This window comes from Diospyros lotus, chromosome 10 (genome assembly GCF_014633365.1).
Source record: "Diospyros lotus cultivar Yz01 chromosome 10, ASM1463336v1, whole genome shotgun sequence".
Taxonomy (NCBI): domain Eukaryota; kingdom Viridiplantae; phylum Streptophyta; class Magnoliopsida; order Ericales; family Ebenaceae; genus Diospyros; species Diospyros lotus.
The window spans coordinates 31,614,981-31,756,888 of NC_068347.1; the positions used below are offsets into that span (position 1 = coordinate 31,614,981).

At 35.0% G+C, this 141,908-nt stretch overlaps 16 protein-coding genes and 2 non-coding genes across 24 annotated transcripts in view; 9 read left to right on the top strand and 9 right to left on the bottom strand.

The window, feature by feature from the left end:
• Positions 1-2,156: 2,156 nt before the first annotated feature.
• LOC127812063 (ethylene receptor 2-like) lies at positions 2,157-7,717 on the top strand. Of its 3 annotated transcripts, none has more exons than XR_008025813.1 (4): positions 2,157-2,749; positions 3,180-5,033; positions 5,576-6,247; positions 7,216-7,717. XR_008025813.1 is itself a non-coding variant. In XM_052352362.1 (4 exons), exons 3-4 carry the CDS (start codon positions 3,303-3,305, stop codon positions 6,116-6,118), a joined length of 2,274 nt encoding a protein of 757 aa, XP_052208322.1. In that variant the 5' UTR covers positions 2,157-2,414; positions 2,521-2,749; positions 3,180-3,302; the 3' UTR covers positions 6,119-6,646. The 3 variants fall into 3 exon arrangements, 2 of the variants coding, with proteins under 2 accessions (XP_052208322.1, XP_052208321.1); XM_052352362.1 differs by lacking the exon at positions 7,216-7,717 and having other exon boundaries at positions 2,157-2,414; positions 2,521-2,749; positions 5,576-6,646; XM_052352361.1 differs by lacking the exon at positions 7,216-7,717 and having other exon boundaries at positions 5,576-6,646.
• A 2,203-nt stretch (positions 7,718-9,920) lies between these two features.
• Positions 9,921-9,991, top strand: TRNAG-GCC (transfer RNA glycine (anticodon GCC)). Its single transcript has one exon. It is a non-coding gene; the product is annotated as a tRNA-Gly (tRNA).
• A 6,753-nt stretch (positions 9,992-16,744) lies between these two features.
• On the bottom strand, positions 16,745-20,366 carry LOC127811241 (AT-hook motif nuclear-localized protein 20-like). The gene is made up of 3 exons (XM_052350950.1): positions 20,091-20,366; positions 17,996-18,135; positions 16,745-17,827 (listed from the first exon to the last, which is right to left on the bottom strand). The coding sequence occupies exons 1-3, from the start codon at positions 20,364-20,366 to the stop codon at positions 16,987-16,989; spliced, it is 1,257 nt and encodes a 418-aa protein (XP_052206910.1). The 3' UTR covers positions 16,745-16,986.
• Positions 20,367-22,566: 2,200 nt separating this feature from the next.
• LOC127811943 (uncharacterized protein At4g14450, chloroplastic-like) lies at positions 22,567-23,104 on the bottom strand. The gene has a single exon (XM_052352154.1). It carries the CDS (start codon positions 23,017-23,019, stop codon positions 22,711-22,713), a length of 309 nt encoding a protein of 102 aa, XP_052208114.1. The 5' UTR covers positions 23,020-23,104; the 3' UTR covers positions 22,567-22,710.
• Positions 23,105-24,433: 1,329 nt separating this feature from the next.
• On the top strand, positions 24,434-31,359 carry LOC127811934 (2-methoxy-6-polyprenyl-1,4-benzoquinol methylase, mitochondrial). Of its 2 annotated transcripts, XM_052352144.1 has the most exons (9): positions 24,434-24,601; positions 25,068-25,169; positions 26,186-26,312; positions 26,415-26,476; positions 27,549-27,695; positions 27,840-27,984; positions 29,045-29,116; positions 29,473-29,581; positions 31,075-31,359. In XM_052352144.1, the coding sequence occupies exons 2-9, from the start codon at positions 25,076-25,078 to the stop codon at positions 31,174-31,176; spliced, it is 858 nt and encodes a 285-aa protein (XP_052208104.1). In that variant the 5' UTR covers positions 24,434-24,601; positions 25,068-25,075; the 3' UTR covers positions 31,177-31,359. The 2 variants fall into 2 exon arrangements, with proteins under 2 accessions (XP_052208104.1, XP_052208105.1); XM_052352145.1 differs by lacking the exon at positions 29,045-29,116.
• Positions 31,360-31,501: 142 nt separating this feature from the next.
• On the bottom strand, positions 31,502-38,876 carry LOC127811933 (DNA repair protein RAD5B). Its single transcript, XM_052352143.1, has 19 exons — positions 38,530-38,876; positions 37,266-38,410; positions 36,926-37,059; positions 36,638-36,773; positions 36,470-36,523; positions 35,964-36,113; positions 35,719-35,870; positions 35,512-35,596; positions 35,133-35,348; positions 34,822-34,965; positions 34,554-34,706; positions 34,198-34,265; positions 33,663-33,785; positions 33,464-33,563; positions 33,182-33,294; positions 32,517-33,090; positions 32,338-32,409; positions 32,138-32,236; positions 31,502-31,833 (listed from the first exon to the last, which is right to left on the bottom strand). Exons 1-19 carry the CDS (start codon positions 38,798-38,800, stop codon positions 31,711-31,713), a joined length of 3,912 nt encoding a protein of 1,303 aa, XP_052208103.1. The 5' UTR covers positions 38,801-38,876; the 3' UTR covers positions 31,502-31,710.
• Positions 38,877-40,188: 1,312 nt separating this feature from the next.
• LOC127812358 (U11 spliceosomal RNA) lies at positions 40,189-40,318 on the bottom strand. Its single transcript, XR_008025864.1, has one exon. It is a non-coding gene; the product is annotated as a U11 spliceosomal RNA (small nuclear RNA).
• Positions 40,319-40,868: 550 nt separating this feature from the next.
• LOC127811914 (uncharacterized) lies at positions 40,869-47,228 on the bottom strand. Its single transcript, XM_052352111.1, has 5 exons — positions 47,052-47,228; positions 41,840-41,954; positions 41,647-41,736; positions 41,392-41,490; positions 40,869-41,313 (listed from the first exon to the last, which is right to left on the bottom strand). Exons 1-5 carry the CDS (start codon positions 47,117-47,119, stop codon positions 41,212-41,214), a joined length of 474 nt encoding a protein of 157 aa, XP_052208071.1. The 5' UTR covers positions 47,120-47,228; the 3' UTR covers positions 40,869-41,211.
• Positions 47,229-54,304: 7,076 nt separating this feature from the next.
• On the top strand, positions 54,305-58,772 carry LOC127812317 (uncharacterized). The gene is made up of 5 exons (XM_052352744.1): positions 54,305-54,495; positions 57,613-57,727; positions 57,837-57,926; positions 58,030-58,128; positions 58,222-58,772. The coding sequence occupies exons 1-5, from the start codon at positions 54,428-54,430 to the stop codon at positions 58,318-58,320; spliced, it is 471 nt and encodes a 156-aa protein (XP_052208704.1). The 5' UTR covers positions 54,305-54,427; the 3' UTR covers positions 58,321-58,772.
• Positions 58,773-60,273: 1,501 nt separating this feature from the next.
• Positions 60,274-62,448, top strand: LOC127811672 (CASP-like protein 5B3). Of its 2 annotated transcripts, XM_052351755.1 has the most exons (4): positions 60,274-60,469; positions 61,050-61,218; positions 61,583-61,715; positions 62,129-62,448. In XM_052351755.1, exons 2-4 carry the CDS (start codon positions 61,088-61,090, stop codon positions 62,321-62,323), a joined length of 459 nt encoding a protein of 152 aa, XP_052207715.1. In that variant the 5' UTR covers positions 60,274-60,469; positions 61,050-61,087; the 3' UTR covers positions 62,324-62,448. The 2 variants fall into 2 exon arrangements, with proteins under 2 accessions (XP_052207715.1, XP_052207714.1); XM_052351754.1 differs by lacking the exon at positions 60,274-60,469 and having other exon boundaries at positions 60,737-61,218.
• Positions 62,449-62,792: 344 nt separating this feature from the next.
• Positions 62,793-78,682, bottom strand: LOC127811671 (transcription factor bHLH104). Its single transcript, XM_052351752.1, has 5 exons — positions 78,466-78,682; positions 77,659-77,742; positions 65,663-65,740; positions 63,683-63,845; positions 62,793-63,277 (listed from the first exon to the last, which is right to left on the bottom strand). The coding sequence occupies exons 1-5, from the start codon at positions 78,558-78,560 to the stop codon at positions 63,029-63,031; spliced, it is 669 nt and encodes a 222-aa protein (XP_052207712.1). The 5' UTR covers positions 78,561-78,682; the 3' UTR covers positions 62,793-63,028.
• Positions 78,683-80,643: 1,961 nt separating this feature from the next.
• Positions 80,644-84,738, bottom strand: LOC127810913 (electron transfer flavoprotein subunit beta, mitochondrial). Its single transcript, XM_052350521.1, has 5 exons — positions 84,545-84,738; positions 84,183-84,467; positions 83,287-83,367; positions 81,961-82,055; positions 80,644-81,069 (listed from the first exon to the last, which is right to left on the bottom strand). The coding sequence occupies exons 1-5, from the start codon at positions 84,611-84,613 to the stop codon at positions 80,844-80,846; spliced, it is 756 nt and encodes a 251-aa protein (XP_052206481.1). The 5' UTR covers positions 84,614-84,738; the 3' UTR covers positions 80,644-80,843.
• Positions 84,739-86,910: 2,172 nt separating this feature from the next.
• Positions 86,911-95,590, top strand: LOC127811295 (ethylene-responsive transcription factor ERF096-like). 2 transcript variants are annotated; one of them, XM_052351029.1, is made up of 2 exons: positions 86,911-87,341; positions 95,097-95,590. In XM_052351029.1, exon 1 carries the CDS (start codon positions 86,929-86,931, stop codon positions 87,337-87,339), a length of 411 nt encoding a protein of 136 aa, XP_052206989.1. In that variant the 5' UTR covers positions 86,911-86,928; the 3' UTR covers positions 87,340-87,341; positions 95,097-95,590. The 2 variants fall into 2 exon arrangements, with proteins under 2 accessions (XP_052206989.1, XP_052206990.1); XM_052351030.1 differs by lacking the exon at positions 95,097-95,590 and adding an exon at positions 88,012-88,678.
• Positions 95,591-96,211: 621 nt separating this feature from the next.
• Positions 96,212-97,851, bottom strand: LOC127811963 (ethylene-responsive transcription factor ERF098-like). The gene has a single exon (XM_052352184.1). The coding sequence runs from the start codon at positions 97,744-97,746 to the stop codon at positions 97,333-97,335; it is 414 nt and encodes a 137-aa protein (XP_052208144.1). The 5' UTR covers positions 97,747-97,851; the 3' UTR covers positions 96,212-97,332.
• A 7,468-nt stretch (positions 97,852-105,319) lies between these two features.
• On the bottom strand, positions 105,320-105,907 carry LOC127811242 (early nodulin-75-like). Its single transcript, XM_052350951.1, has one exon. The coding sequence runs from the start codon at positions 105,905-105,907 to the stop codon at positions 105,320-105,322; it is 588 nt and encodes a 195-aa protein (XP_052206911.1).
• A 6,430-nt stretch (positions 105,908-112,337) lies between these two features.
• Positions 112,338-113,312, top strand: LOC127812319 (uncharacterized). The gene has a single exon (XM_052352746.1). It carries the CDS (start codon positions 112,393-112,395, stop codon positions 113,116-113,118), a length of 726 nt encoding a protein of 241 aa, XP_052208706.1. The 5' UTR covers positions 112,338-112,392; the 3' UTR covers positions 113,119-113,312.
• LOC127812320 (uncharacterized) lies at positions 112,392-118,087 on the top strand. Its single transcript, XM_052352747.1, has 2 exons — positions 112,392-112,418; positions 117,260-118,087. Exons 1-2 carry the CDS (start codon positions 112,393-112,395, stop codon positions 117,909-117,911), a joined length of 678 nt encoding a protein of 225 aa, XP_052208707.1. The 5' UTR covers position 112,392; the 3' UTR covers positions 117,912-118,087.
• Positions 118,088-137,951: 19,864 nt separating this feature from the next.
• LOC127811417 (serine/threonine-protein phosphatase PP1 isozyme 2-like) overlaps positions 137,952-141,908 on the top strand; it is a 10,642-nt gene continuing 6,685 nt past the window's right edge. The window contains exon 1 of one of the 2 annotated variants that reach the window (XM_052351274.1): positions 137,952-138,379. In XM_052351274.1, the coding sequence (XP_052207234.1) occupies positions 138,205-138,379 (175 nt within the window). In that variant the 5' untranslated portion in view covers positions 137,952-138,204. The remainder of the gene's footprint in view (positions 138,380-141,908) is intronic. The other variant, XM_052351275.1, reaches the window with a different exon arrangement.

Consider the following 141,908-nt stretch of genomic DNA (forward strand, 5'->3'; position numbering starts at 1 on the left):
TAATTAACAACCATGGCTTTTAGCTCAAGTGTTAAGTGTTTGGGTCGCTTTTAGCTCGAGTGTTAAGTGTTTGGCTCCTGGGGTTCTGCTAGTATCAGAATAGGTCACAGGGTTTGAGTTGGCAGGGACCCAATTTTTATTTTTTATTTTTTTTTGGGGGGGGGGGGTGGGTGGGGGAGATTTTTGGGTTATAACAGTCCCTAGTTGATCCTGGTCTGCTTTGGCCACTTGAAAATTGACCCAAAATTGGTCCGAAAGACTTGAGCGCTAGTGATGGCGCTACCCGCAACGCTTATAGAAATAAGTGATTACCTTAGCTAATAGCCATGGCTTTTAGCTCAAGTGGTAAGCATTTGGATCCTGGGGTTCTACACTAACATATAAGAAGAGAGTAAGACTACTATTGTGGAAAAACTACAAAACAAGAGGGTTAGTGCAAACCAAAATTGAACCAGATCATTTAACTGAAAATAAAGAATGCAAGAACAGTAAGTAAAAAACTCCTTGTTAAATCGTCCAAGACTTAAATCTGGTTCGTCTGTTCACCACTTTGGTAACGCCAACGAATAGGGACCACAAAGCGACAAAGAAGCCCTTAAATCGAAAGCCCAGAAAACCCCAACACCTCTCAACCGAACTGAAATGAAGCACTCTCTCCCCCAAACAATCAAAGCCACACAAAGTAGTCACTACAAAGGTAGATCAATCCCAAAGACGGAGGGTCAAAAGCACAAAGCCAAGAGAGAAAACTTACAAGTAAATGAGACATAAGTCTCGAATATGTAAAGGTTGAGATCGGCATCGAAGGATCGCCTTTCGCACACAAGAAAAGGCGACCGCAGGAAAGAAATGATAGATCAACCCACAAAAGGCAAGAAGACCCAATCACAATCGGTTGATCATGGAATGAGAGAGGAAGCAATTGGCCATGGAAGGAAACACGAGAGAGAAACTAGGGTTCATCCATGAGAGGGAAACACCAAGAGAGGGTCACACAAAAGGCCTTATATATGAGAATTTTAGGGCTAAGAATAGTGGGCTTCTCCCATTTGAGCAAATGAGTTGAAGCCCATTTCTCCTCTAAAGTGGAATTAGGGTTAGTGGCCCGACTTCTAAAATAGGCTGCTTAAAAGTGGTGACGGATTTGAGTTCTTCAATCCCAACCGAAACCTATAAAAATAAAACTCACTCGAAAAATCGTCATAGCCTTGAACCTTATTAGGAAACAAAAAAACAAACAACTACAAGGAGTAGTGGTGTTAGATCTGTGCGACACATGGGTGGAGATGATAGTGATTGGAAACGTAGGGAGGATTTGAGTGACGAAGAAGAGTAATGATACACAATGGAGATTGAAAGCTTTAAGACTTTAGGGTTTTAAGAACAGTCGCTGATAGTTGAAGCTAAGAGGACCTAGTTATGACGAATAGGTTTGGGCAATCATCTAGATTTGAGTATATGAGTGGGTAAGACAACACAGACCACTGTAAGACGCCACGGGAAAGGAAATAACTACATTTTTAAGTGTAGTAACAAATGAAGACAACTTCGCTTAGTGTTGTACCTAAGAGATTAGGTCGAAGAGCAATAAGCAACGATTACCTAGAGAATGTTTGGTTCAAGTTGGTTGAAGAAGATAATCATGTCATGGTTTAGCGATGAAGGATCTACAAAAACGTGGCAACTATGATGGACTTTAGCACGATCATGAATAATCTCCAATCGTGGCATGCAGGACGATAATAGTAGTAATATGAAGTTTACAAAATTTGTTTAAGGTTCAGGCAGTTTTATTTAATTGAATCTAAGTTGGAAAAGGTAGAATTGGGGGGTCTTGGTAAAATTAAAAAAAAATATTCCAAATTTGTTGCCAGGTGAAAGGTGTGGGTATTTTATCGTGTAGTTAAAATAGAAATAGAAATAGAAATAGAAATAGAGATACAGGGAGAAGCATCCCCCTTTCCTTTGAGATTCTAGGGGCCGTGGAGGAGTGAGTGACGTTTTGAACAAAAATGCGACCAAGTTCTCTTCATGGGATGAATTGTGGGTTCCACTTGTCTCTCTCTCTCTCGTCCTTTGTTTACCTCTTTCATTGCAAACCGCAGCGGAGACAAATCCCTCTCCTCTACCCCCGCCTACCCCCCCCCCCCCCCCCCCCCCCCTCCGCCTCTCTCTCTCTCTCTCTCTCTCTCTCTATATATATGTATATTTATAAGCACCCACTCTGGTCTTTCTGTCTCTCGGACGCGCTCTCTGAAACTCTGAAAACCCAAATAGAAGAGCCAACGAATTTGATCATGAAATAAACAATAATCTAATTTCTTTTCCGACAGAGAGCTGAAGGACTCGCTACTTCTGGCCGGGCCCTCCATCTGCTGCTTCAAGAACAGAATCACCGGTTTACGCGGCGCGAGGTGGCCGGCTCTCTTAAAAAGAAAAACTTTTGGCCATTCTTTTCTGGGATTTGCATTCCGTAAGTCCTTAGGTTTTTGTTGGGATTTGTTGTCTGTTCTTTTTCAGGGTTGGTGCTAGTGGAAGAGGAGTTGGCTCAAGGCTGATTGTTGTAAATGCACACCTAGAGATTTGGTCTTCCGTGTTTTCTTGATTAGATTTGTATAAGAAACTGTTGTTGATGGTGGAATAATTTCAGACATATATATAGATATGTATATGTCGGCTTGTGAACGGAAGATAAGATCTGGAAGATTGTCTGGTTCAAGAATCAAGATCAGGGTCCTTGTTTCTTCAGGTACAATTCCTCCTCAATTTGCTTGCATTTCTGGTTTTTGGCTGGCTTAAAGACGGAAAATTTCTGGGTTTTCAATATTATAAATCCCCTTGCTTTATTGGTTTTATTTATGGAGTTAAAAATATTATATCCGTTTTGGCAGCTTTTCTATTTTGGGATTTCTATACATGCTCATCATCTGTACTGTTTTATTCAATCCAATGAATATATACTCGAAATGGAAGGCTAATACAGTTGTAAAGTGAGTCTTGTAAAATATTTTTTATTTTATTCTATTTTATTGGGGTTGGGGGTGGGTGAGAAATAAATTATCGCAAATGGGCGTTTTGCGAAATGTGTGTGAATTATCTGTGGCAAATTGGTTTACACTACTAACCTCTTCTCTCCTCTCTCAATCTAAGTGGGTTTTTGATTTTTTTGGCTTTTGTAGGGTAAATGAGGAGGATCGGAAGTTTAATTTGGTGCTGAGGTTTTGAGTCAATTTGGGGCTAGCAAAAGACTCACAATTACCCATAGATGGATTGAGGAGTGAAGACTCAAGCCATTGAACGCAATGTTAAAGACTTTAGCATCTGTGATATTAATTTCTTCGTTCCTGTCTTCCGCTTCTTCTGCTGATAATGGGTATCCTCGTTGTGATTGCACCGTGGAGGGGTTTCTGAGTGCTGAAAGCATAATGCAATGCCAGAAAGCTAGTGATCTCTTGATTGCGGTGGCCTATTTCTCCATTCCAATTGAACTCCTTTACTTCGTTAGTTGCTCAAATTTACCATTCAAATGGGTGCTCTTTGAATTCATTGCGTTCATTGTTCTCTGTGGGATGACCCATTTGCTCACTGGCTGGACTTATGGTCCACATTCCTTTCATCTAATGCTAGCCCTCACCGTGTTCAAGTTCCTCACGGCTCTGGTTTCCTTCGCCACCGCCATAACTCTCCTCACTCTTTTCCCTTTGCTTCTCAAAGTGAAGGTTAGAGAGCTTTTGTTGAAGAAGAAAGCTTGGGATCTTGGCCGGGAGGTTGGGATCATAAAGAAACGGAGAGAAGCGGGGTGGTGTGTTCGGATGCTTACCCAAGAGATTCGCAGGTCCCTCAACCGGCATACAATTTTGGACACAACTCTGGTTGAGCTATCTAAGACACTAGATTTGCAGAACTGTGCTGTTTGGATGCCTAATGAGGATAGAACAGAGATGGTCCTGACCCGTGACCTGAAGACGATTGGTTCGTATATGTGTAAAGCCTCTATCCCAATTGGTGATCCGGATGTTAGGGAGATCAAGGGGAGTGAACAAGTGAAGATGCTTGGACCCGGCTCCGCACTTGCTGCTTCTAGTGCTCGGGGGTGCGTGGAGTTTGGACCTGTGGCGGCTATTAGGATGCCAATGCTTACAGTTGCTGACTTCAAAGGTGGGACCCCTCAGATGATTCAAACTTGCTATGCTGTACTGGTTTTGGTTCTTCCTGGTGGGCAAGATAGATGGTGGAGCAATGAGGAACTGGAGATTGTAAAGGTGGTGGCTGCTCAGGTTGCTGTGGCTATCTCCCATGCTGCAGTTTTTGAAGAGTCCCATCGTATGAGAAATCAGCTGGTTGAGCGAAATCGAGTGTTGCAATGGGCAAGGCAGGACGCAATGATGGCAAGCCAGGCGAGGAACTCATTTCAGCAGGTTATGAATGATGGGATGAGGAGACCGATGCACTCTATTTTGGGTTTGCTTTCGTTGATGCAGGACGAGAAACTGAGTAGCGAGCTACAGATTCTTGTCAAGGCAATGGTTAAGACCAGCAGTGTGCTCTCTACCGTGATAGACGATGTAATGGATATCTCAATCAAGAATAATGGGAGGTTCCCATTACAAATGAGGTCTTTCCAGCTGCACTCCATGATAAAAGAAGCTGCTTGCCTTGCAAGGTGCCTGTGTGTTTTTCGGGGATATGAATTTGAAATTGAGGTTGAGAAATCTTTGCCAAATCACGTTATGGGTGATGATAGAAGGGTTTTTCAGGTGATCTTGAATCTGCTTGGGGATCTCTTGAGTGGAAATGGAGGAGGTGGGTGTGTGACATTTCGGGTTTCCTCTGACCGTGGAAGTCGGGATCGGAATGCGGCAAAGTGGGCAACGTGGAGACCAATCTTGTCTGATGGCTATGTTTGTGTAAGGTTTGAAATTGGTATTAGAACTAACGACTCCACATTGGGTGTGCAGTTTGGTGGCCAGAGCTACTGCAGCGATGCAATTGAGGAATGCTTGAGCTTCAACGTGTGCGAAAGGCTTGTACAGGTATTACAATTCTATTCCACTTTTGTTCCCATTCAGTTCAATCTTTCTATTCGACTTTGCTGTTGTTTGCATATGCTTTATGACAATTAGTTGCTGTATAATTTTATCAACCTACGCTTTCTGATCACGATGATCTCAAATGCATTCTTCCACGTAAGTTTCTCCTTTGTGTAGTTGAGTCTCATTATGACCCTAAATTTGAAAGACCTGATTGCATTCCGAAAGACTAAACATGATCGTCAAGTTTGTTAAATCGACAAAATGTTTACTGGAGATATCCTGGCCATTCTGTGTGTCTACAGCTGTTTTAGGGCCTGGCTAATATTTGGAGGGCTTTTATGATCGTATAGATATGAAAGGATGTGATACGACACAAATTAACAGATGGGGAAGGAACTGCCCCTGCACTAGCTGTTTGAGTTGCTTCTGTGGCGGTTAAATTCAGTTCGTTAGGCATTTCTATTGCATGATATATGATGGTTCTGTTTCTTGTTTTACTTTCATTTAAATTTTAACTCTTTTTCATTATTATTAATTGGCAGTTGATGCAAGGCCACATATTCGTAGTCCCAAATTCAGATGGTTTCGGTCAAAGCATCACAGTCACGCTTCATTTTCATCTCTCGCCACCAATTGAAATAGGCCTCTCTGAAACTGGAGATTCTTCCGACCATCCACACTCTAACTCCCTCTTCCGGGGCCTTCAAGTTCTAGTAGTCGATGGTGATGACATGAACAGGGCAGTGACCCGGAAGCTCCTTAAAAGTCTTGGCTGCATGGTCTCTGATGTTGCGTCTGGATATGAATGCCTCAATGCTGTTGGCTCGGGCGTCCCTTCCTTCCAAATTTTACTTTTGGATCTTCACCTGCAAGATTTGGATGCCCTCCAAATTGCCGTTGCAATTCGAAAATTTCGCACCCATAGCTGGCCATTGATCATCGCGTTAACTTCCAGTGCAGTTGAAGACATTTGGGAGAGATGCCTGCAGATTGGGATGAATGGAGTTCTTAGGAAACCAGTTCTTTTGGAGGGAATGGCTGAGGAACTTCGACGAGTGCTAATGCTGCCAAACAGAGATGCGTGATGACATGTGCGAAGCTACTACATCATGTGGCAGGAACTGGAGAAAGAGAATACAGATGCAGCATTGCCATGGTGAACACAGCCTTGCATCACCAAATTCTAGCATAGCGATATTAGACAACAGATATAGGTATATATAAACCGAGCTGCTTTCTATTTTCTAGTTCGTGTTTAAACTTTGGTATAATCATGTAGCTAATCTTGTATTTAGGTACAGATAGTTGATGCTATTTCAATACACCCCCTCCCGTCTGTGACCAGTTGAACTTTAAGAGAACATTTGAGTCGATGCTGATTATGCTAGTGGTGGAGAAACAGGATAGATAGTCTGGACTGGATAGACTTGAAAAAATCGGTTTTGTCAAGGCCCAAATTTCTCATCGACTGTGCTAGCCTCTTAGAACAGCTTTCAAAAAGGATTAGTTTTTGTGATACTGTAAATTACCATCAGAGCATTTTGCAAATACATTAATCATCTTCCATGTGCATATACACATTAAAGAATAACATTTCTGTTTTCTTTCTTTCACTTTCTTGTCTCTAATCTCCATTTATTTTCCTTTTCATGAACTTCCCTATTCTAGTTTCGTTTTTCAATCAAAAGATTTGTGTTGATTTTGATTTCTGGAGGATGTGATTCATATGGGAATTTTAGTTTCTGATATTGCAGAGCATCCTCTGTTTCAAAAGTTTCCAGGGCCTCGACTCTTCTCGCATACAGATTCAACATAAATCTCACATTACCTCAAAATTCTTCCTTGTTTTCTCTCTTGCTCAACTTCAAATTTTCTTGCCAAAACGTACCTACCTCCATAGCCCATAGGATTCATCAAGAACCATCATGTGCACTGCACATGGGAGGGCCTAAGCCTTGGGGGAGGCAATGAATATGGAAGGTTGGAAAAAGAATCGTGGTGGAGTTTTCTTGCTTGTGATAATAACAAATGAGGAACCATCCCTGTCCTTCCCTTGTCGCCTTGGAAAGTTCCCTGGGCATTTTCTCGGCCCCCAAACAAGAGAAAAGGATGATTTGGCATTCCTTGTGATTGGCCAGAGCATCATAATATTCCAAGTTGACATCATTTTAATATTTGGCAGGGCCTTGAGAGAGAGGTTAGAATTGGCCACTTCGGAATATTGGGGACTGGTTGCCTCACTTCTTTTCCAGTCAATTCCACCATGGTTTTTGGTGATGGCTCACCTACTTATTCAATGAATCCCAGCTTCCCACTGCCTTCAACCGCTCTTCAAAGTCCGAACAGTTTCAGCTTTTCCCTTTTATCGTCCATCTTTGTCAATTGTGGTTGCGTAAAGGAAGCTCTCCTGTGCTTGCATATGACAAAGTTGTTATATCTGGATTCCATCATTATCATCACAAGCTTTACTGTGTGTTTCAGAGAGGATGGAATGGAAAAGGATGGAAATATTCTTCTTTATTATGTTAAATCATGCCTTGGTTTCTGGGGAAGACGGATATATAATATGAGAATGGAATACACTTGGATGAAAGTATTTTGGGTAAATTTCACCTGTCATCTTCAAGGTTTGCCTAAATTGCACTAATCACCTTTATATTTTTAGATAATTTTTTGTAGTCAAATAAAAATGTTTAATGCTTTTCCCTCTGTCCACACTCTCTCTCTCTCTCTCTCTCTCTCTCTCTCTCTCTCTCTCTCTCTCTCTCTCTCTCTCTCTCTCTCTCTCACTAAATTAAAAAATATAAAAAAAATAAAAATTACAACCCACACCGAAAGAATTCAAATTGGACTTCATTGATGTAGATTGTAATGATTGAAGAACAAGTGATTGGGGATAGGTTACGAGCAACCATCACCAATCACCTACTCAAGGTTCAATTGAAAGAATCTAGATTTCTAAGTTTTTTTAACCTAGATTTCAATTGGGTTCTTGATTGAGCAAAAATTAAAGTCTTTGTTTGATTTAAGGATCAAAATATTTAAATTTAATCAAAATTTATCTTTGCGAGTTCTTCAATTGAACCAAATAACCTAGAGTTTGATCAGAAAACCCAAACCTAGAAACATGTTTGATAAAAGAACTCAAACATTCGGCTCATTTAGAAAATCCAACACTTTGAAAGTTGAAAATAAGAGAGACTTACCATCGCCGCCTTAGCATCTACCTTTACCGTCCTATCGCCACTGCATAGTTCCCAAACCAATGGTTGAAACCCGAATGTGAAATAGCTGGATATTTAGTGATCAATTCCACAACAATCGAAGTTGTCAAATCTTGGCCCCACTGATTAGAGAAAAAAAGAAATAGTTGTTTTATCGTTCATCTTTTAAATATGAGATGATCGTTCCAAATCTAGAATAATATAAAATGATCCAAATGATTCTAAATCTAGAGTAGCACGAATAAAGCCTTAGAGAGAAAAATGGGAAACAAGGACATCATTGTCAAATGGTGGTCAAACCGACATAATGACTTTTGTTGAACTTTAAAGGTGAGAGATGAAGAAAAAAGAGAGGTGGAGATGAGGGATAATGAAATGTTATATATGCACGAGTGTGCGGCTAAAATGGTCATTTTCAATACTTTATTAACCTCAATACAAATAAATGCTATTTTTTGAAAATACAAAAATAATCGGCACAATTTTAACAAACTATAGAAGTGTTATGTAAAATTTATCCAAATATTTTTCATCTTCCTCCACACTTCACACTTTTTGTCCCTTTTGGTTGTGGTGAATTGATGGAATAAAATTGAATATAAAAATTGATTTGTTTCCATCCATCACCTTTAATAATTTTATAAAGGTTCAAATTTTCCATAACTTAATGAAATTTCATCTTTCTACTATTTTGCCATTCTATCCATTTTTATTTTATACTATTCTAAATAAGGAGAAAACTATTTTATATTCCTTTATATAATATATTACTCTCCCAAATAAGGAAAAGATATTTTAGGTTAAATTTTATTATCATGTCTCTCCCAAAAACAGCTTTAATCGGCTTCATATAGCGATTGGAATCCATATGACTTGTAGCCCATAATCTTGGAGGCCCGATTTGCTATATTGGGCCTGTGCCCCATTTTAACCTTTCTTAATTAACCTTTTTATTATATAATTCCAAATTAATTTTCCCCTTTAAATAAATAAAATGAGAAGCTTAAGAAAATAAATCATACTATTTATACATCAAGAGTTACACATTGAACTAGGCATGCACACAAATGATTAAAATATCACTCATGCTCATTGTCGCCTCACTACCTCGCATTGACTCGTCGCCTTCCGCTATCTTATTATCTTGGGTGATGAATACTTTAATCATGTGTCTTACCATCTCACGTTGCCTCATTATTTTGGGTAAGGGATATTTTTATCATTTTAATTGTGTTGTGTAGTACAAATAGCATTTTTCAAATAAAATATGTCTAAAGGTGTGTGTATAAATATATAAATCATGTTGGCTCTTAATCCATGCAAATACAAACACAAAAGTAAAAGAAGATTCCTTTTCAAACTCTTGAAAGGTGAAGACAATTAAATAATTAATTAAGATGGTTAAATTAATAATATCTATTAGCGTAACACGACAGCTATCTCTACTAATTATTAATAAAACGTATAAAAAAAGGTTATCATTATATGAACGCACACATGATTCACTAAGAAATTATTCAATGAAACCGGTCATTAATCCACTACTTAATGTTCGCACGTGGAAGAAGACATCACTTTGTTTTCTGATTATTATTTAACTATATGATATAATTAGTGTTAAATGTATGCAATAATAAGATAAAATATCTGACATTGAGCACAAGCACCAGTGGTCTAGTGGTAGAATAGTACCCTGCCACGGTACAGACCCGGGTTCGATTCCCGGCTGGTGCATTGTATTTTTTTTTTCTTTTATTAATTTTAAATTTTATATCAAAATTGCGTCCAATATTCAACTATTCTCCACGTAAGGGGAGAATCTGCAACGTGGCGTAAAATTAGTAGCTGATTGCCAAATCAGCTCAGCAATTTGCAAGGTGTCAGTGCTTAAGCATACGTGGGCGTGCAATTTGTAATATATTTGTAGCATTTATTTATTAAAATTAAAATTAAATATATACATATATATATATATAGAGAGAGAGAGAGAGAGAGAGAGAGTCTATTAAAGTCTATTTTCAGACGTTGGGAAGAACGCGGAGGGACGACGAAAGTTCGTCCAGCTTGTCCGCCACATGGCGTCCTTTCATTGGTTGGGTAGTCACTTCATCCAGTTTTTAAGGCAGCACGTGGGACCTTGTGTAACCCACTCGGTTCTTCCGTCTTATCAGATATGACTTGTTTATTAAAATAACTATAATTTTAAATATTATTATTATTATTTTATTTTTTAAAAAATATTATATTATTAAAATCAAATAATATAATAATTATTCGATACGAATAAATACAAGACGGTGGATGTGGGCCCCACCCCTTACCAGCCCTAGTCAAGAACAGATCTCTTTATTTTGATAGATAATCTTTGTTAATTGAACCAGAAAAGGTAAGATTTAAAAAATATTATTTTTATTATATTATTAATTTCATCTTATAATTTATTAAAAATAAGAAGCGTAATTTTTTATTTGAGATCTTACGGATAATAAAAAAATAATTTAGATATCTTATTTTATAAAAATACAATTCTCAATATATTTCAAAATATAAAAAATTATAATATAATTTTATCTTCTTTATTTTAAAGACTCACTTTTAATTATAATTTTAAATTTGGAATCATGAAACATTATTCATATTTGTTTGTAGGGTTTAGAGCTCACTTACTTTTGAGTGGGGCCTTTAAAGAATCGATCAATTTCAAATCATGATGTTTGACAAAAGAAGGCAGCTGTGTTCGTGCCACAGACGGGCGGGGGGTGGGGCTTCTGGAACTTACCATATTAGCATCCACTTAAAACAGGAATTAATTTTGTGCTTTCCATTTTTATACTATTCTTTTGGTTTGGGCATAGAAGATCCTTTTTATAGATGGATGATGAGACACACTAAAGTCATATTATTATTATTATTATTATATATATATCTATCTATCTATCTATGCTGCCACGTTAATTTAACATGGTATATATAACCTCTCTCTCTATGACTTTGGGCGCTTGCTTTGAATAATTATTGCATCCAACTAATTTGCTAACTATTTATTGGTCCAAAAGGTGAAATCGTCCACCCGAGCGAACTAATCCGCTAACTATTTATTGTTGCATAGCCAAAGTTGATGAATGTATATATTCAATAGCAACCCACCCTTGTGTTAGTTACTGTTATTTTTCCAACCTCTTAATTAGAGTCTAGTTAATTAACATTAACTACAACTAATTAATTAAGATTATTATTATTATTATAGAAAGATTTGGCTAAAATTAACATATACACAGCACTATATATGTAGTTTTATGATTATTTACTACCCTAACAAATACATATATTTTAGACTTATAAAATTGGGTTTAAAATTGAACCAATCATTATATAGAATTGACTAAATCTATCCTAATAAAACTTGGGTTAGTTTGATTTGATTCTCAATTCTAACTACTTACGATAATCTATTAATTTAAAAATTTTATTATATAAATTCTAAATAAAAAATAATAATAGTCAACATTCAACAAACAATAAAGCATACATGCATGTTGAAGTCTAAAAATAATAAACATACATATTATATATATTTTTTTATTTATGTATATGAATGATTTGAATTCAAAATAGAACTAATCTCAATCGAATTCGATTTTTAAACGTAATCGATCGATATACTTTCAAAATCAAATAGGATTAAATCAATCATATTAATTTGATTCAACCCACGAAATTACTACGACGGAGAACTAATCAGGAAGACTTTTCGAAATAAATACATTATATTTTGCGGGATCCCTTAGCTCAATGATGATGACTCTTAACTATATGATGAAGTGCATAGTTTAATTTAAAAAAATTAGGTTAAACTTAATTGGTTTAAATAGATGGGGGAAGCCGATGTGTACTCCATGACAAGGGCACGATTCCACGATTGAATTTCAGCATCCATCCATCCATCCATCATGAAATGCAAATTAAATTTGGCTCAAAGTACAATTTGGTCCACATTAATGAGTGGTCTACATTTCATTAAGAGCGAAGGTTAAGTGGGGTTTAAGAGTTAGTTGGCTTCTTTCTTACATGCCAATGAGTAGTGGGGTGCCCTACAACTACAAGGGCCAGCAAAACTGGCCAAAGTAAAAAGCGATCGAGAGAACAATTTAATTAGTTTAATCGGGTCTTTGGTAGAGCTAGCTAGCGAGTAATCATTGAAGCAATTAGGAGGGCCCGTCATAGTGTTAGTGTGTGTGTGTGTGTGTGTGTGACACTTTATTAATTTCCCACTGGAATGTTTTAAACAAGCTGCTAATTGGTAATTATTCTTTAATAAGGTTTTATTATCGTGCGACGCGTGAGTCCATGTGAAGAGGGCCCTTCATGTTTTACCTATACCCCTAGAATGGATCCAAACTATTAAATAATTTCAAGTGTCTCTAGGATACCTTTTTAATTAGTAAACACAATTTTAAATTAATTTAGGTAAGTCCATATAAATATATATATATATATAAGTTTGATCTCGTTACTTAATTTATACTAAATAATATTGATATGATAACTTAAATATAATAATTGAATAAGATAGACCTCACATCATTATATTTAAATTGTCACATCAACGTTACTTAGGATAAATTAAGTAACATTATTTAAGAAATTAAAACTTTTATATATATATAATAAATAATTTTATTATATATATATACCTTCAAGTGCCTCTAGGATACATCTTTTTAATTAGTAAACACAATTTTAAATTAATTTTATGTAGGTCCATATATATATAATATATAGTTTTGATTTTTTAGATAATGTTATTTAGTTTATACTAATCAACACTAATATAATGATTATATGAGAGTCACTCATTTAATTTTTTTAACATAATAATTTTATATTGTAGATCTCATATCATTATATTTGAATTGTTACATCAACACTGTTTAATATAAACTAGGTAACATTCCTTAATTAGAAAATCAAAATTCTCTCTCTATATATATAATAAAATTATTTTTAGTCCAGACTATATTTATTTTTTACAATTTAAGATATAAAATATTTTAAATATTGCTTATGATGGCCAAACTCATATTTTTCCAGTCCACTAAACTTTACACGAAGAGCCTATCACCTCCCTAAATTTTAAATTTGACATATTAAATACTTAATATTTATAATTTATATTTATTAATTACCTAATTATCTAATTAACACTGAGTGTATAATAGATATGCCAATATTGAACACGTGAAAATAAAGTAGAAAAACATAACACTCAATGGTCACCAGATTACAAACTCACCAATAGATAAGTTTTGGGTCGTCGATAGAAGCAAATAGAATGGGGAAGAGTAGGTCAGTCGCGGGTCGTCAATTAAAATAAAGAAAAAGGGGAATGGTAGGTCGATCGCTAGTTGTAGAAGGGGAAGAGTGGGTCGATCGCGACTCACGGGTTCTCGATCAAAGCAAAGAGGAATAGTCAAGATAGATATGGCCGACGAAAAACTCGATTTTTTCGTTCGAGCCAACTAGAGACGAAAACGAAGACGACAGCCAAAAGCGAAAGAGAAGACATATGAAGGAAGGATCAATTCTGTCAGTTTTTTCTTTTATTCTTCATTTCTTCAATTTTTCTTCCTTGTAGCTTAACTTGCTTGTAATTGATGCATATTATTTTAAATCATGTTGGATTGTGGATAAGAATAAATTATAAATGTTAACTATTTAATATGAGTTTAATGAATTAAAAATAGTCAACCTTGTGTATATATGTAGACGAACCTTTTCTTTAACCTTTCTGAAAAGATCACGTGAAGTAGAAACAAATCGTTTTCGGATATGTCATCAGTCATGGAATTTAAGCTCCATTCGCGGAACTATTTGGTTGATTGATTTGAAGCCTGCAATGAATAATTTATGTAAACTCCAATAACATATGGTATACTTTTCCATTTTTCATCTTATATAGAATTGAATTAACCTACCAATGCATGGGTGGGTTTGAATTCTAATTAAACTTCCTTCTTTTCAAATACCATAGAATAGAACGACATATAACTATGTATGTATGCATTTTATCCTCTTTACTGTCGTTAAAATTGATGGTTGGACCTCTACACAACCACATACTTTGTTGGTGCTTTTGATTTTTACATTTTTTTTTCTCTTTGCTAGATTAATTCATTGGTTGGGTGACCCTCAGATTCAAAGTTTTGTAAATGGGTTAGCTAGTTAGGTTGTCCGTTTTAATGTCATTTATCTCAATAAAAAATAAAAAATTAAAATTAAAATTACTGCCGGAACAAGACGAGCATTGAATAAACAACACTTAGACAAGACTTCACAAAAAAGTAAGATAACAAGAGTTAATCCACTAAACTACTGAGCAATGTTACTTGTATATTCAAATTGATGATGTTTATGTCGACACCTCGTTAGTCAATTACCGGTACACCCCTCATTAAATCATTCAAATATCTGCACATGTATTGTTTGAACGAGTTACCAATACACTCTTCATTAAATTATTTAAGTGAAAAGTATATTAATAATTGATTAATGAGATATTAACATGAGTCTCAAACTAGATGTGTACACACCATTACTTTCGTCTAAATAAGCATGCATAAATTTAACAATACGTCTATATATCTAGCAAAATCTAAAAAAATTCAACAAGGGTATAGCACTATGTTTTTAATTTCTTCTGTGTAAATTGTGTAAGAGAACGATTTCAAAATCTCTAAATTAACAATGAAAACTTAGAAACTCGATATTGTCTGAGTTTTCCAAATTCATTTTAACTTTGGAAGTTGTATTTTTCAAATCTCTTATCTTCTATTTGTATATTTTTGTATTTCAACAAGGTTTCTAATCTTTTGTTCTCTATGGTGTCGTAATTTTCTGAAAATTTGATATTATTTTCAACAATGGAACAGTACCCCAGATTTTATATAAAATTAGAGATAGAATTGGAAAACATTTTCCACAGCAAAATAACTCCTAATACATTGTTCTTATGTTGTTTGTTACTTAGCAATTGAGACGATAAATTTTGCTATTTGCAGCCCAAATATCTTTTTTTTTAAAGAAAATCTCTTGTCACCCTACTTTCAAAACGAATAATCACATCAAGGGATCCAGATGAAAAGTACAAAAAAAAAATTATGGTATTTAAGGGTATTGATATTTTGTACAACACATAATATTTTGTAAAACATGAATAGTATATTATATATAGACATTTCCTGCAATGTTACGCAAAATATCATTTATATTATATAGGGATACCGATGTTTTGGGTGCCATAAAAGTTCCCCACTGAAGTAACAAATAAAACATAATTTAGAAACAGCAAATTAACCCACATAATATGAGTGAACTAAGAGTACTAGTTTAGGTCAAAAGTGTAGATAATGAGGAACCAGGACCCCTGCATAAACAGACTGACCAAAACAAGCACAGACCTAAAAAATAAGAGAGACCAAATTAAAATCTCCTGTAAGAACGAACCTAAACAGGGCAACTAACAAAGGTTCATAGGCTTAGTTCTCTTCTAATGTTTGAACTTGGAATTAAACCCACAATTGTACCTGCAGAGACAAATAATTAAAAGGATTAATTAAGAACATTTCGATGCATGAAGGCTACTTTGATCAGTTAGAACAAGCCTGTGATGGATCTTCATTTTTGTTAGAGATCAAAAGGAATTAACCAGCATACTAGCTAATTGTGAAGACTTTTCTAAAACAATTAATGCTATTTATTTGGAGAATTTCCATATATAAATAAGTGATCTACAGAAGATGACAACATCTAGCTTTAGCAAAATTGAAATGATTGATGCAATTGAATCAATAAATCAAAATTAAGGTGTCATTGCCAACAAACGTAAGCAATTGAGGTGGATATATAATTACATGGGTGGTTTTTTCAGTAACTAATTAAGAATATACCACTCAAAACCTAGATAGTGAATTTGAGATCTCAGACTCATTAATATTGTCACCTAAATACCACTGATCTGCACAACTTCAGTAGTATGAATAATTGCGCTGTTAAATTATTAACATCACCCAAAACCTAATGTTTAATTTACATAACTTCAGCAAAAAACATCTTTTTGAGCTGTTCAAAATCAACAAACAGTAAAACACAAAGAGAAACCCAAAATCTCACTGCATCAATTTGGAGGGATATGGGAGCAATGGCCAGGCACCAAGCGAATGAATAAATGAATTAAATTTGAGAACCTGATGGAAGGTAAAGAATAATCCACAGCCAAAAAGAGCACCAAACCTGCCATTCCAAGAACTCTTGAGCCACCTGCGTGAGAGAGAGAGAGAGAGAGAAAGAAAGAGAGTGGGAGAGGAGGGCTAATCTAACAAATAGGGAAATACCATATTAGCAAAATAAAGTAGTATTAAGAATTTGTGGGCTTTAAATGAAAGCACTGACGAAGATTTGAGGGTTAGGAACAAGAAAGAAAGAGAAGAATTAGAAAGAAATAAAACCATCTCTTTATTGCAATTGACACAAAGGAAAGGGCAACCTTCAAGAAGCCTTATATATATTATATACATAGACTACTAGGGATTTTAGCCCCATTGGATCCAAGACTGAAGAAGCTGCTGATCATTCTTTCTACTATTATGAAGATTTATAAGATTAATTCGTAAAATTAAGTAAAAAACAAATACTATTATTCCAGAGTCGTCTTGGTGAGCGGAGCTTGTGCCCTAGAAAGGAGGGCGGGCGCGGTTCCAAGGATAAGCGTGATCATGGCTAAGTTGCCCGCCGTTAGGCATGAAATTAGGTGCCAAATTGTAGATTGACAAAGAGGGTGGATCGGGCAGGCTCTGGTGCTGCTGCCCGCTGCCACTTCCACTACCACTACCTTCCGGTGGCGGAGCCTGGGCCTCGTCTTCCTCCTCCAGCGGCAATCTCTCATAACTAGCACCAGAAAACGTGGCAGCAATCACCATGACCGGGCCGGCAGCTATAAGCGGCCCGACCACGCTCCCGCCGACCACCTGCCCCTGCCCGCCGGACATATACACGGTCAGGCCGGTAGAGCCAGGCGGAGCCGGCCCCGGCAGGAAAGCGCCGGTCAGTGACAGGATTTCGAACCTCCCATGAAGCACCACCACGGCGCTCGCCGCAGCCGGCTGGCGCAGCGTCACGTTGGTGACTGAGCCGCTCCCGCTAAGAACGCAAACCCCTCTCTGCCGCCGACGGGCGAACTGGGCTATGCACTCGGCGACGTCGGTGCCGCCGGCCACCTCCATGACGTGGCTGCGCAGCGCGTTGGGGCTGTCCCGAGTGACGAAGATTGGCGGCTTCGGCTTGTTCCTGGATCCCGGCGGCCTGCCTCTGGGCCGTCGAGTTCCAACTTCCACTGCCCCTTCTCTAGGCTCGTCTGATCCGTTGTCTTTCTCTTCATCGTCGTCCTCCCGGCCTGTACTCCCGTTGCTCCTTGTGTTTATGGAGATCTCCAGATCTTGTTTGCTCAGCAACGGTGAACTACTCGCCGGGGCCGGCTCTATCCCCGCCAAGCCCCCTGGTAGTCCGGTCCACCACCTATTAGCCAGGATTGCAAATTCAGTTCTTTCTCCTTTTCCCTGTTAATTTACTTGGGAAAAAAAAAACCAGTTTTGTGGAATCAAGCACACAGAGAGAGAGAGAGAGAGAAGTGTGTTGGAAGATTATCAACAGGAGAAAATTAAATAGAAAGAACAGAAAACACACCAACAAGAAGAGAAGTGATCAAAGTGGGTGAGATCGAGAACAAAGAACAGATGCAAAAAACGAAAAACCCTTGACAGAATCAAGCACAAGTTATAGGGAAAAGGGGAGAATAAAGCACTGCAGCTCACAGATTGGAAAAACTATTGACTGTGTGAATCAATATTGTATGTGCATGTCCATACATATAATATGTGTGTGTGTGTGGAGTACATTTGTTTATAGTAAAATTAATTAATATATATAAGAGGAACAATACTATTGGCTATATTTTAATATGATTTCTTTTTGTGGTTGGGGTAGAACAGGTAAGCTTAGGTTATTTAATTTCTTAGGTGTAAATTAGTCATTCTTTCTTTTGTTTATTCGTATCATTTGTCTATCATATGCTCCATAAGTTTATTTGACAGCCATTTAAGAGATAATTCTTCTCTTTTCTGCCTTCTCTCCAACCACTTCTGCGATACCCATATCCCATATGGGGTCATCATATAATATATAGGCGCCCAAAATCCCTTTTAGTCTTTGCTAATTAATGACTTTCGACTACTTCAATCGTACGTGAATAAGAGAGAAGGATTGATTGATGGGAAAAGTAAAAAAATAAATAAATTATAATTGTCAAACAATATGTTTTCATTAACACCCAATTGGATAAAAAGATGATTAAACTAAAATGAACATTTTGAAAGCGATTAGTAATGAATAGTAGTTGATTTGTTTGTACAATTTTTTGGGAAGAAAATGAAGCTTAAAAGATATGATAATTAACTACTTCAAAGGTTAGTTGTCTCTTTCAAAGTAATTAATATTGCAAAGATTAATTTTTCTTTTTCTTATAATAAAGTTGGTACTGTATATATATTGTCATCAAATTAAAAGAGGCATTTTTAAATGTTTTCGGAATATTATATATCACTGATTATATATATTTCTTAGTAAGTTATTAAACAGTAATTAACTAAGATTCTATGTTTTATAACATATAATTATAGTCACAATTACGACATATAATTACTTTATAGTTGCAAAATAAAATATGGTATTACGATATAATTATAAAATAGTATAATTAAGATGCCATATCGTGTGTTCTATTTAGAAAAATATTTAATAATACGCATGCATATGTTGTACAAATATTATATGTTTGATGTATCACCTCCCAACTACAATTACATATATAGTATTAGCTGATTGTATGAAGACTTTGATCATTAATTAACTCACAGTATATTAAGATAATTTATAATAAATTTATCCATTTGCAAGATTAAGATCGTATTTATTTTATTGATATTAATATCATATTAGCTAATTGCATATAAAAAATTAAATTGTAGTTGATGCAGAAACGACCCCATTTTACAAATTAATTAAAGAACCCCTTGGAAGAGTTAATTTCATGCATTATTTTATTGGTTTATGGTACTTTTTCCTAGTAAGAGATGCTTTGACTGTGAAAATGGTTGAATAATCATAAATCATAGCATCCTAAGATATGGACCATTGTCTGGACTTGTGGGTTGTGATAAAAGATGTGTTAATAATACATCAAACTAGTTAAAATTTTAATGAGATTTATTTTTTTTAGGGTTTTTACGAATGGTGATGAAAAGAGTAATAACGCATTAAATTAGTTAAAGCTAAAAGGAGAATTTCTTTCTTCAAATTAAGGGGATAATTTTTAAGTTTCATAAGTCTGATTAATATTCAAGAACCAGTCAATTTTTAATAAGAGTTTTGGTCTTCGTCTCTTCTTATCCTTTTCCGCTTTTTTCAACAGTTGCTTTTGGCTCTATTTGTTTAGACTATTGATATTTTTTGAATGAACATCTGTTTGCTTGTCAATCCTTCTCAACCCCTCACTACTTGTCCCTACCTCTTTCCTGTCATTCTTTTGATAACATGTTTTGGTTAAGGTTGCAATCGAAGGTATCCAATCAAATTGAATTTTACTTAGCTCAGACTCAGCTTGGTGAGTTAGTTTTTAGGCTCAAGCTCGGACTCGTCAACAACAACAGATAGAGAGAAACGTGTGCTGCAGCAAGTGGCGACAATAAACAGTGCTTTAGAAAGGCAATGGCGAACTACGTACCGCAGGCGAAAACAGTGAGTGTGCGACGACAAACAACAGCAGTGGTGGGAGGCAGCAACGGGCGATGGCGGCACAATAGGGTGTGTGCAATGGTGGCAAGCAAAGATAGTGCACTGCAGGCGATAGCAGAACAGCGAAAGGCAATGTGCGATGGCGGCAAAAAGCGGCAGCTAGCAGTGGTTCAACCTCAGATAAAGACTTGGAGCGACGATAGGTGCTGGTTGTGGGCAATGTCTCTGCTTGCCTGTTGAGTTTGGCTTCTTCAATCTTCTTCATTTTTTATGATTTTTAATTCAAACAACTATTTATATGATGTTTGACTTAATTTAATTTGTTATTTTTTTATTATTATATATATTATATTATGTTAAATGATTAAATTAATATCTATTAATTTAAACTATTTAATTTAATTATATTATTATAATAATTTAAAATTTAATAACTTTATGTTAAAATTGTAAATAAATATATTAATGTATTAATAAATAACTTTGTTCATAAATTAATTGTGAATTTCTAATTATTCAATATATTTATGAACTTTTAATTGAATTTATTAGAATTCACGAGTTTTTAGTTCACGAGTTTTAACGAGTCAAACTTTACTAAAATCGAACTTGACTCATTTAAAAAAAAAAATTAAGATTCAAAATTAAACTCAATCTCAATCTCGATTCTTTAAACTAAAGGAATAAATTAAAATAATTTTTTATCATGTCAAATATTCAATCCCTCCCAATCGACTCGGCTAATTTTTTTTTTTTTTTAATATATATATATATGTGTGTGTGGAATAAGGGAGAAGACGATGAATTAAGGGTACCCACTGGGCGTACATGCTTGGTTGAGTTGCATTTTGTAGGCCCTTGTTTTTGTTAAGTTTAGCTTTTTTTAATCTTGTGTTTGCTTATTTTGTTCTTTGCGAGTCTTTTGTCTCCGTCCTTGTACTTGGCGCATGTCTTATGTGAGTAATTTTTTTTATATTCATTAGTCGGTTGTTTTAATTAATTTTTTTTTTTTGTTAAGTCAACTATTTTAAATACGATTTTTAATAGAGATAATTAATTAATAACTTTATTAAAATTTTATATTATAGACTTTAACTAAATAAATTAAAATTTAATATATTATTATATTTATTATTACCAACATACAATAATAAACTTATTTAATTGAAAACGTCATTATCATAAACAATAAAGATAATGAAGATACCAGATTGAATCTAGTATCATCGACGTATGTTTTCTGAAATAAAGACCTATTTATTTATAAAAGAATATAGAGTAATTCTAAATTTTTTAGAATTAGAATTCTCACAGATAATATTTATCGTAATATTTTAAAATTTCATTTAGATTAAAAAATTTTATAGATGATATATACCATTTTTGTAAAATTTTTAAAGGAATTTTTGAATATCAAAGTTAGCCAATTTGCCCGTTGTGCTTGACCTTCCTGCAATTAGGAAAAATTACACATTTTTAGTCTAGAAAATTAATTTGGATTTTCAGACATTTGTCTATTGACACAATAATATTGTTATTTCAGAGTTAATTAGAAATGTAATTATTTTTTCTAAATAAAAATAAAAAATTAACTTAAGAGTTCAAACCAATGTCATCTTTAAGACTTCATTATGACATTATTAGTTTTTGTTGTGTTCAAGAAAATAGTTCCAAACGCTAAGAGAAAGACTCAAAAATCTATTGGAAGAAAGAAATTCATGAAAACAAGTTACATTTGTCAAGTCTTGAATGATCAAGAAATCTAAGAAATATTAATTATGACATTATTAGTTTTTGTTGTGTTCAAGAAAATAGTTCCAAACGCTAAGAGAAAGACTCAAAAATCTATTGGAAGAAAGAAATTCATGAAAACAAGTTACATTTGTCTAAAGTCTTGAATGATCAAGAAATCTAAGAAATATTAATCGAATGACCAAGATTAAAAGACAAATCAATTAACCTCACTCAAGAGCCTCTCTTGAGGTCTTCGAGAAACCCTTTTAAGAATTCATTGGTCACTCCATCATTATTATTATTTATGAGACTTTCGTGGATCTCCAATGTACTTGCTTACAAATATGACAAAGAGTCCGAAATGCCCACCAAAAATTGTAACTCTTCCTCTACTCATCAATCTCTTCTCGTCTATAAATGAAACTCTCTTCTTCTAACAAAATTATATTTATAACCCTACTCAAACTATAACTCTACTTACTTTTTACATTCTATACACTTATACAAAGACTAATTTAATTTTTGAATGGCCCACGTAGGAGGTCAATTATGCCCCTAATCAATTTCTTCTTCGCAGATCACCCATTCTTTGTTGGTCGGTCGTAGAATTTGATCAAGACACTCTCATACATAAAAGTATTTATTATTATTTTTAGAGAATAATAATTTCATAACTTAAATTAATAAATTATGTGACGTAATCCCCAAATTCTTACTAGACAAAACAGTCAAACTCACAAAAACTTTAAATTAATATTTCCAGTCTTTCTAATGAAATATTTTAAGGGAAGCAAAATACGAAATACGTTTCCCAAATTAATAAAATAAATAAATAAACAATCATATATGTCTACTTGATATACACTGCATTCAATCTACGGCCGGCTAAGTACAAAGGGCACTGCTGGTGGTGGTGGTGGTGGAGCCGGGTCATAGCCGAACGGAGCCGCCGGGTGTACCCACTTCTTGAACACAATCTCCTCCTTCGTCACCTGATTATTCCGGTATCTGACCTCCTCCTCCGTCAGATGATCCGACGATGGCGACGTCGCCAGGGGTGATAGCAGAGGGATCGCAATCTTCCAATCCGAGACCCGGCTGATCTGCATCGACGGCGGCGATAGGTTTCGCAACCGGCTCGCCTGCCGGCTGTCGCAGGAGCTGCTCCTCTGTGTCTCCGCCATGTCCACTTGCAGAAGGGAAACTTAAGAGAAATTTGTGCGGGTGCGTGTGCGTGTGGAGAGATAGAGATTGAAGTGAGAAGAGAAGCTCATCGTTGTGAGGGTATTTATATGGGCCGTCACGCGGCTTAACGCGCAGAAGCCAGAAAAGAAGCGCGCACGCCGACTGAAAAGCCTTCTCCTTTAGTTAAAATATATATATATATATGTAATTGAATATAAATGTAATTTTATTTTGCTTAATTGATAATAAAATAATGTAAATATTTAAAATTTGTATCTTATCATAAATTAATCACTCTATTTAACTTTTACCATTACAATCACTAAATTTTAGCTTTTGTTTAAATTCAATCCTCCTTTTAATTTCTTTTCAAATTTTGTAGTGTTAAAGTGTTGACAAAATTTGATAAGAATAAAATGGAGAACTATTTTTTAAAAAATTAACAACAATTAAAGTATAATAAGTTAATGATTAATTTATTATAGAATATAAAAATGAAATAGGAAGAACTTGATCAACGGAGAGTAAAAGTTCGGCTTATCTGAACTAATCAAATCGAGCTAATTGAACTTGTCGATTCGATTTGATTTTTTTTTTTGTATCAATTCGATTTAGTTAAAATTTTTTTAGAGTTTGATTTTTAATTTTTAGTTAATTTTTAATTAAAAGAACCGAATTAACTAAACCAATCGAATTTTAAAATGACCAATTACTTCAATTTTCTTGAATTTTTTTTATGTTTCTTTAGTTTAATCAGTTCAATTAAGTTTATACGATTTGAGTTTAGTTTTTTTTTTATTTGTTAGTTTTATTTTTCGAGTTAAAATCGATTGGTCCAGTTTGATTTTGTTCCTTAATTAGTGGATTTTGGTTAGTTTAGTAACCAAAGTGATTTTGTGCATACCCTTAGGTGTGATTTATTTTAGGTTGCATGAAAACAAAAATAGGAAACGAATATGATACGAAACGAAAAAAACGAAAACAGTATATTTCAAAAAAGTAGAAAAATGTGTGAATGCAAAAATATATGAGTATTTTTGTAAATATAATTTTGTTATAAAAAATACTTACTAAATGTAAAAATAAATACAAATTTTGAATTAGAGACCAAAAAAAAAAAATTTCTAACTTAGGTAAAGTTGAAATTTTTTTTGACTCCAACCTTTTCATGGTTGGAAACACGTTTATAATATTTTTATAATATTATAAAATAAATTTAAAATATTTTAAAAATTATAAAAAAATTAAAAAATATTTTTTAATATTTCTTGACATTTTAATATAAAAAATGTTTCAGACTCGCCATGGTGTTTGGGGAATTTATTCTTGTTTCAAATTTTATAAAAATTCATATCTAAATTTATCAAAATTAAATTAAATTTAGATCGTCTTGAAATAGAACCGCCTCAATTATCAGATAGAATTAAATTTGAGCTGAATTGCTTTTTGATTCTTTAAAACTGTTTGGACGCCGTTAGTTTGCATTTACGGATCACTCTGTCTTCTCCTTGTCCACTGACTGAATCATTTTTCAAGTAATTGTTGCCCTTTCTGGATCAATTCTCTGCTTTGTGTTCCCAGGTAAGTTCTCTCTATCTCTCTCGCTTGCTTGGTTTCTCTTTTTTGGGATTCTGTTTAATTTCTACGTTCTTGATGAATTGCTGGTCCATAAATCCGTGTATATGGGTCGCATTGGCGTCGAACCCCTAATTTTGTGCGTTAAGAGACTGATTAGGGTTTTAGCGATCACAAAAACAAGAGGAAGAAGACCGATTAGGGCTTGTCCTGTCCAATTTCTTGTTACCTAGGGACTTGCATCCTGTTTTGTGTTTGGGAGAGGGCGACGCAGCGGCGGCCATTTTTAAGATTAATGTTTTTTTTTTTTTTTTATCCTTGTTGTTTGTTTGGTTCCATCCTCAATTCTTTCTTTCTGTTTATGTTCCGTCGTGCAATGTTACTTCTTCCTAATTCTGTCACCGATTATGTTTTGAATAATTTTTTTTGTATGATTGGTGGTGGTGTTGTGTTCTACTTTCATTGTGCTTAGGAGCAACCATGGCATTAAGAATGCTTACTAGGAGTTTGAGGAGCAAGCCATCGTGTACATATGCTGCTGCTTCTATGCTACATTCTCATGCAACAAGCTTTGGTATCTCCCTTTCTCTAGTTTTTTTTTTCCTCATCATATGCCATATTTGCCTGGATAGACATTTTCTCATTATAATTTGTTTGTGATTATGTTGCTGATACCTAATGCTTCGTGTTTATGTTGTGCTTTTTAAGTTTCTCCTGCTAGTTCTTAGACCAGGTAACCTATCTTTGTTTCTGTCCTTCCTCCACAAAAAAGTCCCAGGCTTTTCCTTGCATATGTATTATTTGTTTGCATAGAAAATCCTTTGCAAAGTAAACAGTTAGAACTCTGAAACAGACAAGATTTCACAAGCTTGGTTTGGCTGATATATATGTGAATGTAAATACGTCAAAAGTAATATGACTAATAAACTGTTATTATTGTAGTAGAAGTAAGAAAATAAATGGAGACCTGTGAATGGACTTAACATGTTGCCAGGAGTTGTGCCTCTTCTATGAGATTGAATGGGTTATAGTTTATTAGTTTCTCAACGTGCATTACAACAAAAAGGACTAGGCAGTTTTTATTCTGTCATATATAGATTAGGGAACAGATCTGAAACATTTAATTGAATGGGTCATAGGCAGTTGTTCTTTTCTTTTTAGCTTGATATGCAAATTTTAATGGAGTGAACATATATATCATGGTCATAGCTATATATCTCCTAAATGTTTTCAGAGTATGTCCAGTTTAAGATACTAAAAAGATAGTAAAATATGTCAGGACATCTGTCCAAGACATATCTTGGCCTGTGTGCTGGTACTTTGTGTATAACATGGTTCCAACACAGAAATGACACCCCAGTTGGTAGGTTTGATGCACATTGATTGCCTATGCACAGAAGTTATCGACTTTTTTTTTTTTAATGTAACTCGTTACAGAACTCCAAATTCTATGGCTTTAGTTCATTATATTTGATTTTTTTTCAGAAAACCTTTAAGAAAGTAATTACAAAAGAAACTAAAGAATGGTTATGTATAATTAAATTCACAGTTGTGGATTGTGTGTCACACTGATCTGAAGTCACATTTCAGGGTTTAAGGAAGTACGGGAAGAAGAAAAAAGCCAAATGGTTGGCAATGTCTTCAATAGCGTTGCTTCAAACTATGACATCATGAATGATTTGATGAGTGCTGGATTACATAGATTATGGAAGGATAGGTCAGAACTTTTGGTGGTGCAAATTAACAATTTTAAATTATTGTAGCATATTTTTTCTGCTTCTCACATTGAATATCTTTTACTCATTTTTTTTTTTTCCAGACTGGTGTCAAAATTGAATCCATTTCCTGGAATGAGGCATCTTGATGTGGCTGGTGGGACAGGTAAATCTATGCAGTTCAGTAATGTCTTTCTATGGTCATTAGGATGAAAAGACCAGAAAAACAGAGGGGCCTTAATGAGATATAGTTGTTTAATTGCATGGAGGATGAAGGAAAAAGTTATATGAATTTCAGCCTTTCATTTTTGAACACCAAAACCCAGGTCAAGTTTGCTTCATACTGCCTTTCTAATAGTCATATGCCTTTGATACTTCAGAAAATAGAAGAATGAATTATACAAGAAGAAGAGGACATGAAATGTCATTTTTTCCCTTTCTCAACTAATAGAGGTAAAGAGGAAAGATGTTTAGCAGGTAACTTTCAGTAATGGAACAAGATACCTTCTATGCTGAGCTGCAGGAAATGAAAAAGCTCACAAGCTACTCTATTTGGAGGCTTGTGGTCTCATTTTGTTTTTATAGATCATAACCAAAAATATTAAGGAGGATTCAACATTTGAGGTTTCTTCTTTTTTGAAGAGAGAGAATGCTCTAGAAAAATGCGGATATATTGACCAGGGACACTCATATAATATGACACTGACACTTTGACACTTTCAGAAAAAGTTAGAATGTATAATTCTATATGTATGCAAGTAATAACTATTATTTTTTTTCTTTTCATTACGAATAATTTTAAAAGACTATCCATAAATTGACATTATTTTATAATTGGTTTTCACTTATTCACTTAAAATGTTATTATGCGCATAGTGTATTGAAATGATGCACACACATCTTATTACTTCCACATGATTCTGCCTGTGTCCAAGTTAGAAAGAAAAAAAAAATGGCACATTTGGACAAATGTTCATCCTAGAAGTGTCCACCACGAAATGTTGCTATCTGACATGGTATTTCACACAATAATAAATACCACATTATAAGAAATGTTGCTGTTTATTGGAAGAATAATTTCCTATTCACAAGGTTTTTACGATTTATAACTAAGCTTATGCAGTGAGCACGTTGTATGTTGTCTCTAGTTAATTTGAACTTAAATTATTTGGTACTTTTTTCTTTAATGATCTATCCATATTTACACCTATTCAGTTAAAAATAATCTAAATTTACAGGGGATGTTGCTTTCAGGATCCTAGAAACTATAAACAGGGTTAATCATACAGCATTGCAAGATGTTCCACAGGAAGAAACTCAAATATATGTCTGTGACATCAACTCAAATATGTTACACGTTGGTAAAAAAAGGGCCCAAGAGAGAGGTAAAGTATGTTATTTAAACCTGAGATAAATGAATTGTGTATTACTATCTAGTGCACAACTGAAATTTTTGGCAGAGAATTTCTCCTGGATTTACATGCCTCGTTTGTCTTCAGGACTGAGATTGTCTTTTTGACATGTTTTAGGTCTTGGAGGTCAACAATCCCTCATATGGGTGGAAGGAGATGCAGAAGCTCTAAGTTTTGAAAATGATTCTATGGATGGTTATACTATCGCCTTCGGGATTAGGAATGTTACACACATAGAAAAAGTTCTTGCTGAAGCTTATAGGTAATAATGACCTGGTTGTTGTATGTAATGGCACCTTATAAATTTTTCTGTTAATATGGAGGTATAAGACAAGACCCCATTGAGATATGTAAATTAGATTACTATAATGGTTTTCTTTAGTCCTGTTACATTGTTCTCTTTTTAATTGCCAAAGTAAGATTTGAAGCATGTTGTCCATTGGGGGTCAGAGCAACATAAGCTGCATTTCTCTGTGAAAAGAGTTGAGTTTGACTTTTGAAATTAGTAATATTTAAATTTGAAAGTTGTCAAATCTTTTGCTTTCTGGCAAAATGATTGAAGCTCTGATTCATAATTATTGATATGTTGCTTTATTAAATTTGAAGGAGTATTTTTAGTCCTGCCACTGAGTAAAAAAGTGGCTGAACAGCAAAAGCAAAAGTTAGATATAATATGTAACAATCTCTTACATTTTGCCTATTTGTGACTGGACCCTTGTGAAAAGTAACTTATTTTGAATCAGTGGAAGAGGCATTTATGTCATTCATTATTCTTCATTTTTACCTGTCTAAACTCCAAATTCAGGAAGTGTTACTTCGTCAACTACATCAACTACCCCTCCCCCTCCAGAAAACAATACATTTGCTGCTCTCTTTCTTTATCTGCAGAAGATGATAAATTTTAAGTAACCTAATAGCTCATAAGGCAATGAATCAATGAACAATCAATGTCTAGACAATTGTTCTTGAATGTCAAAACCGGTACTACTACCAACTATAATGGTCAAATTGGTTCAGCGTCCATATCAACTGTTCTAATTTCTGTAAGGGGGTCCCAAGAGGAGACTTAATTTAGGAACTGATATGAAGACCCACTTGTTTTAGCACCCTTTACTATTTTCTTTGCAAAGCAGTTTGACCGATAACTGAATTTGGGAAAAGGCTAATACATATGCATTACCATGGCATTCTTCTTTATCAAATGTTATGTGCATATGTAAGGTTAATTTTCTTTTTGCATTATTTATTTCCTTTTCTTCTGCAAATTTTTGTTCCAAAATTTACACTAAACTTCTGCATCAACTGCTTTTGACCCATCTTAGGGTACTCAAACATGGAGGAAGATTCCTTTGCCTTGAACTGAGCCATGTAGAAGTTCCAGGTTTCAAGCAGTTGTGAGTATCTTGAGCTTTGAAATCAGGACTGGTAGATGAGAGGTCATATGCTTTGTGAAATTTAGGCAATTGGGCATGTTTTTGACTGGTATCGTTGCTATTCTATGATAAATATACTATTGTTTCCGGGGTATGTTGCAAGATCTTTAGGACATCTATGTACTCAGGACCTGATTACCAGGAATTGATCTGATCAGTTCCACATTTGAGCCTTAGTTTAGTGGTCTGCAAGAAATTTAAGTAAAGGGCTCATGGTTTGTCATTGCGATAGAGCTTTCTGTTCACTTATTTTTGGGTTTATCCAGTTTCTTTGACTTTGTTAGAAGTGATTGTGGGTTGGTATATTATTGCTGCAGGTATGATTACTACTCATTCTCCGTCATTCCAGTACTTGGAGAGCTGGTTGCAGGTGACCGGGATTCTTATCAGTACTTAGTTGAGAGCATTCGTCGCTTTCCTTCTCAGGTCATTGTTCTTGGATTTGCTTACCACTATAGTACTTTTTTTTTTTTGATAAATACCCTTAACAATATTGTTGAGCATTGAGTGGGTTGGGATAAGAATATCTTTAGCATTGGAAATCCTGGGGGCTGTGGATGTCACTTTAGTTTCAAAACTAAGACAGGCCTGACAAAGCTTGTTCTTAATTTGAAGCAATTTAGTTAAAGCAGTGGAAATTTTAATTTTCTGAGAACTTTTTCTTGTCTTTTGGTGTTTTGGGGGGTGGGGTTACTTTCGCAAAATAGTTTCATCCACATATATTTCTCTCATGTATTATCTAGGTCCTAGTCCTTTCTCTTCATGGTGTCAGCTGAGTTTCCTGCCTTGCTTCCGTTTTGGAAATCCCTGGTATAAAATTAGAAGGAACAAAAGGAGAAAATAAGGTTTGTGACTTACAAATGAAATTTTCAGCTTAGTTTTATTAGCAAGTCCAATCCATAAACCCGAACCTGATAATGTGGGCAGGTTATTAGCAACTAGTAAGATATGGAACCTTTCCTGCTGTTGTAGCGAGTGGAAGACTCAAACACAGTAACACAAGTATTCACAGAATCCAATCACTTCGGCAAAAGGTAATCACACAAACACTTATGCAGAAAATAAAAATGCAAGCAAACAAAAGAAAACAAACCGAGAAAGGAGACACAGTAGTTTTTATCGTGGTTCACCCCAGAATAGGGCTACATTCACGTTGAGCTCAAGAAGAAGAGCTCACTGCACTATTTTGAAAAAGGTTACACCCTCAATACATACTGTACCTCAATGGTTCTCTAACAAAATAGCCTCTCAATCATCAAATACAGATTAGAAGCAAACCCTAAGAACCAAAGATTACATGAAAAACAGAAAACAAAGAGAATGAAAACCCTTGCTCACTAAACGAACCTTTCTGCCAATCGCTCTTCCCTCCCTTCTCTTCTTTTTGTGATTTTTCTTCTTCTTCACTAGCCCGAGGTTTTTTATTAGAATTTATATATAATCTGAGTGGCTGAGATTGGATCCAAATAAAGGCAGAATGCAGAATTATAAAAATCTTTAGTACAAAATGGGAAGCAAAAAACAAGAGGAAGGAATAATCGTTGTTGTCAAGTAGGGAGTCTAGCATCCGGTGCCTCCCATATGAATGCATTACATTATGCGAATTCATGTTCCTGAGGACTACTAACTGATATATGCACCTTTATAGATGCACATTAAATTTAGGATGGGATGACGCCTTTACAGGGATTTTCATTTAAGGGTCATAATGAAGTATTGCTTCATTAATCTCTTCGTTTATCATGGGGAAGATGGTGTCACTGCCTGACATAGTAGCCCAACACCCATGGGGTCAGATGTGGATATATGACATCAACTATTGATCATTACAGAAACTGCGGATTGCATCGGCATTTTGAGTTCTAGTTTGCCTTGTTTAAACGTTACCCATTTGTAATATTTGTAGTTGGTGATTGCAGGAGATGTTTGCTTCAATGATTGCTGATGCTGGATTTCAGAATGTTGAATATGAAAATCTTGTTGGGGGAGTGGTGGCCATCCATTCTGGGTTGAAATTTTAGAGAATCTAAAATGCTTTTTAGGTAAGTGGAAAATTTTTCGAGATTATTATTATTTTGTTTCAAAGAAGGAAGAGGTTATTTTGTAGTTTGTAGTAGGATCCGGTTGTTCTTGATTCATTTTCTTTTATTTTTCTTTTCTTGCTCTACATCTATCTTTTAAGAAATAATAGGAAGTTGATATTAGTTGAGCTTGCTTTGTTTATGTTTTGGTTCGGAAGCAAGAAATTGGGTGAATCGGTTTAACTCAAAACGGTATTTCTTATTTTATTTTTAAATTTCTTAACTGTTAAGTCTTTAAATTATTCAAAATTCAAATCTACTTCAATAGAAATAACTTCACAAAATTGGGCAGTTCGAAGACGATTCCCATTTCATGGCTACGAAATTTACAAAATTGGGGCGGGTTGCTGGTGGCGGGTGGTCAGGTCAAACCAAAAAGCCCCCCTTAAGGCACAAATGTGGGTGAATATGCCTAAATTAGTGTCAAGGGTACACTATTTACAGCATCAAAAAGAGAATGGAACAAACAAACAATTATCTAAAAAGCATTTTGAGCTCTTCAATCCTCGCTGACCGGACTTCCTCGTCGGTCAGGGCTCCGGCTATCATCCGCTGCTTCCTTGTTTGAACTTGTTGCATTCTTTCCTCCACCGTGTCCTGGCCGCAAAATTTTGGTGTTAGTTCCATAGGCATTGATTAAAATGCTTCATAAGGATTAAAAAAAAAAAAAGAAAGAGAGAATGAAAGAACGTCCTAGTACTAACAACTTAACAAGTCTGAAGGTTTAAGAAGAGCTCAATCTAATAAGATTGGTGCATATTGGTACGAATGTTGGGCACAATGCAATGCTCAGCCCAAAAAAGGGCCAAGCGTGGTCCAACTTGAGCAAAGCCCAATGACAGAAGCTTGAAGAATCTTCTTTCAGGCAGATCAGATCAGAAGGGAAGGGAAGTTAGCTCACCTTGACAATGAATCTTTTCACACGAACAGTTCGTTTTTGACCTATCCGATGAATTCGCATTATTGCTTGTTCTTCTACCGCTGGATTCCACCAAGGATCCTACATATTTGGGTAGAAGAATTTGAGCATTAACAAGGCCAAAAAAAGAAAAAGAAAAACAGGCGAGGAGAAAGACAGGGAAGTGGTAGACTGGAATATACCATAAGAAACACATTCGAAGCTGCAGTCAGATTTAAGCCCACACCTCCTGCTTTCAGTGACATTAGTAGCACCTGAAATGCGTACGAGTTTGGATCAGAATACTGTTAATTGCGTATCAACTGATAGTGAGAATTGTTGGAATAAACAGAGAAGACTTTGGAGTTTGGAATACTCAAACCATTTTCTCACTGGTCTCATTGAACTCCTTCAGAACCCTCTCCCTATGTTTCTGTACCAATTTTCCATCAAACCTCAAGAACCCAATTCTCCTCCTCCTCAGTGGTATCTCTAGCAAATCCAAGAATGAAGTCCACTGGCTAAAAACGATGCTCTTCTCTCCTGAACCAGACCTACGGATCTTTTCCAGGAACTCTAAGAGCTTGGAGACTTTAGAGGACTCGTTCCAATTCTTCTCAACATCAACACGGAACTTGCTCTCAGACGGGCAGGTAATGAGATCACTATGCTTCAGCAGTTGCCTGCATATTGGGCAGAGCCCTGCTGATGGGGTTCGCCAGCTCGAAAGAAGGCATTCCCTGCACATCCTATGTGCACAAGGGGTGAACACAGGATCATCTGCAGACTCCAGACATATTGGGCATTCTGTGTTGTCACCCTTCCGGATACCCTCCACTACTTCTTCAACGTATGCTCGACTTGGGACTCTATCGTTTAGAGTGGCAGAATCAATATTGGATTCAAGAAACCTTCTTGCAAGCTTGTTCAAGTCTGCATACTCTTGTGTATTTCGGCTGCAGAATTTATAATCCAAACAAATAGAGAAGTCACAGTATAGCAACTCATTATCCTAAGTTCATATAAAATCTGCAACTTTATACTCACCTCATAACAAGAAATGGGTGGTTGCAGCATTGCCTTAGTCTAAGTAGTAACTCAAGAATATTTGCATAGTTATGAAGCACTTTGCCTTGGGCAACGAACTGATCAAACTGGACCTGTTTATATTGCAGAAAAGATTGAAATTTCCATTATTTTACAAATAAGAGCAATAAGACATGAACTACTAGTTCATTTCAACTCAAAATAGTCACAATCGTATACAGAACATTTCTCTGGCATAACCAGAACTTGAATAAACAGAAAGCATGTTAGAATAGAACTTACTTTAGATCTCTTGAAGAGGGCATTATAAAAATCATGTTCAGCTTCTGATTGTTCACATTCAATGACTTGAACGTCGGTTGGTGGAAGAAGCAGTATAGGCCTAATTTCACATGCGTTAACATCAAATTGCCTACTGTGAAGGGATTTTGCTCACAGGAAGGCAGTAGAAAAATATAACATGACGAGGATAATCACTCACCTTCCCTCTTTGTCCTTTGTTTCCTTTGTTCTCCTCAGCATTAATGGCCTCAGAATAGCTTTAATCAATTTTAGCCCTCTCTGATCACCATTCTCATAGGGTCTCTGGATCAACTTTGACCACCTGTACGAGGAAAAAATCATATTCAAGGATAAAATTGGAGTTTTGCTGAGCCAGCTCATCCTTCAACATTAGTATAGTTATCAAGAGATAAAACAATTGCCCAATTATTTTAACTTTTGTCCAAAATGCTGTAGAATCATACACATGGAAATTGATTTGTGATTCAAAATAACATTTGCACATGGGTGTTCATTCAAAATAACTTTTATTCAATTTATTGTGAATCATATACACATGGAAATTTATTTTGCCCAATTTATTCAATTATTTATCAATTTATTTTTTCAAGATTAGTATAGTTCTTTCGATTCCTGTTCTGCCGTGGGTGTGTTTTATTTCACAGATATTAACACATTCTACATGGAAATTGGATGGCAACGTATGTTGTATTTTAAATTTTTAGTGTACATACCATGCCCAGTTGCACCATGGCTCAACATGCAAGAAACATAAGAGGCTGTAAAGGTCTTCCAAGTTATTCTGCAATTCACAGTGGCTTTGGTGAGTAAATAGAAGACGAAATTCCCGTTAAAATCTAGTCTCAAATTTTACAACCACAAAACCAACACTTAAACCACAAAAGAATGGATTTCTTAGTTATTTCAGGACCGCACTTCACAAATAACTTGTATGGATGCATATTAACTGTTCACAAAAACAATATTAATTCAGATAGGCGCGCACACAGAATTTACTAAATGAAACTTGCAACCCCCAAATCTATGATGCAAGAACACACTATACGCATTGAGAAATAAGAAGGCATACCTGAATAGGTGTACCGCTAAGACACCAACGGCAGTGAGAGGACAACGTAAAGGCAGCCTGAGCACCTAGGGTCCTTGAGGATTTGATAATATGCGCTTCGTCTAGAACCACCCTGTACCACTCAACTTTGTGGAAAATGCTATTTTCTCCATCCTGTATCAGAATTCACAAAAGTATTGCAACACCAGCAACAATAATGATAACTATTGTTGAACTAAATAGATTCGATTACAACCTTGCAGGACTATAGGAAATAAGGGCAACTTACAGTCTTATAGGCTGCAGTTAGTACACCATAAGTTGTCAACACGACATCGTGTTGTGCCATCACCTTGGGATCATTGGCTCTGTCCCCACCATAATGAACAAAAATTGAGATAGTTCCTGGCTTTGAATGAGTTTCATGCTCGTCCTGCAGTTCAATTGAATATGATAATGTCTCTACCAAACAGGCAAAATGACAGTAGTGTTTAAAGACTAAAATCTACATCATCAAGCCATCTGCAAGCATCTAGAACGGATTGAATATGTCAAATTAGCAAACGAGAAACACAAGTCTCTGGAATTTAAGATACTCACCCTCCACTGACTTAGCAGGGCCATGGGACAAATAATGAGGGTGTTGCCTTTTACTTTTGGTTGAACGTTATCAGAATCTTCTTTCTCTTTTGATTCCTTATTGTCTGTGGCTCCCAAGACAAGTTTTTGATTATCAAGGCTCCCTCGGCCTGGTCTTGCAAGTATCAACGCAATAGTCATGACAGTTTTCCCAAGCCCCATTGCATCCGCCAAAATCTAGATAAATAACTGTGATGTTAGAGAGAAAAAGAATGCCTTGACACCAGAAAAGGCAAAATACAAGGGTGAAAGCAACAAAATTGCGAAAATTGTAAGCTTGTCCTAATATATTATGAAACAGGAATATGAGAGTAGAAAGGGAAAAAACGAAGAAACTCACCCCTCCTCTTGCCATCATCATTGCAGTCGGAAATTGTGTAGTTGCTTCGCCAGAAAAAATGTTCACATAAATTGCAGAACACCTCCTGTTAACAGGCATGTTCAATCAGCATATTCAAACGCCATGAAATTCTTCCAAAAATAAGCTTAGTGTCTTTCGTCTTTTTTTAGGTTCTTCATAATTTCTATTTATGAGAGAACTGCATACTCATCACATATTCGATATGCTGCCCAGCACGGATGAAGAGTCTTTGCTGCTTCCTCAACATCAACTCCCTTCTCTGATTCTGACATCCAGTAGAGAGCCTGTTTCTGGTACGGCCTTAAGTCACACATGAGTGTCTCTGGGGCCTCTATCTCCTATACAATATAACAAGAAAAAGGCAGTTTACTTGCTAGAGCAAGTTTTACTTTTATATCTGAAACTGTAAGATTAACATTGATGAGACCTACCTGTAAGTTATAAACATCTGCAGCACCAACAATCTTGTTCAAAGATGATTCTGAGATGGCTTGCTCATCTTTGTTCTGTTCCACACACTGCTGGGAGCCCTTTCTTCGTTTCACTATAGGCAACATGGCTTCAGCATCATCTGAGTCAGCCTGTTTCAATCAAACAGATAGAAGGATAATGTAACAATCTTCCTCTCACATATGGGTTTTGCTATAAAAGCCTTCTCTATGACCCATGATATATTAGAATTGGGGCACACAAAATGCCGTGTAAACGAAATCAACTTGGTAGCAAGCAAAAAATAAATAAATAAATATATCAACTTGGCATGAGACCTTTGAAAATCCTCAAAAGCTATCTCAATGAAATGAAAAGTTCTACCAAAACTGATTAAATTAAACAGATTTTGTATCACCGTGAACTTTTAACTATAAAATTGTACAACTTGAACTTTAAATAATAACAACAATGATAAGATGGAATGGTCAAGGAAGTAAAAACATACTTCCAGATTCAATGACCGTTTCCGAGAATCAAGTTCCTCTGGGGTGAACTCAGCCTGGTTGAAGCAGCAATAGAAGCAATATAAATGTTAGAACCAAACATGATCATAGATTTGAATTGCACGTTCAAAATCTATTTTCCAGTGGCGTTGACATGATAGATAAGGCACCTTCTGAAACGGTTTAATTTTTAATAATTTGAACAGAGTAAGGAGAGGATGAATTGTGGAGTCTATGTTTGACGGAGAATCCAGCTTCCACGATGACTTGACACCCTCTGTTAAAACTGAACGATGTATGTAAAAGCTGCAAGTTTGAGAGATAATATCATTTAACAAATGGAGAAATAAATAAAAGCAGACTGACAAATATAATAAGCAAAACAATGATCCAAATGAATCCACCCAACCATCATAAAAAACAACCATATTTAGATCAAAATAATGTTGGCATTTTACCTGACATATAACATTATATCTTGCATCAAATGAAGATTTAATGGTGCAGCAATGCATCGACCAAGAACTTTCACCTTTGAAGAATTCACAAGAGGAATAAGGCATTTTGCCCACTCCATTGGAAGCCGCCCAATCTGAAAATGAGGGGAAAAGCAAGGATTTAAGAAAGAAAATTTTGAACTATAATTAAGACCATTTTTTTAGTAGTTTTTCAGTTTGGCCCAACCAAAAATGTATATCCATATCAAACTATCTAAGAAATGGAGGAAACCACTAAGACATTCTTTAGTATAATTATCAAGAAAATAATAATGCTTATCAGAATAAATTTACAGAATACCTCTCCATATCGTTTGGTAGAAAAGCGAACAATCTCAGCTACTGCTGCGGCTGCCTTTGCACTCATCCAATGTGAACTGCGCCTTCTTGATTCTGCACTAGGAAAAGTGAAATGAACTATCTCATTGTTCTCCAATTTCCTTCCCCTTGTAGTAGAAATCCCAGTAATCACCGTCCTTTCCACCAACAACCAATCCAATTCCTTTGGAAAGTCCCCATCTTCAATCACAAGTGCACTTAGCTCCCTTCCTCCAACTCTTCCTTTCTTCAAATTCAAATATGAGGGTCTCGTCGGACTCTCGTAATTAGCCCCAGTTCCCTCTTCCAGAGAGGGCTCATTCTGAAAAACCACAATAGACTTATCCTCAATTCTGATCTCAGCCTTAGTCCCAGGACTTGATTTTGCTTCTGAGTCATCAGGCTTCCCTGAATCCTCTACTTCCATTTGTAGAGGCAGTTTTTCCTCAATATCCACATCAATTTCCTGCTTCCCCTTCAAATCCCCTTTCAACCCAGAAACTGATATGGTTTCTCCTGATTTTGCTTCTGAGCCATCAGGCTTCCATGTCAAGCGAGGACGGTCATTAAAGGTCATGCTCCGCCTAAACAGAGGTTCAGAGGATTCCAAATCCCCTGATTCCTCGACTCTTTTTACAGACACTGCTTCCTCAATATCCACATCAATTTCCTCCTTCCCCTTCAAATCCCCTTTCAACGCAGAAACTGATATGGTTTCTCCTGATTTTGCTTCTGAGCCATCAGGCTTCCATGTCAAGCGAGGACGGTCATTAAAGGTCATGCCCCGCCTAATCAGAGGTTCAGAGGATTCCAAATCCCCTGAATCCTTGACTCTTTTTACAGACACTGCTTCCTCAATATCCACATCAATTTCTTCCTTCCCCTTCAAATCCCCTTTCAACCCAGAAACTGGCGTAGCTTGTCCTCGTCGGTCTATCATCTGGGCCCTGAGATATTCGCCATCAGCCATGACTACATTATTCGTAGCCCGAAGAAACTCATCATACGACATTCTAACTCGTCCTGGGATAATCGATTTTTGGACACAATCTGAGCCCTTAACCCCCAAATCAGGCTCTTCCTTCACGCTGACGATATTTTTTGGCTTCACCTCATCATCCTTGTCAACTGTTAGGAGAAACACAGGACTCAAGAAAAATAAATATCACATTGCCTTGAATAAATTCTACAGTCATCAAATAGAGCTATTTGTAAAATGACATGCATGTGATAAAAGATAAACCTACCATCTTCCAACCCTCCGTCGTCCTTGTCTTGCTTGATCGGCGCCGAAACCCTAGCTCCGGTGCTGGTAACCGTCCGCTTAACCGTCGCTGGAGGGGAAGAAAGGCCAGGGCTGTCGAGGAGGAACTTGACGGCCGCCAATGCATCGTTGCCGCACCGAGTAAGGGCTCCAAGAACGTCCGATTCCGATAGTTGGGGACCGAGTTGGGCGCCAAGCATTGATCGTATCGTCTTCACGGCTTCATGTTCTCCACCTACAGTGTCGTTTTCCATATCTAATCTGAAGAAGAAGGGATTGAAGAAATGATTTCCAGAGAGAAGAACCAGAAGATGGAAATTTGCAGTGAGTCGGGATTTGGGAGAGATTTTGTAGGGCTTTGGAACTTAATTTGGCGCGAAACAAAGGGTAAAAGCGGTAGGATATGGTTTTTTTCCCTCCAAGTTAAAATTTACAGTGAGTCAGTGACTCGAGACTTGAGAGAGATTTTGTAGGGCTTTGGAACTTAATTTGGCGCGAACAAAGGGTAAGAGCGGTTTTCCCTCCAAGTTAAAATATTTGATTTTTTTCCGCTTTCCTCTTCTTTTTGTTCTTAATTAAATTTCTATTTCCATTTTTCATTATACTCCTAATTAATTCTTGACATACACATACCATTAAGGAAATTGGAAGCAATTCTTTTTGTCATTTGGTCCCTTTGTTTGCTTTATAATATTTTTCATTGAAAACAAATTTTACCCAAAAAATGTATTTTTTATTCTTTTTTTTTTATATTTAACTCTAGGTCATACGAAAATAAAAATAAAAAATAGATATAATATAAAATAGAAAATAATATTTAAAAAAAATAAGAAACGAAAACGTAAAAAACTTGTAAATAAAAAAATAGAGGAGTATTTTTGTAAATATAATTTTTAATATATAAATTATAAAAAAAATAATTATCTAATCTAAAAATAAATATAAATTGTATAATGTATTCAAATAAATATAAATATAAGTTATATCATGATTTATTGATTAAAAATTAAAAAAATCAAATATAATAATATTTATAAAAATTTATCCACTTTATCATTTTCTGTCTTTACAATCTTATTGACATTTCACTAAATAACATTTGTTATAATAATAAAGATAAAATTATATCAAAAATTAGATTAAAATATTTTTTAAACAAAGATATAAAATTATTAAGATAAAATTTAATAACATTTATAGATTTTTAAAATTATTTATTAATTTTTTTATAATGTGTTAAAAAATATGAATTAGTTTATCTCTATAGATGTATTTAAATAAAAAATTACAACTTTACACAACTTATTTTTAAAAAATTATTAAATAAGTTAATTAAATTAAATAAAAAAAATTATTTGAAAGACTTTTTTTATTTCACCTTTTGCACCCTGATTAACGTTTACACTTTCTTAAACCATATAATTTCTAATTAATTTTAATATAAAAAATTTCAACTTAAATTATAAATTACAAAAGAATTTTTCACACATTTTTTATAGTTCTCTATTATAAACAATATAAAATTACTCTTGTATTTGCCAATTTAATTCTATAAAATAAGTCCAGCAATGCTCGAAAATCAGAGGCACTGCTACAATACTTCACAATTTTACGTAGTTCAATTTTAGAATTTTTGATGGAATGGAGGGTCGGCCAAAGCGAGCCAACCCTGTAGAAGTGTCAACAAATTATGTCAGCCATATGTCTTGATAGCCATACAGCACCCGCCTAGCGAGGGCGGACGTGGCATATTTAGCCAACCGACCCTTTTTAATTTCTAAATTTTACGTCTAGGCCTTCTTATTCAATGCTCCACCCTTGTCTTTCGCTTCTGCAGCCGATGTGGGATCCGCAACCTTTCGGTTTCCACTTCATTTGAAAACCACTCTGTAGTGCAAATGCCGCTGCAGCCTCGATTTTTTTAAAAAAAAAAAAAATTTATATGGATGTTTAGGAGAAACATTTAATGTGATATTTCTATATTAATATATTATACGCTTATAATAATTAAATGTCACTTCACTTAGCCAAAAAACTAAGGTAAAATGAACCACAACTGGAATCATATTATCTATATTAGTGTCGTCATTCCTTCCGATCTGCAATTGCCTACTTGCATGATCAGTTTATCTCCATCACAGGTTAAAAAAATACGAAAGAGCTTAGAAGCTGAAGAGATCAGCTTGCTATGGCCAAATCCGTCATGATTTTGGTGTCCACCCAATTAGCTGATAACAATTTTACCTTTACTTCCTCCTTTTCAACCGAGTCATTGGGTTGAAACACAAATTGTTTTGCAACCAAGCAGTAGGCATATATAAGTTCAAGGAAAACCACGCTGAGACTGCTCAGCAGTAGAGCCAATTCATTCACAAGTCATGTTTAGGGGAGCAACAAAAGATAAAACACAAACAATGGCACTCCATGTTCTTCATGTAATTACCTCACCCTGAATAGAGGGCTTTCTAGAATGAGTAGGGAGCACCTTGAGGAGGATTAGATGGGGATCCGCAATGAAAAGATGAGGCGGCACGACAACTACTTCTACTCCGTGGTCTGAAAAGATGAGGCGACAACTACTTCGCAACAAAACGAGGAGGCTGCTACTTTGTGGTCTGAAATTTAAAACTCTTGAGGCTACTAACAATCCACCTTTCAAATGGAACTAACTCGTCTTTGTTTTGGGGGTCTTCTTTCTGAGTTGTCTCCTTATAATTGAGCTTTTCATCCCGAGGAAGAACAGCAATGCACCAAAAAGTGCTACACACTGCCGATAAGACTTGGCTTAAGTTGAATTGCAGAGCAAACATGCAAGTTGAGAAACAAATCGGGTATGAGATCAAACCTGCAAGAACTCCTGCCCGAGCGCAAAAAATTCTGGCTTGCCGTAACTATAGTTATAGAAATCATACAGAAGTGGAGTTGTATACGCCAGGTGGTATAGCTGAATGAAAAAGAAAAACAAAAATCAAATGTAAAATATGCTTAGATACAATAAAATTGGATGGGATTGAAAGATAGTCAAATTACAGAATTATGTACTAAAGCATTGTTGAAAGGCCAAGAATGTTTGGAATTCAGGAAGCCAGATGAAACTAACCAGTAGATAAGCACCGAAGGAACTGCCAAATACAAATAGCAAGCCGCCAAGGCCTTTTAGAACAATGGAGGCTGCTACAAAATGCCTAACCTGAAAAACATAAGTCAAATGTAGAGAACAAATCAAATTTGAAAAAGAGATGAAGATTTACCGAAGAAAATAGATATCTAAGTACACAAAACAAGAGCCTTACATCAATTATTGGTGCCCCTTCCCCAAAATTGGACTTCAAATATTTCTGGAATACAGCTAACTTGGGAGCCAATTCCTTTGCTGCAGGTCCACCATCAGTACCAAATTCATTGTACCTTTGAAGATGCACATGTCAACAGAACAACTAATAACATTACCAAACTAATTGGAGAAAAATTAAAAGCAAAAGAGCCCTTTGGTTGGGGGGGGGGGGGGGGGGGGGGGGGGGGGGGGTGTCATATCCCGTTTCACCAATGGTTATGTACATCACTCAGTGAAAAAGAAAAAGAAAACACCATGCATGGTTCAAGGGTAAACTGACACAAAAAAAAAAAAAGATAAGAAATCCTAGTTACCCTAACAACACAAAAGAATGAGAGATAGAAGTGCACAACAAACATAAACAAGAAGATGAAGAGAGCAGAGAGGCAGATGCATTAAGAAGGGAAAAGAAAATGGACCAAATACCAAACAGGATGAGCGAGTGTTTTTTTTTTTTCTTTTTTTTTTGGGAGGGAGGGGGGGAGGTTAGGGTTTAGGGTTGTTGGGGAGCTTCAAAGAGCTATTTCAGTTCTCTGCTTGTAATATTGTATAGCCATGAAACAATTTAGCAATTAAGAACACAAGTCTTGCTTCCCATGTAATAATACTAAAGATAAAACAAATATATCTGACTGGTTCAGGTGAATTAACCAATCTTCAAACAAATCCAGCTATATCTTATCAATAAATTTCCTGCACTAGAAAGAGTCTTTCAAGAACCCAATCCACGAGCAGTTGGGGGCTGGTTCCTGCAAAACATCTTGGCTTTCTTTTGGCGTCATAAAGGAAAGAATATTTGAACATCACAGCCAAAGATTTTTAATATATCCATATCCATATTTCAACCATCTATGAGAAAAAAGAAGTCCCTTCCATTACCACACAAAACCATCTTGACTGATGCATGAAAGTGGTCGTAAAATGTAGAAACTATCTGAAGCAAAACCTGAGTAAACCCATTCTGGACCAAAAAATAATACTCCCAGTCCTTCTACACAGGCAAAGCCTCAAATGGAGTTTCAACCTCTCCCTTGGCAGAGGAAACCAACCATGATATTATTTATACCCTACAACTTACAGATGAGTTACATAAGTAAGCAACCTGAACTCAACTTCTGGGTGAAAGAAAAAGAAAACCAGAAGTAGCCGACATAGATACCAATTTAGTCCTTTGAAACCATTTTCATCCTCTCTTTTCTTTATAATATTTTGCAACCAATCCAAAAGTAAAACAACTTCAACTAATGAAAACTTACTTTAAATATTAAGAGAATATTTAAAATCAAAAGACTAATACGAGAGATTAGAGTCTTTGCAGTTAATGAATATATGCCATCTAGGCCATTAGGTGGCCAACCTCAAGCAATCCATGAATCCAAGAGATACGACCACTGATGTCTTTCCATGACACCTACCAAAGTAAAAGATTTTAAGCCAGAACTATTTTGACTATGCTGCTCTTGTGCTAATAAAAAATCATCCAAATACTGAACCAAATGTGTATTATCAAGGGTCAAAGGGAGACCCGAAGACTATTGGGTAGAAGTCGGAAGTGACAGATATATGTGGAGAGGCACACTCTCCACAATATCAAGGAATATGTCCTCATCAAAAAACCATGTTGTGCACACAAGATGAAAATTTTGTACAATAAAACTCCAACATGCTTGTGTTCTCAAATTAAAGGTAGATATCTAGACAGTCAATAAAAGTGTCACCATCCTTTAACATTCCAAAGCCTCAAACCCACAATAAGGCCTCATACTCAGTAGTGAGTGATATTTAACAATATCACTTGGACAGAAAGAGCTCATGTTTAATGACAGCGTTTATTTGATATATATGACTAGGTGGGAATTGATATCCTGCAACAATTTTTTTGTGAGAAAACAACCAATAATGGGACTAGTTTATACAATATCCAAGTAATCCATTGTTTGGTCAGGATATGACAAAGCATGGGATAAGGTTGGCCCCATTGTGATTACTGGCATTAAATTTTGGTGCTAGACTTATTTTATCATCCACCTAATCCTGTGATAACAAACCCACTTTACCAATCCCATGCATTGGCTCTTGGCCAGAGACTGTTTTATTCACTCCAACATTTGATAACACATCCAGACCAAAAGAGTTATGAGCTGCCTTAATCAAAACAAAGATGGGGCAGGTGGTCTTGGAGGACTAACAACAAATTCCATCCATACTCACAAGGTCATGATGTCTCCACTATCAATTGCAAAAGGATTCCTTCTCACGTATTTGGGCTTTAATCAGAAGAATAGCATATTATGTAGAGTTATGAACTTATTAGTATGCCCAAAAGTCAGACAGCATCTACTGATTTGGCATCAATACATGCCCAAGTGATAGCTCCCCCACCCAATCCCCGGCACCCTAGTCACCCACATGCAGCATTGCCCAACATAAATTACAGTAACCAAGGTAGGCTCCCATGCCATGTTGCCATGGGCTTCGATTCTATGCCAAAAATATTAATCTATTAGATAGTGGTATCGCTCTATTTATATACCCAGGGATCACCCAGTACACAACTCGTTTTAGATCAACACACAACCTGTGACACTTTCCTTGGGCATGAGGACTAAATAAAATTGCATAACGGATTTATGTTCAAGACGACTTCAAATAATTAATTCCTCGCTAGTGAATTCACTAGTCGACTAGAAGTCCAAAGATAAAATTGCACAATTGAACTATATGTCCTTGAAGACTTTAAATTGTTAACTCCTTCCCAATGAATTTGCTAGTTCCCTTAACATCGTTTCTAAGTGACAAAGTAATACTTACTTTAGCCACTGAGACACTAGTCACCGTAAAAACGAGTGTGTATGTACTTTAGTCAGTGAGACAGATTATTATAAAAGTGAATATAGAAAAACCCATTCAAAGTGGACTTACATCCAAAACTCATGGTATAGAAACTTGAAATAAAAAAAGTCTAGCATTGTTTCAGATCCAAACCTGAACTGGTGGAGGAGGGGAGACCCGGGGGGGGGGGGCGATGTCACGTAAGATAATATTCCACAGGCACACTCACTAAAACCTTTAAATGGGATTAACAGAGGTACCAACTTTAAGCCCCCATTTACAAGGACGTGAAGATTTGTGCACTGATTAATGGATCAAAGATTCCTTAGTCCTGTAGACCAAACAGATCATGACTCCCAACAAATTGATGAATCACTATAACTACAATAACTCTTGCTAAACAACGTGGATTCAGTCCCTTGCCATAAGAAAAAACGTCTCCTTTACTTAATCCTAAAACTGAACAGTCTTCTCTTTAAAAAGGTACAGAGCAGTAGAAACTGATAAGATCACTTTCATTTCTAAATGTTGCCTATCTCTGAGCCAGAAATCTGCATGTAGGCAAGAGTTCACCATCTCTTCCAGTGGGAATAAATAAAGCATTCAAGATCATTTCACTGATCCCACTGTATAATTTTCTCCAGTTCCAACCATTCACAAACATAAAAACAATCTACTTTAATTTGCTCTTCACTATGCACCGATAAATAGTGCATTTCAGATCAATGTGCACAACAGTAAAATACATATACTTGGGAAAGTTTTAAAATGAACTGGATTAGGAAATATCCAAGATAAATATCACGGTCTTCAAAGACAGGTTTTTTTCCCTAATAGAATCAGCTTATTTTTCCCATATAATATACCCTCGTGCCATTTGTTTTCACTCCAGAACATACTTTATAGTGTAATTAATACTTTTAACTTCTAAATATAAAAACCTTGATTCAACTCAATATAAACTTGAAAGGACACCCATAATACCTTGTTACAAAAGTTATTACACAAACTCTCGTATAAAATGATTTACGGAATCTAAATAAATAACTAATTCATGCTGCAAAAGCTCACAAAATGTATTTTTTGAAAAAGGAAAATTTCAAATTGAGTTCCTTGAATTCGAGCCACATAGTTTATTATTAGCAAATTACTAAGGAACGTTGATTTGAGGTTCAGCTTGCCTAAAAATAAGTGAACCCAATCCTAATAATATAATACAGTCATGGTACAACTGGTATAATATGCTCATAGTGATAGTTTCTATAAACAATCCCCAACAGTTATATCAAATTTATCAGTAGGAATATATTCCATGCGATCAAATTTTCACAATTTCCACTTCACAGTGACTGGTCACAGTTTGTTTCAAGCTAAGCATCATTCTCCTTGCACTACTAGAAGTCAGTAAATGACCTATTGGAAGCACTCAGTGGGTTGAGGTCAATAATTGCAAAGTCCCCACGAAAATTAGTAATGCTTGTAGGAGATCTGAACCAGAAAGGGATCAAACATGTGCTAATCACCATTTGACATGTTCAAGAAGCAACTGAACCTATATCCACCCATGCGGCTTACTTTCAAAAAAGAAAAAAGTTTTAAGTGCATTTCTCATGTGTCGTTGGTGGCATCAAATTTGGACAGGCACCCATATCAAAGTTGAGATTCAGCTCACCTGAAAATAAAAGAACCCAACACTATGAAGACGAGAATGGAAGACCGGCAGTCGGATCAGGGTCAGTAAAGTCAACCATTTCGAGAACCTTATAAAATCGTTTTGACACTTCCATCAAACTCAAGTGAGACAGAGAGTTCCAAGCTACTAAATTCGAAAAAATAACACATTAAATTTGACCGTGCGACCACGTTTTCAAATGAAGAAAGGCATATGAGCCAGCACAAGCCATGCTTCCTTCAATATTTCTTCCAAAACACACCCCTTTGCCACATCAAGTCAGATTGTAAATGAGCTAAACAAACAAACTTATCTACATAAAATATTTGTCCCACATAGCAAACTTGTCAAACAATAAAGACACCTGGCTGCGGCGCAAATCTAACAAAACAACACCTCAGCCGCTCAATCCAACCCAAAACAGCCACTTGGCCTCAATTAGGAGAGCCGTTCCACATACCTTAAAACGCAAACAACGCGGATCAACGAAGGATTTTAAAAATCACACTTTATTCACTGTTCCAATGATCAGTGGCGCAAATAAAGCAAAACGAAAAACCCCGGGGCTAGAGAAAGCTAGATCTCACAGCAAATCAACAATATATAACACATCAGATCTGTATATATACATAGATACATACACACAGGTAGGGAAAAACGATCTTACATTTGCCAAGCGGAGAGGATGAATAGAGAAGCGAAGAGGACCCTTCCTAAGAACGAAAAGAATCCCATTATCTTCTTCGTTTAGAGGAGACTTTGGTTTGGGGCCTCTACGCCTTCGAACAGTGGAGCGAAGAATCAAAAATCAAAACGAAAATCAAGAATTAGATTGGAGAGAGGCCGAAGTGGGGAAGGGGAAGAAGCGTTTATTGCAGACAAGGCAATGGATTTCCTACAGAATTGCAATAAGGGCGTCGACTTTGATTTATTCGCCAAAGACCCCACCAACAGATCCTCCGGCAATAATCAGTTGCCTGGCTAGATCAAATAATTACTTGTTTAGTCAACAAAATAGCCATTTGATTGGACGCTCGTATAGTCATACTTCTTGCTAATAAGGAAATAAATAATTACCCAAAAAAGGAAATTAAATATAAAAAGTAAATATATCATCATAAATTTTTCAAAGATTGATCCTTGCGTTAGAGAAATTTTTAATTTTTTTTAAGATAAAGAATGAATAAAAAAATTACGGACATAACATTATATTAAATGTAATATTTTTTATCTTCTTAAGATAAGAATGAATAAAAAAATTAAGGACGCAACATTATATTAAATGTAATGTTAAGAGGTGTAATACAATACTTACCTTACGATTAATTGGGTGGAATTGAGAATAAGAGAATTGAAATAAGAATGAGATTCTCCTAAAAGATTATTTTATTGTTACAAATAATTGACCATTTCTTTAAAATGAGAGGAAGACTTATATCACAAAATAAATGGGAAGTCTTTTTATTCCATGGAATCGGAGAATAATACATTTTATCTTTACATTTTTTATAATTATATAGTATTATATATAACTTTGACGTCATTTATCAATCATCACTATCATTCATGTAATTTATTGAATTTTTAAGGTGATTTAAGAAATCATTAAGCAATATTTCAAATAAGCAATTTGTACGATTTAAGGATATTTTGATAATATTACAAAGGTTGAGACGAGCAGTATTAATAATTTGTCAAAATGTTCCATTTAGTGTAAATTTTCAAAGTATGTGGTTTTTAATGTATTTTTTCAAAGATTGTTGGTGGTTTAGTGTAATTCTCAAAAAATTTAAAGGTTTAAGTGAAAGCTTAAGTTGTAATAGGTCTTGGTATAATTTGTAGAAGTCATAGTGTAATATATCAAAAGTAATGGATTGAAAATAAATGGCTAAATTATAATTAACCAAAATTTGAATGGCGGAGGTGTAATTTCTTGATAACCTACAACTTCCCATGCAACTTGCACTGCGACAACCAGTGGTCGAACCCCGAGGATTTGAGCTAGGGACGAGGAATAAATTGTGAAAAGTTTGGGTTGTCAGTTTCGATTATACAAAGGAGAAGGTTTTGTCCGAAATGTTTGGGACAAAATTAACCATGTTTTATTGGTTTTGAAGATGTTTGCGAAGGGGTTTTGTTTTTGGGTACAAGAATGTTGGATTGGGATAAATAAATGGAAAATAATGCATTTTGAAAGGGTTTGGAGGCTTACCAAAAAATCGGGTCTTTATAGATAAACTAATTTGATAAGGAAAAAAATAACTTATACAGTTGCTTTTTTGCTTAAAAAAAATTAGAAGAATATGAGAGAAAAATAAATAAATAAATGAATAATACAATTATTGCATGTCGTTATGGTGAATGAATTGTTGGAGAAAACAATTGAATGTGTATTGTTTAATATATGCAACACATGAATCTATGCACACAAGTCGTAGGTACGATATGGTGCACATGAAAATAGTCATATTATTTATCTAAATTAAAAATGAATTTTCAGCAATTTAGTTAACATATTTTTATTTAAAACTTGCGTATCTGTACCTTTTTATTTTTCAAAAAAAAATATGTCAACTAGATTACAAATCCATCTTAGCATTACTCATATGAAAAATGGAAAAATTACAAAAAAAATAAAAAAAAAAAACATATTTTGAAATAATATCAAGTGTTTAAAATTCAAATATATATATATATATATATAAATCAAGACCACAAGCAATAAGTTAAAGGCTAACACCATTATAAAGATTTTTCTAATTTTTCTCCAGGCATAATCAAGGTATAAAGTATAATTAACATTAAATACATTATTGTATAGCATTATGTTAAAGTATAATTAACATAAAGACCACAAGCAATAAGTGTTTGTTTTGCATAATTAACATTAAATACGTGATTGTATAGCATTATGTTAAATGTCAAATATAAGAAGTATTTCGAATGTTTGTCATTTTTAACATATTTATTAAATTTATTTGACTTTTCTTATAAAAATTCTCACGTGACTTCTTATCTTACTTTTTATAGATAAATTTATTTATCCCACATCCAGATAAATTTATCTAATATTTTACAAATAAAGCTAAATTACCCAAGTATCCCTTGTAGAATAATTAATGTTATTAATTACATTTTTAAATTTTAAATTTATTAAGTCTTGTTTTTACAATAAAGTTGATTTTAAAATAATTTATTTATTTAAATCTTATAATTAATGTCATTTAATATATTCTTAAATTGCCATATGTTTTGACAATTTTTAAAATTTAAATGAAATTATTTCTTTTACCGATTTTTTAAATTTAAATTTCTCTCTTTATATATTTTATTATCTAATACAAATTATTTTTATCAGTTTTTTAAATTATTTTATTCAATTTTATATTTTGTTATTTATTATGAAAATATGTTTTGGTAATTTTTAATTATCTATGAGGAGAGGAATTATTGTAATTTCACTAATAATTATTTTTATTTGTTGAGTCTTTCTATAATCTATTTTTTAATATGGATTTAGAAGATAAAATATTTTTTTAATTTTATTTTTTTGACAATTCACATTAATTATAAAATACTATTTTAATCATAAATTTGTTATTGATGTTAACATACAATTTTGAATGAATTTGATAATAGGGATATTTTGATAAAAAAATATTATCTTAGTATTTATCTTATACATTTAACAAACATATGAAAAAAAATGTATAATTCTCAAAAAATTCTAAAAAATTTAACAAATGATTTAAATTTTAAAATGTTTCTCAAGTTCATCTTAACTCTTTTATATATTGGTCGAAAAATATTTAAAATTTATCTTAATATTCTCTTATCTTACTTATTTTAACAAACGTTATTTGAATAAATATTTGATAATATATAAAAATATAGTCTTAAATGTATCAGTTATTATTTTTGAAAAATTCTATTGCAAATGTGCTATAGGTGGTCTTTTGATGCCATAAGATTGATGAAACTAGTTATTTGTGTCACGTATTTTATGCAAAAAAAAATGTCATTAAAACAAATAACTTACCATAAATGTATATGTTTTTCTTTAAAATGTATATATATATATATGTTGATGTGACGATACAAAAAATAATATATGGGTTGATAAACAAGACATAAAATAACAAATTTTACTTCTTAGAGTTTCACACTCAATTGCATATTTGTAATCTAACATTTTAAATTTATATTTTTATCTTGTTGTATATGAAAATTCTAGAAAGTCCAATGGTCCTACCGACGGGGTTACTGAAATGAGGTAAAAGACGATTTTGCCCACATACCCTGCTATCTCCATTCTCTTCATATGGATTGCCTTGCTCCTACTTTGTTAATCTCTTTTACCATGGCTGCCGCATCGCCTCGTCTCGCCTCTCTACCATCGTCGCTTAGTCTCGCCTCGTTGACAGTCGCTGCATCAACTGTTGGTAAGGCGAGGCGAGGTAGCAATGGTAGAGATGCGAGTAGAGGTGTCAAAAGGGTCGGGCAGCCCGCGGGCCGCCCGACCCAGCCCGTGACGGGTCGGGCTTTGGCCCAGCCCGTTACTGTTCATACGGGTCGGGCCTGGCCCGGCCCCCATTGGGGGGCCGGGCTGGGCCAAAGAAATTGGGCCCACGGCCCGGCCCGGCCCGGCCCGTGGCCCGTTGGGCCCTTATGGGCCGGGCCCATGAGGCCCTTATGGGCCCGTAAGGCCCTTACTCATTTTTTTTTTAATTTTGTTATTATTTAGTAATTATTGATATTGGATATTAAAAAATTTAATTTCGCAATATATATAAATAATAACCATCAATTAATTTATTTAAAATTTTTAAGTTAAATTTTTTATATATTTAAATTATAAATAAACATTCTCCTTTTTATATGTACATTATTTTTCATATCAATTCACAAAAAAAATTATAAGGAATATAAATTAATGAAATAATATTTAAAACTTAAGAATTAAGATAGAAAATATTTTAAAAAGAAACAAATTAATTTTTATATATGTATATATTATGTGTATTATTTTTAAAAAAATTATTTAAAAAAAAAGAAAAAAAAGGGCCGGGCTCACCGGGCCCGGCCCGTTAGGCCCGTGGGCTAAGGGCCCGGCCCGGCCCTCTAGCCCACGGGCTGGCCCGGCCCGGCCCGGCCCAGCCCCTTTGTAGGGGGGCCGTGGGCCGGGCCGGGCTCTATCAATGATAAAAGGGCTCGGGCCCGGCCCGGCCCTTTTAGTAAAAGGGCCGGCCCGGCCCGTTTAAAAAGCCAGTGGGCCGACTCGGGCCGGACCGGGCCGGGCCGGGCCGGCCCTTTTGACACCTATAGATGCGAGGCGACGGCAGCGAGGTGCGACGACAAGACTAGGCAGCGGCCATGACAGGAAAGACAACAGAGCAAGAACGGAGGTAGTGACCTGTTTTGTAAATTTACAAAGTGAGCGAGGACAAAATCATCTTTTTATCTTTTTTTTGTAGGGGCTCGGTAGACTCGTCAGCCCCTATAAAATGACTCTGTTGTATATTGAACAAAATTATTTTGCTATTTAAAGTCAATTCGAATGTATATACAAATATTATTTATAATTCATTTTAGGTTTGACATAGACTTAAACTTTGATTATCTTCCTTAATTTTGATTTTTTTATGATTACTATGTAAAGGGGTGAAAATAAAATTTTAAAAAATTCAGAGTCAAAGTATAATTATCGAAAAAATTCCAACCATTCCAAAAAAACCCTTTATAACATTTGTTTTGCATGCCGACACAAAAAAGAATTCAACTTTTAATGGAGAAATAGATAATATTATGAAAAATATTATGCCAACAAATAATTTATATTATAAATTTATTAATTATAATCATTATAAATTTATATTATATTAATTTATAAATTTTATTTATTAAATTTAATTGTGAATATAGTATTTTTCATTTATTATCTTACAGAACCGACAAACTCACCCTAAGTTGCTGCCGTGTACGAGCTACCGTATCTGATTGGTTCGGTAGACGTGTAATGAGGAGACGGAGCATTGGCCGTCAACACGTCGTTTTCTGAAAGCGAGTGCACACCTTCCGTGTACTCTCGCAATGACGCATTCTACTACCCAGTTCAAAATTCACAAAATCGTTCTAACGCCACGTCTGGCCGGCAGAGAAAAAGAAATCGGTAAATTACACCAAGCCGCTAGAGTTTGGCCTTTTGATAGGCATACTCAATAAGTTTGGTAAATAACAGGAAGACCCCTGACATAAGTTTCCGTTTTAACTCCCATCTAAATAAATGAGTAATTTAGTCTAAGTAAAGTTAATACCTTATTTGTTTTGTCAATTATATTAAAAAGCAAATAATTCACAAATTTTGTTGCCTAATTCATCTAACCAATAAGCATTACCCAAAAAGTTATTATGTCATTATAATAAATAACAGTATCATTTTTTGATAAGTCAATTTGATTAACCAACAATGTGATTGGATATCTGAAGATAAGTATAAGTCGAGATTTGCAATTGGTTATAATCAAATTGAATTGATCAAAAAATACTAACTGAATCGAATAACATGTAATAATTGAACCGAACCAACCTATTAATTTTAACTAATCGAAATCGAATTAACTAAACCAATAATTGATAACCGATTGTAAAAAAAATCATAAATTAATACAAAAATTGATATAGAAACAAACCGATTTGCAAAAATAAAATAAATGAACAAGATCAATTCATACAGAAAAATGCAAAACCATGTACAATGAGAAATATTCGAATGAAATACATGAGAGAGATTGAGATAAAACAAATCTATTTGTGTAAATGAATGAAATACATCAAAAAATTAACCTTACTGAAAGTAAAAAAAATTGAAAAATCTTACAAAATCTTAACTTAATTGTCGATACTAACATTTGTTGATGGTTGGTCGTTGTTGGTATAGGTTGATCGTCCAACCACAAGGAAATAAAGAAATAAATAGATGAAAAAGATAACAATCGACAAAGAGAAATACGTCGGTTTGGGTATGACAAAAAGAATGATGATCAATGAAAGGAAATATAGGGGTTCACGGGTAATAAAAGATGTACGATTCAGTTCGGTTATTTTGGTATAAATAACTGAATCGAACCAAATAATTAAACTGAACTATTTCTTATGAAAAATCAAACCAAACCGATCGAATTTGTCAGTTTGATTCGGTTAGTTCAGTTCACCAGAACTTTTACTCACCCCTAGGTGTGAGCAAAATTTGATTTAATCAAAATAATCGAACTAAATCAATTGAAATTGCTATTTTAGTTTGATTTCGATTAAAGCTCGGTTTAATTTGATTTTTTTTTTTTGTAAATTTTGATTCAGTTTGGTTTTCGTATTGAAAAAAATTAAAATAATCAAACTTGTTAAAATTGTCAAACGATGTCATTTTTTGACTCAAAACTTTGGCATAATTGAAGAATATTAGAAAAACAGAAGAATCGAAGTAACCGAGACTTCCACCATCAGCCATTTAGACATTTTCATCTATAATTCAATCTGAATCTCTCGTCTCTAACCAACCTTTATAGCCTTCTTCCTTTTTACTCCGATTAGTGATCTATGATTGACCGCCTTTTTCATTATTCTTAGGGGATGTTTTTGTAACTATTCAGAAGATAATAAGTTTAGGTGTGCAAATATCAAAGTGAAGGGGATGAGTGTAATTTATCCAAAACATATATATTAAAGGCTTCCTTCGGGATTCCGGCACGCCTTTATGATTTTCTTTCCTGTTTAGTTATTATTGAAATAAAAGTCAGAACTTAGAATCCCATTATTTAAGATGATTTCCATTTTCACCCCAGAATAACTTTTAAAAAATTAGTTTAAAATCCCACAGCTTCTCGGGACAGAGCCTAAACCGCTTTGCCTTCCCTTGGCCTTTTTATACAGCTTCCCTCGTTTCAATGCGGACATATCTGTGCTGTGTCTGAATTTCTAGAGAGAGAGAGAGAGAGAGGATCGATAGATATAGAGAGAGAAAGAGCCAGACGATCTTGCCGAGCATCAATGGCTTTCGTGTCGTTCCTCGGGCGAGTCCTTTTCGTTTCTGTCTTCATACTCTCCGCTTGGCAAGAGTAAGCTTTTCTTTTCTATTATTTTCCTTTTCGTTTGTTTTTTTCACTCTTCTTCTTGTCCTTCTTCATTCTCTTTATCAGATCTGTTAATTTGTTTGTATGTGTATGCATTTTCAGTTACTTGTCCAATATATTTTAAGAGCACGGCCCTGTTTCTGAGATCTTAGGGCTTTTTTGCTGCTATCAGTAGAATGTTGTCGTCAGTGATTGTGGAGTTGGATCTGACAAGTTTGAGATTTGGCATGATAGGAGGGTGGATTTGAAGAGGATAATCTTTTGCACCTTTGATCCCGTTAATTTTTGTGAAATTTGTTTGCTTTTCGACTTTAGAAGTTATGAGCTTTTTTGGTAGAATTTCTTGTCCAGTTGTTCGTTTATTGGTAGTAGTTAGTTCTGTCGCTCTGCTTTTGTTGTTCAAGATTTTTTTTTTCGCTTTTTCTTTCAAACGGTTATAGTGAACATTCTTAATCTAGATGGTTAACAAGGAGAATGATCTACGGATAAAATTTTATATAGGAACACATCCAAATAACGTGGTGTGGTCTTGCATGAAATTTTAATTTGAAATGGTAGAATTGCAATGAGCGGCTTGATATGAAAATTCTACAAGTAGATTATGTCTGTATCATTATCGTTTAGTAAATTGTGTGCATAAGTGATGTATTCTAGTGCTCAAAGTGGGTGTTTTCTTAGTTAACTTTAAAAAAAAAAAACGTTTGTTGTCTAGTTAATAATTACTATATTATTAGCACCGTTACTTAAATTTAGTTCCTTATTTTTAGATTTGGTGTCTGAGATTTGGGGTGGAGGTGAAAGATTTAAGCAGAAATAGCGATGCAAAATTTTGACAACTGATGTTATTCTCGTTTAGTTACTATGATGTTCAAGGAATAATTAAGTTGGCAGGCGTTATCTTATGAGTGATGTGGTGTATTTGGAGAGAGCATAACTGATTTTTTAAAGTTGAATCCATGGTATTTAGACTGAAAGGCATGGTATTAGTCTTTTCGATTTTTTTGGGGGGCTGAAGATTGCATAAGTAGGGGCTTTTGTGGTGTTTTTTTTCATTTTGCAAGCTTTGAGTCTACAATGATTGCTTAAAAGTGTTAACAATTTGTGTTGAATTATTCTAGTTATTTTTAATAAATTCTGGTTATTTATTTGATTCTTGTGCTAGAGCCAATATAGTAACAATACTAGTGTGAAACCTTCACAATCAACTATGCCTTTGCCAATGCTCACTAAATTACTTTGTATACAATATATTAACTATCTTTTTTTTATTTTACACCCTCCTAATCTTACTTTCTTTTAATCATGCATTGCAGTGGGTGTTGGAAATTAGTTATATTTGCTCTATTTTATGCATTGCAGTAGTTTGCCTATATGCTAGTTTGCAAGAAATTGAAAGCATGGAGGGAGAGAAGGGAGGAAGAATCCATATGAAATTGAGTGTGGTTCCCTCGGATAGTTTGATAAGAGTGTTACATAAATAAGTTTTGTAACACGCACACAAGATCAAATCAGGGAACATAGATTAACAGTGATTTGACAATGCATATGATGTATTCGCAGGTGAATGAGGAACATAATATACTATGTGAATAATGGGATACAAAAGAGATAAACTATCTCGCTCTTCCCAAAAGCCACCAAACACTCGATCTCAACAAGTATTCTAGAATAAGTAACCAGAAGTTGAGGGGTAAAAGGGTAAATTATGTCACCTTTCGTAAGAGAAGGAAATCCTTATTTTTTTTTGGGCCCACACTTGGTGTTTTCTTTTTAAATTTTATTTTTGTGTGACAAACTGGTTTTCCATTTCCCTTTTCCAGTTACTTCCTGGAGATTGCGTGTATACGTAGCATTGCACTTGAAATGGATTATTTTATGGTTTTAAGTAATCCATGTCTGACCTTTTTTGTAGTTTGCTACGTTGCATTATAGCCACTATCCTAGTGCATTTATATTTGGAATGATTGACAACAATGGTCACAAACCTTTATCCCACTAGGTGGGGCTACATGGAGTCTAGATCTCGAACCATTATCTATCCATGGCTATATCTGTTGTATGATCATTATATCATATGCCTATTTAAGAGTTTCCCTCCAAGTTTTCTTTGGTCTTCCTCTCCATCTTTGGCATGAACAATGATCTTAAATTCTGTATTGCTTCTGCATAGTGACAAATCAATTTTGGAGTTGTGTGGTCAGTGGCTTTAGACACAGGTTTATCTTGACAGTTATTTGAACAGACTTAAGAGCTAGAAGAACCCAACATTGACCATGAAATGTGTCTCCTTTGCATGCCATGGGGCCCAAATTATACTTGGGTGGGTTCAAAACTAATCATTTTAATTTAAACTTAAATGGGTTCTGGGGGTGATTGGCAAACTAGAATCTACATAGGCGACCCGCATAGTTGGGTGGTGGTGTTGCCTCTGCAAGGCGTCTCTAAATCATGTGGCTGAGGCAAGGACAAAGGTGTCAATCTCCTATGGACTGTTGGACATTCTTGCTCTTTAACCTTCCAATGTGGGATGGGGATTGTCCAAGGCTTCCTCTCTTACAAGAATAAGAAGCTTCACACCTGCTTACAAATCTGATGAGGATTGGTTTTCTGTAACACTTTTCCAGCCCGTGAGGTAGCTGATGTAGTTTTATATGCAATGCATTTATGTTCCACACATTTTCCTGTAAAAATAAACATGGAAGAGTTTTGATACCAAAGAGAAAAAGCAGGCAGTAGAAACAAAGCAATTGATTGCGCTGTGCTAATATGGGCTTGATATTTTGAATTGTACACATATATGTAGAAGGGTTTTGGGTGGATTGAGGGGATCCTGATCCTGACCCATGCCTGATACTGGTTGCTCTTTGCATTGTGCTCCTATCCAGCCATCCCTGTCTCTCTCCTATTAGGAGGGGGTTGTGGATATTTTGAGGCAAATTGCTGTCTCACATTTTGACGAGAAAGATTTCCTTCATTCCAAAAGAAGTAACATTTAAATGACTTTCCAATTTGCCTGCAAGAAATGATTTTGATTTCAAAATTTTGACAGAAAATGTGGTGTATTTGTCCCATATTTCCCTCCATGACATTCCCTGCTTGCAGGTTTAGTGAGTTCGGAGTCGATGGTGGGCCGGCAGCTAAGTCCCTTAGACCAAAATTTGATGTTTTCTCAAGACACGTGTCTGCTCAGACTGGGCTTCAAGTGCCAGATGTTGAAGTGAGAAATGTTTTTATTTCTCTTTTATCTTCTAGTACTGTTGGAAATGAACTTATCAAATATTTATATGATGCCAACTAACAGCCAAAAGTGTGTATCACATTCACAGATCAAGTACCTAGTTGCTACTGCTGTAGCCATGAAGGGCCTTGGAAGCCTTCTTTTCATCTTTGGGAGCTCTCTTGGGGCATACCTCCTGGTCTGTAGTCTCAACTTATTTCATCCATATCTTCTGGGCCAAACGGATCAATTTTATCTTATCTGTTGAATCTTTTAGTTATTTACCGGGTTTACTCGTGCAGCTCTTACACCAGGCAATCGCTACTCCAATCTTGTACGACTTCTACAACTACGACGTTGACAGGAAAGAATTTGCTCTACTTTTCGTCAAGTTTACACAGGTCAGTCAATAGGACGGTCCTATCTATCAATTTTACCCGCTCATTTTCCGTATTCGCTATCTAACCGCACCATGCTTGTGTTTTCCTTTTCAGAGCTTGGCATTGTTGGGGGCATTGCTCTTCTTCATTGGCATGAAAAATTCGATGCCAAGGAGACTCAGGAAGAAGGCTCCCAAATCTAAAACAGTTTGAGAAAATTAAGTATGTCGTGTATCGGCGTCAGTCAATACAAATGAAAATCGTAGCGCCAACTCCTCAGCTCACAGTTTTCTTCTGTATTCGATTCTGATTTAAGGGTTTGATGTTATTGTTGTTGGGAGTCAATTGAAAATTTTGATTTGGGTTTTAGAGATGTAAAATTTGCGAAGAGAAGAGATGATGGATGTTAGCTTCCAGGTTCAGGTTTTAGTTTTAGTTTTAGTAATAGTTACAGTTGTAGTTTTACATTTGGTTTGGTGCCAGCATCTTTGTAATTCTCTCTGTTAAAACTATATTAAAAATTTTCAGAAACTTCTACAGAATGGCCTGAATGATTAGGTTCAAAAGCCATTTGTCATGTTTGCTCCTGCCGCCTGGCCAAATAGGAGCAATTTGTCATGTTTGTTCCTGCATTATTACACTGTTTGATGTCTTGGTTTGCATAATTTATTTTGAGTATAAACAAATAGGGAACAATTACATTATATATATATTTTTATAAATTTCTGAAAATTTTAGGTATGACATATTAGCATTTCAAGATTATGTTGGGCCCATGTTTAAAAAAAAACTTATTATTTTTGTTTTGGAGTTCTATCCACATTTTGAAAATACAAATATGAAAAGGTCATGGATATTGCTGATAGCTTTTTATTATTAGGGCCGTTTGATTGCATTTAGTTAGATTTTTTTTTTAATTTACATAAAAAATAAAAATTATCTTCCTAAATGATTTTTTTTTCATAAAAAGTAAGTTAACACATGTTTTAATAGTTGTATTGGTATTCAATTTTATGGGAAATATAGTGTGTTAAATAATAAAGATGAAATTTAATTTTTCGGATGTAATATTTTCTATAAAATTTTCATATTATCACACGTTTTTATATAATTTAGAAATAAAATTTTCATGGACGTTTTTATATAATTTAGAAATAAAATTTTCACGGACGAAGAAAGAAAAAAAAGTAAAAAATTATATAGTTAAATCTATCATTTTTGATTGGATAGAGAGATAGAAATATAATATATTAAAAGGTAAATTACACTTTCATTAATTTTTTGGGATAATATAAATAGTCCACTTGATATGTTTGAGACGTTGAATTATCTTAAAATTGTGAATTTGAATTTGTCTCTGTGTGAATGTCAATAATTTGTATCTATTCGAGGGGTTAGATCTTTAATTTTGACTAATAATTCACTTATTCGTTTAGCTCTCGATAAAAAATTATATGTTAATTGAAAATTTTAAGTTTTTCAAGTTAAAAAAAATAATTATCTCAGCTTTACTATACTCTTATGTTATTAATAAATTAAGATGAAATAACTATTTATTTTTTGTTCGTCTCTCTAATTTGTAAAAAAAATAACAAAAAAATAAAGAGAAAAGAAAAAGACACCATTCTTCTTTCTTTTTTTTTTTTAATTTTTGGAGAAAGATAAAGAGAAAAAGGGTAAGAGAGAAAAATAAAAATAAAAAAATTATTGGTGACCAACTGACCATCACCTTAGACGACTCAATGAACCAAATAATAATCACAAATAATAGAGATGTTAAAATCATATAGATAAATTACTTTTATTTTTTTGAAGATAGATTATAGAGATGTTGAAATTTTTAAATGTGTCAAAAAAAATCGGTTAATGCTGAGTAATATTATTATTATTATTTTATGAAAGTTGTAGGGAACCATAATATAAACAGCAAATAAAAACAAGTATTCTTAAATCAATGCTTAAATTTTTATTACTCTTTATATATAATTTTCGTGATACCGACAAAAAAAAAAGAAACCAAACAAATCAGAAAATCTTTGTCAATCATCATCTGTTGTTTTCAGCCAAAACTCTCACTTTCTCATCAGACACTGGAGGAACAATGCTTTATATTTCTAGTCACCTAAACCTTATCATCCCCAACCGACGAATTATCCATTATTTTAATTTCTTCATTCTTCTTCTTTATTTTCTTCTTTCTTTCTTTCTCTTTGGTGGTCCTTTCGTAGACTACTAGGTTCTTGACTGGAATGGAGTGATCGATGTAATTAATTTCTTCTAACTTCATTCGAGCTATGTTAAACTTGAATTTTGCTGGAACCCATTCAAACTTACATATGGAAGAAGCTGAAGAGAAGAAACAGTAAGTCTGTTGGTTTTATAGATTTGTGTTTTAGTAAGCCAATTGGTGGTTATGTTGTTAACACAAACACACAGACACACACATATATATAATTCATGTCGTTTGTTCTAATGACTTTGCTAAGGGATTAATGGATAAAACAACAATTCATATTTATTAGTATTTTTAAACAACGTACAATCTACCTTTCACATATATTTTCTTACACGAGCAGAATATTTTCTCTACGACACCAAGCATATAAAACAAAGGAGAAGAAAACAAGCGATTAAGGTCAGAGAGTCCCTTGAACAATCGCCTTCACTGCGCGTGCCAATGTCCTCTTGAAATTTTTTTGTAATGATTTTGCTTTTGGTTAGTTGATCTCTGAGTCACACAAATTCACTGTTTGTGTTTAGCTAGCTCTTTCTATTATTGCCTCTCTGTCTCTCTCTCCATGAGCTTGTTGCCACCCAGACAAAGATTAGAACAAATCTTGGACACCAGCATCCTGGTCTCAATTTTTGGTGCAATAATGTGCAAGTGGGTTTTTGGATTTTCTTTCTGATGATATCCGTATTTACATCTGTGAAATCCTCAGTTGAAGGGCCATTGTTTTTGGGGTTTTTGGAGGAGAAGATGAAGGATTTTCCTGGGGCTCCTGGAACCTTTACAGGGCTTGTTCTAAGGGTTTCTCAGTGCTTGTTTGCAGCTGCTTCTATTGCTTCCATGGCCACCAGTCACAATTTCTTCAAAATCACTGCCTTCTGGTATTATATATTTGTTTATGTTTTGTCTTAATTCTTCGGTTATTCAAGTTCAATCATGGAAAAACATTTGCTGCTATGTTCAGTTTGATCATTTCATATGTCGAAAAGGATCAGATCATAACAACTGAAGCAAGTTGAGTTGGTCTGGATCATATTTATTCAGATTATCAAAATTTTGAAATTGACAGTGTTCGGCATCCTCAATTCATTTTTATTTTATTGAATCATCAACTATAGAAAAATGGTTTGAATGATATTGTTATCATCAGTGTGCTCTCTTCTTCTTCTTCTCCTTCTTCCAAGTAATTACTACTGATTTCTTGACCAGATTGGATTTGTGCTCTAATCTATATGCTGTGGGCAGTTACTTGATTGCTTCAATGGCTTTGCAAGTCATCTGGAGTTCTGGACTTGCATTCTTGGATGCATATGCATTGGCAAAGAAGAAGGTCCTCCACAGCAATGCCCTGGTCAGCCTCTTCATGGTTGGAGACTGGGTTAGCCCCAACAAACTTTTTTTCTCCTTTTCATTTAGACAGAAAAGTCGGGATTCCAAAGAATATCTGTGTGTTGAAGAGTAGACCCGTTCTCACTCCACCCATGCAGTTAGGTTCGAAAATGTCAATTTAAGCTAATCGTCTCCCGCTGCTGCACTTAGTTTCATCCAAGAGACCCATAATATCCCTTGTAAGGTTTCACCTTTAAACTCCATTAAATTAATGACTGATGACCAGCTAATTAAGCTCCCGAGGGCAATAGTTATAAAAAAATTGCCCATGAGTGGACTCAATTTTGAGACATTTCTCTGTACATTTTGAACTCTCACGCCCCAGTGCTTTTGAGTTTTTCCATTGAATCATAGAAAGGTTTAAAAATTGAATCATAATGTTTTGTTCTTTATTTTTGGCAGGTTACAGCAGCATTATCCCTTGCAGCAGCTTCTGCCTCAGCCGGCATAGCGATGCTGTACTTCAGTGACTATGGGACCTGCAATTTAGGGGAGGAATGCCAGAAGTACCAAATGTCAGTGGTTTTGGCATTTTTTAGCTGGATAACCATTGCAATATCTTCTCTTGTTATGTTTTGGCTTCTGGCTGCTGGATAGAACCTGATTATTTCCGCCATTATTAGCTTCCCTGCCATCCTACTGCCCTAGTTGTGAAATATTTCCGAGCCAATAATCTCTGTATGGTATGCATATGAAAGGAAATTATTCATCGACTTCCTGAAGCTGCAAGTCCCAGCAAATTAGCTGATATTAATTATCTCAGTGCTGAAATGCTTGCGCTCTTCATACTTTTAACACATTTCTCTTGGTTATCTAACGCATGAGGTTTGTGGACTATTGGTCGTGTCTAATTTATTTACTAAAAATGTATTCCCAATGGGTAGTCGGTGTGAATTCTCATCGATGACTCAAGATAACTAAAAAGGGTATCTTTTAATTACTGAATTTTCATAATATGCCAAAAGATATCAAGCTTTTTTTTTTTTTTTTTTAACTCAAGAATCTTGCTTATGTCAAATGCTAAATAATGACTGCCCCACCAATTTGTCCACCAAGACACTGTAACTTCTTCTCAAGATATTCCAAGATCTCATGACGAAGATGGTAATTGTGCATTTACAATAAGGAGATGGTAGATGACTGGAAAAACCACTGGAAAACCATTGTTATACAGCTACATTTCCTACCAATCAGGTAACAGCCAGCCACGGGTTGGTCAACAGAAGAACAGCAGCAGCAGCATTTACAAGTTGGAAATTTGCGAGAAAAGCCAAATAGTTCAAATATTTGCAACTATTATGCCTAAGCAGCGGGAGGCCTGAGCTCTTGATCCTTTGATGTATCCATGGTAGATGGGGGTAGACATTGCCACATTGGGACAAATCCATAGCTTGGAAAAACAGCCATCTTGCTTGCCCCACTATGATATTGTGCTGGATGGGCTGGCAAAAACCCAGGGGGTGAGACGCTCATACCTTTCACTAGCCGCTGCATCCTCTCTTTGTCGGCCTTCAATACCAGTTTCTCTTCGCGAAGTTCATTCTTCTCCGCCTGCATTAAGCAGAGTATTAGAACCACTAGCATTGTACGCGTCTTGAACAATTTGCTGTCATCTACATGACGAGCATTGCCCACACCAAAAAAAAAAAAGAAGAAAGAAAAAGAAAATGTGGACTTAATGGCAATATCATGGCAGCAATCTCCTCATTCTGGTGGAATTTTTTGAGGGTGTTATTTCCCGTTGATATATAGAGGCTGATGCTATCGTCTTTTGGTCTTCGATCTATGTATTTTTTTACACGGGTTGTGGGCCCTCAGGCATTACTTGAGGAAATTTAACTTGAGAAACAAAATAACACAAACAAAAGTCAAAGCATATGATAAGTGGCAAAAAGCACAAATTTAGGATTCATGAATTTCTGTATTAACAAAAATTGCTGCATATATATAACGAACCTTTAAGCTTTTAATCTCTTCTAAGAGCTTCTCATTTGTGTCTTTGAACTCTTGCGATTCAGTTCTGAGTTGTTTCAAAACACGGATGGCATCACTGAGTATGGCAAATTTGTCAGTTTTGGGAGCTCTCCCCGGTTCCAACACTAAGCTCAATTCTAAGAACCTGCAAGATGGATTGAGATGATCTAATACATCCATTAATCATCTTAATATAATACAGATACAGATCAATCCAACAACAGCAACAAGCAGCACAAGCCTTTATCCACTACCATAGATACACACACTATATAAATTTCATCCATGAGAGAGAGCATGGAATCCTTCCATACAAGCACAACTACTAAAAAATCTTAATTGTTGAGGGGAAAAGATGCACATCAATCATATGAACAATTTATTTTGCTAGATAAAATATATGAGCACAATAAGGGCCGGCTCAAGGGTTGGTGGGGCCCTAGGCGATAATTTATCTAATGGTCTTCTAAAAATAATAAAATTTATTAATTTTTTTATTTTTATTTTTTGAGATGTAAAATTACTAATTAAATTTTTGTATTCTTGTTTGGAAAGTGTTAGCCCCGGTTCACTTGACTTATCAAAGAAGGTCCAAGGGGCAGCGATTAGGGGCAGAGGTGTAAATAAGCTGGTCGGCATAACAGCCAGCCATGTGCGTAAGGGGTAGAGTGGGGAATCGCTGGTGTAACAACCCAGCTATTGCATAACAGAATTCGGTTAAGGTGTAGAGTGAGGAATATGTAAGGGGTGGGGGGTAGAGAGGAGGGATATGCTGGTTTCTGTAAGTGAATTTGGGAGAGAGAGGGCCTCTCGAATGCCTTGGGTGTTCTTGTTCTTGGCTGGAAATCCTAATAGCTATTGAAAATTGCTTGCTGTTTGAATTTTCTAAATTGGGAACCTATCAGAAAGTAAGCTTTTTTAATTGATAATATAGTTAAATTACTTAATCTTTCTTGTTGCATAATTGAACATAAATAAAATTTTATTAATTTTAATTTTAATCTTTTATAAATTGTCTATGCAATATGCATTTAGAATTTTTTTTTATTTTATATAATTTAGTCCTAACGAGTGATCAGCGGCCTCTGCAATTTTTACCTCTGAAGCAGTGAAGCTTCTGATTGATATTATTTTGTAAAATTTAAAAAAAAAAAGCCTTTCCTTTGTGGACAGTCTGATTGATAAAGAATCCACCAAGGATACAATTGAGTGTTAGAACTTAGAAAGGAAATAGTGAAGTGTCTGGGAAATTGGGGCCCCCTTCAATTGCATCATGTATATAATTCATTTATAAGATACAATTAAGGGTGCGTTTGATAGAATTGGAAAATGAGGATGGAATTCCAATTCTCACCCCAACTCCTAGCAATTCCAATTCCTTGATTTCAAGGAAAATATTCACTTTTTGAACTAAAATGAAATTCGAATTCCATGGAATTGAAAAGCTGTTTGATAGAATTTCTTGGAATTTAGATGGAAAATGAATTCCATCCTCATTTTCCATGTCTATCAAACGTACCTAAGTGTTAGAACTTAGAAAGGAAATAGTGAAGTTTCTGGAAAATTGGGGCCCCTCAATTGTATCCTATATATAATTCATTTATATACCTCAAGCAGTGAACTTTCTGGAAATTGGAGCCCCCCTTTTTGGGGGCCCTAGGGAAAGGCCTCAGTGGCCTGTGCCTTAAGCCGGGTCACAAGTCAAGCTGTTCAGTACATTGCAATAATCATCATATTGTTTTCTTCTTTCCACATCTGCATCTAAGATTACTCTTTATAACATAAGATTGAATTACGTGCATTTCATTTATTATGCAATAAACTTGTGTGGATAAATAAATAACCAACAAAACAACAGCCACACCACACTAGTCAGAATTACCAGTAGTGTAGGTTCTGTATATTTATTCAGAAAAGAAATCCAAACCAAGACCAACAGATATGATTCAAAAAGATCCTTACCTGTCATTCAATCTCTCTCTCCTTTGTCTCTCACGACAAGCTTTTGTCCCTAGTCTGCTGCACGGATCATTTCGTCCCCTGAAATGTAATCACCATGAAAAACCTATAAGTGCATTATCCAAATAACATACGTATCATATAATACTGCAGAAATGGTGAAAATGAAGAAAATAAACAGGAAACCTGTACCCCAATAATTGAGGTCCGGAAGGGACCCCAGTCCAGAACAAAGTCCAAATATCCAACGAGCAAATTGTCAAAAAAAACAACAAACAGAAACATACAAAGCTTTTATCCCGCTATATGAGGTTGACTACATGAATTCTAGCTTTCCACTCATTTTTATCTATGGCTTTATCTTCTATGAGATCCAGATAATTAAAATATCAAACTTAACTGTCTCCACTAAGTTTTTGGTCTCCTCACCTCTTTTGCTAAGGCAAATTGTCATTAGTGTCATATAAAAAGCAACCAAGATTAGTGTTATTAAAGGCCCAAGGCGCACTAAGGTGCAAAAGGGTGTTGGAACCTAAGGCGCAAGGTGTAAGGCGAGGCATGGGCCTGATGGAACTAGGTTACTAGGCGCATGCTAACTAAAAAAAAAAATAAAAAATATATATCCTAATTGAAGAATAAGGAATAAAATAAATCCTAACTCCTAAAAACACATTCACAAGCATGCTACCAAGAAAATTAAAAAATTCAACATATATTAATGAAAAGAAAAATAAAAAAAACCAAAAGATATAATTTAAAAATCTTTAAATCAACTTAAATTAAATCTTAAACAATTTATAGATCTTAAATCTTAATTAAGATTAACTAATTATACATTTTAAATAATCTAAAAATCATCCTCATCATCAAAATCAAACATTTCCATATTTTCATCATTAGAAGCATCATCTCTAATATCCTCTTCTTCCACATCATCTCCCTCTCCATTTTCATCAAGTTCAAATTCAATTGGAGTATTTGAAGTAGTAGCCTTTTTACTCATTGCTAAATTTATAGTTGAAGCAATAAATATAAACCCTAAATAGTAAAAAATTAAATAAAGTAATAAATAGTAAAATAAAAGGCCTAAAAAGCAGTTAAAAAGGTCCAGATGTGTCTAAGCCCAAGATGCCTTGGGCCAAGCACGCCTTGCTAGTGTGCGCCTGCCTGGAAGCATTCCAGGCGCCCAAGGTGCGCCTTTAATAACACTAACCAAGATATAAATGCACATATATCTTATGAGTGAAAAAATGTAGGATGCTGAGTACAAAATCAAACTACAACTCCCATAGGTATGCTACCATCTAAAATTTAGACCATTAGCACTTCCATAGAGGCATACGCATTATGAGATACAAAGCATGGGGCATAGTCCAAACATGGTGACAGAAAGCTTAGAGGATCAAGAAAGAGGGTATATTGACTGAATACCACATGTAAGGTGAAATTAAGTTTCATAATCATACAAATGGCATTTCACTTCCCAGGAATTTTTTTCCAAAAGTACAAAGACAGATAATGCTCCTTGCTAAAAACCCATTCCAAGAACACCAATTGGCCATACCAAGAAGACACAAAGTGTAATATTGAATCCTTTGCATGAGTCTTGATGATTTTGATGCTTAACAAAACAAATCATGAATATATAGATGATAATCTCTTAGAATTAAATTTACAAAGTGCCATTATGTTTAGAAAAAAAATAATTGAGTATGAAACGAAGAAAACCAAGGATGAGATCTAAAGAAAATGATAGTCGAGTATTTTCTTGAGAAACATTGAGGGTCTGAGTTGACGAGCAAAAATACTCGAGTACTAAATAAAATAATAATTGAGTATCTGAAGATTTCTTCATGAACTAAAACAAATTTATTATGATACTCAAGTAACAAAAATGACATACTCGAGTATCGAAAATCGAATGTCCAAAAATTTGAATTGCTAACCGTCGGAATGGAATCATTTCACTATGATATATTTCCTAATGTGTCATCTTTTGTGAAGATTGCTTTTATTGTGAGTGTACCTCACAAATCTTCTTCCTTAAACTGTAAAAGTGATTTATGAGGAGTTATTGTTTCAACCCTAGAATAGCATCTGTAAGGTTAAGTGCTTGGACTTGTGAAAAAGCACAAGGAAGGTTATTGCTTGAGCCTGTGAAAAAACACAAGGAAGGTTGTTGCTTGAGTTTATGTAAAAAACACAAGATCACTAGGAAAGTGATTGTAGAGAGAATAATACTTGACTTTTCAAAAAGAACTCAGATACTGGATTTGCAAAATCCTTGCCTTGACAAGGAGTTAAGGTAGTGGACGTAGACAAGTTGTCGAATTACTATAAACACTGGTGCCATCGCTATTTTTTTCTATTTATTCTTGTTTTTTTTCTGCTATATTTTGTTAGGATTTGCATTAGTTAGCATTCAAATCATCGGGAGAGGGTTTTTAAATGTAGTTAGAAATAATTGTCTTTTATATTCCATGAGTTTAAAATGTAATGGAACTAACTCTTATAAGTTAGTTTTCGGTAGTCCCATTTATTTCTATATTTGCATTTGAGTCCCTCTTGTAATCGCCTCTATCTCTTATAAATAGAGGTAGATAGGTTCTCTGTTAGGTATTCAACATTCATTTTATTCATCCTGATTAATCTAGCATGGGCTCTAGAGAGAATTGAGAGAGAGCGAAGAGCTCAATCCTTGTATTCTCGAGAGGAAGGCTACGATTGATAGTCAATTGTGTGCGAGAGGGAGTGTTGTAAGTCTTTGCTTTCTAGTGGATTCTGTCAAGGTCATCAACAGTCTAGATGTAGGGCAATTTATGCCTGAACCAGGATAAGTTTCTTTCCTCTTTTTTACTTTCTATTAATGTTTTTATTCACTCTAAATCTCTGTTAGTCTATTTTGGTTTCTAGTGATTGAGAATTGGCTATGAGAAGTGAGGTTTCTTGTGTGATAATCAGTTCTATAGTCAACAATTTGGTATCAGAGCTTAGGATCACACATAATCATTTTCAAGATTCATCCAAGAACCCTTAGAACAGTGTTAGAAACCTAAGGAAATGGCTCTGTTTGAATCCGCATCAAGGTACGATATAGAAAAATTTAATAGTTCAAATGATTTTGCCTTGTGGAAAATAAAAATGAAGGCCCTCCTTGATAATCTTGGGTTAAAAGAGGCACTAAAAGAGGGATCAAAGGATAAAGAAAAAGTAGGGGATGGGGCTAAGTTGCTCCCGGCAGAACAGAGAGCAGATATAGAGGAGAAAGCATTTAATACATAGATAAGGTATTAAGGGAAGTATCTAAGATGACTACAGCCTTAGAAATCTGAAAAAAATTGGATAGTCTCTATCTAACAAAAACTTTGTCAAGTCGGTTATATCTAAAAACAAAATTCTTTACATTTAAGATGAAAGAAAATCAAAAGTTGCAAGATCATATAGATGAGTTCACTAAACTTTGCCTAGACTTATAAAATATCAATGTTTAGTATGATGATGAAAATAGGGCACTAGTTTTATTGTGCTCTTTGCCTCGGTTGTATGAGCACTTTGTTGATATTTTGCAACATGGTACGGATAAATTGTCTTTGGAAGATGTAATCCGAGCTCTAAATTTAAAAGACTTGAGGTATAATCAGGAAGAAAAATCCTCTGGTGGTGATGTATTGACTGCTAGGTCTAGGAGTTCCAAGAAGGATCACAAAGGAAGAAGTAAATCTAGATCTAAGTCAAGAAATAGAAGGAATCCTGTTAAATGTTATTATTGCCAAGAAGAAGGGCATTTTAAGAGAAACTGTCCAAAAAGAAAGAAAGATTTCAAGGAAAAAAATGTCTCGATGGTGGAGTATTAGTTTGTGAGTTTGGGTATGATAGTTCTGATGCACTACCAGTGTGTGATAACTCAGTGAAGGAAATATGGATTATGGATTTTGGTTGTTCTTTCCATATGACACCCAATAGGCATTGGTTTGTGAATTACCAGAATACTGATGGGGGCAAGGTCCTTCTAAGAAATGATTATGAGTATAAAGTCCTAGGAATAGGAGAAGTAAGGCTTAAGATGCATGACAATACCTATAGGACCCTGTCACGGGATCAATATGTAAATAAGGGAAGATTATAGGATATTAGTCTAATAGGGAGTAAGCTGGCCATTACAGCACATGGGCCGATTTCAAATGTAATCAAATAGTGGCGCCAAGGTATGGGTATTATATAACCAGCCTTCACGTCCAAAGAAAGCAACTCGGAGAAGATAATTGACTCAATATTTCCCTCTCAATTCTCTCGCGCTCTCTTTTCTCTCTTTCACTCTCTTCTCTCAGATTCTCTCCCCTTACTATTCTTTCTCTTCCTAATACACGGGTTTCCCACGCAAGCCTTACTGAATTGCGAGGAAACGATCCTTGTTAGATTCATAATCTAACAATTTGGTATCAGAGCATCATCTTGAGTGATCAGTTGGAGTCGGAGATGGCGGACGGTACTCGGATGAAACAGATGGAATCGCAGCTTCATTAGGTGTCAACAACTATGGGAGAGATGCAGAACCGGATGGAGGCACTAGAGAATTCTGTCGATCGACGAATTGACGGAGTGGTGCAAGTTTGGCGGGAGGAAAGCAGGACGCAAGCGGCGAGGTTGGAGGAGCAGATGAGGGAGTAGGGTCAGGCCCTCAGAGATCAGATTCAACAATTTGTTCTGATGCTCCTTGCCAAACTCAGGTACGACTCTCACCTGAGTTTCCTCAAAGGGATAGATCGGAGCCGATTTTGCATGACCACGAGGGAAATTCCCGATCGGAAGGATCGGCGGAATTAGAGATCGAGCCTCCAGGTAGAGAGGAGAATGTGGGAATTAGAAGGCCAGGCTACAGAGTCGGATCACACCAGATCGGTTTTTCTATGCCTAAGATGGAGATACCTCTCTTTGATAGCCAGAACCCACGGTGGTGGGTGAGAAATTGTGGCAGAGTATTTAGCCTGCACAATGTGGCTGATGCTCAGAAGGTGACGCTAGTGGCTGCATATCTCAATGACGAAGGGGATGCATGGTATCAAGGGTGGATAGGGGTGAAGGAAGAGTGCTTGTGGGACGAATTTGTGGCAGGACTTTGTGAGCGATTTGGGGAGAAAGGAATGTTGGATGTGGTAGAAGAGTTTAATAAATTGAAACAGGGAGGTTCGGTACAGGCTTACCAACAGAGGTTTGAGGAGCTGAAGGCTCTCATGTTACTATCAAATCCCACATTGACGGAAGGCTACTTTGTATCAAGCTTCATTAGCGGCTTGAACGAAGAAGTTCGTCCCACAGTTAAGATGTTCCAGCCCAAGACGGTCCAACAAGAAGTTGAATGTGCTAAGTTGCAAGAGTTAACAGTGGAGGCTCTGGTTAAAAAACAGAAGAGTGTGGCTAGAGTATGGCAGTCCACGCCCTTACCATCCAATAACAAGGGATGGGGAAGGAATGGGGGACATGTGGGAACTGGCAACAGAGGATTGGCCGCCCTACCAGCGCCTACCCAGCCGCCTCAAGGACAGTTGATTGAGTAGAGGAGGTTAGCCGGCTTGTGCTTCAGGTGTGGAGACAAGTACACACCTGGTCATCAATGTCGAAGACAATTATTGTTGTTAGAAGGGGAAGAAGATGGAGGAGGATTGGAAGAGGAGGATAGCAACATTGTGGAAGAAGTTGGGGACGAGGAGAAGGTCGAGATCTCCCTACATGCACTAAGGGGAGTTGTGACTAACAAGATTATCAAAGTGGAAGGCAAAGCAAGAGATAGCCGCTAGCCGCCTGATGATCCTAATTGATAGTGGAAGCACACATAGCTTCCTGGATGAGGGGATCACAAGGACACTAAAATGCAGACTTTCAGGAACTCAACCCTTGTCGATGACTGTAGCTAACGGGCAAAAGGTTTTGTGTAAATCAGCTTGTGTAGGGTTTTGTTGGCAGATGCAGGGGGAAGACTTTGAAGCTGACCTCCGATTACTTAAGTTGGGGGGATGTGATATGGTATTAGGTATAGATTGGATGAGAGAAGTGAGCCCCATTTGTTTCGACTTTAACAAGATGGAGGTCACATTTGAGAAAGGGGGAAAGAGAATGACTTTGACTAGCAGCATAGAGACTGGAGCTTGTAAGATGATTTCAGGAAGAAGGTTGCAAAAGTTGTTCAAAAGTAAGTGGACACAGGTAGCTCAGTTATTCTCCGTACAGACTATGGACATGAGGGAAACTATAGATGATGACGAGCACTATAGGCTGAACTTAGTTAAGGCGACACCCACTCCTTGGGAGGTAACTCAATCCGATTTTCTTAATTTACTCTTAGATGAATTTGTGGATTTGTTTGAGGAACCAAAGTCGCTACCACCTCCAAGACCAATAGATCATACCATTAACCTCAAACCCAATACTGAAGCCATCAACATCCGTTCATATAGATACCCCCCCAAAACAGAAGGCAGAAATTGAGCGCATGATCAAAGACATGCTCCACACTTCTGTTATACAACCTAGTATCGGTCCTTATGCCTCACCCTTATTGTTAGTAAAGAAGAAAGATGGGAGTTGGCGATTTTGTATTGATTACCGCCAACTCAATTCCCAAACCATAAAGAACAAATTCCCTATACCCATCATTGAAGACCTTTTAGATGAATTGCAGGGCGCCAACATTTTCTCTAAACTCAACCTTAGGTCGGGTTATCACCAAATCTGAATGCATCCCAAAGATATACACAAAACAGCCTTTCGAACCCATCAAGGCCACTATGAATTCTTGGTTATGCCTTTTGGTTTAACCAATGCCCCAGCCACATTTCAATCCCTTATGAACCAAATATTCGAACCCTACCTCCGCCAATTTATCTTGGTATTTTTTTATGATATTTTGGTTTACAGCCCTTGCCTTTAACAAACACTTGGAGCACTTACGGACTACTCTACAAATCCTCCGATTCAATAAGTTGTATGTTAAGAAATCGAAGTGTGCATTTGTACAGTCCCAAGTGGAGTATCTTGGCCATATTATTTCAGGAGAGGGAGTTAGCATCGACCCACAAAAGGTGGCAGCCATGACAGCTTGGCCCAGACCAATTAACGTGAAAGCCTTACGCGGGTTCTTGGGCCTCACAGGGTACTACCGAAGGTTTGTCAAGGATTATGGTATCATAAGTAAACCGTTGACGGAGCTGCTTAAAAAAGAACGGTTCCACTGGAATGAGAGGGTAGAGAAAGCTTTCAGGAGATTGAAAACTGCTATGAGTACGGTACCCACACTCAATTTGCCCGATTTCAATCAGCCTTTCATATTGGAAACCGATGCTAGTGATGGAGGAGTGGGGGCAGTGTTGGTGCAAGGAGGGAGGCCGTTGGCTTTTATCAGTTAGGCACTAGCGCCTAGACATTTGGGCTTAAGTGTCTATGATAAAGAGCTCCTGGCTGTTCTCATTGCGGTAGAGAAATGGCGACACTACCTTGAAGGAGGCTCGTTTGTTATTAAAACTGACCATGAGAGCTTTAAGTTTCTACTACAGCAAAAATAGCATACACACCTCCAGTGGAAGGGCATGTCAAAGCTAATGGGCCTGGATTATAGCATATAGTATCGGAAGGGCCAGGAGAACAGAGCAGTTGATGCTCTGTCTCGTTGTGTGGAAGAAGGAGCCTTTGCAGCCATCACCGCGATCACCCCGGATTGGCTACGAGAGGTGGCGTCCAGTTACAACAAAGGGGAATGGATCAAAAAGTTGTTGGAACAGCTAATTCTGACACCCGACAGCAAGCCGGGTTATGTGTTGACAAATGGGTTATTACGGTACAAAGATAGAATAATAATTGGGGAGGACCAGGCTCTACGTCACAAGATCCTAGAAACATTGCATGACTCACTTGTGGGGGGTCATTCGGGCATCCAGAACACCTACAGCAAAGTTAAACAGCTCTTCTTCTGGCCAAGATTACGGAAAGATGTGATGAAGTATGTCAAAGGTTGTGACACTTGTAACAGATGCAAGCATGAGACCATACACCCTCCTGGATTGTTGCAGCCACTTCCCATTCCCGCTCAAGCATGGACCCACATCAGCATGGACTTTGTCGAAGGCTTGTCGAAGTCCGAAGGTAAGGACTATGTGTTGGTCGTGGTGGATCGTATGACAAAATATGCCCACTTCTTGGGTTTGGCCCATCCCTTCATCGCCCAAGAGATGGCACGAGTTTTCTTGGATCAGGTCGGTAAATTGCATGGGCTACCTCAAGTAATTGTCTCAGACAGAGACAAAATCTTCACTAGCCTCCTCTGGAAAGAACTGATGAAGTCTCTCGGTATTAAGCTGCACATGTCCTCATCATACCACCCAGAGACGAATGGTCAGACGGAACAGACCAATCAATGTTTGGAGACGTACCCCAGATGCGTCAGTTTAATGCATTCTACAGGGTGGCACAAATGGCTTTCCCTCGCCCAATGGTGGTACAACACCACTTCCCACTCCTTGAAGATAACACCGTTTGAAGCCCTATATGGCTACAAACCTCCTCTCTTACCATTGCGAGGCAGCCACAACCAAGTGGCTACCGTCGACGATTACTTAATTCAGCGGCAACAATTGTTACAGACCTTACGAGAGGAGCTAGCCTCTGCCCAAAATCGAATGAAGCAATATGTAGACCGAAAGCAAAGCGAACGGGAATTGGTTATGGGAGACAAGGTGTATCTCAAGCTACAACATGCCCAGTTGAAGACTCTGGCACCTAAGGCAGTCTCGAAGCTAAGTCCCAAATTTTATGGCCCTTTTGGAAGTGATTGGCAAAATCGGGCAGGTGGCGTACAAATTACAACTACTAGAAGGGTCTCACATACACCCTGTGTTTCATGTGTCACTCCTCAAACCTTCTTCAGGTGGTCATCCTGTCAGTTCTACATTACCTACTGCTATACAACCCGCACACCAGGAAGCGGAACCAATAGCCATCGTCGATAGAAGAATCATCTACTGACACCAAGCCCCTATCATCGAGGTGTTGGTTCATTGGTCCAATTTGCACCCAGAAAACAACACCTGGGAATATCTTCCCAACCTGCTGCAACAGTTTCCCAAGGTCGCTGGTCTCCTATGAATTACTTGAGGACAAGTAATTTTTCTAGCAGGGGGGATTGTCACGGGATCAGTATGTAAATAAGGGAAGATTATAGGATATTAGTGTAATAGGGAGTAAGCTGGCCGTTACAGCACATGGGCCGATTTCAAATGTAATCAAATAGTGGCGCCAAGGTATGGGTATTACATAACCAGCCTTCGCGTCCAGAGAAAGCAACTTGGAGAAGATAATTGACTCAATATTTCCCTCTCAATTCTCTCGTGCTCTCTTTTCTCTCTTTCACTCTCTTCTCTCAAATTCTCTCCCCTTACTATTCTTTCTCTTCCTAATGCACGGGTTTCCCACGCAAGCCTTACTGAATTGCGAGGAAACGACCCTTGTCAGATTATGAATCTGATAGACCCTTCAAGCTGTAAGACACATCCCTGAATTAAAAAAGGAAACATAAGCTCTCTTGGTGAATTAACTAGGCATGGCTATAGTTTTAAGGGAGAAGGAGATACACTTAAGGTATCCAAAGGATTCCTAGAGTGTATGAAGGCCAGCCAGCAGAATGGGATATATGTTTTGCAAGCTATTGCTTTAAATGGGGAGGCAGTAGTGGCAGGAGAAAAGGCAGCCACAGTATCAAGATTGTGGGACCTTAGGATGGCCCATATTAGTGAGCTTGGCCTTAGAGAATTAGCCAAACAAGGGATGTTAAAAGGGGACCAAGTGGCAAGTCTAGATAAGTGTGAATCATGTATATATGGAAAGGCCACTAAGGTAAAATTTAATAAAACAGCTATACACTCATCTAAAGGACCCCTCAACTATATTCATAGTGATTTTTGGGGACCTGCCTAGACTGTTACTTATGGTGGAGCTAAGTATTTTTTGTCCATAATTGATGATTTCTCAAGAATGGTATGGATTTATGTTTTGGAAACAAAAGAACATACTTTTGAGGCATTCAAGACATGGAAAACCATGATAGAGAATCAAAGGGGGAGGAAGATAAGGACCATTAGGACTAAAAATGGCTTTGAATTCTGCAACAGAGAATTCTCAAACCTATGTAAAGAGAGTGGGATAGTTCGACATTTGACTGCCCTAGGAAACCCTAGACAAAATGGCTCTGCCGAGAGGATGAATAGGACACTCCTAGGGAGAGTTAGGTGTATGCTATTTCATGCCAACCTATCAAAGGCATTTTGGGGAAAGGCTGTGAACATTGCAACTTATGTTCTAAATAGGTCTCCATCAGCAGTAATCAACTTTAAGACCCCTTATTGAAAAATGGACAGGACATAAACCCAGCTTAAAACACCTAAGGGTATTCAGGTGTATTGCATATGCCCATGTAAAACAAGGTAAGCTGGAACCTAGGGCACATAAATGCATTTTTATAGGATATCCAGTTGGGGAAAAGGGTATAAGCTATGGAGTCTAGAACCTGAAAACCAAAGGATTATAGTTACAAGGGATGTCATCTTTGATGAGAAATCTGTAGCTAAAGGACTACAGGATAATGGTAGTAAGGAGCCAACATCTACAATAGAAAATGTAGATATAGAATGGCAAGAAAATATACCTAGTGCAGAAGCATCTAGCTCTTAAAGCCAGGATTTGGAACATCAGGTAGATTTAGAGAAGCCCATAGTTGTCCAAGACTTTGACCCTCAAGAAGAGAGAAAGGAAGGATTGGATGCAGAAGATGAACCTGACCAGCATAGGTATAATGTTGACAGGCAGAAAAGGCAATCCAAATCTCCTAAGAGATATGGTTTTTTAGACCTGGTTTCCTATGCATTTACAAGTGCATCGGAGGTAGTAAGGGAGGAACCCCTAACTTATGAGGAAGCTATAGTCTCTAAGGATTCAAGGAAGTGGATTGAGGCTATGAAATCAGAAATTAACTCATTAAGAAAGAATGAGACATGGACCTTAGTTGAAAGGCCTAAAGGACAAAGAGTAGTGGGCTCTAAATGGCTCTATAAGATAAAGGAAGAAGCTGGATATAAAGCTAGGCTGGTTGCAAGAGGATTCACACAGGTTGCATGAATTGATAACAATGAGGTTTTTTCCATGTAGTTAGGCACACCTCAATTAGAATACTCCTAAAAATGACAACCCATTCGGACTTGGTATTGGAACAAATGGATGTCACGACTGCTTTCCTACATGGAGAATTAGATGAAAAGATTCTCATGGAGTAGCCTAAGGGGTTCGAGTCTAAAGGAAAAGTAGAGCATACCTTCTTAGGAAATCCCTATATGGACTAAAACAATCACCACGTCAATGGTATAAAAGATTTGATACTTTTATGATTGAACATGGGTTTGTTGGGAGTTCATGTGATTGTTGTGTATACTTTAAACAAGTATCAAACAACATATCCTTGTACCTCCTATTGTATGTTGACGATATGTTGATTGCAAGTTAATCAAGGGAGGAAATTCAGCAGTTAAAGCTGGACTTAAAGTCAGCATTTGAAATGAAAGACCTAGGAGAAGCAAGGAAGATATTGGGAATTGAAATTAAGAGGGATAAATAGATAAGAACCCTAGGATTGTCACAAGAAAATTATCTAAGGAAATTAATTAAAAGATTTGAGATGATTGAGGCAAAGGCTGTAAGTACTCCGTTTGCTCAGCAGGTCAATCTCCAACAAATGAAGAAGATAGGGCAGAAATGAGTAATGTCCCATATTCAAGTGCTGTAGGAAGCTTGATGTACAACATGGTCTGTACTCGGCTAGACCTTGCACATGCCATGAGCGTGGTGGGCCGGAAAAAAAAAAAAAAATTCACAACTCTCTGGCCTTCTAAAGAAAATGCCAAATGAAGTTGCTAAAGACTAAAACAGAGAGCATAATGCTACACATTAACAAATTAAATGAATACCTCTTCCTTGGGCATTCTTTCTCTGTGCATTCCTCACCTCGCGTTGCAGCCCCAGGGAGTGAAGCATCAACTTGCACATTGTCACTGTTATAAACCAACCAATCACACTGTGACATAAATTGCATTATATTTATACATGAATAAAGCCTAAAGGTGTTTCAAATACTTCATATTAGGGAGAGAGGGTAACAAAGGGGTGAGGAGGTGAAATACTTTAGCCAGAGATTAAATATTGCTTGACCCCAAAGGACCCTGCCGCCGTCAATTGATCTTTTTTGCTATTTCATATACTAGGAAGCATTTGAACTTAAAACACACACACATATTCTAATATGACAATTCTAACATGAAACTCTTCTTAACTTTCTTACAGGAAAAACTCTCTGGAGAAAAGCTTCAATAACTGAAACCTATTCACAAAAAAATCGTAAAAGAAACCCTTGAATATACTCCAAAGCTGACTCCGAGTCTGATCCACTCCATGAAATGTCGTCAGAATTAGCCATGGAAATAGGCATTGCAAAATGATTCTTTTTTTTTTTTTATTCAGTTCCCGGCTAATCCAAAACTTCTAGTAATATACCTAGTTTTACAATCTTTATCAACTCCGTCAACCAGGCTTGATTTGGTGCTAGGGTTTATCGAGGGATATGAAACGAGGTATAAGAAGTAAAAATTAATCAGTATTTCTGAAATATTCTGACTCCCCAATTCCTCAATCATCTATCTAATCAACGGAGAAAACTTCCCTAAATCGAAACCGGAGAAGTCGGAGCCCAATAATCAGAGCACAATCGGCACTCTTACCTTGGGTTGGCCCAATAGAGATCGGTCGATCCGACGCCATCGATGAAGCTGCCGTAATCCAGAAGATCCCAACCGCCGTCATCGAAGGGCTCCATTGTCGGGTTCTCAATTCGGAGTTTCGATCAGCAGACCCTCGGATTCATCGATCGGTAATTCCCGATTTTTGTCCTTTCGGAGACGAAACGGAAGCTTCTCCTGAATGAGAGAACAGGAACGGAGGCGGCGGGCAAGATATCAACTAATCAACCAAGGAGCAGCCAATTAGATTGCGCCACGTGGAAAATGGTCAATTATTAGCAACATAGCATAGATTCAGATATTTGATTGATTCGCCGCGTCCACATTCATTGGTCTTCTGCTTCCCATTTAATGCTGTTTCTTAGATAAATATACTTTTTTTATCTTTTTTTTTTTTTTTTTGGCACCAAAAAGAAATTCATGTTTGATTTAACATAAAAAAATTGATATCATGTCTAAATAATCAGATGAAATGAAAACTGATAATATAATCAAACAAACAGTAAAATGTCGACCAAAATTTATTTATTTATTTATATTTTTAAAATTATTTTTTTATATAATCACTTTAACTTTTCATTATTTCAATTATACATTCGAATCTATATTTTCGATTCAATTTAATATTTATATTTTAACGTGAACAAAATATAATATATATTTTATTATTTTATTTTATTTTATTATACATAAAAATTAAATTAACTTTAAAATACAGAGTCAAGAGTATAACCTGAGTCAGGAGTGTAATCTAACATAATAAAAAATTTGACTTACCACACGAAGAGATGTCAAAATATAAGGATTAAATTGATTCAAAAATCAAGTTTAAGGATGTAATTGAAATAATAAAAAATTTAGATAAATACATAAAAATAGGTAAATTATATGAAATCCCCTACACTTAGGATCATGTGCAACTTACCTCCCGTGCTTTCGATTGCACCAAAAAACCTTCTTACATTTTCAAAATATTGCAATCAACCATAATTTGTTATTATTTTACATAATTTTGTGCAATTTACTGGTTAATTAATGTAAAATTTTGTATTTTTTTGATATATTAAAATTATGTATGTAGAATTATGTATTTTGTTTGTAGATTATTATACAAAATTATGTAAAATAATAATAAATTGTGGTTGATTATAACATTTTAAAAGCGTAAAGAATTTTTTGATACAATCGAAAGTACAGGAGTAAGTAAGTTGCACATAACCCTATAATTTATCTTAAAAAAATGTTAAAGTACAATGGCAAAAATATAAATTTGATCCTAAATAAAAAAATAATATAATAATAATACAAGCAATTTCATAATTTAAATTAAAAAGATAAATGCAATCAAAGTTAAAAGTAATCTTATCCTATAAAAAATATCTATTAATCAAAATACTTATTACCTTGCAGCTCATAAAAAAAGTTGATTGCCCCGTCCTGAATTTAAAGGAGTCTAATTAGACATTCTGCCATAGTGTACAAAATTATTTTCCAATTTCAAAAGCCTAGTGAGAGGCTGCAAGAGACAAAACTGCCTGGTGAAATTTCTTTATTTTTATTTTTTTATGTAATTATTTAAATTTTTTATTATCTTAATTTCAAATTTGTGTTTATATTTTCGAGTTAACTAAATTTTTATATTTTAACATATTTTTCGTGTAATAATTTAAAATTTTTATTATTTCAAATTATATTTCTAAACTTATATTATTAAGTTAATTTAATTCTTATACTTTGATATGGATAAAATGTAATGTATATTTTATTATTTTACTTTTATTTTTTTTTTTACACATGAAAATATAAAGATTAAATTGACTCAAAAATGTAAGTTTAAAAATATAATCAAAATAACGAAAAATTCATATTAATCCACAAAAAATAAGTCATAGTATATGAATTAAATTGATTCAAAAATTAAAAACAAAAGTATAATTAAAATAATAAAAAATTTGAATGATAATATGATAATAAAATGTGAAAGTAATGGAGTAAAAATATGGATTTCACCGAACCCAAAAGGGAAAGGTTATGAGTGGCAGCCGAGCCATCTAACTTTGATATTGACAGTGAAGTTTCCCATAGGCCATAGGCAGGCCAAAACATTCCTTCCCTGTTTCCACGGTTCAAAATGCATTCTAACATCATCACATTGTTAACTTGAGAGAAGCCTAATTCGTATTCACAGTAAAAGAGAACTTGTAGAGAATAGACAAATTGGAGTTCTACAAACAAGGGAATCAGATCAGTCATAAACTTACACTGCAGATATCTCAATTGTACAATAAGCATCTAAGATTTATGCGATTATGCTGATTCGTAAAGAGATTCACTTTCAACCAGAAAGACCCTGAAAGTACTCATAAGACGCGCGCTTCGTTCTTAAGCTTTTCAATCAGCTCGTCCACAGAAGAGACAATAACCCCCGCTTTTCTCTTTGGTGGTTCTGTGACTTGAACGATCTCCAGGTCCGGTTTTATCTGCACATTCAGCTCCTGCGGAGTGTATTTCTTGATGACTTTAGATTTTGCCTTCATTATGTTGGGGAGGGTTGCATACCTTGGCTGGTTTAGTCTCAAATCAGTGCTGCAAGGACGTAGTGGATCAGTAGTCATATCTCATATGGGCCAACTTTTGAAGAACAAATTATTCACATTCTTTAGATAAATTTACAGTAAGAAAGATGTCCTAAGGCCATTTTCTGAAGGTAACCTCTATACATCATCAATTGATTTCCTTCTGTCAACACAGAAGCGTGGCTAACCTCTAAAAGGGCGTTCTCATTGCATTAGGCTCCCCACTTCCCAAGAGTTAGATGAAGGTCATACTCACGCAACCTTCTTTTTTCTCTGTGCTTTTTTTTTTTTTTTTGGGGGGGGGGGGGGGGTGGTGCAAGGAGGTCCTTTTGCTCTAGAACTAAACCCATGAACATCTGGTCAGAAAGAGCAACGTTAGCATTGTTATGCAGGCTCATCCTATAAACATGGCTAAACTCTATTAGTAAAAATTTTAGAACCCTTACAAGGGAAAGTGTTTTGAGTGCTCTAACAGATGTAAACAACAGAGCACAAAGATATCAAGTTGGAACTAAGACATAATATTTTATATTTCTAGTACACTCCCTCACATTCCAGATATAAAGAAAGGTGGACAGAAATCAAACTCGCAACAACTTGCCCATGCAATTTTGCATATAAAAAGTTCCTCACTAAAGTAGATAATCCCTTTCACATGCATGTTCCACAGCTTGTCAGTCAAGATCTATAGCTTCTAATTTTTTTCTGTGCATACTAGGCATTTGAGTTCATATGATTTAAAGGAGAACAAAGAATAGCTTTGATAGATTCAGATGTTTGCTCCAGAAAGGAAAATCATGTGTCTGCTAGCAATTTTTTTTTTTTTTAAATAGAGGAAATTATAAGAGAAGGAAACAAGATCAGGCGGGAGGGAAAAAACTAATTAGGTATTGGATAGTACGTGATTACTGCAGGCAAGTCCAAGCACAACGTCTCCAGGCCACCGTCCACCTCTCTGTCCACTGTCACTGCTTGATTTTGTTTGTCCAGTACAACCTAATACAAGCATCAGATAATGGAGAAAAGATCATTATGTGAAATTTTTTAGAGGAAAATAAAAATATATAGATGTTTAATTGATCAGGGATAACAGAAAAATCTGACATCACCAGCTGCAGTCAATATTGTGAAACATTGTAGATTTTTTTTTTTTTTGGGGTGGGGGGGGTGGGGGGTGGGGAGGGCGGTTATCATTTAGAAGATACTAACAAAGAATTGCACTAATGGAATAATAACTTTTCAGTTGAATCTACTTGCTGGCTTGACATAATAAAGCTGAGAATGAGAAATGAGTGTGCTGATGATGCATTTCTATTTATTATCCCCACCCAAGCTAAAAAGAAACCTAAGTTTTATGTTTATCCTCCAACAAGGAGGGAGTAAAGCCCACAAATACTTACTGCAATTCACAACAACTACAGCAAGCACATTGAGTCTTAACTAAGATGAGCATATTTTTAGAATAGTTACCCACATAATTCCCTAGAAGTTACAAGCACCATCAGATCATGATTGATGAGAGCTGGATAAGAGTCATTGGACAAACTAATATACCTAAAATGCAAAGAAAGTTCAAGATGCTTTACTTAGCACCATAAATTAGCTTAGGTTGGGTGGCTCTTCCATGGCTGCCTACAGGTTCACCGCTTCTCCTTGGTCTTCACGTTCATCTAGAAGACGTGCGTTAGAGTGCCTGGAGATGATTTCATCTGGAGCTAATTATTTCTTTCCATTTTATGTAGCTCCATTGTTGTTTCTGCTATGTTTTTAGATCTAGTTTTGAGTGGATCTTGAGTGTGTGCTTCACTTATGTGTTCTTGAACACTAGGGTATGTCCTGATTTGTGTTCTGTGCAAACGTTTTATTTCTATCTATACATATCTCTTTCACTTAAAAAAAAAAAAAAATTAGCTTAGGTTGTGTAGTAAGGCACAACAGGCTAAATTTAGCTACGTGGGTAACCAAAAGTTTCTGAAATCAGAGAAGGTATGTTAAGCTACATTTCAGAACATTCTTCAAATATGTTTCTGGTGATGAGTAGAGACAAAAGGAAAACAATTAAACTTATTACAGAAGAGAAGCCATATCAATTGTCTTTTTGCGCAATTGATCCAAGATATTTGAATTGATTTTTTTTTTTTCTTTTTATGATTTAATCTTCAAGTCTCACCAACTAGAGGAACAATACGAAAATACAAACAAAAACTTTTTGTATGCTGCAGCTTACTTTGGAAGCAAAGGTTGCTTGGGGCCAATTGAGAAGCCCTGATACCATTTGGCCTGTTTGATTGCAATCATCATCGATCGCCTGCAGGATAACCTCATTGTCATAAGGTAGCGGTTGATTTTCAGTAAGGTAAAAGAAACAAGTCAGTCCAATAAGCAGAAAGAGTGTTGGCTGATTTCCAACCACCCTAGAGAAATAGAGCCTCAGAAAATCAATATTATGCTGCTCGTAGGTAATTCTAACTAAAGGGGAAAAAGGACCTAACTGTTCCATAGTTGAATGAGGAATGTAATTTGTTCTCCAATCATTTTCGTTTCCAGTAACTTGAGTGTAAACCAATGGTAAATAATTGCATATCTCCCAATTAAACAGCTGTCTCAGATCTCATAATGATTACATAGATTACACACAGAAAGGAAGCAAGAGGGAGAAAGTAAACAACAATAACATACCAAGCCTTTATCCCATGAATTCTAGCTCACACAAGTCACTTCTATCTATGATCTTATCTTTTATAAGACCCTTGTACCTAATGTAATACCTTTTTCCGTCTCCATCTACCTCTTTTGCTAGATATTTGTTCATTTCATCCGCTAATGGTTTTCTTCTCACTAACTGAACCATCTTAATTGTATCTTACAAATACTACCTCTAACAAAAGGCATTTCAACCTTGATAAGAAAAACCCCATTTCTATTTCTATCTTTTTCTATAGGCCATTGCGCTTGTATTCTGCACATGTTGCTACTTTACTATCCAGCATTTGCCGCCGTTCAACAAGGCTCATCTTATAGCAGTTGAAATTTTTTGCCCCTTAGCTTTAACAGACGAATCACACTATCACACTGCTACTACATCTATAAACACACTCATTTTGAAGCTCAAATCGAACGAACCTGTTTCCCGAGAATCAGAAGCTGAGGCTTCTCGACATCAACCAGCGCTTTAAGCAGCTTCGCGACGGAAAGCGGGTAAAGGGCATCCGGCGAATCGACGTGAATTCCCCGGTCGGCGCCCATGGCGAGGCCCGTACGGAGGGTGTCAGCGCACTGCCGGGGGCCCATGCTGACGGCGACCACCTCCGACGCTAGACCCGCCTCCCGAATTCGGAGCGCCTCTTCCAGGGCGATTTCGCAGAAGGGGTTCATCGACATCTTCACGTTGGCCGTCTCGACACCGGTCTGGTTGAATCCGGGAGCGGGTTAGTCCTGAAAGTGGGGCAAATCGGAAACTGAAAGTGAGAAAATTTAGGGGATACCTTGTCGGGTTTGACTCTGATCTTGACGGCGTAGTCGACGACTCGCTTTATCGCCACCATAATCTTCATTGTTGTTTGCAGAAGTATTGGATAGTTCAAATCAATGGCTTCTACTTCTTCACAGTTGCAGTTGAGGTGCGAGCGAGGAATTGAACGAGTTTCTCCTGTTCTTCTCGGGTCTCCGCAGCGCTCAATTCGCCCAGTGAAGATGTGAAATGGCAATTGAGTTGGGCTTGGGCCTTTTATGCGGCCCATTTTGTTTTCGACCCAACTTAAAACCGCCCAATCACTCCATAAAGATAAATAAAGGCCCACCGTAGTGTATTATAATCACGTCACAATTAGGTACAAAACAAATGTGTGGCCATTGGTTCCATGCTAAAACATAATTTAGGACAACTTTTTGTTGTTTACGTCTCAAACACCGTCACAAGATTTGTCACTAAAGTCAATACTAAGATTAATCTATTGTTATGTTTTAGTAGAGGTGATCTGTTACTCACGTATTACCCTATACGAGATTGCTAAGGGAGTGGGTGTGGAAGGAGGGGGCGAAGCCTATGCTCTCTAATTTTATCTGCATTGGACAAAATTTATGTTATCCAACGCGAATAACATAATAATTTTTTATATCTTAGAAATGGTAGCAGTAAAAAGTGACACACAATTTGATGGTGTTATTATTTAAATAAATATTAGATATTTTTATGTGTACTTAAAATGTTAAGTCTATAAGTGATTAATTATGTATTGAAGATAATCTATAAGGTGGTGTTATCTTTTTTAATAGGATTTTTCCTCTTTGTCTTAACTATTCCCACGAAACCTTTTTACGTTATTCTAATCATTTGTCGTCTAATCTAAATTTTGTTTTAAGTTGAGAAATGTGCCTTTGTTGTGGTTTTTCTTTTTTTGTTGGGGGGTCTTGTTTTTGTACATTTATTCTTATGTTTTATACAAAACATTAATAATATTCATACATTAATAATAAATGCCTATATAATTAAAGATTCTTACGTCATACTGCCATCGTCACCCTCGTCTCTTTTGACGTCATCCAGGCTTCTTTTGGCTTAAAAAAATTAGCGAATGTCGAGGAAGTTATAATAAGGAAACACTACTGGGTTCGTTCACTCAAAGTGCCACAAAATCCATCAGCCTTGCCATGGTGCTGTTAACAAACGCAATGCATCAAATGGAGGGATTCGTAAATCTAGAAGGGTTCCCCTCTCCATATCCAATCCATCGATTCGGATTGCTTAATTTAATCAGATATACGTTCCCTCCTCCACTAATAAATGTAACCAGATTATTATTATTATACAATTAATTTGGTTACATGCACTTACCCCCAGTTGAGTAAATTAATTTTTCTGCCCATATCTGCGCTTGCGAATCAAATCCCATTAATTAGTTAGATAATTAATTATTAGCCTCCGTTACATTTAGATTTTGGACCACATTAATGCTTTAGCTTCTTAGGTCCTATAATTATCATTAATTAATTAATTAAAACATCAAAGCCGTATGTCACTCTCTCTATATATTTATGCATAAATAAATATACGCTTAAGTAAATTGTTTCAAGATGTGGGCTTAGCTATTAATTAATTAATTAATCGGAAAAAGAAATGCATGGTAGCTTATAAGTTATATGTCAAAAAGTGTGTAGAAATAACAACATATATAATATGTGAAGCTTCTTGACCCAATGCAACTAATTAATAGAAAATCTGAATAGGCACAAGTTAATTATAACCAATCTCTTGCATGTGATCACATCTAAATATCATTTATTATAAGATTGATAATAGCTTAATTTGGTGAGACTTTAATTAGTAAATAAGATCATTATAATGAACCGCTAATTAAACTCCTAATTAAAAACCCAAAAAAAAAAACTCAAAAACTTAAGAAACTTCCGCAAGAACACACCAACACATATAATTACTTGCATGCAAATATTTGACAACATATATAGAAGTTGTCGAAATTGAAAATGTTTGTGTGCATGGGGGATGACGTCAGGAGACGGCGTCCACGTCAATTAAGGATGCTAGAAAGGTGCACGTGTGGGATGGTGAGAAGATTAATGAATGAATGTTGGGAGGTTTTAACGAACTTTTTCCACTTAATTCAATTTTCTCTAGAAACAAATAGCTTCACACGGGCAAACCGAATTCCAAAGCCATCGCGTTGACCATCCAGGTGCACTGGACACAAGCCCTGGTCCCCATCGCAGGTTCTCAAACACGTGGGGTATTTCTCAGCCGAACGATATGCCACGTGAAGGCGTGGGACCCGTTTTCCAACCCGTATTAATATATAGCATTCTTTATTACTCTAACCCGAGACAATTCAAAGGAAACCAGTCATCAATATTCATGGAGGAGGGCGGTAGGGGCAAGATGACGAATGACGAGAAGGAGGGGGCGGAAGTGAAGTACAGAGGCGTCCGGCGGCGGCCATGGGGGAAGTTCGCTGCTGAGATACGGGACTCGGCGAGGCAAGGCGTCAGGGTCTGGCTGGGAACGTTTAACACGGCGGAGGAGGCAGCGAGAGCCTACGACCGCGCCGCCTATATGATGAGGGGTCACTTGGCCGTCCTCAATTTTCCCGAGGAGTACAACATGCCAAGCGGCGGCGGCGGACCCTCCTCTGCCGCCGCGGCTTCGTCTTCGTCTTCGTCTTCTTCAATGCGCCAAGGACAGCAAGTGTTTGAGTTCGAGTGCTTGGATGACAAGTTGTTGGAGGAGCTTCTTGAATGTGAGGAGAAAAAGAAGAAGAAATATTGATGGTGAATTTTCTGATCATCCTTGATCTTGAAGGGCCCGTACCCAAAAATATAAGTTTTATTTTCTTTGCCCCCTATAATCTGCCATAATCAAATGGTTAAAATGACTTGGCAAAAAGTAAAAAAAAAAGGTTTATAACTTCTATCTATCTATCTATCTATCTAAGCTTGATGATGTCCATATGTTACTTGTTTGATCAATCTACAAGTTTTGGCCTTCAACACTGTTGTTCACTGTCTACTATTGCTGTTGACCGACTAGTGAAAATGTAAACATCAAAGAAAGTTCAACATGGAGTTTGATTTGTCAAAGTTCAACACCCAAAATTAAGGTTTGGAAATGAGAGGAAAAGACCGGTCATAGAGAAGTTTATATGAGGCGTGTTGGAGTAAAAAATTAAGGGAAAGGAATTGACGGAAACTCTTAGACGTAATATATTATAGGATATAGGATATAGGATATGACTTCACCGCAGATATATAAATATATATGACCGTGGATAAAAATGTGTAGAGATTAATTTTAGAATTTATGCAATCGGAACTCATTTAATGGGATGAAAGTTTAGGACAGTATTGTTTCTTGTTTTTAGATAAATGGTAGGTTCAATAAGAATTGTGTTGTCGTTGCATGTTTTGATGAAAGGATTGTGTTGTTTTAACATGCACCCAGAACATGACGGGAATCTTGAAGTTTGGGAGACAGTGAAATTTATGTTCATCTCAGGCCTTAAAGTTCAAAACTCATGGAAACCCTTTTCTGTAAACATAAACATGGATAAGGTTGGTGATGCAATTTGATGGCTACTGCTTCGCCAAAATCCAAAAGCTTGTAAACTTGGATACTGTTATTCAGTCTACTAGCTAGTGAGAGTAAGGATCAAATGAAGTGTACACATATATATGATTATGAAAGATATCAACGGGAGAGTTTGATTTGTCAAAAGTTTTCAACAGGACACGCAATTATCTATACACATAGAGAAACAAATTAAAATGCTATTCCAACAGAGAGTTTTGATATTTTGTATGATACTTAATATTTGTAATTACTCATTGATAATCATTTAGTAATTAATAATTACTATTTACCATACAATAAATAATCATCAACAAAAGGCTAACTATTAATGTTTCAAAACTCTATCATCAGTAACATATTTAATGTTAAAAATTCCAAGAGTTTTTGACTCCCTAGAAGACTGTCTGGAGTTTGTTTGGAGTTTTGTCACGTGTGTAAATGGCAACATGACAACGGAGACAGGAATCTTAAACTTTGCCGCATATATATAAATACGATTTTGCAGGAAAGGGGAAGGCTTTATTGCAAGGTTTGTGGATGTCCGCTTTGGAAGATCTATTAGGTGTGCAACAATTGGCTAGAGCAGCTAGCAACATATAGCTATAGGCATTATTTATTTGTAATATTATAAGATTATTTTAATGTTAATTAATAAAATATTTCACAATATAATATATTAATTACCAATTAATAAAAATAACTAATGTTAAAATAAAATGTATTAAAAATATTTTAACGAGTGTTCGAGTCATTGGTCACTAAAGCTCTTGATTAATTAGCATGTATTTTTGTGTGCACATCAAGGGTTAATAGGAAAAAAATATTATATAATTATCATTTCTAAGATATAATTACCCATATAGTAATACTTGAGAATTACTTGATGCTATAAATGAAATTTAATGAAGGGTATAAGTGAAATTTTTGAAAGAACGGGACTATAGGGTACACTATTGCAGTTTTAAGCGACTGAATCGACCGAAGGGAGTATCTCGGACCCTAGATGATTAAGGAAAATATAATGGTATTGACGAATAATACGAGTTATGATTTTAGGTATCAAAAAAAGTGGAATCGAGAATAGTTTTTAGTACAATTGTCGACCGAATTGAGAAAATCGAATCGACGTAAAGAATATCCGAAAAGTCAACGGAGTGTCTTGAGAACTTAGATTTTGTATATGAAACAACCCTTGAGTGATTTCGGGTTGAAACAAATAGATTTAAGGTCAAATCGACTAGTCGGGCCTAAGTGTAATTTTATAAATTTACCAAAGAGAGGTCAAAACGATAGATTTTTGAGAATTTCAAGGATGAAATGAATAGTATTAAACTTGTGGGCCTTAGTGGTATAGTTGGATAGATTAGGGGTATCATGCAAAGGGCAGAAATGATATTGGAAGAATCTAGGGGGTGAAAGTGCAATAAAGCAAAACTTCAAGTGTGAACACAAAGGAAAAATCGGCCGCCGCAAATCCACTGCACGTGGAGGCTATTTCTGGAGATGGGAGGACTAAGAGAGACCTAGGACGTATACGGCGTGGGCTGGCTTGGGGGCCAAGCCTTGGCTGCTGATTGATCGGAATTTGGCCGGAATTGTGCTATAAATAGTTAGGTTTTCGACCGAGAATGAAAACACAAATTGCTCTTGTTTTGATGTGAATCGAAAAGAGTGGATAGAGGGCTTTTGATCCTTACATCAAGGAGAATGTTTCTGGAGCATTTGGGAACGGTTGGAGTGCATTTGGCCGCTATTTGAAGGTCGACTGAAAACTAGAGGCTGACCGCCTAAGGCCGTTTGTAACTCAACTTTTGGGGCACTTTTTGGTGTCCTTTCGGTCGAAAAATGGTGCCATCGTGATCGACTCTTCAAGGGCTTGAAAGGGGTATGATTGGATCTGCCATCGGAGGAGTCGCCGACGGCTGGAAATCAGAGAAGATGGTGGCGCGTGAGCTGCACGCGCCACACTACACGGGCAGCCATGCCTTAAGCGCGTGTGATAGGAGTAAAATCGAAACTTTATTCCAGTATTTTTATTGAATTATTTTATGCTTTATTGTGTGAAAAAATTGAGAAAAATGTTTGAGGAAATAATTATTTTGGAATTATCGAGGTGAAAATTGAGAGAAAAATAGAGAAAATTATAAAAAAATTGAGGAAAATGGATTTTGATAATCTTTAATTAAATATGGTATTTAGGGAGTATCATGGCTCGAGGTTGAGTATAAATACAAGTGTTTGTGATTTGACATGTAAATCGAGGCAGTACACGAGGATCGAAGCGATGCGAATACGTTCGAGGTGAGTTGTTCACTACCAAACTTGACTTGTTCATGCAAATAGTTTTGTTGCATGTAAACGGTAACTAGTGACGGTTGGTTTTATGAGGGAGGCTCGTCCCTAAATGTTTCGAACTTGTGCATTGCATTTTATAAAACTGTTGTTTATATGATGATTTGAATTGTGAAATGTAGTATTGTCTTGTGTTTTATTGTTCATATGGAATGTTAGCCTAGGATATTGTTTGGATAGTGTAGTCATAATTTTCCAAGGGCGTGACGGAATAATAGGGGTATCTTGTGTAACAGCCCGCTCCCATCTATGGGCCCTACTGGTGAATTATCGACAGGATTACTCACACACAACACCAAACTAATGAAGAGATGGATTATGTTTTATCGGGAAACGTCTTAGGTGGGGACTAGGTTTCGTCATTCCCTTCGCTCCACTTGAGGAGTAGGTCCCAAAACATAAAAGGAAGTACAACGGACGAGACCCAAAACCCGAGTGAGCTTTACCTTTCTTCAGCTCGCCTCACAATAAGCCAAAGGTGACCTAGGCACAAAATTAGCACATTAAATATCTACCGAGTAATGGGGATTTATGGGAAGTACCTCTTTGATCCTTACTTGATCTTAAACTTGGCTCCACCAAATAAGCCGCTATCAACCAGAAATCTACACAATCAATACTACATTATACCAATTACAACAAACGGGATACCATCCAATGTCCAACAACATACATATTCACCCACAAGGACATATATATACATACCACCACATGAATACATACAAGAGATAATACAATTTACAATGCAGCAACAATGCTAGTTGCCACTTCAACCTCCCGATATAATCCCTACTTCCATCTAGACTCGCAACATTTACAACATGAGTTAAAACCTCATGAGTCACAATGACTCAGTAAGGGTGCAAATGAATGTAAACAAGATAATATGTGAGATATAATGACAAGTAAGTATGCATGAATGGCGAGATATCATTGCCCTCTGAACCCACTTGTTTAAGGCATTAACCTCCCAAATTACCCATAGCATGCATCTAGTCTCTCCCATGGCCATAGGACTCCACTAGACTACCTATAGAATATGCACAACACAAAAAGTGAACACAACATATATTTAACCATATTACCAAACATTTGCATGACCGCCACCATTGGGGCCGTCCTTTACCTGGTTCGAAGCCTTATTTCTGCCACGGGCGAGAACACTAGCCCGAACTTCGAACTCTTCTAGGATCACTGCCTCCTTAGTCGACCCTAGATGCAATCACATACCCAACAACAAAATTAAACCAAGGTCTATATTTTTACTATTCACCGCAAAGACCTACCAATCAACCACTTCCAGTAACCCCAACCAAGGGTTTAATCCAATCAACAATTCACATTACAACATCTCTCATAATGCAAATAATTAGAAAGAAATAATTATTTTACCTCATTGAATTTGGAGAAGAGAATCGGCCAAATGCTCGCATTGGCGTCGCCTCATGGGACGTCACCTTGTGCTCAAAACCTTATTTTCGAGCTTCTAGCGCGCTCCTTGAGCTTCAAATTAATTTTTAGAATTTTCTCCAATTTTCTGATTATTTTCCCCTATTTTTTCCAATTTCCAAATTTTTCCATTATTTTTCTTTATTTCTTCTTTTTTTTCTTTTATTTTTTTTCTTCCTTCTCCACTTCTTCTCTCCCGAGCGCGCCTGATCTTTTTCTTCCTCTGCGCATTTGGCCCATTTGCAACTGCGCATGGCCGCAGCCGGTCATCGCCATCCAACCCTTCGCCAATCGCCGTGCCTGCCTCCACTGACGGTACGTCGCACGACCACCACCAGCCACCGTTGTCCTTGGCTCACCTCTCCTGCGCTGCAACTGCCGGCTGCCATGGTCGACCCTCGAGCTCCTGGCTGCCACAGCTGTTTCTTCCTCCCGCGACCATTACAGTCCGAGTACACATTTAATCTATATATATATTATAACAAAACAGCCGTCAAAATCTTTTCCCACTCATTTCTAATTTCTATTTTTATATTTTATTTTTTTTTTGTTTACCCGAAATGGAATTAAGCCTAAATTTGTGAAAAATATGTAGTTATTGGAACTTGTTATACTATAAAACATATAATTATTTAATAATTACACATTAACCTCGCTGCCTCTTCATTAATTCCACTTAGAAATTTTTAATAATCACATTTAGACCTTCCAAGGTCTTAATTAATTAAATCAAACTACACAAAATCTTGATTTATTCAAAAATAATAAGCGGCCATTACTCGTTAAGATCGATTCTGTCCCCGTGTCTTCATAGGACCTTCTCTCAACCTAAAAACGACTTAAGGTTGACTCAATCATAAAATCGGGCCACCCCTCGGGCCTCTCTGACTTACCGGTGATTTTTCTGTTGGCCCTCACGAACATTCGGTTCAGCTAATAATTTAAGCTTATAGAGCAGCTGTACCGAAAAATATTCTCGATCTGACTTCTTTCAGCATCAGTAGTCTCATCTCGAAATGCTCGACAATATCTTGCCCCATTTCTTGGACATTCAAGTCTTAGGGCATTTCCTGCCATTGATTTAGCAATTTGTTACTTTACTGCTCGAAACTGACCTTAGAGCCCATCGGATCGCTCACTATCCAAATTACCAGAATGCTCCTCCCCAGGGCCCATCATTTCATTTCCCGCATTTCTCTCAAAGAGCACTCTTGGAATTTTATTTTATTTTTTTTAACATCAGTAACACAAGGTGTTACATCTTTTGTTGTTGTTCATGCTAGGATAGTTACCTTGATTTTTGTGCGGAGCTGTTTGGTTAGGGAAGTTGCACTAGGATGACTAGGTGGTTCATATTGTGTTGTTCATGTGGGATGTCAGCCTAAAATGTTGTCTGGATAGTCTAACCATAATTTTCCAAGGACGTAACGAAATAATAGGGGTATCTTATGCTGGTGTGCATGCCGGGATAGCCGCCTTGGTTTCCGTGCCAGGCCGTTTGGTCAGGGAAGTTGCACTAGGATGACTAGGTGGTCCATGTGAAATTTTGGAGTTGGGATTATGTGGTGATTCCTGGATGCTTAGAGTGGGAATGTAATCGCTAACGTAAATGTGGTAAGCCGGGTTCCTGCATTGATGTGACCCTCTTAGGTCGAGAGTTGGTAATGATTGTTCCCGAGATGTTGGAGAGATTCGTTGAATTGCCCATCTTAAGCTAGAATTGCTCGTGTCGATATGCCGGTATGGTGGTATAGCTTCTAGAGATATTGCTCTTTTTTCGTGGTAGGGTTAAGCGCTTGGGATTCACTTGGGCTAGGGCTTATCGAGTGTATTGGTTTATTTCATGTATTGCATTAATTCATGAAAAATGTATTTCTGAACTCTCACTTAGATTATTCATCATCTAATATGGACTTTGTCCCTGGAATATTCAAATGTTCCAGGTGAAGGCAGTAGTGCGAAAGGAAAGGGAATTGCTGAGGAGTGACGATGATTGGTGGATAGTTTACTTTATGTCATTTTCAATTATGTTATTAATTTTGATAATGTCATGTAAGCGTTGGTTCGACTTTATATTATGAATAAAGTGGGTTCGATTATGATTTATTGAGGTTTCGATCTAACTTCTGCATTTAAGATGATGTACCTGTCTTAGTTTATTGAGGGTTCATAGCTAATATACTGAGAAGGTGTAATAGGATTTTTGTGGAACGATTTTGTATTAAGTTTCCGTTGATTGAAAAAAAAATATCCTTAAAATCTTACGTTACCTAATATTCTGGAGAAGTGGGGTGTTACACAGATTTATTTAGGTTATATACTTCATGAACTAGAATTGAAGGTTTTTTTTTTAGGGTGCCTAAACTAAGGGAAATCCTAGCCAAACGCCTCACTATTAGGAAAAAAAAAAAAAAACACAGAACAAGAGCAACTTAGAACCCATCCACATAAGTCAGACATGAGAGGGGGCCAAACAGACCAAAGAACGAATTATAGGACCTCCCAAGGTCTTCGGCTAACAGAACACTTAAAGAACGAATTATTGTAACTTGGATGGATCAGGGATAAATAGACATGGGATTAGAGCTCCTGCAAAACAAATTAAAAAGACTAACTAAATTAGCTTTAAAGTCATAAGGGGAGAAAGATATCCTAAATATATAGGTCACGGTCAGCAAAAGGGCAAGCACCAAGCTTGCCAAATTTAGACCCTTAAGGGAAAGTGTAAGCGAACATAAACACACCAAAAAGGAAGCTTAATTTCTATCAAAAGAGTACACAAGTTAAATAACAATACACTGTATAATTATAGATCAGCAAAAAATTGAGCACGGCCAAGAAGAAGCAATTAAAACCAAAATACTTTTTGCTAACTTAATGGTTCAAGAAAACCATTTTAGCACTAATTAAGAAAACTATTTGTTTCTTGTTTATTGGCCAAACATTTGTAAGATAGATTTATTTATTTACTTTTTTTGCTAACTTAAAAAAAAGAGGTATTAAGGATTGCTTCTCTGCCCAATTCCTCTTATCAATGTTAGTTGTGGAGTTCTGTTTGGTTCCTAGTTGCAGTTAGCTCATTTATCCGACATCTTACTTCTCTTCTGGGCAATTTTGGCTTTGATGAATTGCCCGACTTTTTTCTCATCTGGTAGCTTGCTTCTCTATCCCCGCTCCGCCCTCTTATCTGCCATCAAAGGCAGGTTCTTGCTGAAAATAAAGACAAATGCGGTGTGGTTTCCAAGATGGTTCGAAGCTTGTAGCGGCGAAGGTTTTTTCTCTGGGATGGTGCCAAGGCCCTGATCTGGTATGGGGCGTTGAGGTTAAGCGATGGCGACGATGTTTCTGGCGTTCCGACGTATCGCTCCGACATGCTTGGTGACAGTGATCTCAGGCAACACTCTCAACAAATGTAGTAGCTTTCAGGGTTTGTGTTTTACCATTGTTATTGGTCTGCTATATGGTCTTTTTGAGCCCTTTTACGTTTACGTTTGTCAGCAAGTTCATGTATTGCAGCCTATTTTTTAAGTGGCCAGAGATTGGATTCTGTGGAATGGCCCAAGGCCTTTGTCTCTTGGTACTTTGACCCCTTTGTAGGCTATTTGTATTGATCTCTCGAAAATAAATAAATAAATAAAAGAAGAAGTACTAACTAAAGCGGCAACCAATGTAACTCCTCCTATGATAGGCTCCTATCCCTACTAATTAAATTTGTGCTTGAAGAGATCTAAGACTTCATATATTTTCTTTCCTTGCATTTGAATATATAGATGATTTCAAATGATATGATTTGGAATTTGGAATTTGTAATTTGAAATGATTGAATTTTAAGTCGTCTGCCATTTGAATGATGATACCTATCTTGTTATCATTTCAAATTCTTCTATATTTTTTTGGTTTAAATCAAAGATAACTTTGTAGCCAACAGTTAAAGGAAAAAAAAAACGTTGCAGCCAAATTGAAATGCTTCTAATAATATAATAATATATATCAAAATAATGAATGACAAATGATGAGGTCAAATGATCCTATGCTTATTCCAAGGAACCCCTAGTTAATTAGCTTGGTGGGGTTTCCGCAAAATAAATATACTAGTGTAGATGCAAGAAACAAATCACATGCATCTACCACTGCATATATGCACCTGCAGGAGGAGAGCCTCTAATTAATTGTGTTGAAATGAATCAAATCATATGATTGATTAATCAATGCTTTGCACTGGTCACTGGAAATTAAGATTGTGGAGCAGCTAGCCCTCGCAAGTTGTTGACGGAATTAAAGATGTAATCAGCGCAAAGACATTGAACGAAAGTAAGATACTAAACAATTATCTGCAGATCAAAATTAGCATCTAATCTTGATCTCATTCCCCATATTGGGGCCATTTGCGGGGACATCAATTTGACAGGACAGAGAGATCGATTCAGAATATCTAAGAAAACCTTACTTTTTGTTGGATTTTGTCTTGATTATATATGTATTATCTTTCCACTGTTACTCCCTCTCTGATGCAATCTTAATTCAAAGTATATTACTGCATATGTCCTAATTAACTAATTACTGTGCTTTAAATGAAGCCTTTTTGCTGTATCTGTTATACATATCCCATCCAAGGAATGATCTTAATTAACCTTTATTCTTGTCTTTGGATTCCTGATTAGCTTTCTACAACACTGATCTTAGCTCCAAAAATAAAGTGAGATGATCAGTCTCTCACTATTACTGTACTGTCATCTAGCGCATGACCGTTGCTATATCATAAGAAAACTGACGCAGTTAATCGAGGGCCAATTGGGTAGTAAACTATCTAATTTGTTCATTGGCCCTAATTTACCTTCCCTTCATCTTCTGTTCATATATTACCGAAATCCAGAGCTAAAGCAATCTAGAATCTTAGTAACCCTCAATTCAGCAGCACTTGATGACCCAAAGCGATTCAATTTATTACACGGATCTGAAAGAAAACATGAGAATTAAAAACGAAAAAACAAAGATTATAAACTACTCAAAGATTGGATTAATCAGCATGTGAACCCCTAGAAACTGCTGGTTTGTTGTTCTCTCTCAGGAAAACTGAAATTGGAAAGCATCGCATCTAGAGAAAGAAAATCACAAGAATTTGAACTACTGACTGCTATATGCTTCTCATAATAATTATGAGCCAAATACAGCTGAACGTTTGCCAATCTTATTGTTTTTTTTGTGGGGGGATAGGGGGAGTGTTGGGTTTCAATCTTATTGTTTTTACTTCTCATTTCCTCATAGAAACGAGAAGTAGCCATAGCTAGCTAGAGAAGAACTCAACAAGCAAAGAAAGAAGATGAAAAGGCACCGGCAAAACCTCAAACAGCATCAATTATTTATATATATATATATATATATATCGATTCACTACTTCCTTTTCTTCTTCTCCTCCTCCGGCTCAAGAAGCTCCTCCAACACCTTGTCATCCAAGCACTCCAACTCAATCACGTGCCCTCTCGACGACGAACTTCCACAGTCCGACTCCTTGCCGCCCGGAAACCCCATTAACGGCGAGTAAGGAGAGTTCTTGAGCCTCGAGTAGTACTCACTGGGGAAGTTCAGGATGGCTAGATGGCCCCTCAGCTTAAATGCGGCTCGATCATAAGCTCTAGCCGCCTCCTCGGCCGTGTCGAAGGTTCCCAGCCACTGCCGAGCTCCCTGCCGGGACGGGTCCCGGATCTCCGCCGCGTACTTCCCCCACGGCCGACGGCGAACGCCCCTGTACCGGACTTCATCCTGGCCTTTTTCTTCCTTCTCCTTCTTCTTGCCGGAACTCTCCATCTTCTTGTTCTGGCTAGCTTGCCACCTTCTTAATGTTTCATGCAAGTTTTTGGAGATCCTATATATATATATATATGTATACAGGCCTTTGCTTTGCTATGAAGATTGAGGTGGCGAATTAATTAAATATTTTCAAAAAGTTGGATCTTTCTTCCAAATTTCTCTTGTGTACTGAGATTCGATCCACCAGTGAATGTATTCAAAGAGATTTTCAAACAAAATATTTCCTTCTCTTTGAAAGAAAGGTTGGATTCTAACTTCTCTTCTACACGGAGAATAAATAGATTTGGTGCATAACAATTTTGGTTCAGTTACATGAATCATTAATTATATATATTATATATATATATATAGGTAACTAAAATTTTAATAAATTATATAGAACAATATAATTTATTTTTTTAAGTTTAATATAATTTAAAGAATTAATATATATAATCTTACTCAATTATTATCACCACCTCTTCAAATTAACTTATATATTGTAAAATACTAATGTTATATTATTTTTCCCACAAAATTCTATGTGAATATTATTTGTTTTAGGCTATGATATTACATGGTGGGAACCACCCCGTTGATACCAATATCTTGTAAATTAGGATGGACCCATCAGCAAGAATTTACCCAGAAGATTACTTGGGCATCTTATCATCAAGAGAAATCAATCTTTTACTTGGTCAAAAAGAAATACCCTGGTCGCAGAAAAAGAAAAGCTTTCTATCATTTGTCACGTCTAATTTATTGGGTATCTTATCATATATAGTTAAAATAAATTAAATAAAAATCACAAATTTCAAGGTAATTTTTGATTACCAGAGATTAATTTTTCTCTTTAATTAAAGTTGATTTTTAAAATTTAAGGAATTTAATAAGTGTAAACTGAACTAATTAAACACAGGCAGCTGATTCAACGTGAAGGGAAGAACTTGGCTGGTTCACTTTCAGGCATATATTTTAATATAATATTTATTTTATAAACGAATATAAAGGTTTTGTATGGATGGGCCCCGGGAGAAAAAGAGTGGGTCCACTTTCCTAAAATGTTTCTTGGGCCATAGGTTACTGGTTTCTGGGCAGCCCCGTGGTGCGGGTGCTGCAAATTTGAACACCGTCATGGGAAAGGTCAACGGGAATGTGCATTGACTAATCAGCATGCACGTGACTTCCGGTTTGACCTTCTCCACCAGATGTTTTTAAATTTTGGGAAAGAGTTCGCACTAGTCAGATAAGTTATTATTAGTCATTATTTCATCTTTGAGGTCTATTTAATTATTCTATTTTAAGATTAATTTAAAAATATTATAATTTGTATTTTTATTAATAATGTCAATTTTATTTTTGATTAAAATAATCTCATATCATCATAAACATAACTTAAACAGTTATGATATATATTTTTTTAAAATATAATAATTAATTTGACTTCAAAATTAAAATTAAATAAAAAGCTTTATTAAAATGAGAATTTTTATCATATACTTTTAAACCATAAAATATGAATAATAATAATAATAATAATTATTATTATTATCTTAACTATTGTTGTTGTTTAAATACAATAGTAAAATTTTAATGTGGGAGAGTGCTTCAATGAGGTCATGAGTGACCCATTTGCGAGTGATCTACGTTCGATTGAATTGTAAGGAAGAAACAAGTTAGGGACGTGAGTCAGTGTCTCGGGCAAATCTTTTGATGTCTAAGTTAGTCCCTGAATAAGTAGATAAAAGATAGAGAGTAAGTAGAATTACAATAATATTAAAATTCTGAGTATGCCTAAATAAGGAGAATGGTTCTCTTATGTATAGAGAAAAGAATAACAAAAATGCTACATTTCTCAACGGGCATCTTTGGACTCTCATCCAGATTTATCTGTGAACATATCGGAGGTGAGTTTGATTGATTCTTTTTGGTCTTGTGTCTAGAGATCACGTCTTTTGGGGTCTACAATCTCTCGAGAGGGTCTCTCGCATGATCTAAAAAGAGGCTTCCTAGTTTGGATAATCGATGAAAGTTTCTCATATACTTTCTTGTGAGCGAATGACTTGTAAGGGTCTATCGATAATGTTTCGAGAGAGGTTTCCAAAGGATTAATTGACCATATATGACATGATTAATCAAGTATTGGTGTTGCTTTTTCAATAGTATAGTCTCATGATCTTTCAACAATCGCCTAACTCAATAATGCATTGTCGCTCGGCTTACTCAAGTGAGCCTTAATCACTCGATTGCATATCGCATAATCTCTTGACTCACTTGGCTGCATATTGCATATGGTTTGTTGGCAATATGGTCTCTCAGCCACTTGACTGTTGAGAAACCCTCACTCGTTCACCTCTTTTAACATGTAATTCGTGAATTTCATGATGGATTTATCTAATGTGTTATGGGTCCATTTTATCATATTATCATACTTGATCTCATTATTGCACATAACAGCTATTTTTTAATTTTTAAAACCATCCAATCATTAACATAACACAAACCAGGGTCACAGTGCATTAAGTCCAGGCTCTTCTCTTCCAGTAAAAGAAATTCAATTTGATTTCTACTTGGGAGGAAAGGAGAATAGACACGTGTGGGGTTGCTATGCTATCCTTTTTCAAAGTTTCTAATCCTTTTCTTCTTGTCCCTGGAAACACTGGAAAATTATAAAATATATATATATATATATATATATAAGTGGACCATGTACAAAAGGAAATTAAGGCCACAAGATGTGCCCTTGGGGAGGTGGAACCTCTAACAAGATTTAAATAATTAAAAATAAAATGGAAACCTTGGAATTGCATTTCACTTTTGACATTTGTCAAATAATAAATTAATTAAAGTACACATGTTAAATGAGTCTTATATATTGGTCTCTGATATAGCCCCAGATGAAGCCCCATTGCACTTGAAGCCATACTTATTAGGAGAAGGGTACTCTTATTTTGTGTTCTTCCTTACAAGGTAAGATTAATTAGTAAATTATGATAGCTTGCAAAAAGATAGGAAAAATTAAAATTCACATCCTTAAGGTTGAAGTAAACTCTATTAAATGACTCACAAGTTTTGAAATTACACTGATATATCTACTCTGTATTAAACATATATTTTTTTATAAATAAAATATATTGATAGAAAAAAATTGTAAAGCGTCTATAGCTTATGCTAAGCCATCCCTCTAGCAACCACAAAGACACAAAAACCAAACACAATGAAAGACACAAAATAGACACAAAGTTAACACAGAACTAACCTTATGATATATGGAAAGAGAAGAAGACTAGAACCATTAAGTTAGATCAGTAATAACTGGACCTGTTGCACTATAGCCCTTTTTTGCTCTTTCAAGAGCGTTCTTTTTCTTCCTCTCATTCTTCAATTGGGACTTAGATTTCACAAGCATATACCCCAAGTTTGAGCTATCTATCTTGTTTGATTTAGAATTCACGTCTTCCATATAATCTCTCTTACCACGATTTTCTATATCCATCTCTGCCCCAGCCATAACTCATTCTTAAATAGGGAGGGTCAATTCCCCAAGTGAAAAAATATCCATGTATTTCTCCATAAGCAAACAAAATATATTCTCCATCAACGACCTCAGCTCAGCTGACTGAATAGGAGTGGTCTTAGATGCGTATCAACAACAATTTCAATTAGGGACACGGGAGAGGGTTCCTTCCTATGAGTAGCAGATTGTGTCGGAACCTCTTTTCTTTGAATAACCTCAGCCCTTTTCCTCTTACTATTTGTAAGAGTAGGCTTATCTCTTTAGACATTGCATGTCTTATATTGGGTTGGACAAGGACTTTTAGGATAATTGGAAAGCCTATGGTCAAACACATGACAATAAGAACACACAAAAGGAACCCATTGATGTTCAATAGGCAAATATGCAACCTTGGGCTCCCTCGTGAACTCATCTAAACCCTGATCCAATGCAATGAACTTGGGAAAAGAAGAAGACGTATGCATCTCTATGCACACCCCAGTAAACCCCAACCTAGATCTATCTTCAATTGTGGGGTCTGCATGAAGTAGTTCCCCCAGCCCAGAAGCGATAACTACAATACCCCTTATGGACAATCCCTCCAAAGGCACGTCATGAATTTGACTCATATAGGAATAGATGAGTGAGATTCCTATAGGAGAATCATCCTAGGTTCCCAACATTTTAAGAATAAAGGCCTACACACAAAGTGCCATGAACCAACATCAAAGGCACCCAACATATGGTCTTGCTTATCAAACGAAATAAATAAAAGCCATTATTGTTAGAAATTATCTCAACGAGTCCATATTGCTTCCACAACTTCATAGCAATTGATTGAACCACTAGAAAGGGTAATCTTTTTTTCAATAAAATATCCTACCAATTGTGTTGCGCTAGAAAGTCGAGTTCTCTCTAAGAATATCCATAAGCAACCTCATTTTTAAAAGACCATTCTCTAAACCTTGGGGGAGGAGTATAATCAAACCACCATCATTACTAATCAAATGAGCCATAAGAGTCCTTGAATTCTTATCATAAGCCTTGGTCTAGGCCTCTCGACCACTACTAGGGAGGACTTGCCCGACCAAGAGCTCGTTGATCTTCTTCCCTCATGTGATTATTCAGTTGCTATGAGCTAAAAGCCTGTGCATAGTACACCATGATCTTACTTCAATCTATAACTTGGTTTACATCTTATTAATTGTTAGGTTGTTGACTTGCTCCTAACAAAATCATCGTCGCTTGCCTAGCTTTGTCGTCCTCTACAACAATGGCCCATCGGGGAGTCGACATCAAAGCCGTTGAATCTACCAGCGGGCGATCAAAGTCTAGCATAAGTTGCATCATATTTTTTGGCAAGATTGCCCCATCCATTGTATCCATCTTCAAATTCTTACCAAATAGCCCTGATGGCCCATCCCCACGACTCGATTTTGAGACTCGAGGTGACTAGGCTTTTGCTCCCAACAAGCTGGGATTTTTGCGACTTATCTTATCATCCTTTATCAAATCTTGGTCGTCGAATATAGGGTTTACAACCTTTGAAATTGACTCCCGAGTGGATGACACATCCCCATCATCTCCATGTGATGAGTCATGATCATCGAAAGCCCTGTCACGATCTACCATCCCTTCTTGAATTTTTGAGTAGTGAGAATCTTCCTGATAGCTTCCCCAACTATCTTATGCTATCACCTCATATCCCTTCTTCATCGAAAGTCCTGCTAGAGGTAGGCAACTAATAACCAATGCGCCTTAAGGAATTTGTTGGCAAGTATTTACATTATTAAAGTTTGGCCCTCTTAATTTGATTGGAGATTTCATTTATTTTTGTATTGACTTTCAACTACTTATATTTAAATACTTCCATAGTTTGACTTGTTGAGAAATGTGCATTTTTCTTAACAAAGTTGAAGGGGGTGTAAGTTATTTAATTTCTCACTCCATTTAGGTGAAGTAATGGGTAAAAATAATCACAATAATAATAAATTTTTAATTTTATTAGATAGAGTCGATTACATAAAATTTAGATCTATAATCAATTCTATCGATGTTGATATACTCAAAATTGAGTATAATTGGATCAATTTGAGGGGATTGGAGGCCCAAGAGAATTCATAAAAAGTTTTAGAAAAATCCCAAAAGTAAATGGAGCAATAAGATATTATGGGAGAATATTAAAAGTTTATTAGTGTTGGTCGACGGTAATGTCCCAAAACAAAGAAAGCCCAAACAGATGGGCTTACATCTCCAATGAGCCTAGAATAGATGCAGTAAGGCCCAAGATAAACTAGCCCAAAATGTTAACAAGCTCATATGCACCAGTGGGTCCAAAAGTGGGTCTAGGATATGTGTACCAGTATGTCCCAAAGTCCAAGACGTTTAAGGGTAGGGGCCTGTTAGCCTTTATCATGTTAGGCTCATTTATCTTGGGCCTTGCTACATCTTTTGGGCTCATTTGAAATGTAAGCCCACTTTTATGTTGGCTTTGTTTCTGTGGTGACTTCATGGACATCACAACGCACTAATATATAAATTAAAGTTTACTCAATTATATTGAAATTGAAGTTTACTCAAATATTATATAATTAATAATTTATAAAAAATTATTAATTATCATGTATTCATGATCTGACTACATAGTAATATATTTGATGATGGCATTTGAGATATCACCACAACTTTCAATAAAGTATTGAACAATAAATGTGTTATGAGCAATACAAGTCTATTGATTTACTTGTGATGGATCTTGACCTTTATATAAGCGAAGTGAGTTAGGATACATGGAATTATTTTTAAGATTCTCAAGCTCAATTATCTTGAGTTGGTAAAGAATATGTTATATTGGATAAACTTAGTTATCTTGAATTGGTAACAAATTCTTTAGACCGGATAAAGATGGCATTGGGCTCGAATTTTCTAGAGATAAAGTGAGATAGGATATTTCGAGTTAAATCTTTTAAGATTCTCAAACTAAAATATGATCTCTTACTAGTGATGTGAATTGAGATTTTCAAATTTTTCAAGTTTGGATATATATATATCTCAGCCCATGCTAATAAGGGTCGATTCTCTTTAATGATGATCTAAGAATTAGATCTTGTGAACTTATCATTTTTAATTTGGATTGAATGATGATATATATAACACGTATCATCTCTTTAGTACTTACCAATAAAAATGAGTGACAATATAAGTTTCATTGTCTTTCAAGAGTAAATAAATAATTTCACCTATTTTGATATCCCTCATTTAAATTATAATACCACCTAATAACACAACATCGCAGTTGTATTAACTATTTTATCACAAAATTAACACACACACGATCTGAGGATCAAGATTAAAGGAAAGCATATTATTGCCATCTTTTGTGAGGCTTGCTACTGTCTCGGTGAAAGGTAATTCAATTTTAGAATCACTAGTACTAGTACTAGTGCATTATGCATTAAACATAGGCGAGTAACTTGGTTAAACGAGGTTTGCTCATGGAATTAGCTACTAATGAAAAATTAATATATGACATATACAAATCTCATAAATATTATTATTATATAACACTATATTTAAATTAATTTTATATATTAGATAAAATTACACTCGATTGAACTAATTGGTATTTAATTAATTGCTAAAATTGAAAAGATTGGATAAAATTACGGATTAGATTAATTTCATGATCATTAACAATTTTAATTATATATATATATAACTTTTTCCATGTTTTCTTTTGTTTTAATATTTTCATTTGTCATGTGGTTCAAGTTCAACACGGTGATGATGCCAAAGATCATAGAGAATTTTAAATAAGAAAGAAGAAAAGAACCAAATTAACTATAGATAACAAGGGTAGGGTACAAGTACTGCTGCATGTCCATCTCTGCCTGCGCTAACAATCAGCAGAGTGAAGGCAGGGAGTATGAACAGCCCACGATATATCGATGGATCACACAGTAGATAAACAGCAAAATATATAGGAGATCGAGGATCATCCACCTAGCTAGCAGTGGCTCTTATTTCTATTTATACCCATAATGGCTAAGTAGATAAGAACAAATTAAGCAGCAGCGAACTGATGCTGAATTATCCTCAGTTGGAATGAGGAGGTGAAAATGGAGGTTTGTGGGGTGGCTTGTGGGGACCAAATGGCTTCTTTCCTGGAGTTTCCGGTGCCACCTTGTGCGGCGGAGGGTGGCCGCCGTGAGTTGGTGGCTTCTCTCCCTTAGGAGGCTTGTGCTCCACAGGCGGTTTCTCACCCTTGCCCTTGGGTGGTTTACCAATGGGCTCAGTTGGTGGCTTCTCAACCTTGCCCTTGGTTGGTCCGTCAATGTGCTCAGAATATTGCAGCTTCATCTCGCCCTTGGGTGGCTTGCCGATGTGCTTTGGCGGTGGCTTCTCGCCCTTGGGTGGTTTGCCAATGGGCTCGGTGGGTGGCTTCTCACCCTTGGGTGGTTTACCGATGGGCTCGGTGGGTGGCTTCTCACCCTTGGGTGGTTTGCCGATGGGCTTAAATGGTGGCTTGTGCTCCGGAGGTGGTTTCTCACCCTTGGGTGGTTTCCCGATTGGTTCAGGGGGTTTCTGGCCATGGGAGGGTGGCTTGGGGAAGTCAGCTAGAGAGGGATTGGTGAAAAGCACCAAAGCAAGTGACAATGCTAGCAAACAAAGGGGAGAAGACATCTTTGAGTTTGAGAATTGAGAGTGGACTCCCTGCCTTATACAAACCCGGTTCTAGTGGCCCTTTTATAATGCTTTTTGGGACCCACTTGGCACATCATCATTTAACTAAAACATTGGACCTTTGTTAAAATAAAACATCTCGTTTGCGCGCGAGGGGACGAGAGTTCAAAGTTTCCTACAAACAGGACACCCACGTTAGACTCACAGTTGAAACATCACTTGTAACCTAATAAATGTTAAACAATTGCTGAATATGCATGAAGATCATTATAGTAAATTTGGTGTTTAGTGTGGCGACAGGATGTTGGGTGTGAAATGAGTGTAACTTGTTGAAAAGCCAAGGCCGCGTTTGGCTGAGAAGTTTGACAATTGATCGCCTCGATCTCAGAGCCACAGGGATACTTGCCCTCCATTTAAAGAAACAAACAAATTAAAGGCTGAGATGGACGTACGTCCCCAGTGAAGCAGACCCATTGATTGTGAAGTGGAGATCCCTTTGCTTTTGGCCGCTTGTATTTATTCTATCTCTGCAACACATTAGAGTCACTCACAGGCTACATATAACAGTTCTGTGGGAGATGTTTCTTTGGGTTCAATCAAAGCAATGGATAAGCGTGGTCGATTAGTATTTTCCGTAAGCCATTGGCCTTCTATTTTGAATTGGTGTGGAACTAGCACCTAGCTAGGGATACAAATGGGCTCCTATTAATCTTATTTAAAGTGAAATTAAATGGGTAAAAAATAAAGTATAAGTACAAGGCTAATTTGAAAAGTTATAAAAACAAGCACGTAAATGGGGTTAATTGAGTCTCATTTACTTTTCTATGTAGAATGTTATATATTATTTAAACTAACTATTTGATGTGTTGGAAGTCACGAACAATAATATATATTTAATGACACTCGATCTCTTGTTTTGATATATGTGAAAGACGAGTTTTTAAGTTTGAATATACTAAGGGGATAGAAAATTAATTATACAACGAACGAACGAATGAATATGAATATAAAAAAAAAAAAGTTGAAGAAACATTGAAATTTTGTAATGTAATTGACTTTAAAACATTTAATCATGAATTTGTATAAGATGTGACACCGCGCTGTGTGTAAATGTAGCCATGCACAAAGACTTTAAAGGTGGCGCTTTGACGAACGTTGCAAATGGAAGGTCTTTGGTCGGCTTTGGCCAACGGTCCCAAATGTTTCTGATCATAGCACAAGAGACAAGTCTACATTAATAAATTGGCTTAATACATAGATATATGCTCAGTAATTAAATATGGCATCTAGTTCTTGGGTAAAATATCAAAATTTGATATATTAATTATTAAAAATTATTGATTTAATTTCTTGTCGTGATAGCACGTTAATGTGTGTATAAACACGTTTGTTTTCGTAAGTGACACATGTCAATTGGATAACTAATTGATAGTATTTGAATAGATTAACTAGTTTATCATGCTCTTTCAATAATTATAAAATATGACGTTTGATCTTTAATGTGTAAAATGTCAAAATTCTGTATTTCACCTATTAAGAATTGTTGTTTTACAACCTTATCCTAAGACACAAATGAGAATATAAATAAGAGAGTGAGAGAGCGATGGAAGATGGAACTAAGTTCAATAAAGAGAAATGATGATTTTAATTGTATTATATTTTGTGATTGATAATAAAAGAAGGTAGTTTTTTTTGGGTTAGTGATTCAAGTATTTATATGTTTGAAATTTAGAGGTTTTTTTTTAAATTATAGATAATTTAGTTTTATCATGATGATATGTCCCATTAACATGACTTTTTATCATATAATATTTTTTCTTTTTTACGTGTATGTTTTTCGCGACGTAAATAATAATTTTATTTACTTTCAATTAGAGTAAAAACTTAAAGCAACAAATTTTTATAATTGAGATATAAAATTTTGACATTTTTATATATTATGAGCCAAATATCATATTTTTTAATTATTAAGAAAGCACAACAAATTAACCAATTTATTCAAACACTATCATTGGTCATCTATGTAGTGTGTCACTCATAAAAATAGACATATTTATACACGCGTTTATATTTTATCATGATAAAAATTTAAAATAATTATTTTTAATAATTATAAATACTAAATCTTAATATTTTTCATATTATTATAAATTAAACATTCAAGAAGTGTCGTATGTATTAAATGTTAAGAAAATCTGGAAGAGATCTCTGTCTCTCCCTTAATTTCCGACGCCGTCAAAAGTTTCACACGGAAGACGCGTGATTGAGCTTCCCAAAGTCTGCTTTTCCCATTCGACATATCGCAGGTTTTAAGGAACACGTCGGGTGGTGGAACGTTAGTTATTCTTCCACTCGGTGTCTACTATGTTGCACACGTGACTCGACAAATGTCATGACCGTTAGCCCAGCCGCGTTGGAGAGCGCTGAGGTCAACGTTACTTTTCAACGTTTACTTTCGCTCTCTCTGTCTCAATCTTTTTCAAAGCTAATTGGATCTATAAATTATATAATTTTTTTATACATTTATAATAAATAATAAATCTATAAATAAGTATATAATATTTTTTATATTTATTTATATATTTGATAGTTTAATTATGATTTATTTTTAATCTTAAATGCGTTTAATAACAATAATAATAATAAAAAATCTTAATCCAATGAAGCGGCGTAAATTAAATAAATTTTAAACTTCAATTATCCTTATTAAACGGTGAAGGTACGTATTTGTTGACGTGTTCATATGTTCCATTTCCATTTCCAAACTTTGGAAACAGAGAGAATTTTTTAAATATTATTATGTCAGGTGGAACTTTTATTTATAGAATCTAGTTTCCTTTCCTTCCAGGAGTGGAGTAGGCGCCCACCAATTCCATTCCACAGCATTGACTTTTTCCGATTTGAAGTGACAGTGAAAAGGACTCATCGTTTGTATTCTTGCATTGTGTAGCTGAGACTCCCGTTTTGGGCCTATTTTCTGGCGTTCAGACTTGGCAAAATACAAAAGTTCATCGGAAATTAAACCAAAATATTTAATTTAAAATAACACACAAGTTTAGAAAAATAATTTCTCATTTGTTAGAAGGGAAATTGTTTTTTCTTGTCCTAAAACACCTTAATGAATCCACTTTTGTATTCGCCATCCCTATTTATTTGTATAACAATCTGCCTTGCTATCGTTGCTTTGGTTCTCCATTGTTGTTTTTGTTTTTGTTCACCATTTGCGTCGTCGTGGTCCCGCTCGATTGTTGGCTTTCTTTCCATTACTCTTTTTGTTCTCTCTCTATTTGGCTCCATCTCTTTGGCACTATGTCTTCTCTCTCTTTCTTCTTGTTTAGTCATGGTAAGCGTTGAAATTTTCAAGTTACAATCGAAAAATAGAAAACACATTTTAGAAAAATTATTAAAAAAATATTTTATTTAAAAATTATTTTTTCTCAAGAAAACATTTTATTCTAAATAAACAATTCAATTGTCATTGAAATACAATAATTAAAATTTATAATACGAGAATGATCAAACTAAGGTAGAGTGTGGCACAGAATAAGCAAGTGACCACTAGCACAAGAAAAGAGGATGTTATTGTTCAAGAAAGAGCTCTGTGAGTTGATATGCTTTGAAGAAAGAGTTGTAAGCTCAAACAAATAGCAGGTTGTCCACAAAAGAGAAACAAGAAGTTGTCCGGGAGACATATTTGTTGTCTAGGAAAGAATAGTTATAATGCAAAGCACAATTAAAAGGCACATTGAGACTTCTCTCGTGTGGGTTCTCTAATACTTAAATTAGTAAAGGTCATGACGGTGATGAAAAAACAAGTTAAAGTTAGTCCAAGAGAAAAGATAGATACTCCTCTAGATAAACAAGTAGGTTAATGATGATTTTAGGCTTTAAGTGAGAGATTTTAGATTTTAGATCTAAGTTATTATGTTCTCTCCTTAAAAAAAAAAAAAGGGGTAAGCGGTATTTATAATCATAGGATATCGGTGGTGGGACGCGTGGCACACATGTACAAAGTGTGGACAAAGTTGTCTTGGAATAAGCATGGATTAAGCCTAGAAGAGTATAACCCTAGTGAGTCCTTCGAGATAAGGAGTGCTTTAAGACAAGCTACTATTGCCCGAGGCAATAGTAGGTCATTTATTGTATGTGATTTGTCCAAGAGAATATCTCCTTTAGAGTCTTTTGGAAGAATTACTTAACTGGGAAAATGTACCATTCAATCCAATTAAACAGATTTATGTGAAAACATTGCCCTTTTTCAAGAGGATGATGCTATTTTTCAAGGAGAAAGCCTTTTTCGAGGAACGATATTTTCTCTCGAAGATTACACTACAACAAAGCCTAAGTTTTCATCAAACATTTTTGAGCTTAATTAGTATTATTCGATATTTTATGATCATATTTTGCTTGATCAAATCTACCAAATTCGAGTAATTAGATATTTACTTTGGATGATTGTCCTTGTGCGATTTGCATCGCTCGTGTCCTCAATTTTAGTATAAGAGATAAATCACAGGTGCGAGACTTTATTTTATTGTGTAAAGCGATGATCAAATTCGCGATCTACTGATACGAACTCGGCATATCATTTACTTGACCGTTCGACTTATGCCTTTGGGCAATTGGGTATTTACTTTATTTAGGTGTATATTAGGTTCATTGAGCGTGTGTGGCAAAATATTTATTTTATTTTATTGGATTACCAAGGAAGAGAAAGTATTTCTAGAACATGAAATTGACTATTAATTGGCAGACTTTGGAAACAAGGGGAAGGAAGAGGCAGAATCACTACATCCCTTCACATTTGGACCTTCGGTAGAATTCAGTTCTCACAAGTAATAGACTAACACGGCATTGAAGTACAAATGAAATAACACATTTATATATACATATTCCAGGCTTTATAACCATGGACTTGTGTTTGGATCGATGGGTGAATTCATCTCATTATTTTGGATTTGGGATGTTAAATTTTAAATTTCATACTCTGATACTAAATTTTAGAAGTGAAAATGTTATTTAAACACTTAAATTTGATATTTTGACTAACATTTTATGTTAATGTCTTATTCATTTGTATTGATATGATACAAAATATAAAATATTATATAAAGTATCATTATAAATGTCAAATTTGAAAATTCAAATAACATTTCAATTTTAGAGTACTTGTGGATAGATTAATGTGTGTGGATTAAGAATTAGATAGCACAGAAACGAGAACGAGAAATAGATATGATAAGAAATAGAAAAAAAAATGACATTTAAAAAAAAATAAGAAATAGAAATGGTTGAAAATATATACATAAAAAAATATAGAGGCTTTTTTGGAAATATAATTTTTAATATAGAAAATTATAAAAAAAATAATTATTCAATCAAACATAAACAAAAATTTCATCATCCATTTAAGGTAGTGTTTGTTAATTAAGATATAAATAAAAAAAGGTAAAATATAAAAAGCATTCCAAATTTTTGTACATTCTAATATATTTATTAAATTTATCTGGTAACACTTAAAAAAGAAGTCACATGACTTCTTATTTAATTTTTTTCACATATACTTATCTCTCATCTCCTTAAAATAAGTATATCTTGATCCTTACAGATAAGAAAAAAATGACTTTTGTGTCTTCTAGTGCATTATAAAAAATTTAACAAATAGTTTTATAAAAATCTTGAAATACTTCTCGGCCTTATCTTAACCATTATATATCTTGATCCGGAATATCTTACTTATTGTAACAAAGTAAACTCATAAATACAAGTTATTTTTATATCTAATGTTGTTATTGGGAAAGCAAAGATGAAATTACTTTTTCCTTTTAACGTGGTTGTGTGGAACAAAAATGAGTTACCAAATCGAAATAAATTTATAATATGTTTTAATATTATGAATCAATCCTAAAATATTTTTTAGTATTTCTTAATATTTTGGGATAAGAACACTAAAAAAGCGTTTTAGTGTTTATGTGCGTTATAGATTAACAATGCCATTTTAAACATTGATGACTAATTGTGGAGATTCCAGAGAATACGAGTGCAAACTAAGGGTCTTTATTTTACTTAGAAAGAAAAATTAAAAATGTTCTTTGTTTGCTTTAACTTTAATATTTAAAGTGATCCTCGGCTTTGAGAAGGGGATTAATTGTCAAACTTTTCAACTAAAGCGGGCCTTTACTTTTCAACAAGTTACCCTCTTTTCACACCCAGGAATATAAAATATGTTGGTAATGGGACGTGACAGTTCCATTGTTTATTTGGAACAATTTACCATTGATGGACAACCGATTAGGCAGCGAAAATAAAGAGAGATTGAATCTTTTATTTAAACAATCTCACACTTGTGTCACTGTGACACAGAATTTTGTGAATAAATTATGATATGCCAAGTGGGTCCGGAAAACCACTATAAATAGGCCACTAGAGGTGGCATTGCATGGCAGGGAATTAAACCTGGTACAACTCCGCTAGCTATCTCAAAGATGTCTTCTCCCCTTTGTTTGCTAGCCTTCTCACTTGCTTTGGTGCTTCTCACCATTCCCTCTCTAGCTGATTTCCCCAAGCCACCCTCTCATGGCCAGAAACCCCCTGAACCAATCGGAAAACCACCCAAGGGTGAGAAACCATCTCCGGAGCACATGCCACCATTTAAGCCCATCGGCAAGCCACCCAAGGGCGAGATGAAGCTACAATATTCTGAGCCCATTGGTAAACCACACAAGGGCGAGAAGCCACCAACCGAGCCCATTGGCAAACCACCCAAGGGTGAGAAGCCACCGCCGAAGCACATCGGCAAGCCACCCAAGGGCGAGATGAAGTTACAATATTCTGAGCCCATTGGTAAACCACACAAGGGCGAGAAGCCACCAACCGAGCCCATTGGCAAACCACCCAAGGGCGAGAAGCCACCGCCAAAGCACATCGGCAAGCCACCCAAGGGCGAGATGAAGCTGCAATATTCTGAGCACGTTGACGGACCAACCAAGGGCAAGGTTGAGAAGCCACCAACCGAGCCCATTGGCAAACCACCCAAGGGCAAGGGTGAGAAACCGCCGGTAGAGCACAAGCCTCCCAAGGGAGAGAAGCCGCCAACTCACGGCGGCCACCCTCCGCCGCGCAAGATGGCCCTCGAAACTCCAGGAAAGAAGCCATTTGGGCCCCACAAGCCACCCCACAAACCTCCATTTTCACCTCCGCATTCCAACTGATGATCAGGATCATTCATCATCAGTTTGCTGCTTCTTAGTTAACCACCTAGCCTTTATGGGTATGGATAGAAATAAGACCCATTGCTAGCTAGATGATCCTTCATCCTTCCATATCTCCTATTTTGTTGGTTATCTACTGTATGATCCATCGCTATATATATATATATATATATCTATAGTCTCCATTGTTGTTATATTCTGTGCCTTTAGTTAGTATTTTTGTTGGCTCCTCTTTTAATTTAAATTTCCGATCAGACAAAGTGGTAACTTCATTAATACCATGAATAAAATATTAAAATAATTTATAATCATAAAAATATTATTATTTATATATACTGTCAAGTATTCATAATATATATATATATAATTTATAAATATATAGAATAGAAGATTTACTCGGACAAGCAGATAAGACTGAACCATCCTTGCAGGGGACTGACCTAATTCCTTTCTGGTGAGGTAAGGGCTAAACCAGCCTTAATCTTGTTTAAGCCTAAACCAACCTTAAACCTCCATTTTAGCATCATCGTTATTAATCTCATTTAACCATGATACTAATAATCACTCGTATGTTACATAGAACACGACACCCAAATTCAAAAGTCTTTTGACCCTTTTTAATAGAAATACCAATGCCATAATTAAAGAGAAGGGCACAATATATATATATATATATCTATACACATAATTTGAATGATAAGGTACACATAATACGATCCCGTACGTGTACTTATATTTGGTAGTCAATTGGAAGAAAGCAAAAATCAATTAATAAGGTGGACCGATTTCATTATATATGTGACATTGACAGATTTGAGAATTAATTTTCGCGCTTGATTATAATAATATAATTATTTAAGATAAAAAATACCACTAAACAATTAATAATAATATATAACGTGGTGAACCCATTACCTGTAGATTGGAGATTTTGTAGTTGGTGAGCGAGGACCCAATTAAGTTGAATAAAAAACATAATATTTTAAATTCAAAGAACTTTAGTCTTTGTTTAAGACTTATTTTTGTTGAACTGCGAGCTTAAGGGTTTATAGATTATTCATTTTAATTTAAAGTCGGTAAAATCTATGTTACCTATTGCAACATCATTTTGGTATAAAGTTTTAACCTTTTTCCTTTTTTTTAGTGTGCGTATTGAATTGCTAGTTATATATACAAAATTATGTCATTGTCACATTTTTCAATATAAAGACCATATCAACTCAGAACGAGAAGAAACGTTACTAGCAGATTATTATTCTTATTATTTTGTTGGGAACATATTTAAGATTATTGGTAATGTATAAAATTGATCATTAATGTATTGATAAAAAAAACATATCAAATGATGGAATATAATCCTTCACTTGTGCCCTTCAAATAATAAGCCTGAGACTCTACAAAAGAGAAAGTGGGACTGGCTAGAAAGACCACTCTAATGTTTAAATTAGATGTAGAGTAAAGGTAATCCTTCACTTAATATTAGGTATTCTTATTAATCTGTGTATACGAAAAGAGCTCTGTGAGCTGATATGCTGTGAAAAAACAGTTGTAAGCTTGAACAAGTAGCAAGAAGCTGTCCGGGAGACATGGTTGTTGTCTAGGAGAGAATAGCTGCAAGGCAAAGCATGATTAAAATGCATGCTGGGACTTCTCTCGTGTGGATCCTCTGATGTTTAAGTCAACATAGGTCATGATGGTTATGAAAAAATAGATTAAAGTTTGTCCAGGAGAAGAAGTATATATATACTCCTATAGATAAACAAGTTAATGATGATTTTAGGGTTTAAATGAGAGATTTTAGATTTTGGATCCAGGTTAATGTATTCTCTCCCTAGAAAATAAGCGGTAAAGAGTATTTATACCTCTAAGATATCGATGGTGGGACACCTGACACACATGCACAAAGTATGAACAAAGTTGTCTGGAATTAAGTATGAATTAAGTCTAGAAAGAATCCCCAAAGGAGTATAACCCGAATGAGTCTTTCAAGAGGAGGAATGCCTTCAGACAAACTGTTGTTGCTCGGGGCAATAGTAGATCATTTACAATATGTGATTTGCCCAAGAAAACATCTCCCTTGGAATCTTTTGGAAGAATTACTTAACTGGGAGAATATACCATTCAATCCATTTACGTGAAAACATTGCCCTTTCCCATGAGGACGATACTATCTTTCAAGCAGAAAGCCTTTTTCAGGAAACGACATTTTCTCCCAAAGATTACACTACAACAAAGGCTAAGTTTTCATCAAACATTTTTGAATTTATTATTATCCGATATTTTATGATCATCTTTTGCTTGATCAAACCTACCATGTTCGAGTAATTGAATACTTAGTTTCTTTAGGTGTATATTAGGTTCATTGAGCATAGGTGGCAAAATATTTATGTTATTTTATTAGATTACCGAGAAGGAAGAGAAAGTATTTCTAGAACATGAAATTGACTATTAATTGCCAGACTTTGGAAGCAAAGGGAAGAACACGCAGAATTCAGTTTTCATAAGTAATAGACTAACACGGCATTGAAGTCAAAATGAAATAACTCATTTATATATACATATTCCAGGCTTTATATAACCATGCATGGACTTGTGTTTGGATGGTTGAATTCATCTCATTATTTTTTATTTGGGATGTTAAATTTTAAATTTCATATTCTTGATACAAAACTGTAGAAGTGAAAATGTTATTTAAATACTTAAATTTGATATTTTGACTAACATTTTATGTTAATGTCTTATACATTTGTATTGACATGGCACAAAATATAAAAAATTATATAAAACATAGTTACAAATGTCAAATTTGAGAATTCAAATAATATTTCCATTTTAGAGTACTTGTGGATTAACAATTAGGTTGCATGGAAACGAGATTGAATAACTGATATGATAAGAAATAGAAATGAAAAAAATAACATTTTTTTTAAAAAGTAAGAAACAAAAATGTCGAAAAATGTATAAATAAAAAAAATATTGAGACTTTTTAGTAAATATGATTTTTAATATAAAAAAATAATTATTTAATCAAACATAAACATAAATTTCATCATCCATTCAAGTAAACATAAACACTGTAGGGAGAGCAGAGACAGAATTACTTCCGCCTTTAACGTAGTTGTGGAACAAAAATTAGTTCACAAATCAAAACATATTTCTAATATTTTTTTAATATTATGAAACAGTCCTAAAATAATTTTTTTAGTGTTTCTTGACGTTTTGAGATAAAAAACATTTTGAAAACATCAAAACGAAAGCGTTTCAAAGTTTGTTTTCATCATAGATTAACAATGCCATTTTAAAAGAAATGATGTAGACTCTTAAAGCTAGGTTAAACTCAAACTTAAACTAGAAAGATCATTTGGATTAAGGTTCAAATGCCTTTTTTTTTGTTCTTAATAGAAAGATCATTTGTTATTAAGGTTCTACGTTTTGTACAAAATCTAGGGTTATTTCCATCTATTCTAGTGGAATTCTTAAGTTCTTAACTTGAAAGAAATGACATAAGCACTTAAAACTGAACATCTGTAAAAAAAAAAAAAGAAAAAAATCTTGTGTAATTATTGTGTTTATTATTTATATTCATTCATTAGCGAATCACACGTTAAAGTCAAACTTAAATTTAAATGCTGAAAAATTTGAAAAAAAAAAAGATCTTTTTAAACAAGAAAACCTAATTCATCCCCTCTTGGGTTGTTTTACCTTTGGATTTTTTTAGCTGAAATTGGCCTCGCTTCTTTTTGAAATAGTTTATTTTTTGTCCATTTGCCACTAAAATAATAGTTTGTAGTTCATTTTGTTCTTGAAATATCACAATAAAAAATGTCTGCTTGATCCTCGGCTTTGAGAGGAGATTAATTGTCAAACTTTTCAACTAAAGCGGGCCTTTGCTTTTCAACAAATTACACTCTTTTCACACCCCATGAATACAAAATATGTTGGCAATGGGACCTGAAAATAAAGAAAGATTGAATCTCTTATTTAAACAATCTAACTCTTGTGTACTGTTAACAAGTGGGTAGGAAAACCACTATAAAAAGGTCACTAGAGGTGGCATTGAATGGCAGGGAATTATACCTATCTATCTAGTAGTACTCCACCCTCAAACTCTAAAGATGTCTTCTCCCCTCTGTTTGCTAGCCTTGTCACTTGCTTTGGTGCTTCTCACCAATCCCTCTCTGGCTGACTTCCCCAAGCCACCCTCTCATGGCCAGAAACCCCCTGAACCAATCGGAAAACCACCCAAGGGTGAGAAACCACCTCCGGAGCACATGCCACCATTTAAGCCCATCGGCAAACCTCCCAAGGGTGAGAAGCCACCAACCGAGCCCATCGGCAAACAACCCAAGGGTGAGATCAAGCCACCATCTAAGTCCATCGGGAAACCACCCAAGGGTGAGATCAAGCCACCATTTAAGCCCATTGGTAAACCACCCAAGGGCGAGAAGCCACCAACCGAGCCCATCGGCAAGCCACCCAAGGGTGAGAAGCCACCGCCAAAGCACATCGGCAAGCCACCCAAGGGCGAGATGAAGCTGCAATATTCTGAGCACATTGACGGACCAACCAAGGGCAAGGTTGAGAAGCCACCAACTGAGCCCATTGGCAAACCACCCAAGGGCAAGGGTGAGAAACCGCCGGTAGAGCACAAGCCTCCGAAGGGAGAGAAGCCACCAACTCACGGCGGCCACCCTCCGCCGATAAAAGTGGCGCCGGAAACTCCAGGAAAGAAGCCATTTGGGCCCCACAAGCCACCCCACAAACCTCCATTTTCACCTCCTCATTCCAACTGAGGATCATCATCAGTTTGCTGCTTATTAGTTAACCACCTAGCCTTTATGGGTACGGATATAAATAAGAGCCATTGCTAGCTAGATGATCCTTCATCCTTCCATCTCCTATTTTGTTGGTTATCTACCGTATGATCCATCGCTATATATATATATATCTATAGTCTCCATTGTTGTTATATTCTGTGCCTTTAGTTAGTATTTGTCGGCTCCTTCTCTTTTAGTTTAAATTTCCGATCAGATAAAGTGGTAACTTCGTTAATACCGTATAATAAATATACAGAACAGAAAGATTTACTCGGACAAGTAGATAAGACTGAACCATCCTTGCACGCGACTGACCTAATCCCTTTCTGGTGAGGTAAGGGGGCTAAACCAGCCTTAATCTTGTTTGAGCCTAAACCAACCTTAAACCTCCATTTTAACATCTTCATTATTAAATCCCATTTAACCGTGCATGATACTGATAATCACTCGTATGTTACATAAAACACGACACCCAAATTCAAAAGTCTTTGACTACTAAACAATTAATAATAATAACGTGGTGAACCCATTATCTCTAGATTAGAGATTTTGTAGTTGGTGAGCGAGGACCCAATTAATTAAGTTGAATAAGAAACACAATATTTAAATTCAAAGACCTCTAGTCTTTGTTTAAGACTGATTTTTGTTGAACTGCGAGCTTAAGGTTTTATATATAGATTATTCATTTTAATTTAAAGTGGGTAAATTAAATATATGTTATCTATTGCAACATCATTTTGGTAAAAAGTTTAACTCTTTTTTTTCTTTTGGTGTGTGCATTGAATTGTTAGTTATACAAAATTATGTCATTGCCACATTTTTCAATATAAAGACCATATCAACTCAAAACAAGAAGAAACGTTACTAGCAGATTATTATTATTATTATTTTTTGTTGGGAACATATTTAAGATTTTTGTTAATGCATAAAATTGATCGTTAATATATTGACGAAAAAAAACATATCCAATAATGGAATATATACTTTTGGCCTTCAAATAATAAGATTGAGACTCCACAAAAAAAGAAAGGTAGGACTGGAAACTGGAAAACCAATCTAATGTCTAAGTCAAATGTGGAGTAAAGATAATCCTTCATTCAAGATTAGGTATTCTTATTAATATGTGTGTAGGGGATAAAAAAATTAGACAAAGTTGAAGAGATTAGTTTTATCTCCTAAGATCGTCTTTCTATGATTTAATTAGAAGAAGTGCTTTATTTCAAGTTTATCAAGATTAAAATAAATAAAATAATTCCTTATCAGGAGTTTATTCCTTAATTCGATCTAAGAGAGAATCCTATCAGAATTAATTATGAGTAGTATTGGTTTGCTCTCAACTATATGAAAAACCCCCCTTTGTAAGCTGAGACAAATCCAAATACATCTCTTAGGCCAAAGGTGACCTAGTCAGGCTGTTTGAGGTTGAGGGTGGCCTAGTGACCTAAGGTTAAGGGTGCCCTGTTGTGGTGAATTGAAGTCAAGGATAATTAACTTAATGAACGAATCGAGATGAAGGGTGGGCTAATATACAAGTGTCGTATGCATGATACTTGGGTATACTAATTATATAAGTACAACCAACGTTAAAACTCAATAGTGAGATCCAACTAATAAAATATAGTAATGCATATGAGGGATAATAATTATTAGTAGACAAACAGAGCTTTACTCAACAGACTGTCCCTCCCTCCACAACCCTTAGCTAGGTGGTTGTCATTGATATATATATCTTTTTAAGGACAAATTACTATTTCTCCGTCAGGTTAAGTAAAATTTTGATCACATTCATGTATTTTGAAAATACTCTTTTTATTTCTTTACGTTTACAGAAATTAATTAAGAAAAGACCATATTGTTCATCTTTATATAGAGTAAATTATTATTTTTTCTTCAAATTAGGTAAAATTGGTAATCTTATCCCTATATTTTGGAAATACCTCTATTGCCCCTCCCCCACATTTCAATATGCCGTCAATATTCTTTAACGATTTCTTTTTTTTTAAAAAAAAAGACCATATGACACAACCTTATTAACATAGCATATATGATTTATATAATTTTTTTTATGAATTATATGATAATTACCTCGATTTGTAAATTTTCTCCACCTCCAGCAGGCTGGTAGCTCAAAAACAATGAGTCATCTTCTAAAAATTTTCTACCCACTACCTACAATTGTTGACTCAGAAGTCCCTTATGACATAATTTGGCAACATTATAGACTACTTGAAGATTCACTTAACAGCCTCTTCTCAGATTGTAAGACATCTGCCCATTTTGTTAATTTTTTTATTATTATTTTCACCCTTCTAATTGATCTTAAACATCGTCCAGACTCCAGATCGCAGGTCACTGGAGCAATTTAGCCCTATGTTTTCTGCCGCAATATTACTTTATGGAGATTTTCTCTGTAATAAAGACTATATATTAACTCAAAACATTAAGGCATTACTAGCTCATATTCTAGATATTATATAAATATAAATATATAGCAGCTACAAGCAACTTTAAACACAACAGTGAGACAGACAGCCAACTGATAAAACACGTTCAGTACCATGAGGGACAACAATAACCAGTAGCCTATTTAACTGGTCTTATTTTACTTTATCTAAACCCTCTCTTTCCATCTCCTTAATGCATGCATATATATATATATATATATCTCTTAATTCTCTCCGGACACTGGTGGTTTGTGGTACTTTGGTGGCGGCGGCCGCTTTACTATCGGCGGTAGCTTCGGTGTCGGCGGCGGATGCGTTACTATTGGGGGTAGCTTCGGCGTCGGCGGAGGATGCGTTACTATTGGGGGTATCTTTGGCGTCGGCGGACGCTTTACTATTGGTGGGAGCTTCGGCGTCGGCGGACGCTTTACTATTGGTGGGAGCTTCGGCGTCGGCGGCGGATGAGTTACTATTGGCGGTAGATACGGTGTCTTTGGTGTCGGCGGCGGACGAGTTACTATTGGCGGTAGCTTCGGTGTCGGTGGCGGACGCGTTACTATTGGCGGTAGCTTCGGTGTCGGCGGCGGACGCGTTACTATTGGTGGTAGCTTTGGCGTCGGCGTCGGTGTCGGCGGCGGACGCTTTACTATTGGTGGGAGTTTCGGCGTCGGCGGCTGGTAGTGGTCGGCAAGGGAGGAAGTGGAGAGAACCGCCGTAGCGAGGAGCAACAGAAACAGGGATTTCGCAGCCATGTTTTGGCTGAAGCTGGCCGATGTGCAAAATCTAGAGGAGATGGGTGGTGCATTTATAATGGGTCTGGGCCAATGTTGGGTCGACACGCAGTGGCGGAGCACCGTACAGCCAAGGGTGGGCAAACTGCACACCTTAGATTTTTTAAAAAATTATTATATATAATAATTTACAATTTTTTTTTTTTCTAAATGCCCGTCCCAAGTTTTGAAAAATTTTAAATTTTGAATATATTGATCGATGGGAATAAAAATGTTAGGTGAGTGCCTCTAATTGTCGAAAACTACCAACAACGGTGGCCAATAACAACTACCAATGCATTTATGCGAGTTGGGTTTAGTCAAAAATTTAAGCTTAGATCTACAAAATTTGTCTATTAAATTTTACTGAGTTTTGTGTATATTGGTCGATGAGAATAAGGATGTCTATTAAATTTTACTGAGTTTTGTGTCAGTTGTCTCTAATTGCCAAAAACCACTAGGCATGGTGGTTGGCGGTGATTGTCAGTATTTTTTTGAGTATTAGTCGAAAATTAAAAATAAGATATATAAAAATCTAACTTACTTCTCTTTTCTGTATATTAACTGTATTTTAATTAATGGGATTAATTTTTTTATTTTTTATTATAAATTTGTCAATTACATGTTTAAAATTATGATAGAAAATATATTTTTTGTCATAAAATTTGTCAAGACTTAACTATATAATTGAATTGAAAATCAATGATTAAACGATAATCTCTCATAAAGCCTATCAACACTCGGTTGTGCAATCAAATTGGATATTGATGATTGAACGATAACTTAGTTTTCTATATTAAAAAATAGATATTTAATAAAATTAATAATATTATTATTATGTGACGTTATTAAAATGTGAAAATGCATGTATAATTTATTGATATATATTTTTTAATATTATATTATTTTAATTTTTATATTATTTAATTTAAAACTGAATTTAAAATTTAAAATTTAATTTTCATCCATCCTACCTCAAATTCTGACTCCATCTTTGACTTTTCTTCTTGGAGTGGTGGCTTCTCCTCAATCTCAGGGCATGTGTGATTTACTTTTCTAGTAATTAAAAAGGGCTATAAATCCTAATCTCTATTTAGAAATTACTATCATTATAATGTGACAATCGTATTTTGAAAATGTAGCTTATTTAAGAGCTTTTTTTTTTCTTTGCTAAACCTTAAAATGATGCCCATGACACTTTGTCTCATTATTTCTTTAATAATATTTTTGTTTGGGGTTACATTCTTTGATAATGTTAGCCAACACGTGGCATTTGGCAAAAGGCCTAGACCTAGTTGGGTTATCCAATGGAGGTCTCTGCCATTTAATGTAGTGCATGTGCTTTCTGACTTCTAGTACCTTCGAAAAAGAAAAAAAAAAAGAAATATTTTTTGAGGGACAAGCTCCATTTATTATTTATTATCTTTTACTCAATTTGACGTTAATGATAGGATTTGAATGGGATTGCATCTAAGTAATTGTTCAGATAATTAATTGTATAATATATGATTTATAAGTTTAGTCAATAAAGTGATATAACTATTAAAATATAATTTCATAAGCGGTTAAAGTTATAATTGAGTTGAGCCGAGCTTTACTCTTTTGTACTCGACTTGTTAAGTAAAAATTAAACTCAAAATTAAGTTCGCACTCAAGTAAGCTAACTCATTTAACATAATAAATGAGTTTTTAATGATAATGACAACAAAGAAAATAAAGTGGTTGTCCAAGTGGACATTGGAGGAGGCAATGAAGCGAATAGAAGCTTTGACAAAGGTGGGAAAAATATGGCTCAAATGGTAGAGAAGGATATGGCATCAATAGCGAGACAGAGGTGTTGATAGTGAGGGAGACGGTTGGCGAAGACAACGAAAATGTCGAAGAAGAATAGCGTTAATAGCAAGAATGAGGTGTTGACGACGAGGGAGGTGAATGGTGAAAACAGACTCCACGTCGAGGAAGACGGATGGTGGAGGAAACTAAGATTCGACTTAGGATTAGAATATGCTTTACAAATGGAGAAGAAAAGAGGAGATTCAAGATTAAAACCAGACCAAGTAGAGAGATAAAAAACTTAATTTAATCTCTAAATCTATCTTTGAAGTATCTTTAATTAAAAAATAATATTTTAAATATAGAGAAAAAATTATATTTCACTTGAAAAATATAATATTAGAATACTAAAAAAAAATTATTTGTGACCATGTTCATAAGACTATTCACCAAATTGTTTGCAAGCCAAAATTTTCCTTACTCATCTTTGATTTGTTTATAAGTTACCTTATTCAAGCTTATTTTATTTATAATATGAATCAAATACGGACAAAGTCAAACGCCGATTCACCCATAAAACGTTCAACTCATTTACAACCCTACAAAGAACATGATATAATTAAGAATAAGTGAAACTGTCAAAGGTTATTGGATTAGCTAAAGTTAATACTTAAGTGTGGAAGATTGATTGTATCCTTTTAAATACACCCGTCAAGGAGCCATTTTATCCGATTAAAACACATTTATTGCAAGTTAACATCTCAAATTATACCCAATATATAATTAGAGAACATCAACCGTATCTGTTAATAATTTATTTGGTAAAGATTAGTGGTCGGATTTGATGGTGGCCGCAATGGCGTTTCTCCATTTCCCACTTTGGATGGCGACTTCTGTCCAGACGTCCCTTTAGATGAATGAATGTAATACTGAGACACGTATCTTTCTTTACCGTCTAAAGGAAAAGAAAGAAAGCTTCTTCAGTTAGGTGAGAAATATGGCTTTTTCAGGGAGGGGAGGCAGGCACAGACATTATGGGCGCAGCTGGGAGTGTATTTGTACCAAATTCCACACTTTGTTCATTGCATGCATGTGCCAATATGTTTTAATATATGATATAATTCGACCCTCTCCGTCAATCCCTCAACTAATTATCTTATCTCTCGGTTAGTCACTCACCCAAATCATCACTCCATGGGTTGTGGGCCCCAGTCTCTTGATAGACTGTGGGCCTCTTTTCTTGAATTTGGGTTCATCGATCATTTAGATATAACAGTTTTAAACTTATAGGATTTAATTATTTTATGATGATAATAAAATATAAGTTAATATCAAATATTTAAATTACAAGTCAATGATTATTTATACATCATTAGTATTGAAATTATATATATATATTATTCTAAATATATATATATATATTTTCATTGTGCCCACCATCTTTATTTTGAATGTATATATGATAAGAAATTCCAAACCTATGGTGGTATACAAAGAGTTGGCATCATATCATTCCCTTGGTAGAGTTTTCAAATAAAAAAATGTAAAAAAATTAATAATAATTAAGCTCAACTAGCTAGGGTGCTCACTTTTTAGTTTAACTAGCTAGTTTCCTAGTTATAGTCTTGGTTTTTCTTTATTTTTATTTTTTTGGGGGGTGGTTTTGGTCTATTTTATTTATATTAAATCTTTTACTTAAAGTTTATAATTAGAGGTGTTTTTCGTCATCAATAAACATAATATCACACCCATTTATTAGCGATTACTTCTGTCAACACGGCTCTCATAATTCAAGTGCATAGCAAATTGAAGTAAGTGCCTTAATACATGCATTTTTCTATACTAGATTAAGGGTATTTTAATTATTTTTAATTTGTAAGTTTAGGATTTAGGGTGTTGTAATTATCTTTAGAACCTAAAGAGTGTTGTCTGTACTCTATATTCGTTAAGTAATATCGTCAAGATCCAAGGTCAATGGAGCAACTAAGAGGTTTATTTTTGTCACTGCCACAATATTACTTTATGGAGATTTTCTCTTTAATAAAGACTATATATTAACTCAAAACAGTAAGGTTGTTGTGCAGTGTCTTAAAAAATTATTAACTCATAAGCAGTTTTCTATTGAGGTTCGAAGTCTCTAGGGAGTCTATGGGACGTGAGTCTCTCGGGATCTCCTGAGAGTCTCCCATAATGGTCTAGCCTTCTCATTTGCACAACTCTGATAGCGCTCTCTCAGAATCTGCCAAACAAACGATACCCGGTGGCCCTGAAGGCCTCTTCGCGACCCGGAGACATTTATCGGGTCGCCTTGGTCGCAAAGATATCTTCAAGGCCCTTTGGCTTCACCCAATGCATCTTTCAAAGAGTCTGAAGACTCATCCATGGGCCCTACCTAAACATCTATAAATATCAATCTTCCTCAAGGCAAATTAAGAGATCTTTTTGGATCATTAATTTGGATCCTTATTTTTTCTCTTTAAAACTCATTTGAAAGACATTTACCCTACTCTTCGGGACACTGAAAGACACCTTAAGACACATCATACACTCATTTGTATACTTTTACATGGACATTACAAATTACTCTTTATCTACCTTAGGTATCAAAGGGTCTACGTAAAGAAAATTCATGCGTGTCGTTTTAACATCCTTTGTGATTTCAGACTCAAGCAGGACCTTATCGCTTATTTCTCCGAAAACCCTTCCAAGACAATCCCGAAAACCTTATTGAGGCTCTTGAAGCTTTGGCCTTCTAGGGTTGTAGATTCGGTCCAGACTCAATTGATCTCGCTTGTTACATTTGGGACTGTTTGCTTCGACAAAGAAATTTGTTTTGATTGATTATAAGATAAATAAATTTAATTATTATAATTTGACAACAAGAAATGCATTACTAGCTCATATTCTAAATATTATATTATATATACATATATATATATTTCACTAAAGATATTCAGACAGAGATGCCATGGTGTATGATATTTGCAGACGACATAGTGTTGGTGGATGAAACAAAAGAATGAGTGAACACTAAACTTGAGTTATGGAAAAACAATTTAGAATCTAAGAGATTTAAATTAAGCAGAAAGAAAACAGAATATATGGAATGTAAATTTAGTAAGAATGCAAGAGTAGAGGATGTTATAATAAAATTGGAAGACCAAATCTTACAAAGAAAAGACCATTTTCGATATTTGGGATTAGTGATTCAAAAAGATGGAGAAATTCACGAGGATATCACACATAGAATTAAGGCAGGTTGGCTAAAATGGAGAAATGCATCGGGGGTGTTATGTGATGGTAAAATCCTATTAAAATTGAAATGAAAATTCTATAGAACAGCTATAAGACCAGTTTTATTGTACGGCTCAGAATGTTGGGCCGTCAAATACCAACATGAGCAAAAAACGAGTGTAGCGGAGATGAGGATGTTAAGATGGATGTGCGGCCATACAAGAAAAGATAAAATTAGAAATGAAGTTATTCGTAATAAGGTAGGAATAGTGCCAATAGAGGAGAAGATGAGAGAGACTAGACTAAGATGGTTTGGTCATGTGAGAAAGAGATCAAGAGATGCTCATGTGAGGAGAGTTGATGAAATGGAACAATTAATCAAAAAAAGAAGTACAGACAGACCTAAGAAGACTTTGGGGGAGACATTAAAGTTTGATATGAAGTGTATGGATCTCACTGAAGATATGACAAAAGATAAACATACACGAAAATCTAAAATTCATGTAGCCGACCCCACATAGTGGGATAAAGGCTGAATATGTTATTGTTGTTATATATATATCAGCTACAAGCAACGTTAAACACAACAGTGGACAGCCAACTGATAAAACACGTTCAGTACCATGAGGGACAACAATTACCAGTATCCTAGTTAACTGGTCTTATTTTACTTTATCTGCACCCTCACTTCCCATCTCCTAGCTAGGTGGCTGTGTTATTGCATGCATGTATATCTCTAATTCTCTGCGGCTTTGGCGGCCTGTGCTTTGGCGGTGGCCTTGGCCCCTTGGGTGGTTTCCCGTACGTCCAAATCAGTTTTCTCTGCGATTGGCGGCGGCCTGTGCTTTGGCGGTGGGTTTGGCCCCTTGGGTGGTTTCCCGTCCAATTCAACTTCAATCTCTTCTAGTCCGGGTGGAACCGTGGAGGGTGGTGTTTTGGCGGTGGTTTGAAGCCGTGACCCGGCGGCTTGTAGTGGTCGGCAAGGGAGGAAGTGGCGAGAACCGCCGTAGCGAGGAGCAACAGCATCAGGGATTTGGTAGCCATGTTTTGGCTGAATCTGGCCGATGTGCAAAATCTAGTGGACATTGGTGGTGCTTTTATAATGGGTCTGGGCCAATGGTGGGTCGACTCGTGCCCGTTTCATTTGAGTTTTCTTCTTGGTGTACTGGTGGCCTCTACTTAATCTCTAACAGTTGTATGATTTACCTTTAATTTCGAGTAATTAAAAAGGGCTATAAATCTTAATCTCTATTTACCATCATTATAATATAATGTGACAATAGTATTTTGAAAATATAGCTTATTTTTAATAAATAATCTGTTCAATATTCTATACACATATTGCAGACTTAACGTGGATATATATATATCATTATGAGAAATTCAAGATTTAGCGACCGAAAATATTCTGTCGTTAAATTCAAAAATTCGTCGCTAAATCAATTTAACGACGGATTTTTTCCATCATCGAAGTCATCGTCGCAAAGCTTTTTTGAGACGGATTTGTCGCCAATTTAGCGATGGATCAACAACGAAAAATTTTCGTTCCTAAATGTATTTTTTTTTAAATTTAGAGACAAAAATTTTTGTCGCTATTTTTTAAAATATTTAACAACGGAACCATTCTGTCACTAAAGTATATTAAAAAATTAAAAATTAAAAAAATAATAATAATAACTAAAAATTAAAAGAATATTTTCAAAAAAAAAAAACACTACAATCGTAACAAACATAAAATTATTAAAAAATAAGATAATTAATTAATATTAAAAATTAATACTTAAATATTTAAACTTTAAATATAACCAAAAATATAATAAAATTACAATCCTAACAAACATTTCTAAAAATTTACTGAAAACAAATAAAATAACACACAAAAAAAAAACATAAAAAATATATGAACAGCAAACAACACAATAAATAAATTTTTAATAAAATAACATAAAAGAAATATATAAAAGAAATAAAATAACATTTTTAATAATTCACTGAAAAAACACAGCACCAAACACTGCAAATTTACAAAACTTAATATGAGCAACAAAAAAGAAAGAAAGAAAAATAAAAAAAATTAAACCAAAAAAATGAACTAATACTAAAAACACCATAAATTTACAAAATTTAACATAAGCAACAAACAAATTTTAAAAATAAAATAAAAAATAAATATTCAAAAAATTTAAAATTAAAAAATAATTTAACCATAGAGAACCTTGGCGAGAGCGAGGGGTTGCAAGCGAGAAACACCTATTAGGCAGCGAGCGAGGGCAAGAGCGATAGAGCGAGCAAGCGAGAGACGAGGGTGAACCATGAGCGAGAGACGAGGGCAAGACAGCGAAAGCAAGGGTGAGACAGCGAGCAAGAGCGAGACAACAAGAGCGAGGGAGAGGCAACAAGCAAGAGCGAAGCAGAAAGCGAGAGCGAGAGCAAGGGAGGATGAGGTAGCAAGCGAGATGAGAGAGCGAGAGCAAGGGAAGGCAAGGCAGCAAACAAGATGAGAGAACGAGGGTGAGAAGTAAGGGTAAGAGAGCTAGAGAGCCAAAAAGGATTAGAGATTTGGGGGGGAGGAGTTAAGAATTTTTGGGGGGAAGAGGGGGATTTGGCAGGAAAAAGGCGAGGAGATTCCCGCCTCTTGAATTTATTTATTTTTTAATATTTAATAATTACATAAAAATAATATAATTTATAAAAATAATATTAATAATGATTTAATTGATAAAAATAATGTAATTTAAATAAAAATTTATTATTAAATAATTTAAATAAAATCTTATTGTAATTATCTAAAATGTGATAATAAAATAATTTAAATTATTGTATTTCAAATTAATATTTATTTAAAAATTTAATTATATTATAAATCTAATAATTATAATAAATTAATTTGATATATTGAATTATTTATTAATAGTTTGTTATATTAAAAAAATATTTTTTTCTATAAATAAAAATTATATTAAATGAAATCTACATAATATCTATAAATTACTTGGGTAAATTTCAAATTTCATAAAAAATTAAAAAATAAAAATCCAAAACATCCATTACACTTAGGATTCTCAATTACAGAGTAAAACAATACTAATGATAGATCTCATCTGATCAACACAATGAATTTCAGATTGTTGAATTTATCTATAACTCAGAAACAAAATTAGAGAAGACAAATGATAAAGATATATATTTATTTTTTTCTTGGTCAACATTAATGTTTGATATATAACACTTATATTAGATAATGACATATGATACTTTTATCAAATATAAAACACAATGTTATCCATATATTATGATTTTTAAATTTTTTATCTTAGCGAAAAATTCGCCTATTTATAAAGAAAAAGAGATTGACAAGATAGCTCATAAACTCTTTTATATATAATGTAATCGCTCAATATTGTTTCTTTTTTATGATTTCTAAAATTTAAAATAAAGAAAATTTTAATAATATTATAGTTTTTAAACTTTTTATTTATTTTTCAAATATAGTATTTGTTTACATTTTGTACACATTTAATAAATATTACAAATAATTAATTATTATATATTTAATATTTTTTTATTTTATGCACATAAAATATATCAATTGATATAGTTAGAATTTAGCAATATTATGATTTTTAATATTAATATATTTATTTAAATTTTATAAATTAATTTTTTTATATTCATCTCATGGTTAAATGTATATTTAATTTTTTATAAAATTTAAATATTTATATATTTAAATATTCATTCCAAATTTAAATATTTATAAATTAATTAAATAAAAATTAAAAATTAATGATAGTGACAGAATATTCAATCTATTGCTAAATCAGCGACGAATTATCTAACTTTAATTCTTTTAATTTAAAATAATTTTAAATTTCAATTTTTTATTTTCGTCGTTAAAATTTGCGATGGAAAGATATTTTGATCGCTAAATTTTAATAATAAAAATTTTAAATTTTAAATTTTATTTTAATTATTTAAACTAATATTAAAATTATTTTTTATTTTAAAATTTTGTTATAGAATTTTTTTTTCATCACTAAAATTAGTAATAGAAATAAATTCCGTCATTATATAAAAATTAAATTTTTATTTTTTTATTATTATTAAAATTTAGCTATGAAAAATTATTCCCGTTGCTAAATTTGTCATAAATTTTTTTTTTAATTTTTTGCAACAAAATTTTTTCCGTATCTAAAATTCGTTGCTAATTCTCACCAAAAAAAAAATATTGTAATTCCGTCGCAAAATAGCGAAGGAAATATTCGTTGCTAAATCCCAAATTTCTTATAGTGTATATATATAAAAATATTGAAAAAATAGCATTTATTTTTCAAAATATTTGACTTATTCTTTATTTAAGAGTTTTTTTTTTTTTTGGTTAACGTTAAAATGATGCCCATAACGTTTTATCTTATTCTTTCTTTAATAATATTTTTTGTTTGGGGTTACATTCTTTGATAATGTTTGCCGACAAAACGCGTGGACATTTGGCATAGGCCAAGCCCTAGTTAGGTTATCCCATGGAGGTCTCTTGTCATTTAATTTAGTTCACGTGCTTTCTATCTTCTTGTATTTTCAGAAAAGACCACAAAAGAAAAAAAAAATCTTTTTTATGTGGGGCAAAGCTCCATTTATTACCTTGTACTCAATTTGATGTTATAGGGTTCGAATGGGGTTGCATCTAAGTAATCGTTTAGATAATTGTATAATATATAATTTATAAGTTTAAACGAATGAGTCATAAAATTAGTAAAAATAGTCTCATAAGTTACTAGGATTATAATTGAGTTGAGTTGGGGTTTACTTTGCTTAACTCAGTTTATTAGAAAAAAATCGAGTTCAAAATTATGTTTGAGCTCAAGTTCATTAAGAATTTATTAAGTTTGAGCTCAAGTTCAAGATAATTCATTTAACATAATAAATGAGTTTCTGATAATAAATGAGCCTTTGATAATGGTGACGAAAAAAATAGAGTGGCGGTGCAAACTAATGGTAGAGGCGATAATAAAGCCAATGGAGGTTGTGGTAATAGTGAGAAACAGGTGGCTAGAATGACAGAGAATGATGGCATTGACAACATGGAAGATAGACGACGGAGATAATGAGAATGTCGAAGAAGAAAGGAGTCAATGACAAGAATATTGACAAAAAAGAGGTGTTGACAGCAAAGGAGACAAATGGAAAAAACAAAGTTCATGTCGAGGAGGACAGGCAGTTGAGATTTAACCTAAAGGTTAGAATATGTTTTACAAAATGAACAAATGGAGAAGAAATGAGGAGATTCAATATTAAAGCCAAATTAAGTATAGAGACAAAAAATTTTGATATTTAAATCTGTCTCTAAAATATTTACAAATAAAAATAATATTTTGATTTGGGAGAAAAAAATTATGTATTTATTCACAAAATGTTCAGCACGAATTCATTCACAATCTTGTTTGTGAGTCGAGCTTTCCCTTACTCAACTTTGATTCGTTTATCAATTACCTTACTCAACTTTGATTTATTTATAACATGAGTTGAATTCGAACAAACACTTACAAAATCAAACACAAAGTCGCTCACTAGTCCAACTTATTATTTACAACCCTAGAAAGGACATGGTATGTTAACAATGGTCCAAGGAGAAACTGCCAAAAGGTTATTGGATTAGCTAAAGTTATAGTGCTTAATTAGGATATTGTGGAAGATTGTATCCTTTTAAATACACCTGTCGAGGAGCCATTTTTTTGTGATTAAAATATATTAATTACACGTTAACATCTCAAATTATACCCAATAAAGAACATCAACCGTATGTTAATTTGTTTGGTAAAGATTATTAGATTAATGGTCGGATGTGATGGTGGCCACAATGGCGTTTCTCCATTTCCCACTTTGGATATCGATTTCTCCTTACTCCCTTTAGGTGAATTAATGTTACACTAACACACATATCTTTTTTTATTGTCTTAATTAGTGTTTGTTAATTAAAATATAAATTAAAAAATAAAATATAAAAAATATTTTAAAATTTTATCATTTTTAATATATTTATTACACTTATATGACGATATGTGAAAAGCAATTTCTTATATGATATTTTTCAGATAAATTTATCTTTTCTTTCTTAGAATAAATATATCTTAATTCTTATGGATAAAATATGATGTATGTGCCTTTCAGTACATTTTAAAAAATTTAACAAATAGTTTAATAAAAATTTTAAAATATTTTATAGTCTTATCTTAATCATTTCATATTTTAATTTAAAAAAAAATTAATCATCACTCCGTGGGTTGTGGGCCCTAGTCTCTTGATATACTGTGGGCCTCTTTTCTTGAATTTGGGTTCATCATTAGATATAACAGTTTTAAACTTATGGGATTTAATTATTTTATGATGATAATAAAATATAAGTTAATATCAAACATTTAAATTACAAGTCAATGATTATTTAAAAATTATTTGTATCAAAATTATATATTATTCTAAATATATATTTTCATTGTTAGTTGCGTGGCTCTTCCATATTTGTCTTCAGGTTCGCAATTTCTCATTGATCTTCACGTTCATATGGAAGACATGCATTAGAGCGCCTTTAGATTTGGATTTGATTTTATCTTCATTACTTTTTATTTTATATATTTCTATTATTGCTTTTACTATGTTTTTAGCTGCAGTCTTATTTTGATTTTAAGTATGTGCTTCACTTACGTGATCATGTAAACTAGGATATGCCCTTATTTGTGTTCTATACAAATATTTTATTTCTATCTATACATATCTTTTTTACTTAAAAAAAAATTCCAAACCTATGGTAATATACAAAGAGTTGGCATCATTCCCTTAGAGTTTTCAAATAAAAAAATGTAAAAAAAAATAATAATAATTTAACCCAACTAAGGCACTCACTTTTTAGGTTAACTAGCTAGTTCACTAGTTATCGTTTTGTTTTGTTTTTTTTTTTTTTCTTTTTTTCTCTTTGATATGTTTTGTTTGTACTAAATCTTTGACTAAAATTCACAATTAAAGGCGTTCTTAGTGATTAATAAACATAATACCACACTTATTTATCAACCGTTATTACTTTTGTCAACACCACTCTCACGATTTAAGTGCATAGCAAATCCAAGTAAGCGCCTTAATAGGTGCATTTTTTTATATTAGATTAAGGGTATTTTGATCATTTAAAAAGATTAAGTGACATTAAATGCAATAGAATTTGTAAATTTAAGAGATGTTATAATTATTTTTAGAACCTCAAGAGTAATGTTTATCAAGATTGTTAAAATTAAGATTTTATGTGAGATTGAATAAGGATTTATAAAATCATTAGATTTTAAAAATAATTAAAAATATACTTTACTTTATATAAATATAAGTTTATAAGATATAATTTTATAAAAAAAATTAATATTACTTAATAACATGATTATTTCAACCCTATTTTTTATTATGAATGAAATACATGTTACCTATTTTAAAATAATTTTATTTATCAATTTTAAAAATATTAAATAATATAAAATTTCTAAATATGAAGTCCATTTATCATGATTTATTTATCCCCATAATAAAAATTTTAAATATTAGTTCATATAATATAAATTCTCTTAAGTTATATGAGTCATAACCTAATATAAATAAAAACTACATCAATAAACTTCTACATTATAAGCAATATAATAAAAGTTCTAACAAATATTCAATTCTCTAAGGAAATTAACAATAATTCATTTTTAAATTTCACTTTCAAATTAAGGAAGCCAACAATAATCAAATTTATAAAGGCATACGAAAAAGAAACAAATGAAGCTATGGTGGACAGGAATCACCAAATCAAACTAAAAAATTGTAAAAGAAGAAAACAGACAAAGTTGTATACCCCTTTAAGCTAAATCGACAATGGCATCGAGCAATTAGAGTTGTGAATCAATTCGTGTTACACGAAAACGGCGGCACCGAGCATGGAAACATCAATTCATATTTGTGAATCAAAGACGATTCAACTGGTAGGTTGTGTTTGTGAATCGATAATGGCACCAAGCAATTGAAGTTGTGAATCAACGGCGACATTGAGCACCAAACAACCATGCGAATGGGGAATGATGGAAATGATGTGATGAAAGTGTTTGAAAGAGATAAGGGTTCGCAGAGGCAAATAACATCCTTCGAATCAAAATTAATAATACGCTAGTTAGATAGAGATGGAAAAAATTTCATCTCTAACCTTTCTATGCATGAAAGCTGAAATTGGTAAAATCGTTGCTCAACTCAAAATTTTATCAATTTTATAGAGTTGAATCGAGATTCACTCTAATTATACTATAATTTAAATTTTATATGGGTGTTGAGTTATTTAGAGGTTCTTAACACATAAAATTATATAATTAAGTAGAATAAGGATTTTGACAACTATAATATTTGTACTCTACATTTATTTGAAATTTCATGAATACTAGTCGTATTTTTATTAAAATAAAAAAAATTAAAAAAATTAATTAAACTGAATTAATTCCCAATTCAACCGGCTAATTAAACCAAGTCAATCCTCAATTCAACAGCTCCCTCAACGAACTAATAAATATATAGTTATTGTCTTGGGTTTGTTTTCTTCTCTGATTAATTAATCTTAGTTGAGAGATGTTTAATTTTATTTACCCTTAAAATAATAATACCTAACCTTGTGGCTATTAAAGATGATATGATATGGACAAGCATGGACAATTGACACAGGCTGTCCAACCTCCCATGGGAATCTATAACTTTGCAAGAGTATTTTAGCAGCGTCTTAAATATATTTTGGATAAATTGGTTATATATTAGGGTGTGTATAATCAATTTATTTATATATTTAATATTTTTATTCTCAAAATACAATAATAAATTTATAATTTTGAAAAAAAGTTTATCTTCAACCTCTAGTTTTCAAGAGACATGCAAAACAGAAGATGATTAAGGACACGAAATTTCTCTTGCATTGGTATTTTGATGTTTAAATCAGTCTATAAGATCAAGAAAAGTATAATTTGATTAGTGTTCTAATCATATATATTTCAATTGGAGGAATTACTATTTATTTATTGAGGTTGAAGTTGACAAGTTGGCAAGTATTCGGATTTTTCAAAATTATTTGTACTAAATTTTTAGGCAAAAATATCACAGATAGGTTGACATATTCTTGGATTTTGGAGAAGTCCTAAAAGAGTCTCCCCAAAGGTATTTGGGAGTGATTTTCGAGAGAGTCTCTAATGAATTATTTTGTTGAAAGAGTCTCTTGGACTTCCCTCCTTAAGCTTTTTCTTCTTGAGTTTATTTTGAATTTGGGTTCACTTTTTTAAATACAACAAATATAATATATATTGTTATTTACAAATTTATTTTTATGATTAAGACGTGACATATCTGATTAATTTGAAACATATTGATATCTAAAAAGTATAAAATAAATGTATATCATATCATTTACTTGTTAAAAGGAGAGACCGAAGCAACTGTTAAAGAATAATTGCACCAACCAACATTGATTTAAGAATGACCTTTGCTAAAGTATGAAAGATTATTTTTAAAAAATAAACAAATAATGAAGGAATCGAGATTCTCAATTCAATATGATTTACATAAATAATTGGAAGAATGGATTCTCTCTAAAAATCTCTAAATCTCCTGAAAATGGGGTTGGGGTTGATTTTCTCTTCCCAATTGATCTTGGGTTTGAATTGGAATTAAATTTGAGAGTTAAGATTTATAATTTGAGATGATACTTCTCATCTTTTGTCCTATCTCGTTGTCAATTAAGAAAATTTCTCAATAACAAAAATTTAATGTGTTATTTTTTAATTCGATAAGAGTTATTACATTTATTGTTATCTAAATATAATAATAAATTTTTAAATATGAAAGATTATCTCGATAAACTAACGAGTGACCCTTTCGCAAATGTCTTAATTGTGAGTAACTTATTTATGAGTGACTTTTAAGGAAAAAATCAATTAATGGTGTAAGTGAGTATCTCGTACAGACCCTTTAATAATTAACTTAATAAGTGTGAAAAATTAAAAACAAGCACAATCTCGACAGAGTCCCAAAATATTTATGTAAAAAATCACTATATCTATAGATTATATGGAAAGATGTTACTTTCAAGAATTCTATTTTAAGTCTAGGTACAAAAGAATTACTAAAATTAGAACATTTGGTGGTGGGGTTAGTTACACCAATAATAACTCAACTTTGTATTCTATTACTATTTAGTCACTGAATTTTGAAATGTTACTTGTTAGTCACTGATATTTCAAAATGGTTATTACTTAGTCACTGAACTTTGAAATGTTACCTGTTAGTTACTGATATTTCAAAACTATTACTACTTAGTTATTGAACTTTAAAATGTTACCTGTTAATCACTGATATTTCAAAACTGTTACTGCTTAATTACTAAACTTTAAAATGTTACATATTAGTCACTGATATTTCAAAACTATTACACTGAACTTTAAAATATTACCTGTTAGTCACTAATATTTCAAAATTATTTTTCATTCGTTACTCGTGAATTTAAAGTTCAGTGACCATCGAGTGACGAATGAAAAATAATTTTGAAATATCAATAACTAACATGTAATATTTTAAAGTTCAGTGATTAAGCAGTAACAGTTTTAAAATATCGATGATTAATATGTAATATTTTAAAGTTCAGTGACTAAATAGTAACAATTTTAAAATATTAGTACTAACAGATAACATTTTAAAGTTCAGTGACTAAATAGTAATAGAATGCAAAGTTGAATTATTATTAGTATAATTAACCCTTGGGTGGTGTGACCATGGCTTATGTCCTTTTACATGTCTTATTTATTTCTCAACTCTCAAGCTTATACTTTTGATATTCTATTGAGAATAAACAAATATAGAAGTTGGGTGTTACATTGAACTTTGAGGAGGTAGTTGAAAAGAAGGTTTGTTGGATCAATTCTTTGAATCTTCCTAATTAAAGAGAGCGAAATTTCATGTCTTTTCCCATTTGATTTAAAAAAGTTTAATACATATGATATTTTTTAATAATTAAAAATTATAATTTTTAATTTTTTATGTATAAAACGTTAAAATTTGATAAAATTATTATTTTAAATTTTTATCATAATAAAATAATTAATTTATGTATGAATGCAATTATTTCCATAAGTGACATATTATACAGATGGTCACTTAACAGTATTTGAATAAATTAACTGAGTATTTGTTATTCTCTCTTAATAATTAAAAATATTATAAATTTATAGTTATCATGTTAATATATAAGAATTATCTATTAAATTTACTTATAAATATAACATTTTTAACAAAAAAAATCAAATTTTTAAACATTTAAAAAATGACACAAATCACTCTAAATTTTTCATGTTGTTGGGTTTTAAATTAAAAAAATATTATTTGAATATTTAAATTTGATATTTGTAATTACATTCTACACTAATATTTTATATTATATATCATATCAATATAAATATATAAAATATTAATATATAATATAAATTAAAATGTGAAATACATTTCTAGTAGATTAAAAACAAAAATATTACATTAAATGCAAAAATATTGCGTGACAATTTTCCAAATATGGAGTTTCACAATTTTGTTTAAAAAATTGTATGAAGTTTGGTTTCTGTGGGTGAGGGTGCGTGGTGCGCACTTGGGAAGAGCCTTAGGTCACCGTCATTGACTTTCTCTCAGTAGTTGCGACACCCCCCCCCCCCCGCCCCTCTCTGTCTCTCTGTCAATATATATATATATATATATCAGATACATTGGTGTCACTGTTGACTGTCCTCAGTGGCCTGGTTACAGAATGGTTTCAAGAAAGGCAAATTTGAAGCTAAAGCAAAGCACCCACAAAGATATATAGTCTTTATTTCCAAAAAGCCCTCTCTCTCTTTCTCTCTATCCCTCTCTCTCGATATGCTAATACCCACAATTCAAGAACAGGGCCAAGGACACCACCGACCGCCTTCGCTTTATCCACTGCTTGTTCATCAATTTTGAACATTGAATTTTGGGGCAAAGTCTATGGAACCTTCGGTTCTTGATGGTATAATCAACCGATTGCTCCAAGTTCGGGGTAAACCAGGGAAGCAAGTGCAGCTCTCCGAGTCTGAGATTAAGCAGCTTTGTATCCGGTCCAAGGAAATCTTATTGCAACAGCCTAATCTCTTGGAGCTTGAGGCGCCCATCAAGATTTGTGGTGTGTGTTCCCTTCCGTCCTTAGCTTTAATTTAGGATAACGGTCTGGCTCAATTTTGAATGTTATGAAATGGGTTTGGTTTGAAATTGATCATCCTCAAGTGGGTTTGCTTTAGTTTTTGATGGATTTGATATGGGCTTTGTTGGTTGTGGTTGTTATGAAGCCGGTTTGCTCAGCTTTTTGTTGTTCTGAAGTGGGTTCGTTTTATCTCAATAGGCGCTCAGTTTTTGAGTTTGATTAGTGCAACTATAATGCTCACAAGGATTAATTGTGTTTCTGAAATGCATTTTAATTCAGTGCTAGGTGTAGAAACTAAAATTCACATTTCATGGAAGTGTTGTTTTGTAGTTTCCAAATGAGCGTTGATAAATTTCTTATTTTGAAGTGCATCCACAACTATGTTTTGAGATTGGCGTGGGATATCTCGTATTGCAAAGTTATTTTGAAGTGTGGTTTGATTCGACTTGTTTATGTTGCATTCTCTTTGTTTTTTTATTTGTGATGCAAATCTCTCTGTTTCTCTCCTAACAAAAAAAAAAAAAATGCAAAAGCAAAATTTTGAGATATACAGTAGTTTGGAACTCTTCTATAATAAGGCCATGGTTTTGAGATTGGCATGGGATACCATGGATCGATTAGCAGAGTTTTTGTAATCAAATTCAACAGTTAGTGGAATCAAGTCCTAATTTTTAGGTGTAAGGGAAAATGATAGAGGAATGTATCCCAAACTAGGGTATATAAACTCTATATATATCACACTATATTACAATGGAGAATAATTTATATTTACAATAGATTAGTTTCCTAATATATACAAAGTTTCCTAATTCTCTTGGCACTTCCCCTCAAGCTGGAGCATAGATACCATGCATTGCCAGCTTGGAACAAATAGCACTCATTTTAGTTCCACTCAATGAATTAGTTAAAACTTCCGCTAATGATCGGTCATTCTCACATAATACTCTCAATAATCTTTTGTTGGACTTGCTCTCAAATGAAATGACAATCCACCTCAATGTGTACACTCCAATAGCTCAAACTTTCTTAGGTCAACTACTATACCTTGGGTAGAAACAATGAACACTAAGAAAAGCTCTTGGGCTGATATGGAATGGTGGCATCCTAAATTTTCTGATTCTAAAATTTCTAGGGATGATTTGGCATGAGGTTGATTATTGACCAAGGCTTTTGACTGTAAATTATTGAGGTGTTTTTAAATTTTTAAATCAACAAAGCCCCTAAAATTTCACCAAGAAAATCTTGTAACCATAAACCCGTTTCTTTGAGTAAAATAGAAAACATACAAACACTAACTTACAAAATCAGCCTTAAAACCAACTACCAACAGAAAGAAATACATAGCCAAAAAATTACAGTTTAAGAAAATCCTGAACTGCTAAACCCAGAACAAACTCATAAATGAATTAGTATCTATACTTACTAAGTTTTATAAAAGGAGTGGAGATTTGGAGGGGAATTTGTAGGGTTTTAGTTTCAAGTTTTCCAAACAAGACAAGGCCAATACAAGAATAAATGACAGATCTTATGCAAAAAACGTACTTGCTCACACAATAATGGAAATATGTATATATACTGGTAGAGAGAGATGGGAGGTGGATGTGATGTACCCATCAAGCCAAGAAAGGAGAAGAAACAAAAAAAGTTAATATTGTTAACACACAAAATTAAGTTCTCCTTCCATTTCCATTCCATTTGTTCTCCCCCAATTTTGGGGATACAAAAATTGGGTTTTTGAGGAGAATGATTCAAATTGTTGTCCCTCCCAACTAAGAGAACCCCCTTCCATCAATTTCCATTTCATCCCCCTTCTCGCAAACACACTGTTAAATGGAAATGGATGGGAACACTTTCCATCCAAAGCTCTATTTTTAATCTCCCATAATTGGGGGCGAATTGATGGAAACCTTACTTTTGTATTTTGACAACATTATTAACTTCAATTGTTTTTTAAAAGTTCAAATTTGCCCTTGACTTAGTCACACTCTTATCTTTTCATTAAAAGTTATAATGGTCATTTGTTGTTTAATACACTTGCCTTCCATCCATTTCTATTGGTCTCCCAAATGCAAGGAGAAACATTTTCCAGTACTTTCTGTTGTTGCTCAACTACAACAATAAATTTATAGATAGAAAACTATCTTAGGATGACTTACGTGTGGCTTATCCGAACAATGGGTGACTCTCCTGGGGTGGAGTGATAGTGATGGGTGACTCTCTAGGGGAGAAATGGCAGCGATGGGTGACTCCTCCGAGCGATGAATGACTCTTCTGAGCGATGGATAACTTGCTTGGAAAGAAGATCAGTTAGGGGTGCGGGTGAGAATCCCCGCACAGATCCTCTAATGCTTAAATGAGCCTCTTGTGAAAGTAGAATGCTTAAATGCAAGAAGGAAATATAAGTGTGAGAGATTGCATACCGAATGGGGAGGAAGACCCCCTTATTTATAGCGATGGAAGAGGCTATCGGGTGGCGGGTGACTCGATCTTTTTAGCGAGAACCTCAGAGGTGGTTTTTGCCGAGTCTCTCGGACGTGTTGGCGCGCGGGTGCGAGCACGTGGGAGCGCAGGAGCGGGTGCTGGCACGTGTTCGTGTCACCCCCTGGTGACCCCCACTTGGGGGTGTTAATGGCATTGGCACGCGCAGGTGTGAGTGGATGTGGATGCGAGCACCGGCGAACGCCGCCTGCACAGGCATAGGTAAGCGGGCGCGAACATGCGGGCGTAGCACCCCCGAGTGACCCTTACTGGGGGTGTGGTACCCCCACTCAAGGGTGCTATGCTGTCGCGCCCGTTTGGTCAACCGCGAGCATGCTCGCGGGGGGTGGGGCCCCCTTTACCTTGCGGCAACGTGGCCCTGAGGGGGGATGACCCCCTGCCTTGTGGCCACATGGCATGGCCAGGGCGAGGGCCCCTGCCTGGCCGCACCACCCCCAAATGCATGTCACTCGAGGGTGCGGCCTTCTGCCACTCTCAAGTGACCCCCACTCGAGGGTGGCTGCCACCCCGAGTGACCCCACCCAGGGGAACCCGGGACTGCTTCAGGCCACCATGTGGCACTTCCTCTTCTTTTTGATTTCTTTTTTATTTTTGTATTACTCCAATATTTTGCTAGGGGTAACACTTTCCATCCCCTTATTCTTCCAAATGAGGAGAAAATATTTTACTTTCCAATCTAGTCATTTCCTTTCCTTTCCATTACTAAATATCTCCCCAAAAATTATGTTTCTTGAACACATTGATAAGACAACTGAACCATTAGATGGGTGTTTAACAATTTTATACTAGTAAGAGACTGTGATTGTTAAGGCTGTGTGTTACTTATAGGGCATAGAGATTTTGCAGTAGACCTTTTATCTTTTGAGATGCATGACTTTGACAACATTTTGGAGATAGATTGACTAGCCACATACCATGTTCCCACTCTGACATAGCAGTATAAATATCTCTTTGGTGATTGTTGCACTTTATATTTCCTCGTGCCTCACTAAATTTCCCTTGCTGCTGTTGC

What these genes read in the sequence shown, in the direction of transcription:
- LOC127811295 (XM_052351029.1), top strand. Translation starts at nt 86,929, where the DNA reads ATGGAGGAGGGCGGTAGGGGCAAGATGACGAATGACGAGAAGGAGGGG.
- LOC127811241 (XM_052350950.1), bottom strand. Translation starts at nt 20,366, where the DNA reads ATGAAGAAGATTGAAGAAGCCAAACTCAACAGGCAAGCAGAGACATTG. An exon ending in ACTCACTGTTTTCGCCTGCG is followed by an intron (nt 18,136 to 20,090) that starts GTACGTAGTTCG and finishes CACAGTCAATAG; the next exon opens with TTTTTCCAATCTGTGAGCTG. An exon ending in GATCACTTCTCTTCTTGTTG is followed by an intron (nt 17,828 to 17,995) that starts GTGTGTTTTCTG and finishes CCTGGCTAATAG; the next exon opens with GTGGTGGACCGGACTACCAG.
- LOC127811933 (XM_052352143.1), bottom strand. Translation starts at nt 38,800, where the DNA reads ATGGAAAACGACACTGTAGGTGGAGAACATGAAGCCGTGAAGACGATA. An exon ending in CCATGGTGCAACTGGGCATG is followed by an intron (nt 33,786 to 34,197) that starts GTATGTACACTA and finishes TTCCTCGTACAG; the next exon opens with GTGGTCAAAGTTGATCCAGA. An exon ending in CACCCATTTCTTGTTATGAG is followed by an intron (nt 33,091 to 33,181) that starts GTGAGTATAAAG and finishes TAAATTCTGCAG; the next exon opens with CCGAAATACACAAGAGTATG.
- LOC127811242 (XM_052350951.1), bottom strand. Translation starts at nt 105,907, where the DNA reads ATGTCTTCTCCCCTTTGTTTGCTAGCATTGTCACTTGCTTTGGTGCTT.
- LOC127812320 (XM_052352747.1), top strand. Translation starts at nt 112,393, where the DNA reads ATGTCTTCTCCCCTTTGTTTGCTAGC. An exon ending in TCTCCCCTTTGTTTGCTAGC is followed by an intron (nt 112,419 to 117,259) that starts CTTCTCACTTGC and finishes CTGTTTGCTAGC; the next exon opens with CTTGTCACTTGCTTTGGTGC.
- LOC127811934 (XM_052352144.1), top strand. Translation starts at nt 25,076, where the DNA reads ATGGCATTAAGAATGCTTACTAGGAGTTTGAGGAGCAAGCCATCGTGT. An exon ending in TGATGTGGCTGGTGGGACAG is followed by an intron (nt 26,477 to 27,548) that starts GTAAATCTATGC and finishes CTAAATTTACAG; the next exon opens with GGGATGTTGCTTTCAGGATC. An exon ending in TTCGTCGCTTTCCTTCTCAG is followed by an intron (nt 29,582 to 31,074) that starts GTCATTGTTCTT and finishes TGGTGATTGCAG; the next exon opens with GAGATGTTTGCTTCAATGAT.
- LOC127810913 (XM_052350521.1), bottom strand. Translation starts at nt 84,613, where the DNA reads ATGAAGATTATGGTGGCGATAAAGCGAGTCGTCGACTACGCCGTCAAG. An exon ending in TTCTGATTCTCGGGAAACAG is followed by an intron (nt 83,368 to 84,182) that starts GTTCGTTCGATT and finishes GTTATCCTGCAG; the next exon opens with GCGATCGATGATGATTGCAA. An exon ending in GACTTGCCTGCAGTAATCAC is followed by an intron (nt 81,070 to 81,960) that starts GTACTATCCAAT and finishes ACGTCCTTGCAG; the next exon opens with CACTGATTTGAGACTAAACC.
- LOC127812063 (XM_052352361.1), top strand. Translation starts at nt 3,303, where the DNA reads ATGTTAAAGACTTTAGCATCTGTGATATTAATTTCTTCGTTCCTGTCT. An exon ending in TGTGCGAAAGGCTTGTACAG is followed by an intron (nt 5,034 to 5,575) that starts GTATTACAATTC and finishes ATTAATTGGCAG; the next exon opens with TTGATGCAAGGCCACATATT.
- LOC127811671 (XM_052351752.1), bottom strand. Translation starts at nt 78,560, where the DNA reads ATGGAGCCCTTCGATGACGGCGGTTGGGATCTTCTGGATTACGGCAGC. An exon ending in AGAGAGAGATTGAATGACAG is followed by an intron (nt 63,846 to 65,662) that starts GTAAGGATCTTT and finishes TCCATCTTGCAG; the next exon opens with GTTCTTAGAATTGAGCTTAG. An exon ending in AAGAGATTAAAAGCTTAAAG is followed by an intron (nt 63,278 to 63,682) that starts GTTCGTTATATA and finishes TGCTTAATGCAG; the next exon opens with GCGGAGAAGAATGAACTTCG.
- LOC127811914 (XM_052352111.1), bottom strand. Translation starts at nt 47,119, where the DNA reads ATGGGATTCTTTTCGTTCTTAGGAAGGGTCCTCTTCGCTTCTCTATTC. An exon ending in AAGGGGCACCAATAATTGAT is followed by an intron (nt 41,737 to 41,839) that starts GTAAGGCTCTTG and finishes TATGTTTTTCAG; the next exon opens with GTTAGGCATTTTGTAGCAGC. An exon ending in CCTTCGGTGCTTATCTACTG is followed by an intron (nt 41,491 to 41,646) that starts GTTAGTTTCATC and finishes TTTTTCATTCAG; the next exon opens with CTATACCACCTGGCGTATAC.
- LOC127811672 (XM_052351754.1), top strand. Translation starts at nt 61,016, where the DNA reads ATGATATCCGTATTTACATCTGTGAAATCCTCAGTTGAAGGGCCATTG. An exon ending in TTCAAAATCACTGCCTTCTG is followed by an intron (nt 61,219 to 61,582) that starts GTATTATATATT and finishes TGCTGTGGGCAG; the next exon opens with TTACTTGATTGCTTCAATGG. An exon ending in TCTTCATGGTTGGAGACTGG is followed by an intron (nt 61,716 to 62,128) that starts GTTAGCCCCAAC and finishes TATTTTTGGCAG; the next exon opens with GTTACAGCAGCATTATCCCT.
- LOC127811963 (XM_052352184.1), bottom strand. Translation starts at nt 97,746, where the DNA reads ATGGAGAGTTCCGGCAAGAAGAAGGAGAAGGAAGAAAAAGGCCAGGAT.
- LOC127811943 (XM_052352154.1), bottom strand. Translation starts at nt 23,019, where the DNA reads ATGGCGGAGACACAGAGGAGCAGCTCCTGCGACAGCCGGCAGGCGAGC.
- LOC127812319 (XM_052352746.1), top strand. Translation starts at nt 112,393, where the DNA reads ATGTCTTCTCCCCTTTGTTTGCTAGCCTTCTCACTTGCTTTGGTGCTT.
- LOC127812317 (XM_052352744.1), top strand. Translation starts at nt 54,428, where the DNA reads ATGGCTTTCGTGTCGTTCCTCGGGCGAGTCCTTTTCGTTTCTGTCTTC. An exon ending in TTCAAGTGCCAGATGTTGAA is followed by an intron (nt 57,728 to 57,836) that starts GTGAGAAATGTT and finishes TCACATTCACAG; the next exon opens with ATCAAGTACCTAGTTGCTAC. An exon ending in TTTTCGTCAAGTTTACACAG is followed by an intron (nt 58,129 to 58,221) that starts GTCAGTCAATAG and finishes TTTCCTTTTCAG; the next exon opens with AGCTTGGCATTGTTGGGGGC.